At 45.7% G+C, this 132955-nt stretch overlaps 9 protein-coding genes, 1 long non-coding RNA gene, 1 other non-coding gene and 1 pseudogene across 11 annotated transcripts in view; 3 read left to right on the top strand and 9 right to left on the bottom strand.

Annotated features, from left to right (window-relative positions):
- Positions 1 to 131, bottom strand: part of LOC138821626 (protein S100-A12-like) — a 1509-nt gene extending 1378 nt beyond the window's left edge. Inside the window, exon 1 of the mRNA XM_070014061.1 lies at positions 25 to 131. The gene's annotated coding sequence lies outside the window, so the exon portion shown is untranslated. The remainder of the gene's footprint in view (positions 1 to 24) is intronic.
- Positions 132 to 10161: 10030 nt separating this feature from the next.
- S100a8 (S100 calcium binding protein A8) lies at positions 10162 to 11191 on the bottom strand. Its single transcript, XM_070014074.1, has 3 exons — positions 11097 to 11191; positions 10501 to 10662; positions 10162 to 10361 (listed from the first exon to the last, which is right to left on the bottom strand). Exons 2-3 carry the CDS (start codon positions 10639 to 10641, stop codon positions 10233 to 10235), a joined length of 270 nt encoding a protein of 89 aa, XP_069870175.1. The 5' UTR covers positions 10642 to 10662; positions 11097 to 11191; the 3' UTR covers positions 10162 to 10232.
- Positions 11192 to 18063: 6872 nt separating this feature from the next.
- Positions 18064 to 20354, bottom strand: LOC138821557 (protein S100-A15A). The gene is made up of 2 exons (XM_070013920.1): positions 20205 to 20354; positions 18064 to 18251 (listed from the first exon to the last, which is right to left on the bottom strand). Exons 1-2 carry the CDS (start codon positions 20352 to 20354, stop codon positions 18075 to 18077), a joined length of 327 nt encoding a protein of 108 aa, XP_069870021.1. The 3' UTR covers positions 18064 to 18074.
- A 5855-nt stretch (positions 20355 to 26209) lies between these two features.
- LOC138821645 (small nucleolar RNA SNORA3/SNORA45 family) lies at positions 26210 to 26340 on the top strand. The gene has a single exon (XR_011370171.1). It is a non-coding gene; the product is annotated as a small nucleolar RNA SNORA3/SNORA45 family (small nucleolar RNA).
- Positions 26341 to 42728: 16388 nt separating this feature from the next.
- LOC138821516 (protein S100-A7-like) lies at positions 42729 to 44436 on the top strand. The gene is made up of 3 exons (XM_070013822.1): positions 42729 to 42852; positions 44126 to 44183; positions 44280 to 44436. Exons 1-3 carry the CDS (start codon positions 42729 to 42731, stop codon positions 44434 to 44436), a joined length of 339 nt encoding a protein of 112 aa, XP_069869923.1.
- A 5780-nt stretch (positions 44437 to 50216) lies between these two features.
- Positions 50217 to 51917, bottom strand: LOC138821581 (uncharacterized). The gene is made up of 2 exons (XR_011370169.1): positions 51778 to 51917; positions 50217 to 50481 (listed from the first exon to the last, which is right to left on the bottom strand). It is a non-coding gene; the product is annotated as an uncharacterized lncRNA (long non-coding RNA).
- A 9728-nt stretch (positions 51918 to 61645) lies between these two features.
- Positions 61646 to 62638, top strand: LOC138821517 (heterogeneous nuclear ribonucleoprotein H-like; annotated as a pseudogene).
- Positions 62639 to 79019: 16381 nt separating this feature from the next.
- Positions 79020 to 80708, bottom strand: S100a6 (S100 calcium binding protein A6). The gene is made up of 3 exons (XM_070013975.1): positions 80493 to 80708; positions 79567 to 79725; positions 79020 to 79244 (listed from the first exon to the last, which is right to left on the bottom strand). Exons 2-3 carry the CDS (start codon positions 79702 to 79704, stop codon positions 79113 to 79115), a joined length of 270 nt encoding a protein of 89 aa, XP_069870076.1. The 5' UTR covers positions 79705 to 79725; positions 80493 to 80708; the 3' UTR covers positions 79020 to 79112.
- Positions 80709 to 81773: 1065 nt separating this feature from the next.
- On the bottom strand, positions 81774 to 82945 carry S100a5 (S100 calcium binding protein A5). The gene is made up of 3 exons (XM_070014047.1): positions 82883 to 82945; positions 82440 to 82591; positions 81774 to 82005 (listed from the first exon to the last, which is right to left on the bottom strand). The coding sequence occupies exons 1-3, from the start codon at positions 82902 to 82904 to the stop codon at positions 81862 to 81864; spliced, it is 318 nt and encodes a 105-aa protein (XP_069870148.1). The 5' UTR covers positions 82905 to 82945; the 3' UTR covers positions 81774 to 81861.
- A 3401-nt stretch (positions 82946 to 86346) lies between these two features.
- LOC138821617 (protein S100-A4) lies at positions 86347 to 88771 on the bottom strand. The gene is made up of 3 exons (XM_070014048.1): positions 88715 to 88771; positions 87605 to 87760; positions 86347 to 86626 (listed from the first exon to the last, which is right to left on the bottom strand). Exons 2-3 carry the CDS (start codon positions 87743 to 87745, stop codon positions 86462 to 86464), a joined length of 306 nt encoding a protein of 101 aa, XP_069870149.1. The 5' UTR covers positions 87746 to 87760; positions 88715 to 88771; the 3' UTR covers positions 86347 to 86461.
- Positions 88772 to 90914: 2143 nt separating this feature from the next.
- On the bottom strand, positions 90915 to 97381 carry S100a3 (S100 calcium binding protein A3). Its single transcript, XM_070013960.1, has 3 exons — positions 97287 to 97381; positions 91532 to 91677; positions 90915 to 91079 (listed from the first exon to the last, which is right to left on the bottom strand). Exons 1-3 carry the CDS (start codon positions 97333 to 97335, stop codon positions 90915 to 90917), a joined length of 360 nt encoding a protein of 119 aa, XP_069870061.1. The 5' UTR covers positions 97336 to 97381.
- A 6421-nt stretch (positions 97382 to 103802) lies between these two features.
- On the bottom strand, positions 103803 to 107225 carry LOC138821635 (protein S100-A2). Its single transcript, XM_070014075.1, has 3 exons — positions 107140 to 107225; positions 105731 to 105884; positions 103803 to 104193 (listed from the first exon to the last, which is right to left on the bottom strand). Exons 2-3 carry the CDS (start codon positions 105869 to 105871, stop codon positions 104041 to 104043), a joined length of 294 nt encoding a protein of 97 aa, XP_069870176.1. The 5' UTR covers positions 105872 to 105884; positions 107140 to 107225; the 3' UTR covers positions 103803 to 104040.
- Between the last annotated feature and the right edge of the window lie 25730 nt (positions 107226 to 132955).

Genomic DNA, 132955 nt, shown 5'->3' on the forward strand with positions numbered 1-132955 from the left:
CCCAGTCAAGGAAAGGGTACTTACCACTCAGTGCTCAAGTGTGGAGCTTTAGCTAGAAATCGGCACTCGTGTTAGACACCAGGCAAGGAGGCTTTTATAAGACAGTCTAGGCTTCAGCTTCAAACTTGCGTGAAGAAATCTCTCTATGATTCATCTTGAGATAGTTGTCTGACATGGCACAGTTATGCAAGAGCAGCTTTGACCTGTGGCTTTGACTGTAACAGGAGCCACTCAGATTTCACTCATCCTGAAGCAAAACCCGACACCACCCACCCATCCAGACTGAAATGCCCTGCACATTTCTGGCACTGACAGGACATCTATCTTGCTGATGGAGAAATTGCATTCAAAAGCTAAGTAACTAAGTATCAAATCCAACATTGTCTGCCTTTAAAATCTTTGCCACTACAATCCGCTCCCCCAAATGTCAATAGACATCTTTAAAAATCCTGTTTTAAGTGTTTAAGGATACAGGTGGACCTGTTGCAACAATGAGAAGTATAAGTTGTCATGTCAAAAACAAACTTTACAATGTTAGTGGGGGGGACAGGGGGGAGGGGGAGGGGAGGGGGGAGGATTGGTTGTAGGGGTGGGGGGAGAGGCTGGGAAGGGATGTGAAGGGTTAACAAAGGAGGAGGCTGCAATGCTTGATAAGAAATGTGCGCATTATCTTGCCCATGTAATTGTAACCCCTCTGTACAGTATGTTCACAAAAAATAAAAATAAAAATTAATTTTAAAAAATCCTGTTTATCCATCTTGTTTTAGAAATAAGATTTTTGGTAGTTGTAAAATATCTTGTATCTGTTCCTGATGAGTTTTTCTCCGTCTTTGTGAATTCCCAATTGACCTTTTAAAAATGTATGTCCTCAGATTTTCTTTTTATTTTTTAGCATATACTTTTTTAAATTTTATTTTATTGTAAAGATGCTGTACAGAGGAATTAGTTACATCATGAGTAAGGTACCTTTCTCATTGAACATTGTTACCCACTCCATTGTTGTTCTCTCCCATCCTTTCCTTCCCCCTACTTCTCCCCCCACCACTACCACAAAATTGTAAAGTTCATTTCCGATATCATGTCCTGTGAGTATCTTTGTTGTAATAGGTCATCTTTTGTACTTCTTTCAGCATTGTGTTATTTCCCTTCCCCTAATCATATAAATGCATCTACAAGATAGAGGGTACCACAATCAGAGACAGAGATTGTCAGGGATAAACCAATTGAAAAAAGAAAAATGAAATAAAATAAGAAGGAAGAACTAAATACAGTACATTGTCGACATCAAGGTTGACAACTGAAAAAAAAAAAGAGAGAGAGAGACCTGTTGTTTCCGTGTCTTAGAGTTCATTTTGTGTGGTCATATGTTCATAGATCTTGAGCTAGTATGATTCTCTGTCAGGACTAACTTAGGCTTATACTAATTATTACAAATGAGGGAAACCATAGAGCCTATGTTGGGGACAGCCCATACCCCCAAAATCACTGTATGAAAAACACCAGGTTAAGCTCAGGAATGCAGGAACAACAACTAAGAAGAAAAGATGGCTGTCCTTCCAGAACTTACAACCAAATGAGTTCAGATACCTTTCTAAGCCATAACACAAAAAGTTTACCCAGTGAAAGAGAAGAAGTGCCAAAGACTGTCGGGATGACAAGCTTATAGCTTGTCCATGCTAGGCTGGGACCCATGTTCACTCAGCCCATGAGCTGGGACCAAGACTGCTTGCCAGCCCAGTGTGGAGCGCCATGAGGGCTCTTTGGACCAGCTCTGAGCCCTTGGACATCCTTGACCTCTGTGAGCCTATATCTTCATCTGTGAGGTTATTGCCTCAGCCTCATTTGTTCCTGGAGTTGAGCATAGCAGAAAGAGCATGTGAGAAAGTCCTGGAAGCAGACTACTATGATTTTTTGCATGTTTCTTCTACACCCAGACCCAATGTGGGACATTCAGCCCAGCCAGCACAGACTTGAGCACCTATGCCCAGCCCAGACCCAACTTTTAAAGGGCCTGACCACCAGGTACCAGCAGTTACCTAAAATCTAAATGTGGATCTATAGCTCAAAGTGGTAGAGCATTAGCCTTGAGAACAAAAGTTCAAGGACAGCCCCCCAGGCCCTGAGTTAAAGCCCCACAACTGACAAAAAAAAAAAAAAGAGGCTAGTGTGTGTCAGCTTACTGTCATTATAATGAATTATCTCAGAAAATTAACTTATAAAAGAGAAAGCGTTGGTTTTTCTCACAGTTTTAAAGATTTTGACACATGATCAATTGGCCCTATTGCTTTGGGCCTGTGGTGCTCATGGTGACAGTATGTGGCAGAAGGAAACTATTTTCACATCAGGAACCAGGGAACAAAGAGAGAGAGAAAGGGGATAAAGTCCAAAGCCCGCCCCCCCCAACCCCAATGAGACACATCTCCAGTGACCTAAGGACCTCTCGCTAGGCTCCAAAGGTGCCATTGGGGCCAAATATGTTCTCTTGACTATATCTGAGATTCTTCTTTGACATCTTATCTAAGTGGCCCATAGGAATTGCACCTGCTGTCCTGGGCCCTGGACTTCTTCAAGGTCAGTACTTTATCAGCCATTGCTCAATATGTCAATGACTTAGCACAGTTCCTCCTCCACTTGCATGTTGTGGATGGCCAAATCTTGTCATGGAGACTTGGGCGTGTGTTATTGTTGTTCAGAGATAGGGTTGTACAGTTACTGGGACTTGAACTCAGGCTCTCACACACAAACTTGCCTGTTTCACTCAAGGCTGGTGCTCTACCACTTGAGCTATACCTCCATTTCTGGCTAGCTAATTGGAAATAAGCATCTCTTGGATTTGTCTTCCCAAGCTGGCTTCAAATCTCAATCTTCAGATCTTAGCCTCCTGAGTAGCTAAAATTATAGGCATGAGCCACCAGCACCTGGCAGACTTGGATTCATTGAAAGCCAACCTCCACCCTTTGATAGTATATTATATGTGGGAGTTGAGGCGTTCCTCACAGGTGCCCAGTGAAGACATACCATGGAAAGATCTACAATAAATGCAAACCCTCCCGATCCTCAACCCTCAAAGGGATTGAGAAAAAGGCATTCACCAAGACAATAGTACAATAATCTCCAGAATGGGTTGCCACTGCTTGGCAATAATGACAATGTCTTTCACCACAGACACCGAGGGAAGAACCATGGTATTCAGCTTGTGACCATCTCTGTGTCTCAGATGCCTGTTACCTTGAGAACAGGGTTTTTTTATAACATTCATGTCTGCACCAAGTCCTGAATTATCAAAGTAGTGTCTTGCTCTCCACTTCTCTTGTTTGAATAACCAGATGTGGCTGGGATAGCTTAGGCATGTGGCAGGCAAGAGTGCATATGCCCTACTGCTGTGGCTCCAATTCTTAGCTGTGAGCAGCTCAGCCCCTCAGGCAGCAGGGATGTTCTTTGCAGCCAAGGTGTCAATACCTGTAATGCATTCAGCAGTGAGAACCACAGGCCAGCGTCCAAAAACGCCCTGTTGCACCTGTCACTACCATGGGTCAGAATTCACTCCCACCTCCCAATGGCATAGGTTTAATGCTTCTCCTAATGGGACCTACAGATTATCAAAAGTAGGTCCCAGATACCATGAGTCCAAGAAAAGTCTGGGTCTCCTCTTTTTACCTTTCATTTTGATAGGAGGATAGAGCCCCTGGCCTCCTAGGAACTTCATTTTTCAATCTGTACCATTCATCCTGAGACATTTGTGTTTTCAATGTCCCTTTATTAAACAGACATACCAACAAGTCAGTAGGAGACAACCCAGGCTTTTGTCCATATCTGTGCTCATTTGAGTACACCAGTTCCCTCTCAGGTACATCCAGGTATGTGAAGTGCCCATTTCCCAAGTTCCTGAGCCCCAAGAATAGGTAATCATATAGAAGGCCAGCAACCAGGTCATCATGTCTTGCTCTCCTGTGCCCACATCCACCCTTACCCAGCTCTCTCTCTGCTTTGATCTATGCTGTCAGTTTATTCACATTCATGGAGTATGTCCCAACTGTCACTCTGATCCCAATTGATAGTCCACATATATGTCTGGCCCTCTTTGTTCAGTGAGTTCAGGGAGTCTTGTTGGTCCTCAATAGCTTGACTGGTAAGATTAGCTGTCACTCCCAAAGTCAACAACAGGTTGGATACCATTTTTCCATGGACTGTGTGCTTGTGCCAGTTATGAGAACACAGCAGAATGATTTGAATTCCTTAAAAGCTACCTCAGGAAATCCTCTGATGTCACAGTGTGAGCTTTCCCAGTTCAGACTGCTACTTTGCACACAACCCTGAGGACCCAAAATTCCCAGAAAGATGCTACATCTGGAGGTGACAAGCACACTACCAACAATATATAAGCTTGGGCTGAGAATGTGGTTTAGTGGTAGTGTGCTTGTGTAGCATGCATGAAGCCCTGGGTTCAATTCATAAACAGAAAAGATCAGAAGTGGTGCTCAAGTAGCAGAGTGTTTGTCTTGAGCAAAAGAAACTCAGGACAGTGACCAGGCCCTAAGTTTAACCCCCAGGACTGGCAAAAATAAAAGAATATATAAGTCAAGGGAGCACACGTACCCTGGTCAGAGAGTGGTCATTATTAGGGTCTCTAGTTCAATTGTGCAAATCCTGTCTGGTTTAGCCATGAGATAGGTAGCAGGGCAAATCTGCACAATGTACATGCATTCCTGTGCCATGGGCGATGCCTAAAATCTGTCTGATTTTACATCTATGTTCCAGATTACCTTCTCTCTCCAATCAAATGGGCGTTGGCTAATGGAAACTTCAGAGCTTCTAAGACTAGAAGGAAGTTTCCTCCACTCTAAGAGGAAGAAGGAATTGTTACTGGGGAAAACCCTAAGAGAAGCTGAAATACCAGTCTTCTCATTCAATGTGTGAGACAGGCAGCCTTGTCAGGAAGGTTGCTCATACCAGGAAAGACTTGCTAATACCTCAGCAGTGAGAACCACAGGCCAGCGCCCTGCAGCATGAGCAGGAACAAGAACAAAGTCCATCAGGCACCTCCTTTCATGACCTGTCACTGTGGACTGCAAAGACCCTGCAGGGGGTTAAAGAGAAAGAGTCAGAGAAGCATACAAAGGGAAGGCTGAATGGAAAAATAGCTACAAAAGAGCATCTCCAGTCTGAAGTAGACTCTCTGACCTATGGTAGAGAGGAATCTAATCCTAGCTTTGCCACTTCCCAGACTGGTAAACACCATCATTTCTTTACCCCTCTAAATTTTCTCATATATGAAATAGTAATAGTGATTACCTCTATTATATGGTTGTTACAAGACAGTCATGAGATAAATTACCACTATGTCTCATACTAAAAAAGCAAAATTATCAACACACATAGTAGACATATCTTTTTTAATCTTTTTATCTTTTTTCCTTAAAAAAGATAGTTGGAACAAGGCACAATGGCTCATGCCTATAATCCTAGTTACTTGGGAGATCAAGAAACTCTTTCCAGGCCAGTCAAGGTAAAAAAAATGGAGACTCAATTTGAGAAATAACAAAAGCAAAAAGTGTTGAAGGTATATGGCTCAAGAGCCTGCCTGACATGTGTAAGGTCTGAGTTCAAATCCCAGTACCACTGAATATGTAGGTTAGTCAGACAGCCAGGCACAGTTGGGCACAGTTAGGGCAATGGACCTGGAAAAAGACATCTCTAGGTACATGGCAAAGTACATTCCAAAAAATTCAACCTTCACTTTGTTCCAGAGATGCAGGAAAGGGGAAGGTAGGACAGACCTGAGTGGAAACCACAGGTAAATTTCAAACTACAATGGCTAAAAGCTCACAACCAATCAAACTATCATAGACAAGATCAATGAGCAACGTTCACTGGTTCTTCCAAGCATCTAATTATCATAGAAGTTCATCAATGCCTGAAGCTATACAGATAAAAATTTCTAGACATAGCCCATTGGGTAGCAACTCCCTCCCAGGACCACCCTTGCTCATCAAGAGTTCTTTTTTTTCCATACTTCTATGCTTACCCTTCATTGTCCATGGATTTCATTCCCTTAATTCATGAAAATAAAGACCCTGTGAATCAAGAACAGCAGGCAACACAAGGCAGCCAGCTTCAGAGCACCATCCAGGCAGGAGTTGCCAAGATTCCATCAAAAAAGCTGTAACTAATGTACGCATTAACCTGCCCATGTAATTGTAACTCCTCTGTACAGCATGTTCACAAATAAAATTAAATTAAATTTTAAAAAAAAGAGCTGTAACTCTTTCAGGGTTCCAATGGGTCACCAGCAGCCACTATAGCAGAAAATAAAGCAGTATCACTGCCAAAATAGATGATAGATAGATTAGATAGATAGATAGATAGATAGATAGATAGATAGATAGATAGATAGACAGACAGACAGACAGACAGACAGACAGACAGACAGACAGACAGACAGACAGATAGATAGACAGAAAGAAACCTAGTTGGAAGAATATTCAATAATATATAAAGACTTCCAGAAAGAAACACTTAAGTAAAAATATAATTTTTTAACTCTGACCCTTTTAATATTTAACAAGATGCAAAAACCATGGCAGTTTGGATTTAACATCTCAACTAGACTATAAAACCATATGACCCTGTCCAGCAGATCTAAACTTTCTCTTCTTTACCTGTTGTGAGATGTTAGTTAAATGTACTTTGCCACTTACTTTTCTTAAATATCAGAGAATGACAAGGAAGAAGCAAGCCCTACTTCAGACAGTAGCATGAGATCAGAAACATTTTGTCTTTTTCCAAGTTTGAAATTATTTTCCTTTCACACTGACACACAGCTAGAGCCCAGTAAGCATGGGTAACACTCCTTCCCCTCTTCTGCTCATATGAATTTAGATCAAATGGAATCTGGACCCAACCAAAATGATTTGGTTCCCCAAGTAGAAAATGTCCTTCCCACTGGAAGTAGCTCTTTTACTCAGTTGCTAAAGACCAGTTGTCCAATTCCAGATTTTCCCCATGCCATTTTAGACAATTGTCACAAGAAAGCCAGGACCCTTGGGTGAAGAAAATGCAAAAGCAAATTTTCAGACAAGGTCATCCTTATAAGGAAATCTCAGTGGCTGGATCTGCCTCAGTGGGTGAAGCAAGATCTCTTTTGTGGGCTCAAATGTTGCAGGAGGGTTCCTGCCCAAGCTGTTTCTTTCTCAACTTCCCACTGCCTTGTTTTTTTCATTTGCAGCTGGGGAAATCGGAAACCAAATCACCTTACTCTGAGCCACAAACCCGGACTGACTGTGCTTGGAGGTTCCGTAATGCATGAAATGTTGTTTGTAAATGATGATCTCCAAATCTGCTCCCCCACAGAGCTCTGAGGAACTTCCCTCCTTACCTTCTCCACTAGCTCTACCTGGGCCTCCTCCTCTGCCCAACCATGAGCTCTGGAACCAACTCTTGGTAGCTCAGCACTAATCCTGCCCTTCACAACCAGTGCTCCAGTACTTATGGTTGAACTTAACAGGGCTCCAAACACCACCTGCCTGATGGCCTCTCTTATGGGCAAAGCAGACTTGCTGAGCTTTCAGATAAAGGTAAATGCTATCGATAACAGTAATAACAGTAAATCTTTCCCCCAAAGAATGTGTTACTAGCAAATCTAAAGTCTACTTTCAAGCGCAATCAAAGATACTAGGATATGTTGTCCTTAACCTCAGCATGCGTGCGTGCGTACACACACACACACACACACACACACACACACACACACACACACACACACACACCCCATCATGAACATCACCATCATTGCCATCATCATCATCACTACCATCCCTCTTAGGTAACTGAGATGTAGCATCAAGGTGGTTGCTTCTCTGGTATATTACTGAGTTAAGTTGTCTACACTTTATACTCTGTTGAATGAAGGTGAGATGTAGATAGATGAACCTAGAACCTTCCTGTCTTTTTTCCCTCTGGATCATTTTGGTGGCCTGCTACTCACCTTCAGACTGTGTGTTGGAGAAAATTGTGGCAAGGGACTGTGGTTCCTCTCGGAAGTGACTAGGCCTTATTTCTGCATGGTAGAGTGTGTTTCATGGTCCTGACTTGGGGCAGAGCTAGCTTTGAGAAATGGAGAAGGATAGCCTTTAGCAACACTGAGAAAGAAGCAATTCACTCCCTGAGCCTCCCACTACCCCAGCAGGGGCCCATGTCTGTATGCCAGAACTAGACTCCCATTCCACTTTATTTCCCACTTGTACCTTTCAGCAGGCTTTCTGCCAACCATTCTCACTGATCTGTTGTTGATAATAAAGCTGGCAGGTAATTAAAAACATTGGGACCGTAAGAGATTAAGCTCTTCCTTTTCCTGTTCATTCGTGTTTTAATGTATTTAAATCTACTACAAACAAAAAGTCTAGTAATCTGAAGTGAGTCATCTTGTTGGAAGCCAATTAACCCAAGAAGGATTTTGTTGAGGAAGAGGTTACTGCTCGTATAACCCTGGTGCAATGGCCACCTGGTATGTCTTGCTTTTCCAAACAACTCTCCTCATCAGCCCAGAGTTGAGGTTCTTCTCTTCAGCCCAGGATCCTGGGGTCCAATATACAATAATAATCATCCCAGAGCGGGTTGAAGGTTTGTGCAGTGTTTGTGCAGTGGCTTGGTGCCTTGTGTGATGCACAGGGATTTTAAGCCAGCCTTTGGTCTCCCTGAGCACAGGACACCCCCAGCTTGCAGAACAGAATAGATCATGAAGGGGCTTTGGGAACAGGGCAGGAACTAGTCCAGCCTTTGGGCAACACACAGCCCCATAAATATTCTAACCAGCCCCAAAAACATAATGTCCACAGCAATACTCCAGAAGCCAACAGCTGGGAACAATGTTTTTAACCTTGTTGAGGATTTTGTTGTTGTTGTTTTTAAGCATCTAGTGGAAGCCAGAGAAGAATGTTCTGTGCCTACACTCAAAATATTGATTGATAATGGTTGTGGAATCAATGGCAATTTCATTTCAGAGAGGTATGGACTGGCCGAGTCAAGGACTCTGGTTTAGTTATTCCCTCCCCCCACCCCATCGCTGACACCACTGTCACAGCACCTACGTGAGGATGGCAGTTTCTCAAGCCACAGTTTAAAACTTCCTTTTAGGTGGTTAATCGCTGGTGAAAAGTGCCCGTTCGTCTCTGGCCATCTCATTTTACCAAGCCTTTGGATAGCTCCGTGGTTGCAATGATTGGGAAGTTAGTTTAGATAATTCATAGATCATCAGAAATTAGAGGAGCATTTGGGAGAATTATCCTTTGATGTGAACATTATTGACATGTTGACCCATCCACCCTTTCAGATACCATTTCATTGGGTTGGTATTATTGGTGGGGTGGGAATAGATAGGAAAGGAAAGCTTCTGAAATTCTTATGGTTGAATTGCAGATAGAAGGGGAGGACTTTTCTAGTGTTATTTAAAATGAGATTCTACAGATAGTAGTACATCAGCCTCTCTTTCTCTCTCACAACACACACACACACACACACACACACACACACACACACACACACACACACACACACACACACACACATCTACGTAGCTACTTCCCTAATATCCCAAGAGCCCAGTCTAAGACATTTAGCTGGAAATTCAAATTTAGCTCAGTGTTTTAACATCACTCTGTTCCCAAATCACTCATTTAAGAACCACTTGCAAAACAGCTCTGGTGTTGCAGACTTTTTTCTAAGTCTGGGACCACAGGGCTGGAAGAGATTGAAAAGCCTAGGGAGCAAGCAATGAAGACACAAGATGATGTTTACAAGCACAGACAGCCAAAGTGTGATGAAGGTGAGCACAAGACAATTTTCTTCAACCTCTGAGTTTTCTTTTTTTTGGCGGGGGGGGGTGGGGAGGGTCCGGTCGTGGGGCCTGAACTCTGGGCCTGGGCGCTGTCCCTCAGCTCTTCAGCTCAAGGCTAGCGCTCTACCACTTGAGCCACAGCGCCACTTCTGGCTTTTTTCTTTTTTTGCTTATGTGGTGCTGAGGAATCGAACCCAGGGCCTCAGGCATGCAAGGCAAGCGCTCCACCACTGAGCTACCTTCCCAGTCCCAACCTCTGAGTTTTTCCAACCCTTCCTTCACCCCCTGGAGCCTTATTCCAAAAAAGAAAAGAAAGAGAGTCAGAGTCCTGAGGTATGAATGACTTTATTATTCTATAAGAACATGCCCATGTGCCACTCTCCAAGCCTGCACAGTTCTGCTAGTTCTTGTGGCTGTCTTCATGGGCTAACACACCCATCTTTATCACAAATATGAGGAACTCCTCGAAGTTGATTGCCCCATCTAAATTGACATCCAAATCTTTGAACCAGGTGTCTGCATCCTTATTCTGTGAAGATTGAGGGGGGAAAAGTCAAAGGGTAAAAGATCTTGGAGAAAACTGAGGCATGTCTATCTACAGTGGCTCAGAGGCACTGGCATGATTGGAACCAGGCAGAGAACCCCAAACACAGCCAGCCCCTCCTCACCTTCAACAAGTTAGGAACCTCTGCCACTAGCAACTTCTTCAGGTCATCCTTGTAGAGGGAGTGATAATTCCCTTGTGTCAGGGAGTACCTGTGATAGACATTAATTATCCCGTCCAAAGCACACTCCAGGTCAGACGACATGATGCTCAGTGATGTGTCCACCTGAAAAGAAGAGCCACATGGGAATCCTGACATGGGGGTGGTATAGAGTGAAACTAAAGAGATACCATTGGAACTCTAGTAGTGTCTTTGGCCTGGCCTACACCATCCAAATAGCTAAACCAACAGGTGTCTGTGGCTCTGGTGGGAAGGAGTGGGATAATATGGATATAGGCACGGGAGAGGGCTCAATACAGACACACACACACACACACACACACACACACTTATGGAAGGAACGTGCCCTCATCCACTGCACAGTGCCAGAGTAACATTCCTTCCTCTTCCCTGTCTCACTCTTCTCCTCTCTGAGCCCCAGGATCTTGGCAGCAAACTACCCTGAACGTTCTCTCTTCTCTAGAAGATTAGTCCACTTTCCCAACTCTCCCCCTAAGAGAAGCCTAAAGCAGAGGGCAGACTTGGACAGTCTCACTTACCAAGTGTCCCTGAAACAAGAGTTGACAACGGAGGTACAGGACTGAGCATCAGCTCCCTTTTATAGCGGAAGGCTTGGCCTCAGGCCATTCTGCAGCAGCAATCCCTTGCAGAGTTGCAACATCCCTGGTTTCCCAACCAGGTGGCTGTGCCAATTACTATGTAGATTGAACATCTCCGAGGGCCAGGAAGATGGGGAAGAGTAAGGCAGAAGGCATTTTCTGGGCACCACCTGGCAGAAGAGATAGGAGGGGACTGTAGCACATACTCCTTTACTCTAGAAGCCTGTCCTTTTCTCCTCCCAGACCCCCACATCTGAGCCCTCTCTGGTGTTTCTGATGCTACTCGGATGCCTTTGGGTACCCGTAAGTGCACTCTCCAAAACTGAAGCTGAATGTAGCATTTTGAGTGTGTGCATAGAAAAGCATTCCCCCAGAAGCTTTCATCTGCTACTCAACAAGATCTAAAGACTTCAAAAAGGCTAAAGAAAGCTGGGCTCAGCTGCTGGCTTTTGGTAATGAAAGCTGGAATCTTGCTGTGGGAGTTGTTTGGGGGGCTTCCTGGAGTCTTCATGGGGATGTGTACCATCAAAGACTGGACCAGTTCCTACCCTGCTATCCACACTTACCATGACCATTCATTCCACTGTGCAAGCTGGGGGGTGTCCTGGGCTATTTGAAATCCCTCTGCAGTGCACAAGGTACCAAGTCACTGCAGGAACACAGCAGGGAACTTTCAACCCTCTCTGGGATGATTATTGTTATATGCCAGACCCCAAGATCCTGGGCTGAAGAACCCAGCCCTGGTGTGGTGAGAAGGCACGTTCTTGGGAGAAGCTAGACATCTTCACTCCCAATCGGAGAAGAGGAAGTAACCACTTTCCCAAGATTTCAGAAGCAAATACCCCATTTCTATCTACCACCACTAACAAAATGCCCACTCCGATCAACACTTCCATGGCTGAAGATCTGTGGTACGATTTTTCTCATAGCACAATACACTTCACATTCATGTTATCTCAGAGCCTCAGAAAATGCCTGTTAGGAAAGTCAGGATACAGAACTTGCCTGGTCTGCAGATGAGGAAACTCGGGTCTAGAACGGTGAAGGGATTTACCCTCAAGTTTCCCATGGCAGATGTGTCATCGTTGCACTGAATCCTAGAGAATCAGGCTTCAGAATGTGATCTAACAAGAGCATGACTTCCTTCCTGCATCAAGTCAACTAATATTGACCCTGTGTTTCACCATAGCTGGGCCATCATCTCCTCCTTGTGGTAGTAAATGGAATTAGCCTCTCTCCTTCAGGTTTCCAGGGCCATGTGGGCTCCATTATACTATTTGCTTTTTAGCCTTGTGACCTTGAACTAGTGACCTACCCTCTCAGTACATTAGTTATGTCAATTATTAAGTGGATATTAAAATTAGAATATTCTTTGAACCCATGGGATGGTTGAAAACATTTCTAAATTGTGTTTCTGACAAAGAGTTAATATCCAGAATGTTAAAGAGCTTCAGCAACTCCTTAACAACAAAACAACCCAATAAAAGAATGGGCAAAGGATTTAAACAGATATATCACCAAAGAATATATACAAATGACCAATAGTCACATAAACAATGCTTAACATCGCTAGTCATTCGGGAAAGGCAAATCATCACCTGTGTTCAGTTGAATACTACTTTGTTTTAAAGCAGAAAACAACAAAGGTTGACAAAGTCATAGAGGAATTGAAGGTCGACGAAGGTTGACAAGGCCTGGGAAGGTGGCTCAGTGGTAGAGCGCTTGCCTTGCATGCATGAGGCCCTGGGTTCGATTCTTCAGCACCACATAAGCAGAAAAAAGCCGGAAGTGGCACTGTGGCTCAAGTGGTAGAGCGCTAGCCTTGAGCTGAAGAGCTGAGGGACAGCGCCCAGGCCCAGAGTTCAGCCCCCACAACTGACAGAAGAAAAAAAGAAAAGGTTGACAAAGTCATAGAGGAATTGAACACTGTTTCTGAGAATATAAAATGGTACAACTTCTATGAAAAACAGCATGGTAGTTCCTGGATAAACATTGTGTTATCATAGAAAAAGCTGGAAATGGTGTTGTAGCTCAAGTGGTAAAGCACAGGCCTTGAGTGCAAAGAAGTTCAGGGACAGCACCCAAACCCTGAGTTCAAGCCACCAAGACTCTGAGTTAAAGCCCAGGCAAATAAAAAAAAAAAGAGTTACCACCGGATCCGGTAATCCCACTTGTAGATGACTACAGTCAGAGTCCAAAGCAGGGTCTCAAAAAGATGTTTGTACACACAGGTCCATGTCAGCTTTGTTAACAATAACCAAAGGGGACAAAGAACTCATGCCCACCAATGAATGAGTGGATTAATCAATTGTGGTGTGCACCTGCAATAGAATAACATTCAGCCTTTACAAAGGAAGGCTGTACTGACTGATGTTACAGCATGGACGAACCTTGAAGACATCATGCTAAGTGAAATAAGCTAATCTAAAAAGACAAATGCTGTATAGTTCCACTTAAATGCATTATTGAGTGTAATTAAATCCATAGGACAGTAAGTAGAATTCTCACTGCCAGAGGCTGGAAGGAAAGGAAAATGGACAGCCATTTGATGGGTATGGAATGTGTTTTGCAAGATGAACAGGGTTCCAGAGCTCAGTTGCCCAACAATGTAAATGTACTTTAACACTACTGAAATGTACACTTAAAATGGCAAAAATGTAAACAATGTTTTATGTATTTAATACTATATGTATTTAATATTATATGTATTTGACCACAAATCCATAATTTTTTCAATTTTTAATGGTGACCTCTTTAAAACAAAAATTCTATCTTATGAGGATTAAAAATAGAAGCAAGCTAGGTGCCAGAGGCTCCCACTTATAATCCTAGCTACTCAGGAGACTGAAATCTGAGGATCATGGTTTGAAACCAGCTCGGACAGAAAAGTCCTCATGAGACTCTTATCTCCAATAACTACTCAAAAGCTAGAAGTGGCATTATGGCTCAAAGTGGTAGAGCACTAACCTTGAGCAAAAGGCTCAGGGACAGCACCCAGGCCCTCAGCTCAAGCTCCAAGACTGACAAAATAAATAGATAGTTTTTTTCAAAAAAGAATCAAAGCTGGGCACTGGTGGCTCATGCCTATAATCCTAGCTACTCAGAAGACTGAGATCTGAGGATCATAGTTCAAAGCCAGCCGGGGCAGGAAAGTCTGTGAGACTCTGATCTCTGAAAACCGGAAGTGGTGCTGTGGTTCAAGTGGTAGAGCACTAGCCTTGAGCTGAAGAGCTGAGGGACAGCGCCCAGGCCCAGAGTTCAAGCTCCATGACTGACAAAAAAAAAAAAATCAAAATATCTGTAAATTGCCCATTTTCTTACTGTGCATTATATTTTCATAAGAAGTTAATTTAAAATGTGTAGAGTGCTGGGGCTAAGTAAGATGAGCAAAAGCCTTGAGTGCTGCTGATCTACGCCTGGTTCTTGGGCTAGATTGGGAATCCTCCTGGCCAGACTTTTTCTCTGCAGGAGGCATCTTTGCCTCCTAGGACCCAGCACAATGCCTGGCACGCACCACAAGAGCAACCAAAGTTGTAGTAAGAGTAGCTAATGGGTATACAGATCAGCTAACATTCACTACGCATGCGCCACATGTCAGAAAATCTCCTCAGTGCTTTACCTACACCTGCTTAACCTTAGGGGTCATGTATATACTACACACAAGAGGAAACTGAAATCCTTGGAGAGACAGGATATTTAATCTCTGCACGATTTAGATGACATGGTACGATGTGACATAATTCCATCCTATGCCTGCTGGAGCCACTCTACATCCTACTGACATCTTCCTCATCCTTCTCATCCAACTCAGACACCACCCGCTGACCCTCATTGCCCCACCCCACCTACCCAGCTTACTATCTCTCTACTCTGTGCCACCCAAACCTTATCCTCACAGCACCGACCCATTGGTACAATGATCTGCCTGCGTATTGTCTGTCTTCTCTTTGGGGATTGGAGACTCTCTAGAAGAGAAGCCACACTCACTTCACTCTCAGGATCTAGCACCTATTGGGTGTTTGGTGGTTATGGAGATTATAAATAAGCACAAAGTTGAACTGTTGGCCTTTCCCTCACCCAATGAGGTGATTCTCTTTTTCACATATAATCACTTTAGGTCATTTTTTTTGGAAGAATGCACAATACAAACCCATCAATCATCTAACTTCATTGACAAACAGTAACTCAGTCTCTAAGTTGGAAGCCAGTGGCCTTTCTGCCAGATAATATGACAAGTTTTCAACCAAGGTTTGCCCCTAGCTCATACCTATGATGCTCTACGTACCATTTTATATGATCTGGCATACATGCCTTACCTCTACTTTGAAAAGATTGATGCCCTCATTTAATATTCCCAGCAACTTTGTGGAGTGGACATTATTTAGGCACAATTATCTCTATTTGACCAATGGGGAAATCGAGGCCCAGGCATTTCTCAAGGTCCTTCCCCAGGATCTTGAGTGAGTTTCTGTCATGAGTTAGTTATAGCTTCCTGCCAGAATCCTGTATAGACTGATCAATGAAACCATGAACTGTCACCATTCACAAGTATGTCCCCCACCCCTTAGGAAAACAGCCTTGACGCTCCACAGAGAGCCAGGAGCCAGGAAGAATTGACTTCACAGATGTGGGTAACAAGAATTGGGTAAACATATTGGGGAAAGGCAGAGCTTGCAATCAACCAACGGACATGGGGCAAGTTGCGGGGAGAGGAACATGTCTCAGTCCTCAGATGTGTGTCCCAACAGATCTGGCCCAGCCCATCCTGATGCTAAGGAAATGAGGACAGACAGAACTGGTGGAGAAATTCCCCAGGAGGGGGTTGGAGGAAGTCACAGGGGCCTTGGGCTTGTTGTGTCCTTGGGTAGAACCCAGCACCTCTCCAATGAGGTGCAGGAAGGACTCTCCCTGGCCTGGAGGAAATGTGGGCTGAGTAATCCAGGCTCCTGTCACCATGACAGAACCAAGATGTGACCAAGGGGCCCTACAGGAGGGAGGTCAGGTCCAGGTCACTAGATTCCAGTCCCTCTCCTCACCTTCTTGTATTCCTTCTTCAAACACCTGCTAAGGTGGTGGAGTGCTGGTGCTGGGCCAGGTGTAGGCCAGGTACCGGAACCCCGCACAATCATAGCAGAGCAGATGGGGTAAGGCCAAAAGGGAAGTGGGATGCAGAATCTACCCAAGAGCAATGAAATGAGCTCTTGGTTTGTGGGTTTTTTTTAAATCTTTAACTAGTTATTCAAAGGAGTCTCACTTCAACATGCATCTTAACCAATGGCACCCTTTCATAATTCTCTCCCATCTCTTCCAACCCCACCTATCCCCTCAATTTTCCTAGTTCAATTTTTACATATATGCATTGAGTCTGAGCATTGCATTCACCCACCCTTCCCCTCTTCATCATGTTTTAAAAAAAAAATGTCTCTACCTCAGTAAACTCAGGACACCAGCTCCCAGACCCATCCTCAGAAAAGATCATCCACCAAAGACAGGCTATGGCAGAGCCTGAAGGCAAAGGAAAGCCTCTGGGGGATTTTTGCCTTCAACTCCTAGGATCCCAAGGAGAAGGTGACCCAGGGTACTGACACACAGGCACTGGTCTCAGTTAGGAGGGATCAGGGACCACAGCAAGCTTGAGCCACTGAAGCATGAATAAGTCAGAGTCAGCAGCAACACCCATATCTATCATCAGGTTTTATTAGCAAAACACAGACCCAACCCTGCCCTCTTCCAGGAAGCCTGCTCTGGTTGACAGTTCTCAGGTTCCGCTCCTTGCTCTTTTGGTGACAGGTGACTACCATTCCACCAGGTTGAGTTGTCAGCCTAGCCCTGTTTCTCTCTCTGACTCAGCACACACAAAATCCAGCACACAGCCTTCCCTGGCTCACTGTTTCCCACCCTGATACCTGTAATATCCATGCCATCTACACCAAATCAGTCACTAGGGCCTGAAACCTGGACTCCACTCCGGCTCCCTCTCCTCCCTCAGTTTGTCCCCAGGTATGAGATGTTCACATTTATCTCATGTCTACTTGCTCCCTTCCATCCCCACCCATTCTCTACTGACCTGGTTCTCACTGGCTCTACTCAGCTGCACAGAAACCCCTACTGGGGATCCCCAGCCTCCCTCTTCTCATCCATCCTCCAAGCTTACAGATGGTTTCTGAAAGACCCAGAGCTGGGCATCTGCTCCTGCCTTCCTACGCTTAAACAAGATCAAGTTAAAATCCCAATGCTCAACTCTCAGGGTCTCCCAGACTCTGGAAAATCCAGATCCACTCAATCAAACTGAGCGTATGTGATCTCTCCTTAGAGAACTTCCAGGTGCATTTCCACTGCTCCTGGATGCATGCGTGAGTCTCCACTGCTGCTCCCTCTGTTTGAAATGTACCTCTCCTCCCCATCCTCCTCCCCTTGTGTAAGATCTCCTTTAAAACAGGGACACCTTCAAGATTAGGGTTCATGCAGTGCACCCTTGCCCACAGGGCTCCCCTCTAGTCCTGCCTGTGCCAAATGAGCAACTAGTAGTATGACTGTGAGCCTTGGCTTCCTTCCTTGGTCACCTGACTGAGTAAAGAGCTGCCTCCTCACAGACTGAAGCAGAGGGCAGGGGCTATCTCCCCCCCCCCAGACAGGCTCCTATCTGACAAGGACACCTTGGATTCAAGGGCTGTTTCTTCCCCCGTTCCCAAATGGAATGAACCATCTCACCATCTCTTCCTGGACCATTAGGGGTTATCAGGAATCATGAGTTGAATGAGAGCAGAATCATTTATGAGACTGTTTATACACATATATGTGCGCGCACACACACACACACACACACACACACAGTAGTGTTCCTGCTCCACTGCCCATAGCTAGACCACATGTTCCCTGGGGCAGCTGGGAGGGGTGGGGAGGCCAGCTGCTCTCCCTCTAGTAGAGGTTGTGCTGGGCACAGTAGTGGGCACACAGCTGCCGGTGGTACTGCAGGTGGTAGTCCTTCACCAGCTTGCCCAAGATGTATAGGAACTCCTCGAAGCAGATCTGGTTGTCCTTGTTCTTGTCTGCTGCCCGGAACAACTCAGAGATGTAGTACGGCTCGTTCCGGCCCTGAAGAATGGCAGAGGGTCAACCATCCACGGAGGCACACAGTCCAAGCACCAGCCCCACCCCACCCCCACCCCCCAGCCCCAGTTGGGCTGGAGGGTCACAGGATGATGGAGCAGGCCCCTCCTGCAATGGGCCTGCAGGGAAACAACTCAACACTCCTAGACTATGATGACAATGCCACAGTCTGCAAAAACACTGATGAGGCACAGGTGTGCGCACAGAGGACAAAAATGGTGCCATTCTCGGGCTGTACACAGATCCTGAGCAGCCCTGAGCAGCTGAGATCTGCAGATGCACGGTCAGGGAGTTTGGCTTCCCAGCTACACCATAAACTCCCTGAGGGGACACCCAGGTGGGCTTCCTGACCACAGGTCACTGCCTTCCTTCCTATGTGGGGCACCCCTCAAGGGCAAGGTGTCCCTCACACCTGAGTCGCAGCATGACTACTGGGCCAGCATCAAGCAGGGGCATATATTGGCCTACAGAGGCATCTGCCTAGACATTATTTGTGATACTTCGCCTGTGTCAACCACACCAAGTGCAGAATGATGGGAAGGACAAAGCCACACACCCTGGAACTGTCCAGAATGTTCCTAGCAGGTGGAGCTGAGGACTGGGAATGGTGGAGGAGAAGAAGGAGGCATCTGACGTGGAGCAGGGGCATGAAGAAAGTCAAGGATCCAAGCAGAACATGGAAATGGGAAAAATGGAGACAAAACAGGTGGGGCGGGGCCCAGAGTATGGCAGATGGAGCAGGTTATCACAAGGTTTGGCTGGTAGGCATGAGCATGCTTCACCCCAAGTGGAGCATTCTGGAAGTCAATATATCTGGAATCTGCTGCAAGTAGCTTCCCAGCCTCTCTCCCCTCACCACCCGCTACCATCTACTGGTCCTGCAAACCTATCGCCAGAGGCTTCCTGCCTCCAGCCAGCTGTCTCCACTGCCTGGCTCCAGCCTTGCCCAGGCTCCATCAGGCAGGTCTGCCACTTGTGCCCAGGTGTCTGTCCCTGAGGGCCCTATTATCAGGGCCCTGTCTCCAAATGGGATTGTGAGCCCTTTAATTAAGTGCAGAGCCTGGCAGCCTAGAAATAGCCCCTTGGAGTTTTCCCCTGGAAAGGAAAGGGTTTCCTCGAAGCAGGATTCAACACAATAAGGTTCTGCCCAAATTCTCCCTCTCTAGGACCTCAGAGGCACACTCTAGTACATGGAGGGTGTGATTGCAACTCTGCCCCTTCCCAATGCTGGACATTGAATCCAGGATGATCCAAGGAGAGTCATTTCCTGGAATGGGTGGAACCTGACATTCTCTAGAGATAACAGCCCAGAGACAGTGGAATGGGACAGAGAACAGAAGGCAGCACTGGTGGACACTCTTCCAGGTTTTCCAGTCCAGATGGAGCCCAGTAATCACAGGCTAAGCCTGATGACAGACAGAGAAGATAACCAGGCCCCAGTGGATGGGTTTCCAAACAGGCAGCTAGATCTGGACCCATCCAACTGAGAAACTCCTAGGACAAGAGATTATAGTTCTTATCCAAGCCCAGCCTAGGGCCACCCCCACAGCATCATATGGCCAAGGGGCAGAAAAAAACTAGAGTTGTAAGGGTTGGGAAAGTGGTGCAAGGTTTGTGGCATTGGCGCTGATGAAATGAGCCTCTGAGAAGAAGGGAGGTGTAGACTGGGATAGTCAGAATAATCACCAGCTTCCACATTAGGGCTAAATCTCAGGGATTAGCAGAGAGCCTCTGGAGAGGGAAGGACAAGAAATAAAAGTGGCAGAGCCTGCCCTCCACACTGCCTCCCTTTCTTCCCTCCTCCAAAATGGAGATTCTGGTGGAAGTCAGCTCCGCCTACCTAAGTATTCTCCTCGCCACTGACTCAACTATAACAAACCCCATGTGGATATCCAGGTCCCCTCTCCCTCCTCTGCCTCGATCCTGGATCCTACGTACCAATTTCTCCATGAAGCGGGGCACATTGTCCATGAGCAGGGCCTTCAACTCCTCCAGGGACAGCGTCTCCATGTCCCCTTCCCGAGCAGCATAGTGGTGAAAACAATGGATGATCTGGAAGAGGGACTCCTCCACTGGTGTGTCTGGCATAGTAGCTGGGTCCCAGCCCAGGGTAGGGGGTGAATGAGGGAGGGATGAAGAGGTGGCACCGCTGGGGACACTTGAGAATCTGGGAGAAAAGAGTAGCATCTGATCTGGATCAGCCCAAGGAGGGACAGATGCTTCCTTCTACAACTTTCCACCACATCCTGTACCCTGTCCTGGGGACTTGCTTCCCATGGTGGCTGGCCCCCAGCCAACCTGACTCAAAAGCACTCATTCAAGAAGCTTCCCTGCACAAGCTCAGAGACAGCTGTATCTCTTCACTGGGACTCGGGCCTCCAGGGTACAGAAAGCTGTGTTCATGTCCCCTCCATCCCATCTATTAGGAAGACAAGCTAAACACTCTAAAGTGACTTGGTGTTTCTGTCATTCACAATGGAAATTTTAATATCCCACGCCAGGATGCCTTCGCCCCCCCTATAATTTTTTTTAATGTTTTGCCTGGGATAGGCAAATAATTATACCTCCCAGGAAACCCAACCCAGTTCTTCTGCTGCTGTTTTCTTTCTTACTTCAGTGTGTGCACACACAGGCATTGCCAGCCATCTTTACCCCTTCCATCACCTTTTGCATGACCCTTGTAAGAGTTGACATACCCTCAGCACAGTCCCTGTGACCCTACAGTCCTTGGTCCTGCCCTCAGCTTCCTTGAAGCTAAGGCTTTCTGCTGCCTGTGACTTACTGCTCCCCACTTCCTACAGAGACGGAGATGAGAATCCCTGTTCTCAGAGGACAGATTCTTTATGATAATCATGGCTTCTGCCCCTGTGGAGCCAGACCAGCACCAGCAGGAGTAGTGTGTGTGTGTGTGTGTGTGTGTGTGTGTGTGTGTGTGTGTGTGTGTGTGTGTGTGTGTGTGTGTGTGTGCATGCACACAAGCCCTCAGCTATTTTTCTCTAGCACTTGAGCCACAACTCTACTTCCTTTTTTTTTTTTTTTTTTTGGTGGTTAATTGGAGATAAGAGTCTCACAGTCTCTCCTTCCAGGGCTGGCTTCCAACCACACTCCTCAGATCTCAGCTTCTTGAGTAGCTGGAATTATAGGCCCAAGCCACCAATGTCTAGCAAGAGCAGCATCTTCTACCCATTACCCCCATTTCCTCCTCACAATGGCCTTAGGAAAAAGGTATTGTTACCCCATTTTCCTGAGAAGAAAAGAACAAAACTCTCTCCGTTTAAGGAATTTCCCAAGATCACACAACTTGACCCACTTAGAGCTGGATTCAAACTCACGTCTTTGAACTTTCCATTTGGAGTCCTCAACCCCCTCAGTGCCCCAGCTACACGTTGGGACACCTGTCCACACTGCACTTGCCCTCTGCAGCAAGTACGCTGCCCAGCTCTGTTCTCCAGAGGCTACAAGCACACACCCACCACATTCTCTCAGGAAAGGCTCTGACCTGTGGCCGTTAGGGCAAGGCTTCTCAGAATCCACAGTCCAGCTGTACTTGATCCAGTTGATGGTCCAGCTCAGGCAGAAGGCAACTGTGTGAGCAGAGGATCCCCCACCAAAGCCCACATCCTACCCATCCCTGGTGCCTCTAGTTCTGACAGCTGATGCCCTTTCCACGGGTTCTTGTGCAGCCCAACAAAGCCTTAACTGCATTCCTGAGATGACGTCATGACACTTAATGGCTAAGACGGACTCAGCCAGTTTCAGGGACCCACCTGCAGGAATAGAAGCAGCTAAGAATCACAAAAGACCGATTATCCTTCTTCTGCCTAAAAGCTCATCCTCCCAGCTCCAGGGCTTGGGTGGAGTCGGACCCATACTTAAACACATCTGTCTTGGATGTCCTCCTTCAATTAGTGAATCTCTAAATACTACAGTCAGGAAGCACATTCATTTATTCTTTCATTCATTCCATAAATCGTTTTGCAGTACCGCAGTGTGCCAGGCCCCCTGCTAAGTAATAAGAATATGACACTGGGCCAGCTCAGAGGGTGGGGATGAATAAGAGAACAGAGTCATGCACCATCACCATGCACCAAGCATACTGAGTGACAGGGACCAGGACCTCAGAGCACCCAAAAAGGGAAACAAAAAACAAACAAACAAACAAAAAACCCTTCCTTCTGCCTGCGAAGTTGAGGGATATTCCTTGGGGAGATGATATTTGAGTCAGGACTTGAGGAGAAGTTCTGACTTGCAATAAGGAATGGATAACCAAGTACTCCGGGCAGAGGGAAGTAGGACATAGGCAAAGGTTTGGCCTGCTTTGGGGACAAAGATCACAGGATGTGACATGAGCAGTTAGAAGAAATATGACCAGAGCAGCAGCATGGAAACAAAAGGTGAAGCGCCATTGCATCAAGGCTGGGGCTGCCCATTACCCTGCATGTGGAGAGAAGCTCAGGAGGGTTTTCAAAGAGCCAGGTGCTGGGTAGAAGGTGAAAATAAGTGTCAAGACCAGCTATATCCTCCAGGAAGTGCCCGCCCACAGCATGGAAGGGGCTGTACTCTGACAGAAGCCAGGCCTGTAGGCTTGGCCTCTGTACCCATGCCTGCTGGGCTCTTGAGTGCAGGCTGGTCTTCCCTCCACCATCTCACCCCAGCAGATGCTTCCCCTCAGTGGGGCCTTCTCTCTGGCAGGACAGCCGATAGCCCAAGCTGCTCCTCTGGGAAGAGCTGCACAGACTTATGAGTGATTCTCCCAGAAGGGGGTGCCAAAGGACAAGTAACTGAACCAGAGTCTAGGAATCCCTGAGAATTTCAGAAAGGAATAGGTAAGTTCTTGGCACCTGCATTCTTTAGACTTTGGGTTTGATCCCGAGCATTAGAACAACAATAACAACAAAATAATAATAATAATAATAAATACTTAAACCAATAAATGTAATTTGCAGTTTGCCTTTCTCTACCAAACCTAACAATTTCCTCAACCAGCAAGTGCTTCATTACTATATTTTTATGTTCCTAACTTAATATGTCACTCATAGCTGGGCGTCAGTGGCCCGTGCCTAGCTACTCAGATAAGGATCTAGGTTCAAAGCCAGCCCAGGCAGGAAAATCCCTCGGACTCTTACTTCCAATTAACCACCAAAAAGCCAGCAATAGAGCTGTGGTTCAAGCAGTACAGAGCTACCCTTGAGGAAAAAACAAAACAAAAACAAACCCTCAGGAACAGTACCCAGACCCTGAGTTCAAGCCCCAGAACCAACAGACACATAAATACACATCTACAAAAAAAGTAAAAACATTTCAAAAACATTTCAAAAAAGTAAAAACATTTAGCAATGCCAAGCTAGAATCACAGAGAACTGTATTGAGTATCTTTGAGTCAGTCATTAATTAATCAGATGTTAAAAAGCAATAATCAGAGAAATAGTCATCACAGCAATATATATAATCAAGAAACAACTGGTGTAATTAATGACTTTACCATGCCAGTCTGATTCACCCTTGGGTGATAATTACCCTGGGTGTAATCTTTTGTGTCTCAAAAAAAAAACAACCCTCCATTTATGAGCTATGGTTGGGGTGGAGGGGAGCAGTCAGAGTCCTCTTTCCCCTGTCTTTTGTTTAGTCTGAGGCAAAACACCCCCATTTCACCAATGTACAGAATGATCCCCCATAAATGTGATGGAGCATGCTTTGCTGTTGTTCCAGAACTGGGGCTTGAACTCAGGGCCTCATGCTATTTCCTAGCTTTTGCACTCAAAGCTGGCACTGTACCACTTGAGCACACCTCTACTTTAGGCTTTTTATCTGGTTAATTAGAGATCAGAGTCTCACAGGTTTGTCTGCCCAGCTGGCTTTGAGCCATGATCCTCATAGCTCAACCTCCTGAGTAGCTAGGATTGCAGATCCAGGCTTTGGAGCTTCCGTTCTAACCTAAAGATATTGCACACCAATCTCACAGGTTAATCAATACTATATCTGATTTTTAATGAGTACATAGTGATCATCAGCAGGTATAACATTTATCTGAGCTAATTCATTATTAGTAGACACTTTTTTTTTACAGAAACAGATCTTAGTTTTTCTTTCTTTATTTTTTGTCCAAGACCAGGACTCAAACTCCATATCTGAACTTTGCTTTTGATCATGAGCAGACATTCTACCATCTGAGCCATGACTCCAACCCCCAGATTTTAGTTTTTAATAAACTTTTAAACAACAAAGGCCCCCAATTCAAAGTAAAAACAAAATCCTGGATCATATAGACATTTACCGTGATTGCATTTATCTAAGCTACACACATGATCAGTTGTAAGATGTTAACTAAATTCTGTGACAAGTATGTTTTTGTTTCTTTGAATACCAAGAACAGGATTCATTTAATGCAGTCTTAGGATTTAGTAGCCACTAAGTTTTTCTTAAATGGCTGCTCTTATTTCTAGCACAGGCAAGCAGGTAGAGTCTTTCATAGGTTCAAACACTGGAAGCTTTGGTTGCTACCATGTCAGCTGGCTTACATTCAAGAAGTCTCAGTCTTCTGAGGATGACAAGTGTGAGCCACTGGCACCTACCTACATTTTCTTTACAATTCCATAGGTTTGAAGGAGAATAATGGTCACTGGTGTAAGTCCAGTCTCTCTCTACCACTCTAACTTTTTCCCTTCTGTTTCCCCCACCTACATATCCCAGACATACAGTCATCTTGGACTCTAGGAAAGACAGCATTTTTGCAACTTACACTCTACCTGAGAACAAACTTTGCTCACTATAATATTGGCTTCAGATGAAACACATCTTGTCTTCGACCAGGCTGACATAGGATCTCAGACCCTTCATCAGACTAACTCCCAACACACTCCAGATCCAAGAGATTCAAGACAGATGAGGGAACCAAATGGGTACCCAAAGTCCAACAATGACACACTTAGACTGCTCCACTATTGTGTGACCAGTTAAGCTCCAGTAGGGGGTACCTCAACCAACATGCTTAAATGAGACACCACAGTTAAAGCAGGGGATGACCAAAAACATTTTTAGACAACCAGAACTGATAGACCGGCCATTTAACCGCATGGATTGGGAACTCTTCGTGAATGCAAACAAGTTCATGGACCATGGAAATGCAGTGTTGGGTAGCAAGCCCACAGGAGGTCATTGAGTCAAAGCTGCCCCTGACAGGTATGTGTCCACACAAAAGGCTGAGTTGAGAGCCAGCTCTGGAGCCTTCCCTTTCAGAAGGGAAGAAGCTAATATTTATACTGACTCCAAGATATCTTCTTGATTGTCCATGTCCATGGGGTCATAGAGAGAGAGAGAAGGGGGAGAGAGCAAGAGAGAGAGAGAGAGAGATAGTCAGAGAGGCAGAGATCTAGCTTTTAATAAGGTCATAAAACATCCTCTAGAGGAATGCAAACTCCTGGAAGCTGTATTCAAGCCAAAAGATAGGTGAATGTGGCCAGGCACTTGTGCTTCACACCTGTGACCATAGCTACTTGGAAGGCTGAGATCTGAGATTACAGTTCAAAGCCAATCCAGGTAGGAAGGTTCATGATATTCTGATCTCCAATTAACTACCAATAGACTCTATATGGTTCAAATGGTAAAATACCAACCTTGAATGAAAAAACTCAAGTATTGGCACATATACATGCATGCATGCATGCATGCATACATACATACATACATACATACATACATGCATACATACATACATAAGATAGGTGGGTATCATTCAGTGCCCTGAGCATCAAGGGGAAACTATGACAGTTGTTTGAGCTGTCCATAAGAAGACATTCTCTCCGCATTTAAATATAGAATAAAATTAAGCTTTATATTCAACAGCTTAACCAAGATCTAATTTCTAGGCACAAGTTTTCTTCTTCTAGGATAAAAGTCTACCCTGAGTATCCCCTATAGGTCGAGTCCTGTTAAAGATGTGGAGAGCCGAGACTAGAGTCACATCCTGATACTGCACTTGTGCTGGTATGCTAGCATTCTTGGAGAGAATCTGCTGGCCTTGATTCACTAGTGAGGTCAGCCAGTGCCCCCATTAGTGCCTCAATCAGAAACTTGCTTCCACAGATCCTAGGGAGTTTTGGCTGGCAGGCCTGTTTCCTCATCACCCTTAAAGGGTTGATACCTGCTGCGTGTATTGTAGTATATTGTAAATCCTTTTCTCTCTAGGGTTACTACAGAGTCCTCAGGAAGGGGAAGCTGGCTAAGTAGCCTGTTATCAAGAAGGCCAGATTCTTCGCAAAAGAGCTGAGGAGAAAATTGAGGATGTTAGGGAACCTGTGTCCTGGTGGCTTAAAGACATAAAGAAGGAGGCTCATTAAATGCTAATGTTCTTTTTAAGAGAGACAGACAGACAGACAGACTAGAGCCCAAGTACAGTAATCGAAAAGTGCACTATTCTTCACTGCTCACACTTCCTTCAAACTTGCATGTGCCACACTGTGGATCCGCCACACCTAAGTAAAGAGTACCACACCAGAAAACAACCCTCCCGGCCCTCCAAGGGATCAACTGCTGCCCGCACTGGGCGGCAACACCCAAGGAAGATCTCAAATACCCCTCCAAAAGGCCGTTTCCATTTGTGATAGCAATATAATCCTAAATTACATTGCTGTCACTCTCTGCTGTCTATGCCTTTTCCTTATTCTAAGCCAGTCCCAGTCTAACCTGTTTCCAAACTGGGCTCCTACAGCTTCTGAGATCCACCCATAGACAAAGTTTTGGGTATGTAGATAGCTGCCTCCCTCTCTCTACCACCAGAAGTCTGCCAGGGAAAATAAGCCCATCTGTCTGTATGGCAAAGTCTCCAGCTGGTCTGGGAATCTGAGAGAAGGTGTTTTTCCCTCACTCTCAGGAGAATGTCTCCTCCTTTCCTCCAAGCAAGAGCACCCTGAGGAACTTCAACAGCAGCTGCAACAGAACAGCACATGTTTCCTTTAATGTGAGAACAGTCACTGCCGTTCCTGCTATGGGGCCTACAATGGATTTGGGTGGTTACTGGCAGAACAAACAAGTTGGGTTAGGTCAAAAGTTAATTGAGTCTCCTGAGACTCTCCCCAAATCATGAGTCAGATACTCCACACAAGAAATGTGAACTATGACAATCACTTTAACTGAACCCAGGTGGCTTGGCTAGCAAAGTCACTCTAGAAGGACAGGAGTACATCCCGAGCCATGGGGGTGGATACAGGCTGGTGGAAGCCCTGGGGGGCCTTATTTACAGTATAATTTTGGTTTTTTGGTTTTTTGGTTTTTTTCCCTTGTTTCAGCATTTTATTATTCCCTTTCCCCTCCCCAAATTAGATAAATGGATAAGCAAGTTGTAGGGTACCAAAATCAAGTACAGTGACAACAGGGGATATACCATAGGGGGAAAAAAAGACAAAAGAAACAAACAAACAAAATCACATAGTACATTTAAAACAACAGCGACAAAGAAAAACCTTTTGTGCCTATATCTTGGGGTTCATTTCACTTAGTATCATCTTATGGTCATATGTACATAGTTTTTGAGCATTTCTGCTCATCTGATAAGATTATTCTAAATGTATACTAACTATTACAAATAAGGGAAACCATGGGATCTATATTTCTTTGGATCTGGCTTGCATCACTTAATATGATGTTTTCTAAGTCTTTCCATTTCCTAACAAATGGGGTAGTGTGATTCTTTCTGATAGAAGCATAGAATTCCATTATATATATAATATATATATTATATATATACAGGGAACTCAAGAAACTAATCCCTCCCAAACCTAACAAGCCAATTACTAAATGGGCAAGGGAACTAAAGAAAGACTTCTCAGAAGAAGAGATAAAAATGGCAAAGAAACACATGAGGAAATGTTCATCATCCCTGGTTGTGAAGGAAATGTGAATAAAGACAACCCTGAGATACCACCTTACCCCAGTCAGAATGGCCCACATCCTAAAGTCAGCCAATGACAAATGCTGGAGGGGATGCGGAGAAATAGGAACCCTATTACACTGCTGGTGGGAATGTACACCAGCAGCGTACATATGTAAATATGTACATAGCTCAAAAGCTATGTACATATGACCATATAAGATGATACTAAGTGAAATGAACCCTAAGATATAGGCACAAAAGGTTTTTCTTTGTCGCTGTTGTTTTTAATGTACTATGTGATTTTTTTGTTTTTCTTTTGTCTTTTTTTCCCCCTATGGTATATCCCCTGTTGTCACTGTACTTGATTTTGGTACCCTACAACTTGCTTATCCATTATATGTATATATATATATATATATATATATATATATATATATATATATAGTGTATATATATATTTATTTATTTATATGTGTATATATATGTATATATATTTATATGTATATATATATATATATAATCTGTTGACATAGAAATCTGTTCTGTACTAATAAGAAAGTCTGTTCTAAACTCCAGATTTACAAACGTACTTTTGTGATTGTTTGTTTCTCTGCATACTGAGCCATGTATCTTACTCTTCCCCTTTCTGCTCTGCTGCTTTCTCTTTACTGATTGGGTTCTTTTTTTTTACCCCTATTTTTATTGTTTATTTCTTTTTTTATCATGGTCTATAACAGTTATGAGTTCTATGAGCTTTGCAATACAGTTATTTCTCCCACATTGGGTGATATGTACATTTCTCTTGTTTTGCATAGCATCAGCTGTTCCCTCTTTCCCACTTGTTCCCTCCCTCCCATCGCTGCCATTGTGTTGTTTAGTTCATTTTGGTCAATGTGCAGTACAGCTGATGGGTCCCGCTGTTGTATGTTTTTCCCTGATTCCTTCAAGTTCTGTGTCGTCCTCCTGGTTTCCCTCTGGTGTGCACATATATACCATAGATGTGATCAGCAGCATGGGGTTATTTAATAGGGATTCGACCAGATGAGTGGAAGTCCTTTGTTTCTTAAGTCCTGTTAATTTTGTCATATCACCTAACATTTTGGATTTAACATCCACTTATCAGGGAGACCATGTGCCATTTGTCTCTTTGCACTTGGCTTACTTCGCTCAACATGATTTCTTCTAGCTCCATCCATTTCCCTGAATATGCCATTATTTTGTTCTTTCTAATGGCTGTATAATATTCCATTGTGTATAGATACCACAATTTTTGGATCCATTCATCTGTGGTGGGACAGCTGGGTTGTTTCCATATCCTGGCTATTGTGAACAGTGCTGCAATAAACATGGAGGTGTATGTGTCCTTGTATCCTGTTGTTCAGGATAGATGCCTAGAAGTGGTATGACTGGGTCATAAGGGAGGTCAATATTTAGCTTTCTGAAGACCCTCCAGACTGCTTTCCAAAGTGGTTGTGTAAGTGTACATTCCCACCAGCAGTGTAATAGGGTTCCTCTTTCTCCACATCCCCTCCAGCATTTGTCGTTGGCTGACTTGAGGATGTGGGCCATTCTGACTGGGGTAAGGTGGTATCTCAGGGTTGTCTTTATTTGCATTTCCTTTACAACCAGGGATGGTGAACATTTCCTCATGTGTTTCTTTGCCATTTTTTGTTTGTTTGTTTTTGGTCTGGTTGTGGGGCCTGAACTCTGGGCCTGGGTGCTGTCCCTCAGCTCTTCAGCTCAAGGCTAGCGCTCTACCACTTGAGCCACAGCACCACTTCTGGCTTTTTTCTTTTTGCTTATGTGGTACTGAGGAATCGAACCCAGGGCCTCAGGCATGCAAGGCAAGTGCTCTACCACTGAGCCACCTTCCCAGCCCTTTCTTTGCCATTTTTATCTCTTCTTCTGAGAAGTCTCTCTTTAGTTCCCTTGCCCATTTAGTAATTGGTGTGTTAGGTTTGGGAGGGATTAGTTTCTTGAGTTCCCTGTATAGACTGGATATTAACCCCTTGTCTGATATACTGCTGGTAAATATTTTTTTCCCAATTAGTTGGTTGTCTTTCTAGCTTGGTTGCTATAGTTTTAGCTATGCAGAAACTTTTTATTTTAAGGTAGTCCCATTTGTCAAGTCTCTCTCCAATTTGTTGTGATGTTGGGACTCTGTTCAGGAAGTTCCTGCCTGTGCCTATAAGTTCAAGTGTCTCTCCTACTCTGTCCTGCAGTAGTTTCAGAGATTCGGGTTTGATGTTAAGGTCTTTAATCCATTTTGAGTTGATGTTGGTGCATGGTGATAGGCTGGGGTCCACTTTTAGTTTTCTGCATGTGGCCGCCTAGTTTTTCCAGCACCAGTGGTTGAAGAGGCTGTGTTTCTTCCATTGTATGTCTTTGGCTCCTTGGTCAAATATCAGCTGACTGTAGGCGTGTGGTTTTTATTTCTGGATCTTCTATTCTATTCCATTGGTCTTCGGGTCTGTTTTTGTGCCAGTACCCTGCTGTCTTTGTTATTATGGCTCTATAGTAGAGTTTGAAGTCCAGCATCGAGATCCCTCATATTGTCTTTTTTGCCTAGAATTGTTTTGGCTATTCTAGGTCTTTTGTTGTTCCATATGAATTTTTGGACTGTTTTCCGTATTTCAGAAATGTACATCATTGGGATTTTAATGGGAATTACATTGAATTTGTATATTAATTTTAGCAGTATTGCCATTTTTACTATATTAAGTCTGCCTATCCAAGAGCATGGAAGGTCTTTCCATTTCGTAGTGTCTTCTGTAATTTCTTTCTTTAAGTTTCTATAGTTTTTGTTAAATAGTTCTTTTACATCTTTGGTTAGGTTAATTCCTAAATATTTTATTTGGGGCGGGGGTTATTGTGAATGAGGTTGCTTCCTTTATTTCCTTTTCTGCTTGTGCATTGTCAGTGTACAGGAAGGCAACTGATTTTTGTGGGTTGATTTTGTATCCTGCTACTTTGCTGAAGTGATTTATAATTTCTAAGAGTTTGGGGATGGAGTTTTGGGGATCATGAAGGTATAGTATCACGTCATCTGCAAAAAGGGATAGTTTAACTTCTTCCTCCCTATACAGATCCCTTTAATGTTTCTTTTCTTGCCTTATTGCCCTGGCTAAGGGTTCCAGGACTATATTGAAGAGTAGTGGAGACATTGGGCATCCTTGTCTTGTTCCTGATTTTAGGAGATAGGTTGAAGTTTTTCCCTATTAAGTATAATATTGGCTATTGGTGTGTCATATATGGCTTTTATTGTTTTAAGGAATGTTCCTTCTATTCCTTCTATTCCAGAGCTTTTAACATGAATGAATGTTGTATTTTATCAAAAGCCTTTTGTACATCTGTGGAGATAATCATGTGATTCTTGACCTTGGCTCTGTTGATGTGTTGGATTACATTTATTGATTTACGTATGTTAAACCATCCCTGCATCTCTGGGATGAAGCCTACCTGGTCGTAGTGTATGTTTTTTTATGTGTTTCTGGATTCTGTTAGCTAGAATTTTGTTAAGGATCTTTGCATCTGTGTTCATCAAGGAGATTGGTCTGTAATTCTCTTTTTTACTTGGGTCTTTGCCTGGTTTGGGGATGAGTGTGATATTGGCATCGTAGAATGAGTTTGGGAGAGCTCCCTCCTTCTCTGCTTCTCTGAAGAGCTTGAGTAGTATGTGTATTCGTTCTTCTTTAAAGGTCTTATAGAATTCTGCTGTGAATCCATCTGGTCCTAGGCTTTTCCTTGTTGGAAGACTTCTGATTGCTTCCTGTATCTCGTTGTAAGATACTGGTTTATTTAATTGATTTACTTCTTCTTTGCTCAGTTTGGGCAACTTGTATTTCTCTAAAAATGCATCCATTTCTGCCAGGTTTTCTTTCTTTAGAGCATATAACTTTTGAAAATAGTCCTTTATAATTGTTTGGACATCTTGGGTACTTGTTGTGATTTTTCCCATGGCATCCCTGATCTTGTTAATTTGGATTTCCTCTCTTCTTAATTAATCTTGCCAAAGGTCTATCAATTTTATTTATTTTTTCAAAGAACCAGTTTTTTGTTTTATTAATTTTATCTATAATTTTCCTATTCTCTATCTCATTAATTTCCACTCTTAATTTGATTATCTGGCTCTGTCTAGTAACTTTAGGTTCCATTTTTTTCATGTTTTTCTAGCTGTTTTAATTGCAACATGAGATTATTTACTTGGTCTGTCTCTATTTTCTTGATGTGGGCACTGAGAGCGATAAATTTGCCCCTCAGGACTGCCTTTGCTCTGTCCCACAAGTTTCTTTGTGATGTGTCTTCATTTTCATTGAATTGTAGGAACTTTTAAATTTCTTCTCTAATTTCTTGTTACCCAGGTGTTGCTTAGAAGTATGTTGTTCAGTTTCCATGTATTTGAGTAATTTCTGCAGTATGCTTTGTTATTAAGAAATAGCATGATTCCACTGTGGTCAGATAGGATACAGGGGATTATGTCAATCCCCTTATATTTGCTTAAGTTCCTTGCATGAACTATGATATGGTCTATTTTGGAGAAAGTTCCATGAGCTGCTGAGAAAAATGGGTACTGTGTTGTTTTAGGGTGAAATACTCAATAGATGTCAGTTAGTTCCACTTGAAGTATGGCCTCACTTAATTCGGTAGCTTCTTTGCCAATCTTCTTGGTAGAACTGTCCTTTGGTGAGAGTGGAGTGTTAAAGTTTCCTAGTATTATCGTATTGGGATCTATTTTATTCTGTAAGTTTGAGAGTATTTGCTTAACATATTTGGGTGCTCCAATGTTTAGGGAGTATAAGTTAATAATGGTAATTTCCTCTTGGATTGTTCCCTGTATTAATATGTAGTGTCCTTCCTTGTCTTTTTGTATTGATTTTAATGAAAAGTTTATTTTGTCAGATATCAGGATAGCTACTCCTGCTTTCTTACTGGGGGCATTTGATTGGTAGATCCTTTTCCAACCCTTCACTCTGAGTTTGTTTGTGTGTTTGGCTGAGAAGTGGGTCTCCTGAAGGCAACAGATGGATGGGTCATGTTTTCTGATCCAATTTGCAGTTCTTTTTCTTTTTATTGGTGAATTAAGACCGTTAATATTTAGGTATAATATAGAAAGATGCATAGTGGTTCCTGTCATTCCCTGTTTTCCTAAGTTTTTCTTCTTATCTTTCCTCCTGTGCTTACTACGTTAGACTTCTATTAATTCCTGTCTGGTGCGGGTCCCCATTCCTGGTTGCTTTCTTCAGGTTGTGTTCCCCCTCTTAGTATTCTTTGTAATGCTGGCTTAATGTTTATGTATTCATTTAGTTTTTCTTTACTATTAAAATTTTCAGTTCTCCATCGAATGTGAATGCTAGCTTTGCTGTGTATATCAGTCTGGGTTGGCAGTTATTGGTTCTCAGGGCTCATATGGTGCTTTCCCAGGCCTTTCTTGCATTCAGTATCTGTGTGGAGAGATCTGCAGTGATTCTATTTTTTTTCTCATTGTAGTATAGCTCCTTCTTCATTTTTGCTGCATGCAAAATTGTTTTCATATTATTCAGATCTATCATTTTTAGTATAATGTATCTAGAAATGTTTCTCCTGGGATCCTGCTTGTTAGGTGTTCTATATGCTTCTGTTATGTAGGTAATATGATCTTTTTTAAGATGGGGGAAATTTTCACTGATAATCTTGTTGAATAGGTGTTGCATTCCCTTGTTTTGATACTCCTCACCTTCGTCCACTCCAATTACATGAAGGTTAAATTTCTTGGCACTATCCGCTTGCTCTTGTATTTCCCTTTGGCATAATTTAAGTAATTTTTCCATATCTGTGATTTTTTGGTCCAGTTGGTGTATTCTGTCTTCTGTATCTGCCACTCTACATTCCATTTTGTTCACTCTTTTAACTATGGCTTCCATTGTAGTTTGCATGGAGGAAATGGACTCATTTATTGATTCGATGTTGGTTCTCAAAGTACTAATCTCACCCCTTTGTGAGAAGTGTCCTGCCTCTATTTTTGAGTGTACCTCCTGTTTGAGACCCTGAATCTCTTTCGATATTTTGTCCCTGTGTTCTTTAAATTTCTGGTCAGTTTCTTGCTTTAATTCTTGAGTCATTGTCTCCAGCATCTCTTGGATGTAGCTTTTGTCTTCCATTCCTGCCTTGCTCCCACTGGGGCTCTCCCCTGGGTGGCTGCTGGATTTGGGGGGTAACTTGCTATCCTGGGTGTTGATAAACCTTGTAATTTTTCTCTGTGATTTTCACATGGGGATTCAGGGATTATTGAAGACTAATGTGAAATTTTGTTTTGGTCAATAGGTGTCTGTCTTTGCTTGGTTCCTGTTTCTGGGCTGGCAGAGAGAGTCTGTACCTGGTCTTGGTTCTGTTGGGGCTGACCTCCAGCTGCTGGTCTGACCCACGTAGGGCTCTCGGCTCTCTGCTGTAGATCACTGGCAGTTCCCACCTTTAGAAGAGTTGAGGGGCCTAGACTGCTCCTGTTTACTCCTACAGGTGCTCTTGGCGAGATCGAATTGCTGAATGTACTCTCCCAGTTCCTGGAGTCTGCTATGGGCTACTGATTTTTTTTATTTTTTTATTTTTTTGCCAGTTGTGGGCCTGAACTCTGGGCCTGGGCGCTGTTCCTCAGCTCTTCAGCTCAAGGCTGGCAGCCTACTATTTGAGCCACAGCACCACTTCTGGCCCTTTCTGCTTATGTGGTGCTGAGGAATCAGATCCAGGGCCTCATGCACACAAGACAAGCATTCTACCGCTGAGCCACCTTACCAGTCTGAGCGCCTGACTATTATCAGGTGCTGGCGGCCTGAGTTGTCCAATTCCTGGCCTGGGATATATGGGTCGGGTTCTGGTGGGGTTTGGGCTTCTGGTTCTCTTGCCTTGGACACCCTGGTCTTTTGCTGTCACAGGCATGATTCCCAGGGGGTGCAGTTCCCTGTTCCCCCCCCCTCTGCTGAGGCATATGCTCAGCTTCTGACTTCAATTGGGAGGAGTTGGTTGTGCTGCTCAGGCACCGGATCCCCAGGCCTGGTCTTGGCCCCCCAGCCTGGGGCATGCCAGTTGTATCCATGCTGCTGCGTATCCCGCCTGGGTTACGCAGCCTGGAGTACACAGTTCAAATTTCTTCCACTGTTGTCTGTTGTGACCCAGGGGCGCTGCTCCTGGCTTGGGCATTTAAGCTCCCTTCCAGGGGCGCTCCTGCTCTAGCCTGGCCAGCTGGATGTGCTCCATAGACTGGTGGAGCTCTCGAACAGTTCCCAGTTTTAGTGGGTCCTGTGGTCCGGGTGTTGGGGTAGGGGATCTGGGTCAGGGTCTGGGGATTCCCACCAGCTCTGGTCTCCCTTGAGGGATACACTGTCCCCTGCAGGGTACTCACCCTGGAGCTAGTTGTTGTTTCTGTGTGATGTAGGTTGCTGGTTGCTGCTGCAGAGTTCAGTTGAGATGGTTGTGGGCTGGGCCAGGCGGTGGTGGCTCTGTGTTTCTCCTCTGTCTCTCCTCTGCTGTTCGGTTCTGCACCACTGGATGGGCCTCCGGCCTCTGGCCAAGGGGTCGGGGAGAGGTCTCCGTGCAGGTTCTGAGCACTGGGGTTTGTCTCTATTTGCGCTCTCAGGATCAGCACCAGTAACTTGCAGGTCTTCTACTCTGGCCCGTGTAGTTCTGGGGTTCCCACCGTGGGGCCGAGTGGGTTAGGCGGGATGGAGCCCCTGTGCTTGGAGAGTGAGGGGGGGTGGGATCTTTGTGCAGGCTCCGGGCTCAGAGGTTTCTCTGTTCATGGCGATCAGCGGATCCAACACTCTACAGTATAATTTTGAACTGGTCCTGGCACTGGGGGTGCTCATTCTTGCAGGACAAATTGTGTCTCAGAAGTTCTACACAACTGGAGATACTGAGTTAAGATATCTTGGTGGTTCCACTGACTGCACTTGTCCCAGAAGCTGCTTCCACTGACATGAAATTACATCTAGCCACACCCCAACAGCCACCTTTCATCTAACCAAACAGGTCATCATCATCTTCTTTCTCTTCTTCTTCTTCTTCTTCTAATTCTTCCTCCTCCTCCTCCTCCTTCTCCTCCTCCTCTTCCTCCTCTTCCTTCTCCTCCTCCTTCTCTTCTTTCTTTCTTCTCCTTTTTCACAGTTCTGGGACTTGAACTCTGGGCCAAGGTACTGTCCCTGAGCTCCTTTTGCTCAAGGCGAGCACTCTACCACTTGAACCATAACACCACTTCGGCTTTTTCTATGATTAATTGGACATAAGTCTCACAGACTTTCCTGCCCTGGCTGGTTTCAAACCACCACTTCTGGTTTCCTGGGGTGTTTATTGGAGATAGGAGTCTCAGAGGCTTTCCTGTCGGGGCTGACTTTGAACTGCAATCCTCAGATCTCAGCCTCCCGAGCAGCTAGGATTACAGGCATGAGCCAGTGCCTGACTTGTCCTACATTTGTATTAGCATCATTCATTTGTACAAGGTTTCATTTCAATCTATCCATGCATGAATACAATGTACCCTAAATAGACTCACTGCATCCAACACTCTCCTTCATTCCCCTTTCCAGACCAACTTCAATGAACTTCATTGTTCCATATTCACACATGTACATAAAGTATTTGACTATATTCACCCTCCTTCACCCCCTCTACTGACCTTTCCCCTCTAACTAATACCTCGCCCTAGACAAGATCAGTTTTACATTCCTATCACTTTTTTTGGTGTATGCAAATAGTTCAAAGGTTTCACCATGTTATTTGCACATGCATAGACAGTCCTTAATCTACCCCCACAGTTTCGCTCCACTGTGTCTTCTTACCACTGCTTCCCTGTATTCCAGCCCCATGGCCTGGCCAAATTGCACCCAACAAAAGCCTTCTCTGTAGCCTCTACCCAAAAAGTGATGTCTACCTCCTCAGAATTCCCATCCCTAAACCATTCTGAGGATACTTCACTTCTGGATCTCTCAGTGTTTATGGAGAGACTGTGACAAGCCATGTGTGTGACCAAGACTGTCACCAGGAACATGGGGAATAAGAGCTCTGCCTGGAGCTGGCTCCACAGAGGAAATGACTGCTAAACTGCAGGAGGCTAGGGCTTTCTAGCATCCCTTCATGCCTCTCCACTGCCCAAAACACCATTTATATCCACATCATCTCTGCCACACACACCCTCTCACATACCCAGAATGAAGTTGATTCTCAAAATATAAACAAATAAATAAATGCATGGAAATAAGAACAAACTATTTGTTCTCCTCTTTCACCATCCAACTGTGTCCTCTCCACCTCAGATTGGGAAGCTGAAGCATCAACACAAGAAGATAGAAGCAGTGAAGATATCCACCCAGCAGATTCATTGCTAACCTGTTATGAACACCCCATGGATCAGCAGTGGGAGGGGATGTGCGGTGTGGTGGTAGAAAGTGGAAAATGTTTTATTTAGACACGGCATGGATGGAGCTTTCAAAGGGCTCAGATGTGGTACTGCAGACTTGGTCCTATTAGGGAGTAGCTTAGTTGCCAAGGTTTTGTTTCTAGCAAAAACAAATGATCAGTTTCCCTGGATGCACATGTCATATGTCTTTTCTGTGGTTGGGTACAACATTATGCATGCTTTTAACAATTAAATTTAACTATGTTTTCCCAAGGTTTTCTATCAGAAGTCAGCCATGTCAGGTCTTCACATCAAATATATTTACACTGGAACAAAGTTACAGTCATTCATTTTATGTATTTCTGTCTGCTGGGGACTACTATATCTGAGTGATTTGTACACTATACATAGAACCGCCTTTCTTTTCCATTTAAGCCCTTTCCTTTGGATTCTATTTCATGTCATTAATATTAATGACATTAATATTATTATACATGATTCCCTTTTTCTTTTCTCTTTTTTCTTTTTTTTTTTTTTTTTTGTTGGTCATGGGGCTTGAACTCTGGGCCTCAGCTCTTCAGCTCAAGGCTAGCGCTCTACCACTTGAACCACTGTGCCACTTCTGGTTTTCTGAGTGGTTTATTGGAGATAAGAGTCTCACTGTCTTTCCTGCCCGGGATTGGCTTTGAACCATGATCCTCAAATCTCAGCCTCCTGAATAGCTAGGATTATAGACATAAGCCACCAGTGCCCGGCTATACCTGATTCCTTTTGTGTTGCTTGCCTTTTGTTCTTTTTTCTTCCTAAAATGTGATTATGCATAACTCAAAAAATACATAAACTACATTGTCAAAAAATAAGAAGTCCAGCCAGTCACTGGTGGCTCACACGGTAATCTTAGCTACTTGGGAGGCTGAGATCTGAGGATGGTGGTTCAAAGTCAGGCCACAAACTGGAAGAAAATATTTGCCAAGATGTATGAGGTAAAGGAAGGCTTTGTCTAAAATCTAAATATTCTTAAAATTCAACAATGAGAACATGAATAGCCCAATTTTTAAAATGGGCCAAAAACTCTAACCAAAAAAAAAAAAAACACCTTTATCAAAAAACAGATATATGAGTGGAAAATAACCATGTCAAAGGATATTCCAAATCATATGTCCTCAGAGAAACACAAATTAAAATAACAGCAAGATACCACTACATACCTACTGGAACAGACCAAATCTTAACATTCTGATATCACCAAATGCTGGTAAGGGCACGGAGCCACAAGAGCTCTCCTTTGCCATCAATGTGAATGCAAAGTGATATTGCCACTTTGGAAGAGAGCAGCTGTTTCTTACAAAACTAAATGTACTGTTACCATGGGATTCAGCACTCACACTCATTAGCCTTCACCTAAAGGTTATTTATACACACCAAACAATTGTAAAACTTGTTTATAACCTCTTGTTATGATTAGAATGTGAAAGGCCCCCCACAGGCTCGTGTATTGGGAGCTTGGTCCCTCATTGGTGCCACTATTTGGGGATATTATGGAAACTTTAGGAGCTAGGATTTTGCTGAAGGAAGTAGGCCAGTCCCTTGGGGAAATTCCTTGGAAGTAATTTATCTCTGGTCCATTCTCTGCTTCCTATCCATCATGAGATGAAGAAGCTCTCATACCACACAACTATCTCTACGATGTTCAGTCTCATAACAGGACAAGAAACACAGAGCCAAATAACCATGAACTAACTGTTCTGCTCCAAAACCATGAGCCAAAATAAATCTTTCCTCTTTTAAGTTGTTTGTGCCCAGTATTTTGTCACAGCAATGAGAAAAGTAACTAACACAAAGCTTTATTCATAATTTCCCAACCTTGGAAGCAACCAAGGTATCTTTCAGTGGAAGCATACAATATAATAATAATAATATATTATTATATACAGGCAGACAAGAATATATTAGTGCTAAAAAGACAGTGATGGGCTGATAATGCAGCTTAGTGGTAGAGTGCTAGCCTAGCATGCATGAAGCCCTGAGTTCAATTCCTCAGTACCACATAAACAGGAAAAGCCAAAAGTGGCACTGTGGCTCAAGTGGTAGAGTGCTAGCCTTGAGCAAAGAAGCTCAGGGACAGTGCTCATGCCTTGAGTTCAAGCCCCAGGACTGGCAAAAAAAAAGTAAATAACTCTGTACCTTAATAATAACAATAAAATATATCTTTTAAGTGGGCTACAAAACCATGAAATACAAAGCCACTCAAATAGATATTGTTAAATGAAAGAACCCAATATAATAGTGCTACTACAAAGCTGGGCACTGGTGGCTCACACCTGTAATCCTAGCTACTCAAGAGGCTGAGCTCTGAGGATCACAGTTCAAAGCCAGCCCAGACAGGAAAGTCATGAGACTCTTATCTCCAATAAACTACCAGAAAAAAACCAGAAGTGGCTGAAGAGCTGAGGGAGAGCACTCAGGCCCAGAGTTCAAGTCCCATGATCTACAAAAAAAAAAAGTGCTACTACATCCCACATGGTTGTAACTATACACATTCCAGTGAGGAGGGGAGGAACTATAGAGAGAGTGGACACGAATTGTCAGAGCACAGAGGATTTGTAGGACAGTGAAACTACAGTGCCATGTTGTAGTGGTAGGTAGTGGGTCATTACACATTACAACATCAGAGTGAACCTTAATATGAACTATGGGTTCAGGGGTGACAATGTGCCAGTGTGTCATCAATTGTAATATGGCATCGCTCCAGTGAGGAGTGTTGGTAATGGGAGAGGCTATACATGCTAGGGGAAATCTCTGTACCTTGTGCTTAATGTTGTTGTGGTGAGGGTGGTAGAGTGGTTGTTGTGGTTGTTATGTGTGTGTGTATATATATATTCTCCAAAATAAAACCTATTTTTAAATTATCAAACAAGTTGGGCACCATGGCTCAAGCCTGTAATCCTAGCTAGTTGGGAAGTAGAGATCAGAAGAATGTAGTTGGAGATCAGCCTAAGCACAGAAGTTTGAGGGGCTCCATCTTGACCAATGGCTCTGCATGGTAGAGATGGGCTGTTGTCCCAGCTATGTGGAAGCACAATGGCTAGACACAGTGGTGCACACCTGTTATCTCCAGCAACACAGAGAAGCACAAATAGGAGGATAGCAGCCCAGGCTGGCCTGAGCATAGAGGAAGACCTTACCATGAAAATAACCAGCACACAAAAAAATGAATGGCTCAGGTGGTAAAGCATCTGCCTTACAAGTTCAAGACCCTGAGTTCAATCCCTGGTACCACCAAGAAATAAATAAGATTTTTAAACAAGACATGTCCTCAAGTTCATTTTCATTTCTACCAATTACACAATATTGATAGCATAGATACAATAACATATTCAGCCATTCCCATTTTAATTGCAATTCAAGTTATCTCTTGCCTTTTGTTACTAATTAATATTGCCATCCACTGGAGACGTGGGAGAGTGGGTCACAGAGGCTTCTAGTTACAATGGAAATTAATGGAAGGGGAAGCTGAGGGGCTAATGGGAAGCTCCATTTGAACAAACGAGAACAGCTCAGTAAGTCCCACGGTGCCTGAGAGACTGCTCACTAAATGAACCCTGAACTCTGTTGTGCCATACCAGGAACTTGGAGAAGAGCATAGCAGAAAAGCTGCCCATTTCAGTGATTTATCCCCCACTTCCTCACCAACTCCACATTCCTTCTGCAACAGACGGGCCTATCAAGCCAAGGACAACTCCTACACAGGCTACTTCACATAGAGAAGGAGGAAGGACAACAGAATTCATAAGCAGCCCCCATCACCAAGCTGGGGAGAAACTGGCCAACTCCCTGCCCACATTCCTTTGTGCTCACAGAACCAGTGAATCCAGATAGCAAGATGCATTCTGGCCCTTACCCTGTGAGACCTGTGAGAATCTGACCATAGGATGACATTGGGGTGATCTTTCCTGTTCCCCAGGACAGTGAGTTAGTTCCCAGCCTCTAAGGTGACCCAGATGGCTGGGAAGTTAACTCAGTGGTAGAGCGCTTGCCTTGCATGCATGAGGCCCTGGGTTCAATTCCTCAGCACCACATAAGCAGAAAAAAAAAGCTGGAAGTGGCACTGTGGCTCAAGTGGTAGAGCGCTAGCCTTGAGCTGAAGAGCTGAGGGACAGTGCCCAGGCCCAGAGTTCAGGCCCCACGACCGGACCAAAATAATAATAATGATGATGATGATGATGATGATGATGATGATGATGATGTGACCCAGAAGACTTAGAAAAAGGGATAGGAGGAAGAATCTTAACCGGGACTTTCTGCTGTTCACTAGCTGAGTAAACAGGATATTTGCTTAACACTTCACCTCTCATCTGCCTACCCAACTGAGTTGTGAGAATTCAGGAGGAATTCAGGTACAGCAGGATTCAGTGACTAGAATGGCTCATTAGTCAAAACAAATTTGTAGTAGATTAATAAAAAAAAAAATTCTTCTTCCCAGGGTCCAAACTTCTACCCTTTGGGGTCCAGAAAACCAATTTTCTTCCCCATTCTCTGACCTGTGACAACACATCCAACTGACTGCCTCAACCCCAAATTGCACTGGGAGGAAAGATGGCCCTAGGTAAGGTCTCCCAGGAAGTTACTGGAAATGCTAAGCACAGGTTTCTACACGTGCACACTCCACACACACAGTGGAATAGAGCTCCAGGAAGCTGATGGCCTAAGCTGCCCCAGGGTTTCCAGTTCCCCTTGAGGCTGGGTCATAGAAAAGGGCTTCTCTTGGTCCAGTTACATACATCTCACTCTTCCCCTCCTCCAAAACATCTCTTCAGCTCCAGTAAGTAGGCACTTGCTTGTCTCTCTGTATATATGCTGCCTGCCGGGGTAAGGAGGGAGGAGAATGCTGTAGGTAAGGACTCAGGAGACTGGGCCTTATCACAGCCCCATCTCAGATCTCAGTCCTTTGTATAGGTGGACCCCAGCTCTCCCTGCTTCTCCTCACCAATCCTGGTTGGGCCCAGGTCTGAAACATAGTCTTCTCTTTTCCCTTTTAAGGAATTTATTCTATCACACTGAAAAGAAAACCAGAAGTCTTTTTACTCCAAGTTAGCCCCCCTCACCTCAGTCTTCAGCCCTGTACCCTCACCCACCTGTGACTGTGGGGTGGGGGAAGTGGGGAGGGGAGGTACACACAGGTCTGTTCTTTCCTGCAGCTTTATGAAAGCAAACATGAGCAACACTCTAGCCCATGATTGATTTGGTGAGCATGTTTCAGAAACACACAGACCAGGATCACATGATTAGCAAGTCAGGCATGATGAAGATGATGAAGGAGAATTTCCCCAACTTCCTCAAAACCTACATGAGTAGAGGTTGAGCTTGGCTGATGATGCACTTTTTTTTCTGTGACCTTGGACAAGTTGTCTTTGTTCTACAGGTCTCCATTTTCTCATCTGCAAAATAGAGTGATAGTACTTCATTTTGGGGGTTTATATAGAGGAGATGTAAAGAGAGGATATATGTGAAAAATAATAGAAATGAGAAAGTTACATATGGATGTGAAGGGTTGGTATCAGGTGGTCAATAAAGATTACTTGAGATCAATGACAGGTCCCCCCCCAGCTGTCATGAAATGAACAGAACCTTATAGGTGTAGGCCCAGACTCTTGTCTGTATGTATGTATGTATGTGTGTGTGTGTGTGTGTGTGTGTGTGTGTTGTGTGTGTGTTGTGTGTGTGCGTGCATGCACGCACCAGTACTGGAGCCTGAACTCAGAGCCTGGCCACTGTCCCTGAGCTTTTTACTCAAGGCTAACATTCTACTACTTGAGCCACAGCTCCACTTCCAGCTTTTTTGTGGTTAATTGGAGCTAAGATTCTCATGGACTGTTCTATCTGGAATATATTCAAACTATGAGCCTCAGATCTCAACCCCGAGTAGATAGAATATAGGCATGAACCACTCATGCCCAGCTAAGGGTCCCTGAGCTTGAAGCTGCTTAATCAGTATTTCTGATTTTGTGATAAAGCAATAGAAATATTCTCAATTAACACCCCCCTTTACAATTGACAAAGTTCATTAGCAAACTTGAAACAAAAAAGATAGTGTCCCTAGGTACCACAAACAGAAAACCCAAAACAGAGAAGTTTTGTTAGAATAAGAGAAAAGAACAGGAAGGTTAGGGAATGGAGGGAAAAAAAAACAAGATGGTTTAAGATAAGAGTTCCCACAGAGGCTAGGATCAGAAGAGGAAAGGGCTGAAGATCTTCACCCAAGTCATTCATTAGAAACCTCTGGTCAGGGCTGGGAAGGTGGCTCAGTGGTTAAAGCGCTTGCCTTGCATGCCTGAGGCCCTGGGTTCGATTCCTCAGCACCACATAAGCAAAAAGAAAAAAAAAAGCGGGAAGTGGCGCTGTGGCTCAAGTGGTAGAGCACTAGCTTTGAGCTGAAGAGCTGAGGGACAGTGCCCAGGCCCAGAGTTCAGGCCCCATGACTGGACCCAAAAAAAAAAAAAAAAAAAAAAAAGAAAAAGAAACCTCTGGTCAGATCCTGCTGCCTGTGTGTCACATTTTTCAAGCCCATTTTTAGGGCAAAGGATCTCCCTCAAAAGCTCCAGGGACTAGTGTCCCCCACCATTTTTCCAGGTACCTCTGTGCACACCCCCACCATCCACAGCCCTGCAACCAAAGGTGCTGGTTCTATGTCCTCCTCCATGATCTATATGGACCATGAACTACACAGTGAATGACTTGTCTTCAGAACTGACTGTTCCTTGTACGTACATTTTTCTCTTTACAGGAACAAAAGGGCATGGGCCCTTTTCTGGGCCCATGACCCTGAGAAAAAAGACATGAACAAGAACATTGCTCAGTTACTGTCCATTCTGGGTAACATGGCCATAGACATCTACAGACAGAGCCAGGGAGCAGCACCCAGTTCCAGCAGGAGCCAGTGATCTACACCCAGCCAGGGGCCTTCAGAGACCATAAGAAACAATACAGTGTCTCTTTTCAACAAATACTTGCCTCATTGTCTTTTTCTCTTTGGTAATCTATGCTGTCAACTCATTCGAGCATCTCCCTAACAGGGGAGAGATGGAGAAGAAGGAATGAGCCAGCAGTGTCCCTCACTGTGGCCTCCCAAAAACACTGAACCTCTTCTCTCACAAGACTCTCTGTCCGCCTCTGTTCTTAACACCCAACAGGACATTCGCCAGTACAAGTCTCCTGACAAGGGGAAGCAAAGAAAATCTTGGTCAAAGCATGGATCTGTGTTATTCAGATACTACACTGAAAAAGAGTCAATGTCTCTCTCCCTGTGCCCCCTCCAGGGCCCCAGCTATTCCTCCAACTCATAGGAAAAAACTGATACAACTTAAGTAGGTTTTAACTAGAGGATATTCAGGCTCATTGTAGGAGCTGTGACCTTATTACTGTTGTTGGGAGGTTCACTAAGTTCCTGAAGGCTGATGCTCTTGCCCTGTGGCCTGGGCTCTGGGCAGTATCTTTGTCCCTGTGCTATGGGGTGGTGTGCATGTCCTAGGTGGGTGACCCTGTGGAAGTGAGAGGTGCCATGATGCTGAGCAAATCCACCATACCAAAGAGTGAGCATCTGAGACACTCAAGTGCTCATGAAAGTGCTGGGTTTTGAGAACTCAATATAGTCTTGGAACGCAGACAACTGACAGGACCCAAGTAAAAAGACAACAGTAAGGGAAATGAAGAAAGTGAGCTCATCCTAAGAGTCATAAACTGCAGCCCCTCTGTCTGCCAGGTCACTGAACAGTAGACCACTGAACAATGGTCTATTCCAGACCAGGCACTGTGCCAGAGGCAGGAGATGCAGTAAAAGCAGGACACAGTGTTGCCTTAGCAAAGTACTGACACTGCCCGGAAATGTGGACTTCCCCCGTGGGCGTCATGCCAAGGAGTCAGCATGGATCTCATCTCTAGAGTAAACATTTAACTGATCTCTAGTGCTGGTTCCAGACGACGTCCCTAGCAGCTGCTATTAGCATCCCCTCCATGAGGCTGACCTCATCTGTCTGCATCACTACTATGCACCCACCTGGTCACAGTCCTTTCCTGCTTGTTATAGTTTGGATACAGAAATATCTTTTTAAGAAGCTTCAGGGCATGGGCCTGAGAAGGTGACTCAGTGGTAGAGCACTTGCCTTGCATGCTTGAGGCCCTGGGTTCGATTCCTTAGCACCACATAAGCAGAAAAAAAGCCAGAAGTGGAGCTATAGCTCAAGTGGTAGAGTGCTAGCCTTGAGCTGAAGAGCTGAGGGACAGCACTCAAGCCAAGAGTTCAGGCCCCATGACCAACAAAAAAAATGCCTCAGGGCTGGGAAGGTGGCTCAGTCGTAGAGTGTTTGCCTAGCATGCATGAACCCCTGGGTTCAATTTCTCAGTACCACATAAACAGAAAAAGCTGAACATAGCACTATGGCTCAAGAGGTAGAGGCTAGACTTGAGCAAAAGAAGCTCAGGAACAGTGCCCCTGTCCTGAGTTCAAGCCCCAGGGCTAGCAAAAAAAACTCACATGTTAAATATATGTCTTTGTATAAATCCTGGTCAGTATTATTCAGTACAAACAGCGATCCAAAATACATACTTCCAGGCCTGAGCCTAGCCAAGAATATATAGAAGTTCCCACAATATGAAGCCAGGTCAAAAGAATGATGCAAACCACTAAACAATTTCCCTCATAACTCAAGTCCTGAACTGCCAAGAGGAGAGACTCCACACAAGATGAGGCCACTAAACTTCCAATTCCATTGCTAGCCTCTATCAGCAGCAAGATTATAAGTGGGCTTGCTCTCTCTTTGCTTTGCTCCCCTCATGCCTAACCTTACATGCTCCCTTCAGTAGGCAATAACATACATAAATTAGTATAAAATAGATAAACAAAAGAGCTAGCCTTATTCATCCTTCTGCCTAGGATTAAGGTTCACCCATCAGCTCTTAGAATGTTCTGCTTATATACCCATGTCCTCTCAAATAGGTGATCTTTATAAGGGCAGGCACCACCAGTCCAGCATGCATTTCCTAGTCAATATTCTTTTATCATGAGCTATTGCTGCTTCTGTTATAGCAAGATGTCAAGCGTAATCAAGATGGCAACCACTGGGGTGACTAACAAAAGAGGACTGATGTAAAGAAAGAAGAAACACAAAAGTCACATGACAGCCAAAGTTCCAGACAGTCACCAAATAGAAATTTGAATTGATTTCAGCTTTTAAAAAAAAAGTGTGTGTGTCTGTGTGTGTGTCTGTGTGTGTCTGTTTCCATGCTGGGGATTGAACTCAGGGACTTCAATCTTGTTAGACAAACACTCTGTCCCAGCCCCAATATGTTGTTTTAAATCAGAGGAAGGCTATTCTACAGGTGCAAGTTTCAGAGGCACAAGTTTTAAAAGTACAAGTTTTAGAGTCAGACTGAATTGAACATTTGCTCTAAAACATACTACAGTCAAGTTAATTGCTTACAAGCAATGAGTAGAAAGAGTCTGGGTATCTAAAACCTTCCAAGGATTCCTGGCTCATCCCAAGACTTCAGTACAGTGAGCAAACAGAACCAGAGTGTTGCTGTCCATGGTGCTGAATTCACTGTGACCTGATTGATTCTCCTGACCCATGTTCCTTCAACCTTCTCTATGGGAATACTATCTAGTTTTTCCCTATATGCAGGTAGTTGTTTTTGTTGTTGTTGTTGTGTTTTTTTGTCGATTGTGGGACTTGAACTGTGGGCACTGTCCCTCAGCTCTTCAGCTCAAGGCTAGCACTCCACCACTTAAGCCACAGTGCCTATTTCGGTTTTCTGAGTGGTTTATTGGAAATAAGAGTCTCCCGGACTTTCCTTCCCAGGCTGGCTTTGAACCATGATCCTCAGATCTCAGCCTCCTGAGTAGCTAGGATTATAGGCATGAGACACCAGCACCCAGCCTGCAGGTAGATTTTTTTTTTTTGGTCGGTCATGGGGCTTGAATTCTGGGCCTGGGTGCTGTACCTCAGCTCTTCTGCTCAAGATGAGTGTTCTACCATTTGAGCCACAGCACCACTTCTGGTCTTCTGAGTGGTTTATTGGAGATAAGAGTCTCACAGCCTTTCCTGCTCACTCTGGCTTTGAACTGTGATACTCAGATCTCAGCCTCCTGAGTAGCTAGGATTACAAGTGTGAACCACCGGTGCCTGGCTTTGCAAGTAGCTTTGGAGTGGGGTTCTAAAGGATGAACTCAATTTCACAGGTAGAAAAGGTGACAAAAGGAACAGGGTGAAAAATAATAAAGGCATGCTAATTGTTTCCAGTCCCTTGTTGCCACAAACACATATGACAAGCATTTTCTCACATGACCACTATGGATCTGTGAGACAACTTTTTTAGCATTCTTGCCCATGAAAAGGACTTACGGGGGCTGGGAAGGTGGCTCAGTGGTAGAGCGCTTGCCTTGCATGCATGAGGCCCTGGGTTTGATTCCTCAGCACCACATAAGCAGGAAAAAAAAGCCGGAAATGGCACTGTGGCTCAAGTGGTAGAGCGCTAACCTTGAGCTGAAGAGCTGAGGGCCCAGAGTTCAGGCCCTCAACGGGACCCAAAAAAAAGGAAAAAGAAAGAAAAGGACTTATGGGACATAGACAAGATGTGTATTCAACTAAATGAAAGATGAAATCTCATTGTTGTTTTCATTTTACAAGTGTTGTTTTTTGTTTTTGTTTTTGTTTTTGTTTTTTATGCCGGCACTGGGGCTTGAACTCAGAGCCTCATGGGCTTGAACTCAGAGCCTCATGCTCGTGCTTGGCCTTTTTACTCAAGGATGGCACTCTACCCTTGAGCTGCACCACCACTTCCATTTTACAAATGTTCCAACCAACACAAGATACATTTCAAGGCTTTCCTTTCTTTGTTCTCAATGTTATTGGACTGAATTCTCACAGAGAAACAAGTATTCTCAATTTCATATTAAAACTCTGAGTTTCCTAGACATTCACATACAGTAAGGCCAGATGAGGATACTCTTAGGAGAGGAACACAAAGGCACAATGCCTATGTACTTCTAATCACATGAAATAACATTTATGGAAATGAACTCCAGGAAATGAAAGCAACAGGGTTTTTCTTTGTTGATTTTTTTTTGTTTTCTATTTTGTCTCGTATGCTTATCCATCTTTGGGAGAGTAAGGTGGGACACAGAAATGAAGGAACAAAGGGAGAACAAATGCAGCATGGTACGCACTAGACACTATGTTGAAAATGGACTTTACAACTTGAGGATGGGGACAGGATGAAAAACTGGAGAAAGTGAGGGAAGGGGTAACACTATCCAAAAAGAAATGTACTCTTTACCTGAATTATATAACTGCAACCCCTTTGTATATCAATAGCAATAATTAATAGCAATAAAAAAAATTTAAGCTGGGCTCTAGTGGCTTACACCTGTAATCCTAGCTACTCAGAAGACTGAGATCTGAGTATCACGGTTCAAAGCCAGCCAGGGCAGGAAAGGCTATGAGACTCTTATCTCCAATAAACCACTCAGAAAACTGGAAGTGGTGCTGTGGCTCAAGTGGTAGAGCACTAGCCTTGAGTTGAAGAGCTGAGGTACAGCACCCAGGTCCAGAGTTCAAGCCCCATGACCAACAAACAAAATAAAATAAAAGAACTTAAGTTGGACACCAGTGTCTCATGCCTGTAATCCTAGCTACTCAGGGTGCTGAGATCTGAGGATTTTGGTTCAAAGCCAGCCCAGGTAGGAAAGTCCATGAGACTCTTATCTCCAATTAACCACCAGAAAACCGGAAGCACTGTGGCTCAAGTGGTAGAGCACTAGCCTTGAGCTGAAGAGCTCAGAGACAGTGCCCAGGCCCAGAGTTCAAGCCTCACAACAGACAAAAAAAATTAAACTTTATAATAAAAGTTTAAAAAAAGTTAACTCTTTTTCTCATGAAGTATTTGGTTTCTTAGCATCATTTTCTCTATTTAAATGTTGTAATATTTTACTACCTTTTTCCATTTTTGTTGCACTTGCTGATCAGGAGCTTTACCATCTGAGCCAGCCACAGGCCCCCTTTGATGCTTCAGTTACTTCTCAGATAGAATCTTACATTGCGGGTCTGGAGTAAGGCATCATGTGGTGCATGCTCTAATCCCAACACTCAGGAAGCTGATACAGGACGATCTCAAGTTTGAGGCCAGCCTGTTTTTGTGTGTGTGCAGACCTAGCACACTACAGACCCACACAGATGTCAAAGCAGTTGAGATTTGCCAAAAAGGACTATAAAAGAGGGACCACACAAAACTACCATGGGCTACCCATTTCCAATCCCCACTTCTTACTCTCTTACAATGAGAAGTCTAACTTTCCACTTCTTTCTCCTCTTTGCCTGGGAAGCAGGTGGGTAAGACTTCCTATGACATAAGCAACCCTCCTAGTTCAGGAGCCTGAGCTGGGGCTTATACCAACCATCAATAACTAAGAAGATTTCCTCAGTTTCCCCTGGCATCTTACTCTTGCTTTTGCCTCTTCTCTCACTTCCCCTATCTCATAATTCTTTTATTTGCTGGAGAAAAAGAGCCCAAGAATCCCACAGGGTATCAGTGGGATGAACATGATGATAGTCTCAAGCATTATGCACATGTATAAAAATGTCATCATGAAATTCATTCAAAGTGTACAAAAATAAAAAGAAACGTCTGTGTTGACAACATCCATGACCAAAGAGAAAGAGGCAAATAATAACAGCAACCAGAGTAATGGAGTTTATTGGTTCTTGGGGTCCACTAATCCCAGGCCTCTGTGGAGACCTCTGAAGTCGGCTGAGCTGGTCTGGGCAGGGCTATTTCTAACCCACAGGTTAGGGTTTCTGCTCATGGGACTGATTGTGGAACTCTGTAGTGACTGCAGCAACAATGGACATAAACTCAGGAAAGTTGATCTTCTGGTCACCATCTGTGTCCTCCTGCTTAAAGAACTTTTCCAGGAAATCTGGATTTTCTTTCTCCTGTGAGGAGAAGATATCACACAAAAGAAAAGTTGATTAAAGCCTGGGCTTGGACAAAGAGGGAAAAAGAGGGGAAGCAAAGGTATAAGAGAAGCAGGAGAGGAGTGAGGGTTGGAGGAGGGTTAGGCTGAGATGGCCATGATGCATTAGAGCTTGCGCTTGGTATTTTTAATTGGCAACTGGCTCCAAGGAGAGCAGAGACAGGACTTCTGCACCTCGTGGAGTAAGCTCTGCCTTTAAAAGCACAGTGTTTATTCTTTCTCTTGACACTCCCTGGACCCAGGGCTCACAACTGTCTCTATTTAATCATCATTCCCATCGCAATTCACCAGCTTTGGAGCCCCTCCTCTTTTCACTATCACCACTGTGATTCAATCTGTTGAATTATTTGTGCCAATGAGTTCTGTGCTACTCGTTTAGATAGTAAGTTAGGCACTACAGTGAGTAAAAATTTAAAACTCTACTTCATGTCACTCGGTGCTCTGGTTTCTATTGAGTTACTTCTACTCCCATAAGGCACATGAAAAAGAAACGTCCTGAAAAATGCAGTAGGATTCAGAGAAATGACCCTAAAGGGGAAATTTTTTTTTCTTGCATTCAGAGTAAGTTAGTTTAAACCAGAGACCTTTTCTTGGCCCACAAATCATAACACTGACTTCCCAGTAACAACTGTTAGCAAGTCTGGCCTTCCTTGTTTTTACAATGCATGTTGCCAGACATCGCCTCATTTGAATACATATAACAGCCCTGGAGGACAAGTGCTATTGCTCCATGTTACATCAGGAGGTTACTCAGGCTCAATGAGTAGGTGTGCATTTACTTCTATCAACCTAATATGAAAATTAAAGTTTTGCAGTACAGCTGAGTGCCAGTGGCTCACGCCTGTAATCCAAGCTATTCAAGAAGCTGAGGTTTTTTCCTGCCTTCATAAGACTTTTTATCTCCAATGGCCTTCCTAAAAGTAGGAAGTGGAGCTGTGGCTCAAGTAGTAGAGCACTATCCTTGAGCACAAAAACTCCGGGACAATGTCCAAACCCTGAGCCTCGGAACTGTTGAGAAAAAGAGAGGGAGGAAGAGAAAAATAAAGTAACAATACAAGAAATTGAGTCTTCCAACCCTCTGTCTAGTTCAGCTTACATTCAAAGAGTAACTACACAGGGAGCTAGACGCACATGTGAGATGCTAGCCAGCCCAGTCCTATGGGTGCCGCTCAGTGAGCTGACTTTCTCAGGCAAATGTCCACTAATAATGCTTACTCCTACCCACTCCTGCTCAACCTATTAGGACTATACTCACACAGACTAACAGGAAGGTGGGGAAATGCTCCTGCATCATCTTTGTCAAGCCAGATTTGTCCATGACGTCAGACTCTGAGGCGTGGTCGTGATATATTTTGAGCAAACTTATCAATATCTTCTCGGCTTCGGTGTTACTCATCTTGCTTTTCAATAAGCTACAAGGAAAAACAACAATGATCCCCTGATTTTGTTTTCTAAGGTGAAAGAGCATGGAGAATCAGATGAGAGGAAAGGCAGACTGCAGAGAAAGGGAGAGTACAGGCTGAGCCGCAACAGGAAGGAGCTGGTATTCCTTTGGTCCATGTAGAATGTGGGAAAAGGAGGAAACACTTGAGAAGACAGAGTTGTGGGAACTGTGAGGCTTTAAGTAGGACATATAAGCAGCGAGAAGAATTGGCCGGGCTGAGAAGGGCAAAAGTATGAGGTCATTGTGTCTAATGGACTCTGAATTTGGGGTGCTTGAAAAGATATTGGAAGTATACAGATCAGTTACCACTGAAGTCAATGGTGAGAGTCCCCATCAAATCATTGCCAAATAAGCTAGATGCAAGTAGCTCACTCCTGTAATTCTATCTACTCAGGAGACTTGAGATCTGAGGATTTCAGTTTGAAGCCAGCCTGTGTTGGCTATGAGACTCTTATCTCCAATTAACTAGCAAAAGCCAGAGTGTAACTGTGCCTCATATGGTAGAGTATCAACCATGAGCAAAAAAAAAAAAGCCAACTGAGAGCAAGAAGCCCTCAGTTCAAACCCCAGTACAAACACACACATACACACACACACACACACACACACACACACACACATACACACACACACACACATTTAACAAGAAGAAAGACACAACCCCCCTAGTTTTCCCAGGGCTCCATGGTCTCAGATATAATATAAAGAGCCCAAGTAGTACTCATCAGCACAGAACCACTAACAAGCCAGCCATGGTCTGTTGAAGAGGTAAGAAGGCCTTAACTCACTTGCTCTATGTGACCTCCTGGATCTCCCAGCTCAGATCTGTTCACAATACTCCAGAGAGGCATAAGAGGGCTGTCAGTCCCTGCATGTTGGTCATATCCCCTTGCTTCCAGTCCTAAGACTCCTACCCCCACCCTTGGTCTGGACACATTCTGTGGCCCACTCAGAGGGGCCCTCCACAGCCCTGTTGGCAGTCATAGGCAAGTAGAGCCCAGAGAATAATGAGACATTTGCCCCCAGGAACTTGTGGACTTGAGGACTTTAGCTAGACTGAGGCAATAATAATGATGAATGGGACAGGGACCTGCATGGCCCTCCCTGGTGCTTCAAAGCATCTTTAGGAGAAGCTAATGGAATAAACCTCCAACATAAGCCTGGAAATCCAGACCATAATCCACTTGGGAGTAAGATTAAGGACTACAGAATGGCTCTGGATATCCCAGATGTGTCTCTATCCTCAGTTGCCTGTGATTATCTTCTCTCAGTGATTCGTCTTTGAAACTCTGGATGTTAGAAAAACCACCCCAAGTCAGAACGGAAAGGATATAAGCTTTCTAGTCCAGTCCATTAGAACGATGAATTGAGAAGAAGAAAAACTATACAGCCATTGGAGCAAGTTGAGCCTAAGCATCCTGCCTCAAAGGCCAGAAGGAGGGCTGGGAAGGTGGCTCAGTGGTAGAGTGCTTGCCTTGCATGCATGAGGCCCTGGGTTCGATTCCTCAGCACCACATAAGCAAAAAGAAAAAAGCCGGAAGTGGCGCTGTGGCACAAGTGGTAGAGCGCTAGCCTTGAGCTGGAGCTGAGGGACAGCACCCAGGCCCAGAGTTCAGGCCCAACGGTAGGACCCAGGAAAAAAAAAAGGCCAGAAGGATTCTCCTGACATGAGCAGAGAGTGGTAAAGACTTCAGCACCTTACCTTAAACCAAGAAGGGAAGAGACAAATGGGAACTCACCAGAGCCTGCAAGAGAGAAGAGAGAACTCCAACACCAGGACAAAAGTGAATGAGGAGCCGTCCCTTTTATGGTGCTCAGATTTGGGCTGGGGCCCAGGCAGGGAGCCTGGGGCTTATTCCATCAGCTGTCAACATGACGGTGCACCCCAGTGTTCCCCACACCCAACCCTCTGTTCTAGGGCTCAGTGGAGCTTGCCCAGCCAGGCCCCATACAAAACACTTTTGCTTTTCTAATCCATGGAACTGGCACAACTGGGGTGAGAGGAAAGGTGGAAGGGCTGTTGTGTCACAAGAAACAAGGCACTGTGGGATTTGCAAGTAGATTTGGAGTCTCTGATTATATTTCCAATGAGTCATTTAATCAACTTTCATTCACTGTCAATAATGTAAAAAAAAAAGTTTCTATGAGTCATAAGTTACCGCCATGTCAAGTGGTATTCTAAGAGCTTTGAATGCATTGTCTCACATAATCCTCAAGAAAATCCCATGTAAATAATCCATCTTACAGATTTGGAACTGAGCATTTAGATAGATTTCCCAAAAGACCATCCCTAGTATATGCAAGGCTGGAATTTGCACACAAATCCTACTCATCCAGAAGACAGTTTCTAGCACTCTGCAGAAATTCTCAGTCTCTGTTGTGTTGCTTTCTTGGCCCAGGGCCTGCCCTGCAGAAGTACTTCATCCAGGATGGAGGATGTGTGCACAGATGTGTAGACAGAATGACCAAATAGACAAACTATAGCTACATATAATATGAATTAACTTTACAAGCCATGTTTGGAAAGAAGCTAGACACAAAGAAATGTACGTCATATGATTTTATTTATATAAACTTAAAAACAATCTACAGTTTTAGAATGAATACAAATGCTTCTCTTTTGGAAGGAGAGAGGCAATGGTCAAAATGGGGTGTGAGGAGAGTCTGGGGCCCAATAATGTTCTATGACATGGGTATGTCACACACACAAAAAAAGTTAGGCGCTGGTGGCTCTTACCTGTAATCCTAGCTACTCAGGAGGCTGAGATCTGAGGATTATGCTTCAAAGCCAGCCTGGGCAGAAAAGTCTTATCTCCAACTAACCATCAAGAAGCAGAAATGGAGCTGTGGCTCAAATGGTAGAGTGCTAGCCTTGATCAAAAAAGCTCAGGAACAGTGACCAGACATTGAGTTCAGTGCCTGGACTGGCAAAAAAAAAAAAAAATTAAGAACTGGAGGTGTAGCTCCAGAATTAGAGAACCAGAGTACAAACCCCAGTACTAGCAAAAAAAGACTAAATAAATATTCCAGTACAAATGAGTAAAAAGATAGAAAAAGCATAGTTTACTGGCCAATGTGAGCCCTCATGTTATTTGGAGCCCTTGTACATGGCAATCTGAGAGGAGCAGAGTAGAGTTTTTCTGACTCTACTTTCTATTCCACTTTATTATCTAACACTTATATTGATTGCTTACTTCTGCAAACTAGGAGAGGGAAACTCAAAAGCAAGTCTGTTTTGCAGTTTTCAAGATTTTTTATCTTTTTTGAAATATTCCTGCTTAATCTTCTTTTTTACAGATTTAATATGTTTTTTGTTTGTTTGTTTTGCCAGTCCTGAGCCTTGAACTTCGGGCCTACGTGCTGACCCTGAGCCTCTTCTGCTTAAGGCTAGTGCTCTAGCCACAGCTCTTGAGCCGCAGTACCACTACTGGCCTTTTTTGAGTAGTTTATTGGGGATGAGAGTCTCACAGACTTTCCTGCCCTGGCTGACTTCAAACTGTGATCCTCAGATCTCAGCTTCCTGAGTAGCTAGGATTATAGGCATGAGCCACCAGCACTTGGCTAGATTTAATATGTTCTAAGTCTCTGAAGATATATTTTGTTTTCTTTTGTTACCTTCATGAACTCGACTTTTTCCAAGTTCTTTGTGTCTACTTCTCGGGTGAGTTCTTAGTCATTCATTTATACACATTACTTAAACCTCTGATAGTCCTAAGCTATCTGATCCTTTTAAGAATGAGGCACTAAAGGGCTGGGTGTGGTGGCATGCACCTGTCATCCTGTCTATGTGGGAGGTGCTGGTAGGAAGCTCTTGGTCTAAGGCCAGCCCAGATAAAAAGTACAAGACCTTATCTGAAAATACCACTAAACAAAAAAGGATTGAGGCGGTGTCTCAGGTGGTTACCACTGAGTTCAAGCTCCAAAACTGCCTCCACTCTACAAAAAACAAAAACAAAAAACAAAAAAAAGAATGAAACACTAAAAATTACTGGCAGGGGCTGGGAAGATGGCTCAGTGGTAGAGTGCTTACCTCACATACATGAGGCCCTAGGTTCGATTCCTCAGTACCACATAAGCAGAAAAGGCCAGAAGTGGTGCTGTAGCTAAAGGCCCCACAACCAACAAAAATTAAAAATGAATAAAAAGTTACTGGGAAACTACCTAAAAGGGTAAAATTTCATCAGCCACTGGTCTTTCTTGCAGGGAGATGTGGCTGAGCTGAGTCACCAGGATGCTCTTGAAACTAGAGTCCTTCAATCTCTATCTCCTGTCAAAGGTGAATAGCTCTGGCTGGCAATATTCTTGGAAAGTGGAAGAAGGCAGGAAATCTCACACATACTGCGCAGATTTTAAGTTACCCCCCCTCCACCCAGGTCAGTGCAGCCCCTCTGCCCCCGACTCAGCTTGGGGGGTCCCCATTAAGAGTTAGCTGAGGCTATAGATCAGAGTTTGCACTGTTTGCAGAGATGGGAAAGTTATATGGAGTCCCTCCACTTCCTCTAGAGACTTTCTATCACTCTTCTCCCTATAGTTTGGATGTGACATGTCCCCCCAAAAGGCCCATATGTTAAAGACTTGGTTCTCTACCCTATGACATTACTGAGAAGTAGAGGAATCTTTAAGAGGTGGGGGCTAGTAGGAAGAAGTTGGAGGAGAATTAGGTCCCTCCTCTTCCTCTCCCCTCCTCATTGCTCCCTGCTGCTAAAAAAAAAAAAAAAGGAGCATTTTCCTCTTCAGTGTGCCCCCACTAAACCACATTGCCTTGACACAGGCCCCCAGTGAGGGGCCAACTGACCATCTCTGAAATGATGAGCCAAAGTAAATTATAAATTGTTTGCTTCAAGTACTTTATCATAGTGATGGAAAGCTAAGACAAGTCTTTTCATCCAACAGACACTGCCCCCTCACCGTGTGTTGCCAAGGATTAAAGTCAGATTTTTCAGATTCAAGTCCTGCTCTGACACTCATAAGACATTTGACCTTGGGCAAATTGCTTCACTTTTCATTGTGGAAGATGAATGTTGTATTTAGTGTAAAATTTCAAGATTAAATAGCACAATGAATGTAAAGAATGGCTAACACATGGGCTGGGAAGATGGCTCAGCAGTAGAGTGCATGCCTTGCAAGCATGAGGCCCTGGGTTCGATTCCTCAGCACCACATAAACAGAAAAAGCCGGAAGTGGCGCTGTGGCTCAAGTGGTAGAGTGCTAGCCTTGAGCTGAAGAGCTGAGGGACAGCGCCCAGACCCAGAGTTCAGGCCCCATGACTGGCAAAAAAAAAAAAAAAAAAAGAATGGCTAACACAGAGCAAACCTTCAGAAAATATTAGCTGTTTTATTATTTTCTTTGTATTACTTCGCTCCTTCAACCTAAATGTTTTGCCTCATCTGCTCTTCCCCTTTTCAATCTTATTATACCTTCTTCTCTCACAATGACCTTTTTAAAAATCTCACTCTGCTCAATCAAGTCCATCCAGATTTGTTTGAGATTAAAGGATTTCCCAGACACGACTTTCTGTGCTGAAACCAGAATGTCCCAGGCGAAGCAGAACTAATTGTCACTCGAAGACACTCTCTTTGCAATGCTTCAGTTCGAGTACAAACCCTATGCTGTTCAAGGCACAGAGGGCTCAGCGCTTGGCTTCTGTCTCAGGCCTCCCTTCTCCTCTGGTCAACTTCCAGGTCCTCCAGCACCAGCCACCTTCCTTCCCTCCTCAGCAGCAGCTTTCTCCACACATGCCTCATGCCCAGAACTCTCTTCCACCCTCCATCTTCCCTGGTTAACTTGGGCTTCATGTATCTAAGAAAGATCTGTGTGTGTGCGACTCTGTTTCTGTCTCTGTCTCTGTCTCTGTCTCTCTGTCTCTGTCTCTCTGTCTCTCTCTGTCTCTCTCTGTCTCTCTCTGTCTCTGTCTCTCTCTGTCTCTCTCTGTCTCTGTCTCTGTCTCTGTCTCTGTCTCTGTCTCTCTCTCTCTCTCTCTATCTATCTATCTATCTATCTATCTATCTATCTATCTATCTATCTATCTATCTATCTCTCCCTCCTTTATGCTTGGCTGCATCACCAGCTGCCAACACAGGATCTGTCCTTCACCCTTCGGCCCCCACCACAGCAAGATCAAAGTGACTTTCTACTGAATCAATTAAAATTTAAATACTACTTTGCTGATACTCGATGGTGATTAACTGGCAGCTTGCTGAAGAGCAAGGCCCTGGGAAAGTCACCACAGTTCCGGAGAAGAGCTGACCGAGGTCCTGAAGAGAGGAGAGAGGCCAGAGGTTCGGGGAGCTGCTCCATCTCCCCAGCTTTGCAGCACAGGAGGAATCCACGGAGACCCCTGCCAGGTCTAAACATTTGTTACAATGCTTTCCAGTCCTGGGAATCAGCAGCCTTGCCTTTCACAACCAGATCTCAAACCCAGAACTTTAGCTATCCTTATCTTGCCATAGGCTTGGCCCTGCTCTTTTAAGAGCTTGCTCCTGTGAAATTAGCAGTGGAGGTGTTGGCATGGAAGCAGGGCATGTTATATGATCTTACAGCCTAAGTCCATTGTGGCACAATCTGCTACTGTATGCCTTGTCCCAGCCTCTCCTTCCCCACACCCAGCCTCCCACTCAGGCCTTCTCAAGTCACCTCATCCTAAATTCTACCCATTCCAGGAACTTTACCCCCATGCCCCGCCCTACACTGCCCTATCTCAGAGCTCTGCTGTCTAGAATGATGTCCTAGATCTCTTGTCTTCAGAACATATACTCAGACTTTCTTCCTCAAACTACAGCCCTTCTGAAGGCCAGACCTCTTTTCCATCAAGAGTAAGGACTGATTCTACTCAACTGGCAACTTATTATGGAAGGGACTCTGCTTTCCCTCTGCAAACTAGGGAATTTTCCAAAAGTTATCTCTACCCTCTTGACTTCTTCTCCAGACTGGTTCAGGCTTCTTACTACAGAAGGTCTCAAGAATGTAGAGGAAAGGAGCCAGGAGCACTCATCCTAGATCCTTGAAGATAGAGAGGGAGGGATGTGGGTCATTCTACACCAGCAAAAGGAGAGATGAACCAAGCCAGCTTAAAGGTGTTTTTGTATGTTCTTCCCCCTATAGTATATCCCCTGTTGTCTCTGCATTTGATTTTGGTACCCTGCATTTTGTATATACATTTATCTAATTTGGAGAGGGGAAGGAGAATAACAAAATGCTGAAAGAAAAACACAGGATGACCCATTGCAACAATGATACATGACACTATGTTAGAAATGTACTTTAGCCAGGCGCTGGTGGCTCACACCTGTAATCCTAGCTACTCAGGAGGCTGAGATCTGAGGATCGCGGTTCAAAGCCAGCCCGGGCAGGAGAGACCATGAGACTCCTATCTCCAATAAACCACCAGAAAACCGGAAGTGGCGCTGTAGCTCAAGTGGTAGAGCGCTCGCCTTGAGCTGAAGAGCTGAGGGACAGCTCCCAGGCCCAGAGTTCAAGCCCCATGACCGACAAAAAAAAAAAAAAAAAAAGAAATGTACTTTACAACTTCATGGGGGAGGAGTGGGCAAAGGATTCTGAAAAGGAAGAGACTTCTCCATGTTCCATGCAAAGTCTATCCAGCCACATCTACTAAGTACACTTTATACCAGCACTTGGGCACCCATCCAAGAGTCCATACGGATGTGATCATTCAGCCAGCAATTACCGCTAAGCTACTTAGTGCCAGAGCTAATCCTATTAATACCGGGGCCCTTCCCTTCTCCTCACCCCAGCAGCATGGATAGATTTGCACGTAGCCACAGTCTGAAGAGGCACAAATCTGACTATGGAAGTACCTACAATTTCCTTAAAGGACTCAATCTAAGGATTCATATATAATTCATGCATAATCCTTCCCAGAATTTTTTACCAGACTTTTCCTCTCCCTGGAGACCCTCTGTCTTATCATACAAACCTCTCCAGCTTTCAAATTCAGATCCCTTTTCAAAAAGTTTCTTCCTGTCATATTACTGTTTCATCCTCTGTATGTGTGTAAGCACTGAGGCTGAACTCACAGCCTCAAACTCTCTCTTGCTTATTCACTCACGGCTGACTCTCTACCCCTTGAGCCACACTCCACTTCTAGATTTTTGCTAGTCAATTGAAGATAAGATTCTCATGGACTTTTCTGCCCAGGCTGACTTTGAATCAAGATCCTCAGAGCTCCTGAGGAGCTAGAAGTACAGAAGTGAGCCACCAGCATGCAGCTACTTTGTCATTCCCAGCTAAAGTAGCCTCAAGGACTTGGATTTCTCCAGCCAATGCCAAGTCTCCCTAAGGAGCTAAGGCAGTTCTATGATCTGCCTCCTTCACTCTGTAGATACACCTGTAGCACCCTCAAGGTTTTAGCTGCATATAAAAGTTGGTTTTTGCTGACTGTAGATGGTTCAAGTCTGCAATACTAGCTACTCAGAAGACTGAGATATGAAGATCAAAGTCTGAAGTCAGTCCAGGCAGCAAAATCTATGAGCTTCCTATCTCCAGTTAACCATCAAAAAAAGCCAGAAGTGGGGCTGGGAAGTTGGCTCAGTGGTAGAGCGCTTGCCTTGCATGCCTGACACCCTGGGTTCGATTCCTCAGCACCACATAAGCAAAAAGAAAAAAGCCGGAAGTGGTGCTGTGGCTCAAGTGGTAGAGTGCTAGCCTTGAGCTGAAGAGCTGAGGGACAGTGCCCAGGCCCAGAGTTCAGGCCCCACGACCGGACCCCCCCAAAAAAAGCCAGAAGTAGAAGTTTGGCTCAAGTGGTAGAGCGCCAGCCTTAAGCAAAAAAGCTAAGGGGCATCACCCAGTTCCTGATCTCAAGCTGCAGTACTAGCAAAAACAAAGTCCGTTGAATCCTTATATATTTGCAATAGTTAGGAGAAAATATTCATGCCATTGGTTACAGAACAAAAAATTATAATACTTAGGCATCAATCTAACAAAACACACCAGTTCTGAAATACATATGAAAAAGTCTAGTTCATTTGAACAAGATGAGCAAAATAATGTTATTTGCCCTACCAGATAGAAGGCATGTTGTGTAAAGAGAGAAAACACAGATGGCAGAAATGAAACCACACTTAAATGGCAATGTGGTTGGTGGAGAGGTAGAACATAGAGCAATAGTGCCAGTGGGAGCAGACCTTGCAAATCACTGGGGAAAGACAGTCTAGCAAAGGGTGGTGCTGGGACAATTCGTTATCCATAGAGAGAAAAATTAGATTTTTTGTATCACATAATATCTGAAAAATAAATTCTAATTGAGTTAGAAACTTAATTTAAAAAAAAAAAAGGTTCAGCTTTCAGGCTGTGTTCCTCTGGCTCACCCCTGTAATCATAGTCACTTGAGGACTGAGATTGAGAGGATCTTGATTCGAGGCTAGCCCGACAAAAAAATTCACAGGACCCCCTTCTCAGTGGAGATTTGAACACTGTGTTACTACTTGTTATGACATCCAAAATAGGCAAGTAGTAGGCCAGACACATATTTGGGCTGGAAGTGAGAATTTATCTCAAAAATCATAAGCCTCGGGGAGAGGGGTAACACTGTTCAAAAAGAAATGCACTCATTACCTTACTTATGTAACTGTAACCCCTCTGTGCATCACCTTGACAATAACATTTAAAAAAATAAAAAATCATCAGCCCAGGCATTTCTACTCAGCCACACCCAAGCCAGATGTGTACTGTGCTGGATGTCAGCACTCTCAAAGAGAAAGGGATGTTGGGCACTGAAGGTAGAGAGGGATTCGTGGTGAGGGTTTAGAGGTTGCCCTCTTCCTGTTCACCAATGACATGCAGCAATTTTTCCCTGACTACAAAATTCAAAACCATTTTGAACTCTTGTGGAACTTGAATCAGAAAGCTGAAGTTAAATGGGTCCTGGGAGGTGGGGGTGGAGACTATGAGAAGCAGATATGTTTAAGTGTTCGAGTCAAACAGCCTTGAAAGGGATTAGGTGTGGGAACATACTGGTCCAAATAGTTCTGACACAGCCAAGGCTGGCTTTCTATGGCTGAGAGGACTCCCCTTTGGTTGTAGCAAGGGAGAAATTGGGCAGTTACTCTCAGGGCTGGAAATCATGACAAATGGGAGAATATCACCAGTAGACTACCAGGGGAAGAATGCAAGGGAGACCTTTGTGCAGTTTGCCATACAGGAAATAGCTGGACAGGCTCTTAAAAAGTACAAGGAAAGAATAGGGCACAGGTAAATTGAAATTGTTCAGGTCAGATGAGCTGAAGGTAGAACTCATTATGATCTCCCATGAAAGCTTGTGGCCATGAATCAGCCAGGTCTCCATGACAGAGCTGGGGCTGGCAGAGAGCATAAGAGTATGGTAGAGGAGCTGGCTTTGAGAGGATGAGGTGTAGTGCTTATGGGGGAGACTATCAAGGCTATGATTAGCATGCCTATCACCATGACTGTAGAGATGGGTCAGATAGATTGGAAAGAGACCTCAAGTGTTGTTTTTAGGAATGCCCAATCATAGATATGGAGATAATGGCTCTACTTTCTAGAGCCCATTGGGATACTGTAGACACATCTGGATATTACCTTCAGAGCTACTGAGAATGACATTTATATTTTTTCACCTCTCAACTATGTGAGATTATACTCTGACCTTGGTCTTAGTGGCAAAGTGAAACAGGTATCAAGTTTGCAGTCATAAAGATGCTATGGCAGGCTGGACACTAGTAGCTCGTGCCTATAATCCTACCTACTTAGGGAACTGAGCTCTGAGGATCATGGTTCAAAGCCAGCCCAGGCAGGAAAAATCCATGAGACTCTTATCTCCAATTAACCACTAGAAAACCAGAAGTGGAGCTGTGGCTCAAAGTGATAGAGCACTAGCCTTGAGCAAAAGGGCTCAGTGATCGCATCATGAGTTGGAGTTCAAACCCCACAGCAACAAAAAAATAAAAATAAAAAAGACAAAGCCAATATGCTACAGGGATATGAACAACTCTTCTTGAATTCTACAGCAGGTGCTTATGGTAGCCAAATAATGAGAGCTGTGAGCTGGTCAAACCAGTTTAGTATGGTGGCCCAGCCAGTCAGCAACCAAGTGATGGATATGAAGGCAGCTAGGGTGGCCAGAGCAGTGGATATGACCAAGTTTTACAGGCAAATTCCAATGATTTTCAATCAAACCTTGCCAAGGAGCAATGAGCCATGGCTACTACCATGGTGGAAGCCAGGCATCATGGGCATGAAATATAACTACCAAGTCCAAGCATGAATGCTGGATGGAGAATGTAATTGATCCTCATCATCGACTCTTGCTCAACATTTTTAAAGAAAGCCAACAAAAGTTCAGTTTAACAGGTTTTGCAATCCAGCCTTGTGATTTATACTTACTCTGTAGATGGAAATAAGCTATTATAAAGACCTGAGTTTCAGGAATTTTGTGTGTGGGGGCCAGCTCTAGGGCTTGAACTCCAGGCCTGAGCCTTTTTGCTCAAGGCTAGTGCTTGAGCACTTGAGCCACAGCTCCACTTCCAACTTTAGGGTGGTTAATTGGAGGTAAGAGTCTCACAGACTTTCCTGCTTTGAACAGCAATTCTTAGAACCTAGTCTCCTCAAAAGCTAGAATTACCGGTATGAGCCACTGGCATCCAGTTGAAGTTCAAGATTTTTTAACACAGCAATCATCTAGGATGTAAGAGCAAAGTTGAACAAACTTTGAACTGTTCGAAATCTTCAGCTTTTCTCAAGTTAGTTATATTGTAGGATATACTTGAGCAGCAAGTGTATTCAGATTAAAGCAGTTAAACTATGCTAAATGTTCCTCTTATACCACATTACCTAAACAGTTTGTAAAACTCAATAAAGAGGAGCTGTGTCTACCATTAAAAATTAAATATTTGTCATATTTATTCATTCTAGTTTCATTTGATAACCTGTGAAGGCACTGAGTTTTGGTTTTGGTGGGGGTTTTTTTCTTTTATGCTGATACTGGGGCTTGATCTCAGGGCCATAAATTCTTTTGCTTTAGCTTTTTTACTTAAGGCTGGTGCTCTACAACTTGAACCACAACTCCCCTTCAAGAATTTTGCTAGTTAACTGGAGATTTTAAAAAAGTTTCAAGATTTATCTTTCCAGGCTGGCTTCACACTGTGATCCTCAGATCTCAGCCTCCTGAGTAGCTAGCACAGTTTCTGGTGTTTGTTGTTCACAGGTCTCTGACATCTGTGTTCTATTATTCCACAAACAACATCTCTGGCCACTTTCAACTTTTCCAGAACTTGCCTCAAAACATATTGCAAGTGTCTCTGCAGCTTCAAATTCCACCCAAAACAAATGGAAAATATAGAAAGAACTCATGAACACAAAGCGTGTTCCAAAATATTAATGAGTCTCAGGGAAGATTTGGTTCCATCAAGGGAGAAATTAAAAGAGATTTCTTTAAAAAAAAAAAAAAAAACTAAGAGGGTTGGGAAGGTGGCTCAGTGGTAGAGCGCTTGCTTGGGTTCAATTACTCAGCACCACATAAGCAAAAAAGAAAAAAGCCGGAAGTGGCACTGTGGCTCAAGTGGTAGAGTGCTAGCCTTGAGCTGAAGAGCTGAGGGTCAGCACCCAGGCCCAGAATTCAGGCCCCATGACCAGACCCCCCCCAAAAAAAAAAACTAAGAATCCAATAGAAGATAATAATCTTCATCAAAACTAGGTGTTATCACGGATGGATGGAGGCAAGGGAAAACTCAACCTACTATGCCCAGAAGAACCCTGGAGTGGAGCAGCCAGACCAGGCCAGCAAGACAGACACTTTCCTGGCTCTATTGGCTTGTGTTCCAGCTCCTACCAAGCTCTTCATCACCCTCTTTCTGGAATCGCCCACCCGCCATAGAAACCTACTTCCCTCCTTACCAGTCCCCCTCTACCTGCTACCTTTCTCTAAGCTAATACCATCGCCCCCTGCTGGCCCATCATGGCAATGGTCTCCACTATTGCTCTCCAGCCAGGTCCTCTAGTCCCACCTCTTCTTTTTTTTTTTTTTTTAATTTAATTTTATTTTATTTGTGAACATACTGTACAGAGGAGTTACAACTACATGGGCAGGATAATGCGTACATTTCTTACCAAGCATTGCAGCCTCCTCCTTTGTTTACCCTTCACATCCTTTCCCAGCCTCCTCCCTCCCCCCCAATCCCAATCCTTCTCCTTCCCCCCCTTCTCCCCCCCCACCCCGCACCGACGTTGTAAAGCTCCAGTCCCACCTCTTCTAAATTGAGAAGGCTCAAGAATACTCCAGTCAACCCCTACTGCTCTAAGGAGCCCCAGGGACACATCACTGACTTTTTGGCATTAGACTAAAGGGTTTAACAGGAATTAATGTTGGGATCATTCTAACCCAGCTACATGATAACCTATCCTCACCATCACACAAACAGCAATCATAACCAAGGCTAGGTGTCACACTATGGTTAGGGCCAAAGATGCCCCCCCTCCCCCCCACCCCCCCTTCCCCCACCCCCCACCCCCCAGGCTTGGTTCTTCAGGCCTGCAAAAGGAAAGGCAATGGACTACAGCAACAAGGAAGAATGAAAATGGTTTGGTAAACTCCCAGCTGGGTAAGGATGGGCTAGTCCCAGGGGCCTGGTGACTGGGATCACATCTGCTCTGAAGTGCCCTGAAACAAAGAGGATTTAATCTCAAGGTGTGTGGAATTTTTCTCATAGATTAATCCCATTAGTAAGGTGCAGAGCATGTAAACTCCTCCCTGCTTGTTGGCATGGTCCCTCCACCTGTCACCCAAGACAGTGAGCAGGCTATGACCTGGCCCCTCCCAGGGCCCAGGACCTGTATGACCCCCAGGGGCCCATGGGTCACCCCACACTCATCCTATCACCTTCTGCCTTATCCTCTGGCCTCTCCAAATAGCATTATGGACCCGCACAGATCCTGGAGAGTCCTCAATGAGAGACCAGCTCAGAGGAGCCAGAGATCTCTGAGCAGTTTGGAGCAGTAAAGTTACTGAGAAGTCTGCAGGGCAGAAGTCAGGACTCCAGACAAACCAGATGAGGTGGAGCCACCTCTATTCCTTTCTCCTACATACCTCCTCTCCTCCAATCTCTTCCCCTGCACCCAATTTACAAAGCATCTCCTAAGGGCCAGGCTGTGTCCCAACCCCAGAGAAAGAAGGATTGGCAAGACAGAAGTCTCATCTTCTCCCAGCTTATAGTCTGAGAACTAAGAGTTGTTTTCAAATTTTCTTGTTCTCCTCTTCCTTTCTGTTATTAATTATTTTTTTAAAAAGCAAGATGCCAGTGGCTCATGCCTGTAATCCTAACTACTCAGGAGGCTGAAATCTGAGGATCAAGGTTCAAAACCACCTGGGCAATAAAACCCATGAGACTCTTATCTTCTTTTTTTTTTTTTGTCAGTTGTGGGTCTCGAATTCTGGGCCTGAGTGCTGTCCCTCAGCTCTTCAGCTCAAGGCTAGCGCTCTACTACTTGAGCCACAGTGCCACTTCTGGCTTTTTCTGTTTATGTGATGCTGAAGAATTGGACCCAGAGCCTCATGCAAGGCAAGAACTCTACCAGTGAACCACCTTCCCAGCCCGACTCTTATCTTTAGTTACCAAAAAGCCAGAAGTCGAGCTGTGGCTCAAGTGGTAAAGTACTTAATCAGAAAAGCTAAGGGACAGAGACCAAGTTCAGGCCTCAGTACTGATACCAAAAATAACTATCTATCCTCATTATAGAAAATTTGAACTATTCCAAAGCACATATATTAAAAAATAAGAAATATTCAATTTTTTCAAATAATTTTACTGTGTGTGAAAGAGAGAAAAAGGAAGAGAAAGAGAATACATGCATGTGCATACACACACGCACATTCCACTCCTAAGGCTTGAACTCAGGGCCTGAATACTGTCTGTGAGCATTTTTCGCTCAGGGCCAGCTCTACCTGCAGCTATTTTGGTGGCTCATTGGAGATAAGAATCTCACTTACTTTCGGGTGGGTTTGAACCTCTATCCTCATCTCTCCTGAGTAGCTAGGATTATAGGGCATGACCCACTGGCACCCAGCTTACTTTTTTTTTTTTTGTCAGTTGTGGGGCCTGAACTCTGAGCCTGGGCAGTGTCCCTCAGCTCTTCAGCTCAAGGCTAGTGCTCTACCCCTTGAGCCACAGCCCCAGTTCCGGCTTTTTTTTTCTGCTTATGTGGTGCTGAGGAATCGAACCCAGGGCCTCATGCATGCAAGGCAAGCACTTTATCACTGAGCTACCTTCCCAGCCCCCAGCTTACTTTTTATATTTTATTACTACTTCTATTTTTTAAATATTTTTTTAATTTTTCATCAAACCAATGCATGCACACAGATGGGCTTTTCTTTTAAGTTAAATAGTACAAAAGAGCTAATAATAAAATGTCAGCATTCCCTGCCCCTCCTGCATGCCCTCTCCTTAGTGAAATCCTTTTCATAACTTCTTTCCCTTATTCTGCAAATGCTAGCATCTAATAATGGGGCGTAGGTTTCCACCACTTAGCCATTACTACTGTATCCCCACAGGAAAGACCGAGATTTAGAGTCAAATCTCCTCAGTCCTGTTCCTCAACTCCTCTCCCTAACCTTCCTCCTACGTCTTGCTAGTTATTGTAGCTCTTCCCTTGACTACCTTTATAAACTCTCAATCCCAAATCTAAGCCTTCCTTTGTTTTAGACACACCCTCTATACCCCTCAGCTGTGGGAGAAGGGAGTACTCCCACGCTCCCTCCAGCCTTCTGCCCCACCTTCCTCCTCCCACCTCCTGTCAGACTTTTGCTTTTATGTTCTTGAGTAAAGTATTGACACTTGGATCAGGAACCATTCTAAATTTTCAGGTTTTGCTTGTAGATTTACCATGAACAATTGAAAACTAAAATACCATGTTCATATAATGGGATAATTATAGTACGGCAACATAATTACTGTTTACTTCTTAGCTAGAAGTTGTGCAGCTGTCACTTATTTGATGGACCTGGGTCATGATCTATGGTCTCATTCTGGTTAATATTTCTAGCATCACAACAAAGGTACCCACATACCATGTTCATCTCAGCCCAGCTCACAATAGCCATGTTATGGAAAGAGCCTAGATACCTAACAACAGATGAATAAATTTTTTTAAAACGTTACACTCATACACAATGGAATTTTATGTAGCCGTCAGGAAGAATAAAATTATGTCATTTGCAGGAAAATAAATGGATCTGAGAAATACATTGAGCAAAGTAAGCTATACCCAGAAAGAGAAAGGGTGCATATTTTTTTCTCCCACATGTATATCAAAATACAGCCTCTTTTGCCAGGCACTAGTGGCTCACACATGTAATCCTAGCTACTCAAAAGACTGAGATCTGAGAATCCAGGTTCAAAGTCAGTCCAGACAGAAAAGTCTACAGGACCCTTATCTCTGGTTAACTCTTATCTCTGTATCAAGTGTTTGAGCTCCAGCCTTGAGTGAAAGGAATACTCTCAGGCTTTGAGCTCAAACCCCAGTACTGGCACAAAAACAAACTAAATACAACCTCCCATATAAACCCTCATGGAGCATATATGCTTATATGAACAATTTAGTTGACTAATTATAGTGTATGCAAGAAAAAATTAATGGGGTAAACCGTTTAAACAATTAACAGTTTAACAAAATAAGTATCAGGAAGCTGCAACAAGTTTGGGAAGGGGATAGAGGGAGGGGGTGTATGAAGGAAAAGGAAACAAGGGATAAATACAGCCCAAATATTCATTGTGCACATATGATAAAGGAAGTAGATATCTTTGGTCTAAGGGGAAGGAGCAGATAGGATTGGGAGAATGGTAGAAGAGGTGACTCAGATCAAGAAGCACTGGACACTTAGATGGACAACCTTTTGAAGCTCAGGGAAAATAATCATTCCTAACTATCAAAGTCAAATTCATTCCATTTTCTTTCTGCTACATATTGAATGCTGTAGGTTGAGTTCAAATGCTGCAAACTAATCCCCACTATGATGGCATTTGCGGGTGAGATCTTTGGGAGATGGTTAGGTCATGAAGGTAAAGACCTTGTGAATGGAATTGTGTCCTCCTAAAAGAATCTACAGAGAGTCCCTTTGTTCCTGACACTACGGGGAGAGACAGCACAAAAGACAGCCATCTGTGAACCAGGAAACAGGTCCTCACCAGCCACTGAATGGAACTTGGACTTCCCAGAGTCAGGAACAATGCGAAATAAATTTCTGTTGTTTGAATCACTCAGTCTATGGGATTTTTGTTATAACAGCCTGAATGAACTTAAACTGCTAAAACATTTTAATTTTGTCTTTTGTTTGAAATTGTGCAACATTTTGATGTGCCTTCTCCCAGCTCCTGACTTTTTTTTTTAAAGAATTTTCTGTTTTAACTATAGTTACAACTGCTTTCGGGAGGGAGTTCTCTTTTTAAGAAACTTATGACTTTTATATTATTATGTATTTTTCTTTATAATATAAAGTTATACCTATTGCCATGTAACTCCAGCTTTTCATCCTAGTGCATGTAATTTTTCCACCAAAAATCTTTTCTTTTTTTTTTTTTTTTTTTTTTGGAAACACAGTGTTTAATTTCTTTGCTTTCTTTTCTCTTCTTTTTTTTTAAATAGTATTGGACTTTGAACTTAGGGCTTTGTGTTTGCTATACTAGCACTCTACTGCTAAGTCACACCACAACAGCCCTTATTGAATCTTTTTGTTTTTTGTTTTGTTTTGTTTTGTTTTGGGGGGGTCCAGTCATGGGGCCTGAACTCTGGGCCTGGGCACTGTCCCTCAGCTCTTCAGCTCAAGGTTAGCACTCTACCACTTGAGCCACAGCGCCACTTCCGGCTTTTTTCTTTTTGCTTATGTGGTGCTGAGGAATCGAACCCAGGGCCTCTGGCATGCAAGGCAAGCGCTGTACCACTGAACCACCTTCCCAGCCCCTTATTGAATCCCTTTGAAGATGTAGTTTTCTTCTGGTTCCTGCGGAGGTGAAAGCGTCACAAGTAGGCTATCAGAAGCCAGATAGATGATGGGTGAGCGGTACAGAAAAAGAGGGGATTTTTTTGGGGGGGGGGGTCCGGTCGTGGGGCCTGAACTCTGGGCCTGGGCGCTGTCCCTCAGCTCTTCAGCTCAAGGCTAACGCTCTACCACTTGAGCCACAGCGCCACTTCCGGCTTTTTTTCTTTATGCTTATATGGTGCTGAGGAATCGAACCCAGGGCCTCAGGCATGCAAGGCAAGCGCTGTACCACTGAGCCACCTTCCCAGCCCCAGAGGATTATTTTTTTATGGGTGTGATTGGTTGGTTAGTTTTTGGTTTTGCTTTTGCTTTTGTTTTTGTTTTTTATCATATGTTCTGTTTTTCTAGGTTTTGCCAGGATTACAGTGAGTTCCTTTGGTCTTCATTCATATCTGAGTATCTTTTTGAGCTCAGAAGTTATTTCTTGGTGTTGTAGATTTCCTCTCAGCTTCTGCTGGGCCATGGAACCACTTTAACCACATGGGGGCGCTGCCACAGTTCAGAGTCCAGTGGAATCAGACCCAGCCAAGGACATCAACAAGCTCTGTGATCTCCACTGTTGCTTAACCTTCCTAATTGTGGTTCCTCGTGTGTAAACAGAAGGTAATAATACCTTGCAAGGATTAAATATCATGTTTAGAGAGTGACTCACACAGTGACTTGTCCCCAAGAACTATCAGGTTGCAAAGGACCTAAAATTTTACCTTTTTGTTCAAGACAAAGTCAGAAAAAAACATGAGGAGCAAGAAAATAACTCTTCTGTGACTCTAACTTCTCATATGTTGTTCTCAGCTCAATTTGCCATGCATTAGCTTATGGTATATTTAGCTTTTCCCTTTGCTGGGATTCCACCCCTTCCTACCTCCCCTCTCCTTTACCCCCACCACAAACACACACACACACACACACACACACACACACACACACACACACACACACACACACTCCACCCTTATGTACTTTTACTATGACCAGGATGACATAACCCACAAGTGTGGATTTCAGTACTGGGGAGGGAAAAAAGCACTCTGCTGACACTTCATTTGGGCAATATTGGTATTTATTGCAAAAGACCCAGGAAACTCAAAACATTTCCTCAAAATATTCCAAAGGAACTCTCCAGGAAACGCTTCCCCAGTCAACATCATCTTACTAAAATTCCAGAAGTTTCCTGACATGATTTCATAACTGTCCTCAGGGAGACCATGTTTCCTGGATGTAACCTCTGTGTCCGCTGTGAGCTCTGTTATCTTGGTCTATCATCCATGTACACAGAGCCGCACTGTACTCAGGCACTAGCTGCCAGTTGCCTCCTATGCTACCAAACATGAGAGATTTGGTAAGAGCCCATGTCAGAGCCCAGGGTTCTGGGACCAACGAGGTCCACACCGTGGCAAGGAGGAGGAAGGTAAGATAATGGGGATCACCACCAGAACCACATGGAAATGCCAGGGAAAGCCTCTAGGAATGAGGACAAGGCATCAGAAAGGGAAGACCTGGACAGATGAAAATGAATGCAGGAGGTCACCAGTGATTGACTGCGCTCACAGTCTTCTCAGGACACTCAAAATCTACAGAGTCCTTTCATCCCCATCATTTGGTCCCATTTGACTTGCCAGCTTCCTGTCGCTGGCCTTTACCAGCTCCAGGAACAAGCATTTCCATTGGATCAGAGAGGCCAAGGAATCTTTTTTTCAAATGTGCTCTTTTTCCCTAAGAGCACATGAATCTATTGCTTAGGCTGAAGCCAGGCCCCCTAAGATGAGGGCTCCTCAGTCAACCTAAGATGAGGGCTGATCTCGAAGACAGGAAGGGGGAAAGAAGAAACATGATTTGAAATCCAAGTGCAGAGGACCCTGCCCACCAGGGCCACTCTCCAGAGCCCAGGCCCAGCACTGAGTTGGTTCTCCAGCTCAGACACAAGGGAATGGCTGAGGTGGAGGATGTCTCCAAGGGAAAGCTGACTCCTACATTTGTGTTGGCACCCCATCAAGTGAGCACATCAGATAGGCTGCTTGTGATTATCTGGCACCTGCTGCATACCGGGCTCAGTGCTGGACAGGAGGAGCACAGCAATGAGAAGAGAGCCTGAGACCAAGGTGCTGTTGAAACTTTGAAACATTGCAGGGCTGGGAAGGTGGCTCAGTGGTAGAGTTCTTGCCTTGCATTCATGAGGCCCTGGGTTCAATTTATCAGCACCACATAAGCAGAAAAGACCAGAAGTGGCACTGTGGCTCAAATGGTAGAGCCCTAGCCTTGAACTGAAGAGCTGAGGGACAGCACACAGGCCAAGAGTTCAGGCCCCTCGACCAATAACAAAAAAAAAAAAGACATTGCAGCTGGGCACCAGTGGCTCACACCTATAATCCTAGCTACTCAGGAGGCTAAGATCTGAGGACTGCAGTTCAAAGCCAGCCCAGGCAGGAAAGTCTGTGAGACTCTTATCTCCAATGGACCACCAGAAAACTGGAAGTGATTCTGTGGCTCAAGTGGTAGAACACTCACCTTGAGCTGAAGAGCCGAGGGACAGCACCCAGGCCCAGAGTTTAAGCCTCATGACCAACAAACAAACAAATAAATAAATATCATTGTTCTTCCACCCTACCTCCATCTCATACCACTTCAATCTGCCCTGCCAGACTTCACTTTCTGCCTAATATTTAAAGGGACTCTAGTTGTAAGGTGTGTGTGCCATTTCCCCTTCAGCCAGGCTGAAACAGACTTGGGTGCCCTTTCCAGGCTTTCTCGCTAATAAAACCTGTTGTACTGTTGAGGTTCACCTTTCTGATCATTTTCTTACCCTCAAGGCTGGTGCTCTAACACTTGAGCCTCATCAGTTCTAGCTTTTTGGTGGTTTGTTGGTGATAACAACCTCATGAACTTTTCTGTCCAGGCTGGCTTGGATCCTCAGCTCTTAGCCTCCTGAGTAGCTAGAATTACAGACATGAGTCCCCAGCACCCAGCTTAATTCTTTTCATCTGTAATGGTATCTTTTCAAAATTGCTAGGAGGTATATCAACCCTTAACCTTCTTTTTATTAGCTGTTTGTTTGCTAGGGGTTTTGTTTTGTTATTGTTTGTTTCAACAAGATTGAGATTGGAACTCAATACTTGCCAGGCAGGCACTCTACCAACTGAACCATACCTCCAGCCCTGTCTTCTTATTCTCTAGGAAGACCAGACCTGATTGTCCACAAAGTGGGCAAGACTGCTGTCACCTCAGCCCACAGCCCTTGGCCTGTGGAGCACTCACAGGGTCTCTGTAGCCAGCAAGCCTACCCTGCAACTTCACTCACACCTACCTGCCTTCCTCTACTGATATATCATACCACTTGTTTCTGGGTGCCAGGATCCACAGCATCTCCTCCTGGAAGCTTCCTCAGCAGTACCTACTACTCCCACAGCCTCCTCAGCCTCCAGGTTCTAGTAAGCAGGATAGTGTCTGTAGGCAGTGGACTAGCCCTTCCACTGGGCTTGGCCTCAGCCAGCTCAGCTCCTCTTGGTGTTGTGTTTGTTACTGTTTGCATCAAAAGAATAACCACATACAGTGACAAATCGAGCTGTCTATTCTTAACAGCCACAGTCTGTATGCCCCATTTCCACCTGGAGCCCTGGTGGGTGCTCAGTACATAGTGTGTTCAGTTCCCTGTGGGCCTGTGACCGTGCTACGCTGCCTGTGCCACTGCTGCTGCTGCTTTAACAAATGGTACTTAGGGTTCAAATTTTAAGAAAATTCAAGCCAGGTGCTAATGGCTCATGCCTGTAATCCTAGCTACCCAGAAGGTTGAAATCTGGGGACTGAGGTTTCCAGCCCAGGTAGGAAAGTCCATGAGACTCTTATCTCCAATTAACTACCAGAAAACCAGACCAAGTGGAGCTTGTGGCTCAACGTAGTAGAGCTCTAGCCTTGAGTGAAAAAGTTCAAGGACAGCACCCAGGCCCTGAGTTCAAGACCCATGACTGACAAAAAAAATCAAAGAATATAACTTTCTCCATCCTGTCTTCCAATCCCAATCTCCAGAGTCAGTTACTACTTTTACCTTCTGGTGTCAGAACTAAGTTTGGTCACTTGAGCCTGAGGCTCACAAGAACAATGGGCTGCTCCTCTGTGGCCACCACGTGTGGCTTTCTCCCCCTTAGGGAGGTGACTGTTGCCATAGTTTCCAGCTGCCCACACCCTTGAGCTTTGAGGAATCTAGTATTGGAAAGGTATCTCTGTTCTCTTACAACAAACTGTTAATGCTACATAATAAGTATTTACAATGTTAATTATGGTTTATTTTTACTATGTTATTGCTATTGCAATAATTATTGTAATGATCACTTAGTATAGTACTGTGCTAAGCATTGTCAATACATTATTTCTTTTCATTCCCACAATAGTGCTGACCACTGTTTTCATCCCCATTCAAAGATGACTAACTTTGGGGGCACTTTCTTTAAATAAAACCTCAATGGGAAGCCTGATATATGAGAAACATAGGGTTGTTAAGCCACGCATGGTGATTCACACTTTTATCCAACACTTGGGAGGCTGAGGCAGGAGGATTGAGAGTTCAAGACCAGCTGGGATTCAGAGTTCAAGACCAGCCTGCTACGTAGCAAGACCTATTTCAAACCACAAAGAGCTAGGATATATAGCTCAGTGGAAGAGTGCTTGTCTAGCTGCACCAGGCCCTAGGCTCCATCTCCAGTACTGCAAGAGGAAGAGGGGGGAAGGAGAGGGAGGAGAGAATGAGGAAGAAGAGGAGGAGCATGAGGATAAAGATCACAGCCAGGTGCTAGTGGCTCACACTTGTAATCCTAGCTACTCAGGAGGCTGAGATTTAAGGCTCACCATTAGAAGCCTGCCCAGGAAGAAAAGTCCCAAGACTCTTATCTCCAATTATCCAGCAAAAAGTCAGACATAGAGGTGTGGCTTAAGTGGTAGAACACCAGGTTTGAGAGATAAAGCCAAGCAAGAGCTCAAGGCTCTGAGTTCAAACTGGCACAAAATAAATAAATAAATAATTTTTAAAAAGCATCAGTTCTTAGTATACAGACATATTTATTCAGTAAAATTATTTTTTACAGTGAAAAATCAAAGTTGGAGTAGGATAGGCCCAACACTAGGGGACTAGGAAAGGATTAAATGAGTTGTGATACAACCATACCTTAGAATAATACATTCTTACAAAAAAGAATTTAGATTCGTCCCTGTGAGTTACTCCAAGTGATTTTTCATAATAATTTATTGTTCAATGAAAACACAAATACCAAAATGCCAGGAAGTAGACATCATGACCCTTATTTTATAAGAATACAATCATGCTTATAAAAATATCTCTTAGGTACAGCTAACTATATTTCAATGTTGTGACACAATCATAAAGAAAGCTAAGGAAGAACTAATTCTAGTTTATTGACATAGGTTATTTGAGTGTGGGAAGAAAAAATTGTTATTTCAGTGAATTTCTCAACCCTGCAATAAAAGCCTTAGCTTCCTGAGTTTTTTTCACAATTCCAGAGAATGAAAATGATAGCCATTTGTGTCGTTTATTACTGAGATCCAAAAGGGTAATAAAACTTTCTCTCCAGAAGAGAAAGCCAAGTCTTTAGCTCCTGAAGTAGGACCCCAAGGTCAACCCCAGTTGCCCAAAACCTGGCATGCTATCTCCCTAGATGTTTACACCTCGAAAGGGATGAAGACCCAAAACCTAGAGGAAACTCTAAGAGAGAAAAGCAGAGATTCCACCCTCCACCCCAAGGCTATGAGGTGGCTAAAATAGATTTTATTACATTCCAAAGAATCAGTGTTGGGATTCAGCCCATGGCATTTCCAAAGAGAACGTTTCAGGAGGACAGCTAGTTACTAGTGACTCACACCTGTAATCATGGCTACTCAGGAGGCTGAGATTTGAGAATCATAGTTCAAAGCCAGCCCAGACAAACAAATCCATGAAACTCATCTCTCATTAACCACCAAAAAGTTGCAAGTGGAGCTGTGGCTCAAGTGATAGAGTGCCAGCCTTGAGGAAAAAAAGAAAAAAGAAAAACACTAAAGGAGAGCTTCCTGGCCCCAGTACTGGCACACAAAAGCCAAAACAAAGAACAAAAATAAGATGATGTTGGATTTGCTTTGTTCTTTTTTTTTTCTTGATAAAGAGAAGGGACACAGAAAGGGAAGAGAAAGGGTGAACAAATGCAATCATGCTATTCAGTATATACTACGTGGAAAATGACCTGTGTAACGTGGGCAGGGATGGGAGGGGGAAACTGAGGAAAGGAAACGAGGTGGTAGCATTGTCCAAAAGAATAAATTTACTCATTACCTGACTTATGAAATAGAAGCCTCTCTGTACAACCTTAATAATAACAATAAAGTTATTTTTTTAAGTCTATGCACCTGACCACAACCAATTCCACCCCCACTGTGCTTGCCTTCCCCACCAGAATCCATTAAAAAATGACACTCCCAACCAGATCCAGAGGCTCACACCTACAATCCTAGCTACTCAGGAGGCTGCTGAGATCTAAAAATAGGGGTTTGAAACCAGCCTGGGCAGAAAAGACCCCATGAGACTCTTATCTCCAAGTAATCGCTCAAAACACAGAAGTGGAGCTATGGTTCAAGTGGTAGAGAACTAACCTTGAGCAAAAGAGCTCAGGGGCAGGGCCCAGGCCTGAGTTCAAAGCCCCACGATGACAAAAATAAATAAAATTGTCACTCCCCTAGTGTACAAAAAGAAAAGCCTTAAGGATTCTATCCCCAGTACTAACAGAAGATGTGCTGTTTGTTTACTATTTTATTCTTTTTTTTGGGGGGGGGTCGGTCGTGGGACCTGAACTCTGGGCCTGGGCACTTGAGCTCTTCAGCTCAAGGCTAGCGCTCTACCACTTGAGCCACAGAGCCACTTCCGGCTTATTTCTTTTTGCTTATGTGCTGCTGAGGAATCAAAACCAGGGCCACAGGCAAGTGCTCTACCACTGAGCCACCTTCCCAGCCCTCTATTTTATTCTTTAAGTCCATGTTCCTAGGATCCCCTCCACTGTTGCTGAGAAGCCAAAGCTAAAAGACACAAGCCCCCCCCCCCCCCCCCCCCCCGTTTATTTCCAGGGTGGGAAGTCCACCTTCTCCTCTCCAACCCTCTTGGCCATCCGCCAGAACCCTCTGGAAATGTGGGACTGAGGGTCTTATCTGAGTTGCCCATTCCCCCGCCCCCAACCACCTGTGCACTGAAACCTCCCCTGCTTCCTCTCTAAGGCAGCAGGGGCTGTGGAGGGGAGGGGTTGCGGAGGGAGAGGAGATGGGTAGGGTTCCATTTCTGTTTGTCTTTGCAACCCTCCTTCCCTCCTCAGACTTGTTTATGGTAGATGAGTCTTAAATGAAGCTAACAGTCTGGGAGCTCAGAGATTCCCTTGCCCTGACATCCCTTGAGAGGCCCAGGTCCCATCCCCCTCTTCATAGGAAGAGCTCCCTGGCCTCCACCCGCCCACCCAGAGCTGTGGCCCCCAACCACAGACAGAACCGGTCACTGTTGTTCTCTACCCAGGAACTCTAGAAACCCAACCCCAATCACTTGCTAATCCCATGTCCCACTCTCACCACAAGAGGGTGCTCGCTCTGCACCTCAAATAGTTGGGCCCTGGTAATGTGGGTGTGCTGTTCCCCTGGGGAGCTGAAAAGGGCCAAGACTCTGCAGAGAAGGTGCTCAGTCCCCGACCCTCTGACTGTCCAACAGTTTGTGAAGGGGAGGCAGCTAGAGGAGGAAGGTGTAGCTCTCAGCTTTTTGCCGATCCTCACCCAATGGAGGAAAGGGAACTTAATTGCACATGGTTGAGGTGGAGGGTGGAGAGGTAGATAAAAATATGAATGTGTTCTCTATCATCATTCTCTGAAGTCCCAGATCTTTTTCTCCCAGCACCTATGGAGAAACTTTCCCAGCTTGGACAAGGCCTTCAGGGGATGAATGTTGAGCAAATGCTCTGTCATCCAGAGATGCAGACATACATCACAGCTTTCCCCATACCTTCTGTCTGAATAGACTGAGACAGAAAATTGGCAGTAATTCAGATAATTAGTCAGATAATTAGTCAGGTCTTGGTCAGGGGTTGAAAGCCCAACCATGGCTCCGTGGGATCATCCCCTAATTCATTCTGCTAAAGCTGTAGGGACAGGCTGGGTCAATGCTTGAAGCTACATTTGACCAGATCCAGGGACATCCACACCACACACCCCACTCCAATCAGGCTCTTTCTGTGAGTACCATATGATTAACATGTTTATGAAGCTGCTAATACCTCAGACCACCATCCCAAGAAAGAGGATCCCATACTTGAAAGCAAGTGCAGACTTCTAAATTGTGCCCCCTACCTCCATCTGGGACCTGGGAGGCTATAGTAAATTCGGTCATATTGCATTCTCAGGGGTCTCCAGCATCTTCTATGTGTCCATTTTACTACTCACTCCACCATATGAAAGTATCATTAGCCCTAGGACGCACCTAGATCCTCCTCCCCTTTCACCATGCCCAGAGCAAAGCATATATTCTGGGAATCTATTAAGACTATCTCTGACCACCAACCCCACCAACACAATGCAGGCACTATTCCCTTCTCCAAGCCCTCTCTACTGAAGACTACTTGAGTGTTTACTTAAGACGCCTTTGCCAAGAGAGGGCATCTTCCCAATGTACATAAAGACTCCTGGTAAGATAACAAAGGCCTTATCTGGGTGGGTAAATGAGCCATTCTCAGAGATTGACTATGACACAGACATTCTAGTGGCTGGTACAGCACCAGGACAAGTCGGAATTAGAAATAATTGAGGAGCTAGGCGCTGGTGGTTCACCCCTGTAATCCTAGCTACTCAGGAGGCTGAGAGCTGACTTTCTGGGCAGGAAAGTTTTACCTCAAAAAAAAAAAAAAAAAAGCTGGAAGTGGGGCTGTGGATCATGCAGTAGAACACCAGCTTTGTACATAAATGCTCTGGGACAGAGCTCAGGCCCTGAGTTCAAGTCCCAGGATTGACACACACAGAGAGAAAGAATTGATAAATCACGACACATGAGTAGATTTGACCCAAAAAAAACTTTATTATACAGTTACCCACCACTGCATTTGACTGGGATAGGCCTCCTGGAGTGCATCTTCAAATTCCCAGTTTATTTAAGGGCATCATTGTAGATCAAGGCCAAAGCCCCCAGGAAGGTGACATATTCCTGAAAGTTCACTTCCTGGTCTTTGTTCCGGTCCAGATCATCCATCAGCTTTGCAATTTGGGCATCCTGCAGCTTCTAATGTGTTAGAATAGGAAGTCAATGCTGACACGTACCCTAAGTTCTCTCCTTTTCCCCCTTCCACACAGCCCTCTCTCATGCAGGTGATTCTGCCCACTTCACTAAGAATGGATGTTCATTTGGGGTTCAGCATGGTTTTACTTCTTAGCCCCTGCTCTTCACTCAGAATTAAAAAAAAAAAAAAAAAAGACACTGGCTGAAAGGATCTCTATTCCCACCTGGAGAGAATGAGTGTTCAGAAGAATAAGGCAGGTGTAATGTGGGAAAAACGCCTGTGAGTTGGACAGGAGGTGGGAAGAGGCGGGAGGAAGTTACTCACAGGGCCGATGGTGAGCTCATTCTGGATCAGCTCCTTCAGTTCCTTCTTGCTCAAGGTGCTCTTGTCACCCTCCCTTGAGGAGTACTTGTGGAAGACGGCCACAAGGAGGCTGATGGCCTGATCCAGGGAGCATGCCATGGCTGAGGGCTGGGCTAGATGCTGGTGACAGAAGGACTGGTCAGGGTGGGGGCGGCAGGAACGCCTCACTTCATGCACACACCCAGAATTCACTCTTCAGAATACCTCCACTTCCCCTTGGAGCCTCAGGCCGCCACAGGTGACCAACCAGGGTTTGAAGGGAAGGGACAGGCACAAAAGGGGTCAGGAGGACAGTGCCTGAGGGAACCAGAGCTAAAAAGGAAAAGTGGTTCTCCGGTTCTCAAAAGCAGTCCAAGGGGCTGGGAAGGTGGCTCAGTGGTAGAGTGCTTGCCTCACATGCATGAGGCCCTGGGTTCGATTCCTCAGTACCACATAAACAGAAAAACCTGGAAGTGGTGCTGTAGCTCAAGGGGTAGAGTGTTAGCCTTGAGCTGAAGAACTTAAGGACAGCACCCAGGCCCAGAGTTCAAGATCCACGACCAGACCAAAAAAAAAACTGTCCAAGCCAGTAGTGTGGCAGGCTTGAGACTATCCTCCAGGGCCTGCAGGAGGCCAATAACACACCCAGGACACACCCTCCTGCACCCCACAAGAGCACACTCGGGGAGCCGCCCCTACCTGGAATACCTTAGCCTGGGGCTTACCTGGCACAACTCTGCCACTCCTGAATCTTCCAGGGAGAGGGGGGAAGAGGGTGCGGGCTAGCAAGACTGGGCTCCTGGCTGGATCTAGATGGGGCCCACCAAGGACCCAGACACCCCCTACCCCACCCCCACCCCCTAGTGCAGAGACCCAAAAAGCCCCATAGCGTCCCTGCAAGAACTCACCGCGCTAGACGCAGCAGGGAAGGAAGAGAGAGGTCCCGGTGATGGCTGGCCTGTGTCGCAGTCAGGCTGGCCTTATAGCGGCCAGCATCCGGGAGGCCGGCTCCGGGAGCGCCCCCTCCCTGCTCAGGGCCCGCCCCGGCCCCACCCTGCGCCTGTGGCCAGCAAAACACACACACACCACACACACACACACACACACCACACACACCACACATACACACACACCACACATACACACACACCACACACACACACCACACACACACCACACACACACACACACACACACACACACACACACACACACACACACACACACACACAGCCTGAGTGCTCCTCCCTCCTAACTTTCCAGCCTCTCCAACTGTTCCGGGTTAGGTTAGGACCCGGATGGGGGAGCCCAGTGAAGCATGAAGGGACCAAATGGAAATCAGTGCTGAGAGTTTCATTTCCATAGTTCTAGTTACACTGGAGTTGGGGGCCCCTGTTTCACCTGCCAAAGCATGGATCTGGGGAGTCTTACAGAGGTTTTTTAGGGTCAACTTTAGAGGAAGGCGGGGGGGCTGCCAGTGCTAAGCAAGATAGGGACTGGAAGGATCTCGAACACCCCTCCCCACACACACACAAACAATAAATTCCTTATATCATCAACCAGCTGCTCTCTCCTCCCACTGCCTGGGATTCTGCCCTTGGCCTCCTGTGCTTACACATGCCAGTGCCAAGCCCTGCAAGCATCATTAACTATTCACCTGGAGTGAAAAACTTCCCCCCAAATCCTGAGGGGAGATAAAAGAGGAGAAAACCCTGATGATGGGGACAAGAGGAGGATGCTGAGGAGGAATGGAAGAGAGGAAAGAAGGCTCTAGAGCCAAGATCCCATTTCTGCTCTTTATCCAAGCTACCACAGTGGCCTCCTAGAAGCAAGCTAGTCACAGGTCAGACTCAGTCACCCAAGGAGACCCAGGAGCCACAGCCCAGCACTCCAGCCCCCTCACTCCCCAGCACTTTCCCTCCCAGCTTTCTCTGTAGTCTGATGAAAGACTTACAGAAGCCTGCGCAACTTCCTTTTTTCTTTTTCTAGAGTGCAAAACTAAACTAAGACAAGCCTAATGAGCCCCACACTGAGGGGCAAAAAATAGGGTAGGATCCCTAGACCAAGAACATCTGTCTGCCCTCCCCTGTTCCACCTAAGGGAAATAAGACACCTTCAAAGTCAGTCCCCCAACATTTGGAGTGGGGGAAAAAATCTTTATTTCCTCTGCTGGAAGGGGTTCATCTGGGAAGAGCAGGAGAATAGAGGGGCAAAGAGGGTCTATCAGAGAAGCTGCCAAGGGCAAGGGCTACTAGTGATGGTGGAGGGGAGCCCTTGTTATTTGTTGTCCTCCAGGAAGAAGTCATTGTAGGCCATGCACAGCGTGGTCAGGAACACAGAATACTCCTTGAAGTCGATCTCCTGGTCGCTGTTTTTATCCAGACTCTTCATCAGGTCATCAATGCTGCTCTCCTTCATCTTCTGCGAGCCCCCAGGGAGGGAGAGACAGTTGAGCAGCCCTTCTGGCCCTGGCTTACCACTACAAGGCAGTTTCAAGGGATCCCCAGCTGAGCCAGCAGCCCTGGGAACAGTCTGACCCTCAGCCCACACCAAGCACAGGGACCAGCACCAGGACTCCTGACCACCATCAAAGAGCCAGCTCACCTGCTTCTATGGCATCCCACCAACTATACATCCCCAGACTCCCCACCCTTCTTCCAATGAGACCCTGACTCATCCCCCAGCATAGAGATCTAGAGGCATCCAGTCCTTTCCTGTATTCTTGGCCATCTGCTTCAGTCATCCTGCCCCACACTTAGATTAGAGCATCCGAAGGGTGGGTGGGCGAGTAGGTGTCCTTCACAGGGACCAGTCAGACTTTGTGGGCTGTGGGGGATGAGAGAAGGGTCACCTACCTCCCCAAGACTCAGCTCTGTCTTGATAAGTTCTTTTAGTTCCTTCCTACTCAGGGTCAGTTTGCTGCCCTCTTTCCCCGAATATTTGTGGAAGGTGGTCACCATGGTGGTCAGGGCCTTCTCAAGAGGAGTCTCCATCACTGTGTGCAGCTCTGGAGAAGGAGAGGAGACAGGCATGGTCCTCTGCTCCCCACCACCATCACCACTAGCTCAGCACCCCCCCCAGGCTCCTCCCTCAAAGGACTAGGGACGAATACCCATGATAAGATGAAAATCCACTAACTAGAAGATGCATGTATAGGTTATAATGAGAGCCAAAGCACACCGCTCAGCAAAGGAGTCTGAATCTCCCTGCCCCATACAGCTGGGACACTGGTTTCCAGAAACATTTCCTACCTTAGTCACCCTCCTTCCCCGCCCCCCCCCCCCCGTGCTCCAATCACCTGATATTGCCAAGTGTCTCATAAAAGTGGAGGACAGGGCAAAGAAAGAGTCCAGGCATTGGAGGTAGCTGGGGTTTGAACTAGGAGATAAGATCTCAGCAGAAAGCAGGAGAGAGGTGATTGAACTTTCCCATCTAACTTCCAGTCTCGAGCCAAGACTGCACCCACTGACTGGCCAGGAGTCAGTCAGGAGGGGAGGTGACAGGGACATCACCAAGATCCTTCTGAGACCTGGTTCCTGAGGTTGGACCTGAATGAGGGGTTCTATTCCAGCAGCACAGCCCTCCTCCCCTCCCCATATCCAGTGAAGAGAAAGCTGAAGATCATGAGCTTCAGATTTTAAAACCACTTCCCTTTAGGGAGGAAGGAAGCCATATCCACAGAACTCAAGCATGACAGGTAAATACTGTGGAGAGCCCTGAGCCAGGAGGAAGAGGTTGCTGGCTCTGACTTCCGGCCCAGAAGACACCCTGCAGTTCTTTTTTTTTTTTTTTTTTTTGGGGGGTCCGGTCGTGGGGCCTGAACTCTGGGCCTGGGCGCTGTCCCTCAGCTCTTCAGCTCAAGGCTAGCGCTCTACCACTTGAGCCACAGCGCCACTTCCAGTTTTTCTTTTTGCTTATGTGGTGCTGAGGAATCGAACCCAGGGCCTCGAGCATGCAAGGCAAGTGCTCTACCACTGAGCCACCTTCCCAGCCCCACCCTGCAGTTCTTGAACTTCATCCATCACTCCTGTCCCACATCCCAAATTCTCAGCTTCTGCCACCTCAAGGAGGTTCACACAGACCACAGTTCCATTCAAGGGGGCCTCTAGGTACCTGCAGGGGCTTCCTGGCTGGTTCTGTCCCCTCCTCCACTTCCCCTGAGGCAAGGTCTTGCCATGTAGCTGAGGCTAGCCTGACACTGTCTATGTAACCAAGGTCTGGGATTACAAGGGGGAGCCCTCAGGTCTGTCTTCCCAGGAAATTCTTCCAGCCACAATTCTGAATCCTGTGCCCCCTCCTTCTGAGCACTTGCTCCAAGTGCAGGGCCAGGGTCCCCTCGTGGAGGTCACCTCCAACCTCTTCACCTAGTGTGGCTCACCAGAGATGGACTAGTTGATGGGAAGAAAGACTCACCAAGAAGGGAGCGAGCACAGGGAATCCAAGCCACAGCCACTGCGGCCTCTCTCCCACTGCTCTCTGCCTTTATTCCCTTGCCCTCAGTGCCCAGGAGATTGGGGAGAGACAGGGCCAATGAGAAGGGGTCAGGGACATGAGGATGCTCCACAGAGCCTCTGGAAACGGGGCTGGGGGAAACCCCGCTGCTAATGTTGCCTTCCTTGAGGGGCACATAGGACCCACCACACACATGAAAACTCATTTTTCCAAACAAAGAATCAGAGTGCCAGAACTAATAGGCAGAGAAACAGGCTAAACAAAAGCAAAGTCAGACTGATCTGGAAAGGGAACGTGAGGAGGGGGGTTAGGTCAAACACAAGATTTCTCCTGGTGTCCTGGGCCACTTTCCACACTGGGATCCTCCCATGCATCCTCTCACCCACTCTTAGAGCAGAGAAGGACACACCTCAAGATGGGGGAAGGTTTTTCCTCCCAAAGGCCTGGTCATGGTCACTAGGCAGTATGAAGCCAAAGGTTTTTAAAAAGCTTTTAAATAAATGATTATTCATAAATGTCACTGATGGTAGCAAAGAATTGCCAGAGATTCTTGGCTTGGAGGACTGAGAACCAGGACTCAGGGAGAGATAGAGAGACAGGTGAGGGCCTGGTGTTGGACTAGAGGTTGTAAAATGGGGGAGGAGGTCTAAGTGTATGGTGCAGTGACAGAGAGGTTCCGGGAAGAGTTCCTATATCCCAGGAACACTCAGTGAGGCTCTACCAAGAACAGAACTGCGATCCCACCCCAGCCTCTGCCTTCCTGGGTCTTCCTCACTGCGCTCTAAGCCACTCACCCCCCCCCCCTCAGCTGCAAGGCTAGTGAGGCAGCAGGGACTGGTTGCTAAGCAACCAGTTTCCGAAGTAGAAGTGATGCAGGCCCAGGCTCAAGGGAACACACTAACGTGGAAGATGGGCAGATTGGCTAGAAGAGAGAAAGGGAGGAGGAAAACTTCCTGGACCAGAGTCTCTGTAGTCAGATTCCAAAGGAACATGTGAGTCACCCACCCTGTTTCTCTCAAGCTGGAGAGAAAAACAGTGATGACAAAGGAAGCTTGGGAGATCACCAGACCCTCCAGCCTGCAGCAAGGCTTCTTTGCACCCTTTCCTTAAAGGTCCTTATATCATCCAGGCATAGCCTTGAAGTCTAACCCAATTGCACTTACTGCATCCCAGAACCACTGACCCTTATTCTACCCTGAGGGAAAGAAACATCACACCTCATATTTTTGGACATAGAGGTCGTATGTCCAAAGTCTTATTTCTAAAGTGTGGCTAGCTTCCATCCTATCCCTCGCTCGCATCCAGACACTGCTCGCATCGAGACACTGCCCCGTTCAATCCTTCTGAGATCTCTCATCCTCTTCTGAGGAAACAAGATTCCTAACAATCCCATGAACCTTTGGGGCAAAGACAGAGCATTAGAGACTAGCTATTTCATCCAGGTGTGCTAGTTCAGAAGAATTGTGAGGTTGAGACAATCCTGGGCTATATAGTAAGACTCTGTCAGAGAGAGGGACGGAGGGAGAGAGACAGAGACAGAGAGAGAGGGAGGAAGGGAGAGAGATGATAAAATATGACTTCTTTTTCTTTTTCCTCCCTTGTAATGGGGATTGCACTCAGTCCTTCTGTTTGTAGGTGGTTGCTGTTGTCTTAATAATGTAGCCCATGCTGACCTAAAACTCCCAGTCCTCTTACCTTGCCCCTCTAGTAGCTGGGATTACAGGCATACGCCACCACGCCAGCTCCAAGAATTGACTAATGTCTTACACTTCTACAAATAGTGCTCCTTTATCTGAATATAGACAAGAAAGGATGAACCCATCCCTGCAGCTTGAAGCCAAAGAGCTAGAAGAGGTGGCAGGACAATGCTTGGTCTTTAAATGTCAGCACCGAGTGCCCACTCTCCTCCCCATTCCTCCTCTGGCTTCAGCCCCATTGTCCTCTCTCCAGACCCCAACAAGGAGCAGATGTGACCTTCAGTCCCATCCCAGCTGCAGTTTGAAGTCCTGCTGGAGGCAAAGAGATGGAAAGGGTAGTGGCCTGGCCAAGATCCCAGAGCTGGGGCCTTCCAAGCCTCTGGTGGTCCCTTCCCTGCCTGCGGTCCCACCAGAACACACACACATACACACACACACACACACACACACACACACACACACACACACACACACAATCATCTCCCACTCCCCCCACCTTCACCAGTACATACTCCACAAATCAAGCTCACCTCCTGGAGTTCCCCCCACCATCACATGATCTGTCCCTCAGCCCGAGTCCTCATGCACAGAGTCTCTCAGACCACCATCCCTATAGCTTCAAAATTCTTTATTGAACTTGCTCGACATCATTAACTTGTCTGAAGGAGCCAACAAGATGGCTCATTACCAGCGGGCAGAGAACACCCAACCCACCATCTGAGAACCCTTCACTTCTTCCTGGGCTGCTTATCTGGGCAACCTTCGAAGAACTCATTACACATCATGGCGATGCAGGACAGGAAGACGCAGTACTCCTGGAAGTCCACCTCATTGTCCCTGTTGCTATCCAAGTTGCTCATCAGTTTCTGGAATGCAGCTTCATCCGTCCTTTTCTGGAGGAGGAAGAGGCTACAGTTAGAAAGCAGAAGCCCAGGCTACAAAACCCAGATTAGACTAGGCTCTTGTTTGCAGATTGGTGCTTGGGAAAGTTCACAGACACTCCTTTAGAGGCTCAGCTTGTATTTATTTATTTTTTTTTGGACAGTAATGGGGTTTGAACTGAGGGCCTCAAATTCAGTGGGCCTGCTTGCTGAGCTGACCCTCTATCACTTGAGCCATGCCACCAGTCCTATATTTTGCTAGCTATTTTAGAATATGGAGGCTAGCAGACTTTCCTGCCTGGACTGGCTTGAACCATGATCCTCTGGACCTTTGCCTTCTGAGCAGCCAGAATTACAGATGTGAGTCACTTGTACCAGCTGTAATATTGTGTGTTACTGGGGTTTGAACTCAGGGCTTCAAGTTTGCTCAGGTATTCCACAACTTGAACCACTCCTCCAAAGTCAGAGAAGGGTACCTTGTTGGATGGGGAATCTGCGTAAATGATGGAGCTGAGAGATGTTGGGCTGCATCTTCACCCACAATTGTTCCAATGACCTATTATATAACAGTCATCAATTAATAAACAACACATATTAACAAAAGTAAGATGTTTTTGTTTGGGAGAAGACCTGTAAGTGTGTGTGTGTCTAGATTACAATTTTGTACACTAACTGCCTTGAGAAGTCACTTAGCTCTCTGGCCTCAATTTTTCTCTTCGGGTTAAGTCATGCAAAGCCCCTGGCAGAGGGCCTGGCCTGTGACCTGTCAGTTCATTCTCAGTCATCTCTGCTGGAACAAGTTAGAGGTAGACATTCACTGGGTATCCACACTGAGCAATGAGAAGTAGCTCTCAAGCCTCCATGGCCCTACTCTCGTGATTAAGATGCAGCTGCTGCTATGCTCTGTAATGGCCCATGTGGGCCAGGGCCACGCCCTTCCTCTTGAGGATGCTCCATAGGGGGGCTTATTTCCAGACAGGACCCACTCACCCCCAGGAAACTGGGCAGCTCCCGGGTCAGCAGCTCCTTTAGCTCTGACTTGTTGAGCTTGAACTTGTCACCCTCTTTGCCTGAGTACTTGTGGAAGGTAGACACCATCACATCCAGGGCCTTCTCCAGAGGGCACGCCATGGCAGCAATCAGGACCTAGGGACAGGAAGAACGGAGGCATCCTTATTTGCCGCACACCAGCAATGTGTTGAGGACCCCACTCCCATCCTCTGGGAGGACTTAAGGAAACTCTGCTCCCCTGGGGATCGCAGAGAACTAGGCTCTGTTCCTGGTGGGAGGTGTTTCATGGGAAGGTGCACAGTAGGAAATGCATGCTTCAAGCAGGCAATATCTGCAAGGCCCACTGCTCAGGCTCTGCAGACCTTGCAGCAGGACCTGCTTGTAGACTTCCCTCAGGCCTGGCCCCAACAACAGCATTTTTCCACCCCTCACTTGGCTCATCCACAACCACAGCTCAGCCCCCAAAGCCCTGCCCTTGCCCATTATTCTCTCTCCCAGCTCTGGGCGCGGTTGCTGGAAGCCTGCCCAGAGGCCTGCAGCGGAAAAAACCCAGCTGTCTAGTGCCCAGTGTCTAGCTTAGGGAGGGATAGAGCGAGGTACAAGAGGTAAGGGTGTAAGGGGAGTGTGGGGAGGCCAAGCTCTCCTGGGCTGGGCTGCTGAGCGCAGGACAGAGGTTCTTAGGCCACTACCATTCAGAAGCCCACAGATGACTTTACTTTGCTTTCTATACCGGCTATGCACCCATAGACTTGTGCAACCCCACAAACACAAGCCAGTGTATCCACCCATGACTCACACACACCAACATATAGCAACAGCACAGGCAAACCCCAACATTCCAGAAACTCTCAGAGCTCAGATCCAGCCACCTACATACTTGTGTGTGCGTTTGGTCTCTTACATGCGTATGTATGTGCATGCGCACATTCATGCTCAGACACATATGCACACATGCACATACATGCCTCCACATTAGGACCCCACATGTGGATCCATTTAGCACATCTGGCCCCCAGCAGCCGCCCCTTCTCCTTCCCCTGCCTCGGCCCCTGACACCCTTTGCATGCCAGTCAGGCCAACACAACTCACCAGACCGAGAGAGGAAGTGCTGAGAAGAGAGGTTTGGGGAGAACCCAACAGTCTGACCTATTTATACCCACTCAGGCCCTGCCCATAAGCAGTGGATGGGGGAGAGCGAATACAGCCCTCTTGCTGTGGGCTGATTTGCCAAGTGCCACAACCCCTCTACCAGCCCAGCCTCAGAAGCAAGCTTCCTGATCCTAGAGAAGGCATAGATGGGCCATAAGTGAGCTCAGGTGGGCACCACCCAGTCTCCATGGCTCAGCCTGAGTTTTAGGGAGCTACAGAAAAGGGCACTCTGTCTCTGAGGGGTGCAGGAACCAAGAGAGTAATCCCACCAGACAGATAAGAAAGGAGAGGCAGGGCTGGGAATGTGGCTTAGCAGTAGAGTACTTGCCAAGCATGCTTGAAGCCCTGGGTTCGATTCCTCAGTACCACATACACAGAAAAAGCCAGAAGTGGCTCTGTGGCTCAAGAGGTAGAATGCTAGCCTTGAGCAAAAGCAGCTCAGGGACAGTGCCCAGGCTGTGAGTTCAAGCCTCCAGGACTGGCAAAAAAAAAAAAGAAAGAAAAAAGAAAAGAAGGAAGGAAGGAAGGAAAGAAGGAAGGAAGGAAGGAAGGAAGGAAGGAAGGAAGGAAGGTAGGAAGGAAGGAAAGAAGGAAGGAAGGAAAGAAGGAAGGAAGGAAAAGAAAGGAAGGAAGGAAGGAAGGAGAGGCTGGGGTGGGGGATGACGGGGAAAATTATCTGGATAATGCAGCTGGCCAAGAAGTAGATGGGAGCCAGGTGCCAGTGGCTCACACCTGTAATCCTAGCAGCTCAGGAGGCTGAGATCTGAGGATCATGGATCAAAGCCAGCCCAGGCAGAAAGGTCTGTGAGATTCTTAACTCCAATTAACCACCAGAAAACCAGAAGTAGAGCTGAGGCTCAAAGTGGTAGTTGGCTAGCCTTGAACAAAAGAGCTCAGGGACAGAGCCCAGGCCCCACAACAACCAACAACAACACAAAAGAAGTGGATGAGGGAGTCCCACACACCAGTGCTGGGGGACACTCCATCAGCCCTTTTCCCCTTCCCACAGGGTTCCCTGCAATGCCCAGTAAGGTTCAGAATGGAGCCTGGGAAATCAGGAGGCTCTCAGCCCGCCTCAGGCGAGTAAAGGGAATAGTCCTAAGGAGACAGCAATCAAGTAGGTACAGAGTGGGGATGGGAATGAGACGTGGGGGCTCAGGGATAGATGAAAGAAAGTTCAGAGGGCTGGGCTGGGTGTCAGGAATGACAGACAAATCTAGGTTGGAGTAGAAAGTTAGGGATGAAATGGAGGCATCAGGATCAAGGAACTGAGTGAGAGTTAACAGTACAAGTTCCTTGGAGCTGCAGCTTCAGATGTGGGGCCTGCCTCAAAGTCTCCTCCCCCCCCCCCTCCCCAAAGACAAAGCACCCCTCCCTGCCTGGGAACAAAAGCCTCAGAGGCCCTAATCCTGTGAGTGTGGCTCTCTGGGTTCACACAGCCCCACCCACCCACAACTCCGGCCTCTCCCTCAGCCCATCCGGCTATAAGGACTGACCTGAGAAGCCTCACACCCTTCTCAAAAGCCTCAGATGGGGGTTATTCCCTCAGAGACAAGAGAAGGAGCCTGAGACCGGAGAAACCTTCCATCCTTCCCTGGACCCCACTCCTTCTGCTGGGCCACTGCAGCCAGAGTGTTTCTACAGAGTCTGAAACTACTCAGGTCCTCTGGGGAGCTCTAGCCTTTGCCCTCGGCCTCCTGCCTCCAGTGGAAAAGGCCAGAGAGGGGTAAAGAAAGTTCTTTTCAGGACTCAGCCCCCAGACCCAGCTTATCCGCCTGGAAGAACCAAACCAAACAAAGCTGGTGCCAGTTTCTTTTATTGGGAGTTGAATAGGCTTGTGGTCTCCTTTGTGCCCACACTGTGACGCCTCCCGGATCAGAGCAGAGGCCCAGCCCCGCCCACCCACACCAGGGAGGCAGCAGAGGCTGCCAAATGCTCCACCCCTCCCTAGCTGTGCCTGGCCAGGGAGGTCTCCAAGCCTCCCTGGAAAGATGGGTTAGCACACCGAGGGTGAACATGGCCATTCCAGATGGAAAGGGGTACAGGAGAGAGAAGGCAAGGGAGATACTCCCAGGACCAGCGGCAGAGATGGAGCAGACCCCTGGCTCCCCAGAGCTGCACACCCCTTTTATAGGAGGGGCTACTCGGAGCAGGGGGGCTCTGCAGGGCAGCCCTTGAAGTACTCGTGGCAGTATTGGCAGAGGCAGGCAAGCGCGCGCACGTACTCGGCAAAGTCCACCTCGCAGTCCTTGTTGGTGTCCAGAAGGCTCATGAATTTATTGTAGTCACACTCCCGAAACTCAGTCTGTGTGCGGGAAGGGTGGAGAGGATCAGAGAGGCAGGGGGGGAAAGGACAGAAGACCCTCCCCTCCCACACCTGTCCCCTCCTCATACTGCTTCCCAACTCACACCCTCGGTGGGGAGAGGGCAAACCTGAGTCTACCTATCCTGATAACGCACCCATTTCTATGAGGACACCCCAACTCCCTACCTTAGTCCCCTCCCCAGGGCTCCTTCTCAGGTTGTTTGCTGAGCACCTGCTATGGAATGCCTGCTATGCCCCAGGCCCAACTCTGCAAGGCCACAAAAGTGACTGCCATGTCATTCTTCAGATGAGGAAACTGAGGCTCGCGCTGTGTCTGCTCCCTTGTTTCCCTCCCCTCCCCCACAGCCTCTGCCTCCTTGCTGCCCTCAGCTGGTGGTGCTCAGCCTCCGGTCACTCCAACATCCTACTGCTGTCCCCTGATGGGATCTCACCGGGGTGCAGTTGGGCAACTCCTTCTGCAGCAGCTCCTTGAGCTCCGACTGGCAGAGCTTGTACTTGTCCCCGCAGCGCCCCGCATACTCCTGGAAGGTGCACACAATGGCAGCTATTGCCTGCTCCAGGGGCCGAGTCATCCTCACTGTCACAGAACAAGAGCGTGACTCGTGTGGGGCAGAAGCCCAGGCCTCTGTCCTCCATGTTTCCCACAGACCTGTCCGTCACCACACTTCAGACCCCACCGCAAGCTCCTGCTCCTCTGAGCAGCCCTCCCTGACACCCTCACCACCCCTCACCCAAAGCAACCCTCCCAATGCATCATCTCTCTGTCCCTTGTTCCTCAACATCAGTGTACACTCCTCAGGGGGGAAATATCCACCCACCACCCACAGTGGGGCTTCCTGAGGACATCTTGACTCCCTACCAGGTTTTCTCACAACACCCAGGAACATCTCAATCCCCCACTGGGAGCCCCACTAGGAGATACAGCCACTCCTTTTGAGGCCTGAGGCTCCCTTCCATAGGAGCTTGCTAAGGAGGCCCGAGCCTGGGCTCTGAAGGTGGGCACTAGCAAGAAGGATCATGTCTGAGAAGAGTCCCAACACCTCACTGTGCCTCCTAACCTGGAAATAACTCAAATTCTCTGCCTTTCACTAGTTGTCCAGCACTGCCTGAGGGTGGCTCTCTCAGTGGCTCAGGTGCCTTATCTGTAAAATCACATCACAAGCCAAGTGCTGCTGGCTCACACCTGTAACCCTAGCTGTTTGGGAAGCTGAGATCTGAGAATCATGGTTCAAAGGAAGCCCAGACAAAGAAGTCCCTGAGACTCGTGTAAGTCTGTCTGTGCATGTGTGTATGTCTGTGTGTGTCTGTGTCTGTGTGTCTGTGTGTGTGACTGTGTGCTGGTACTGGAACTCCATTTCCAGCTTTGGAGTGGCTAATCAGAGATAAGAATGGAATTGTGGCTCAAGTGGTAGAGCACAAGCCTTGAACAAAAAAGCCAACCAAGAGTGCAAGGCCCTGAGTTCAAAGCCCACTACCAGCACCAAAGAGAAAGAGCAAGCTGCAGGGGGGGGGGGGGCGGGGGGGAGGGAGGTGGGAGAGGAAGGGAGGAGGGTGCAAGGCCCTGAGTTCAAAGCCTACTACCAGCACCAAAGAGAAAGAGCAAGCTGGGGGGGGGGGGGAGGTGGGAGAGGAAGGGAGGAGGGAGGGAGGGGGGAGGAAGGAAGGAAAGAAGGAAGGAAGGAGGGAAGGAAGGAAGGAAGGAAGGAAGGAAGGAAGGGAAGAAGGGAAGAAGGAAAGAAGGAAGGGAGGGAAGAAGGAAGGAAGGGAGGGAGGGAGGGAGGGAGGGAGGGAAGGAGGGAGGGAGGGAGGGAGGGAGGATTGGCCAGAGATGGACCAGCTCAAAGAGCTACCAACAACCTGCCCCACCCTGGGGCCATCCTCCTGCCCAGAAGGCTCTGTACAAGGGTGCCAGTTGGTAGAGGGGAAATCTTTCCCAGAATTGCCCCCCTTCAATCCAATTCCACTGTCTCTTCCACTGCCATTCTGGAATGGTGCCTCCAGCCTGGGGAAACCCTAAGCAGCCGGGAAGGCAAGAGTTGTTTTCATGTGAGCTCGGTGACTCACTGATGGTTCCCCCAGGGGACGGGAGTCCTGCAACACAGGGCACAGGGCCAAGCCTCTCCCCAGCTATTCCCCTCGGCTGGGAGCACATGGCCAGCATGATTATGGCTGGCAGGAAAGTGAGAGAGGGGATGGGGGTGCCAAACACTGCTAATTCTTTGTAACAGTTCAAGAGTGGAACAAGCATTGGCATTTCCAGGAGCGGAAAATGCCGTGGTCTCAGAGGACGAGGAGCTTCAGAGACGTATGATGTGTGTGCCCTTCTGGGCCTTGCCAGCCTGCCTGGCGCCATCACTATTTCTGTTCCAGAAGCTCAGGTCCTAGAGATGCTTTTCTCCTGCAGCCCTGACCTGTCCCAACCCATCCCCAGAAATGAAGCAAGGAGACAGGAAGCCAAGGACTACAATGGAATGTTTATCCCATTGTCTCCACCAGAGAGCCAGACCTGGGCTCTAAACTTCTTCTAACAGTCCAAACTTCTAACAGCCCTTCCTTGTACAAGGGAGTCCCTGAGTCCACCAAATCTGACTTCTTTCACCCTGTCACCTGTTAGCATCCTCTCTCTGTCCCCAGGCCCACACCTGGAAGGCTAGCTGTTAGAGATCCCCTGAGCTGCTCTGACACCCAGCCCAACCAGCCCTACTCACCACTGGTGTTGGCGTTTCTGTTGTAGAAGCCTAAAGACAGGGTGTCCCTATTTGTAGCCTCCCAAGGGATGAAGGGAGTAATTACTGTGACCCAAGTAGGTCAGTGCCGAGGCTGCCCCCAGGGTCCTCTACCTCCCTCACTGGCAGCCGCTGTTATAGGCCCACCCACCCACCTACCCACGCACACATCAAAGCCATCATGGCTTCAGATAGACACCACTCCCCAGAATTCATTTCCCTCTTCCCCTCCCCCAGAGTTGGGAGCTCCTGCCTGGGCCCTTCCAGCAAGGCTAGAGGAAGCTGAAGAGATACATTTTAGTATTACTTAGGTTGGACCCCAGAGAGTCCTTTCTGTAGACCTTGGGACCTTGGAGAGTACCCTGTTGGACCACACACACACACACCACTTATAGATGAGAAGATGGGGCAACCTCCCTGTCCAATGGCCACATCGTTTGAGTGCTTGGTTGCTTTTGACTAACAACCACTTACTTCCCCAGGGGAAGCTATTCCAGAGTGTCTTGGAAGCCTAGAGGAAGATATGGTCCTTTTAGGGGAGACTCAGCATCCTCGCTTCTCCACCCCAAGTGATATGGATGCGTATGAGCTATAGATTCATGTCACCGTGACTTGTGGCTGGGGTTTCTTAGTGGCTCGTTTCTTCTTCCCCTATTCTTGCAGCCTGGGGGAAGGGGAGGTTCCTTCCTCGGTCTTTTGGAATAAACATGTAACCTTTTGGGTGTCCTGGCATCATGAGAGGTCTCCCACTTGTGTCAGCTCCTCAGACGAGCGCTGGCTTTCAGCTTCCATCTTTCTTATTCCCCAAGCCATTAAAGCCAAAGCCAATGTTGAATCTGGCCTGGCCAATACCCTCAGGACCTGAAGGATCCTACCACCTTCCCCCCCACACCCCACCCCCTTTGCTCACTTCCAAGATTCTGCTTTCACTTAGATTTTTGGATGACCTATTCCTTAATGCCTTGTCATTTTTTGATGCTTTGAAAAAGATTATTTTAATTCCATCCAGCATTTCCTGTTATTTTAGGCTAGCATCTACACAGATCACCATAATACCAAAAATGGACATCGCTTCATACACTGCTCTGATTTCTTCTTCTCCCTTAGTTTCTTCATTTCACAGAAAGACCCAGAGGAAATGGGAAAGGGAAAAGGAACTTGGCTCCCAGACTAGTGAAGAAGTTCTAATGCCACGTGGACAGCCTAAGAGACCTTGGCCTTGCTATGTGCCCAGCACTCAGTCTTGACTGGGCCATCTCCTCTTTGAATGTCCACCCGCTATGGGTGAGGGGAGTGAGTAATGGAGATGGAAGGGAAGGGAGAGCTGTGATTATCTATGTTTTATAGCAAGGAGTTATGGGGAGTCCAGACAGAGGACAGAGAAGAGTCACAAGCAGAAGCAGGAGCCAGAGTGGACAGGCAATTAAACTGATTCTAGGTCAATGACTTATTCCCCACTGTACCCTCCTAGTCCTACCACCAGCCACCTTAAGCAGGTCACCTTTACCCTCAGAGCTTCATTTCCTCCTCTGCCAACAGCAGAGGAGAGCAATAATTATCCCCTCACAGGATGGTAGTGGGGTTCAGAGGAACTAATACACACAAAGCTGGTGGAATAAATAATGCTAACACGTAACTCAGCATAGTGGGTCAAGCCTGTACTCTTATCGACTTGGGAGGCAGAGAGGAAGGATTGCTGATTGAGACCAACTTAGGCAAAAAGAAGGTCAAGAGACTCCATCTCAATAAATGGCTCAATGGTTCACCCCTCTTATCCTAGTTGTAGGGAAAGCATAAGGCCTGCCCCTACCTTCCAAAATAACCAACATAAAAAAGGGACTGGGAACATGGCTCAAGTGATAGAATGTTTGCTTAGCAGGTTCAAGACCCTGAGTCCAATCCCCAGTACCACCAACAGGCAAGAAAAAAAGGGCTAGATAAGTATTGACACCATATTAACTTGCCCAAAGCCACTAACTAGTGAGTGAGCCATTCATTATCCATACATCCATATCCAGGTGTTTCCAGGCTTCAAGGGTATCACCTTAAACAAAACATGTAAGGCCCTGTTTTAAGGAGAAAGAGACATATAAGGCCCTGTTTCTAAGAGAAACAAATGAATGTTTAATAAGCTGGAAGCACCCAGCAGCCTGAGCTCCTGAGTCCACATCCTTATCCACCAGCCTTTAATATTTCTGGGCCAAAATGCAGCTCCTTGCCATGTATCAGCACCTGTTTGTTCACAAAGAGAAAGATGGGAATGCCAGACTGAAGTTGCAGAGCAGCAGGAACGCAGCCTGGAAGGCAATATCCAAGGGGCAGCAGAGGAAACAGGACAGTTTGGGTACAGACACTTTGGGGTTGGAGGACCCTCATGGAACAACCCTTAACAAGCTAGATCAGGGGAGTTCCACCATCCCTTCCCCACCTGACCTCAGCATGTTCTCTCTTTACTTGGTGAGAACTTCAATTTCCTCATCTCTGAAATGGACATGAATTTATTCCTAACTAAAGAATCCAATGTGAAAGTGCTTTTTATCAAGGTCAGCAGGTTAGGAGTCTCTGAGTCCAACTCAGCAGGTACACTCCCAGTCACATGGATGAGAGTCAGCCACTTTCAACAGCTCATATCATACAGCCTTCGTGTGTGTGTGTGTGTGTGTGTGTGTGTGTGTGTGTGTGTGTGTGTGTGTGGTACTAGGGCTTGACCTCGCTTTCCCTTATCTTTTTCACTCAAGGCTGGTGCTCTAACTCTTGAGCCACAGCTCCACTTCTGGCTTTTTGCTGGTTAATTGGAGATAAGCATCTCATAGACTTTCCTGCCCAGATCTCAACCTCCTGAGTAGTTAGGATTACAAGGGTGAGCCACCAGCACCTGGCTTCATCCAGCCTTCTACTTCTAGCCACCTGTTAATTTCTCTTCCCTTACTCCTGAAAACCTAGAGCTTGAGGATCTTCCTGCCCTACTGGAAGTTCTTAAAAATCAACCCTGAGTCAGTCACTGGTGGCTCATGCCTATAATCCTAGATCAAAGTTTTAAACTAGGCAAGCAGACAAATCCAAGAGACTTTTAACTCCAATTAATCAGCAAGAGGCCAGAAGTAGAGCTATAGCTCAATTGGTAGAGTACCAGCCTTGACCAAAAAAAAAAAAAAAAAAAGTGCAAGGCCCTGAGTTCAAAATCTCCTTAAGGCATAGACAAGAACAATCTACCTGCCGTGCACTGGTGTCTTGTGACTGTAATCCTAGTTACTCAGGAGACCAAGATCTAAAGATGGTGGTTCAAAGCCAAACTCAGGCAGAAAACACCCCATGAGACTCTTATCTCCAATTAGCCACTCAAAAACTGGAAGTGGCGCTGTGGCTTAAGTAGTAAAACACTAACCTTGAGTACAAACAGGTTCAGAGACAGCACCCAGGCCCTGAGTTCAAGCCCCATAACTGACAAAAAAAAACTTACCCTGAATTCTTTCTTTCATAGCTTCAAAAACAAGCAATGGTCCCAGCATTCTTCCTCCTCACCCACACGCTGGATTCCCTACCTCAGGCTAAGCCAAATACCCTTGGCCTCTCACCTTCCAGAGCTCCCCTACCACAGCTGAGAAGCTGACCGCTAAGAAATGTGCCATAACTGTAGGGCAAGGAGCTCTCTTCCCTAACAGAGCGCAGAGGCCAGAGGGTGAAAGCAGATACTATCCAATCTGGCCAGACTTCTTAGAGTACTGCCTCCCACTCTCCCTTCCTCTTCTCTGTCTCCCAGTTATCACTACCAGCATCTTCCCCAGGCCCCTGAAAACTGCATCTCCCCACTAAAGGTCAGTGTCTAGTTCTACACTTCAGGGAGAAATATGATGAAGTGTCTTACGCACCTGCACATTCCATGTAGCTGTGCCAGAAAGGACCTAGGCAACAGGGTCAGGGTGATGAACCCAATCCCATAGTGCCAGGAGGCACAGAATTGACTGACTTCCTTTCTGATCTATTAAGCCAAGTATGAGAAAAGTAGAAGAGGAATGTTTGATTGCTGGAGCTAGAGCTGGAGCCTTTTTGACAGACGGGGGAAGGATCTGAACTGAGATGTTGGAGAGCTGGCGAAGCTTTGACCTACCACTTGTTTTGACTTCCGAGTCAATAGCTGATGGTGTCCATTGCACAAATGAGAGGATCAAGGGAGTGAAGAGATCAAGTGAACTACAGATGGGAACGTGGAGCCCTGGTCCAGTCACTCGCTTATCTCCAAAGCTATAACCGAAGGAAAACCTAAATAAAAGCTCTATCTTCCCTTGCTTTTAGTTGGCTTTAACAGTTACTAACTCAGTTGTGCAGTTGAACAATCAAATCCTACCAGTTTCTCTGGAGATGCCACCATTCACGTATGGGTTATAATGACAGTGGTCACCTAGGTACTTGAAGGTTACTTTTGCTAAAAGCACTGATCCTTCCTTGGGCCTGGGAACAGCCTGATGGGAAGGTGCATCATGGTGGTATTTTTGCCTCCAGATTGTGTTCGTCTCCTTTGCTGCTTTAATCTTTGGGTTGGATTTCTGTTCATCTCTGCAATTTAGCATGTTACTCACATAATGAATATTTGTCTGAGACTCATATACAAGATGGATTTGCTCTAAATTTACCTGATCTGTCCTCTTCCCCTCCAAGGCCAAAAGCACCAAGATAAGAATGTTAAAATAAGGGCTGGGAAGGTAGCTCAGTGGTAGAGCGCTTGCCTTGCATGCCTGAGGCCCTGGGTTCGATTCCTCAGCACCACATAAGCAAAAACAAAAAAGCCAGAAGTGGCGCTGTGGCTCAAGTGGTAGAGCGCTAGCCTTGAGCTGAAGAGCTGAGGGACAGTGCCCAGGCCCAGAGTTCAGGCCCCACGACTGGACCCCCCCCCCCAAGAATAGTTAAAATAAGCCAAGCTCCAGTGGCTCACGCCTATAATCCTAGCTGCTCAGGAGGCTGAGATCTGAGGATCATGGTTCAAAGCCAGCCCGGTCAACAAAGTCTGTGAGATTCTTATCTCCAATGAACCACAGAAAACCAAAAGTGGTGCTGTGGCTCAAGTGGTAGAGCTCTCATCCTGAGCTTAAGAGCTCAGGGACAGCGCCCAGGCCCAGAGTTCAAGCCCCCTTACTGACCAAAGAAAAGAAAAGAAAGTTAAAATATTTTCAAGAATTCCACGAGCATCCATGACCTTACAATTACATGTGTACCACCTTCTAGGTTTCACAATGTCCCATTCCAGACTACTGAAGAGGCACCTAGAAGTCTCCCATAATCAGTCCTGTACTATTCTAAGCCCCCATCTACTCACTCCCAGCCCATCTTTTTTCACCTTGCCTAAGGATAGAAGGAGCTTAAAACCCAGACTGCCATTAAGATGGCTTTTTAGTCCCAAGATACTAGCCCAACACTGTCTCATTTTGGTAAGATTTCAAATAAACTTTTCCTCTGTCCCACCAACTTGTCCTCAATTCACTAGGTCTCTTTTTGAGTGACTGAATAAGTGAACTTGGGTTTGGTAACAAGCCCCACCTTGGTCTTCAGTCTCCATCTTCTTGGAGGATTAATGGAGTTAATGCCAGGAATTAATGGAATTAATGCCAGGAGTTAACCCAAATAAGCAAAGACCATGACAGGAGGTGAAGATTCCTGAGGCTCTCTAGTCTGCCAAATGCCCAAAAGGAAAGGAGATTAAGCCCCTTTCAACCCCCTCAGCTGGGGACAACCCCAGAAGCAACCAGCTGAGGCCAGCCTCCACTAGCCCAAACCACCCCAGATCCAGAACTAAGAAGTCAGGACTTTCAAGAAATTAGGTTCCCCTGAGTGAATAGGCCCACTTTCCCCAATGACTTAGGGTGAGACCATGCACATCTGAACCTTGCTAGTTCCTTCATCTCCTGCAAAGCTCAAGGCTCTGGAGATGGCAGAGGGAAGGGAAGGAGGTCCAGACTGGCACTCCAGTGTCCCATAGGGAGGAAGATTTCTATTACAGACTTGTGTCAAGTCCTGTCATGAGTGTTTAGATAACCTCTCTCAGCTTCTGTTTTCTCATCGGCAGAGTATAGAAACTAATGGAACATTCCATATCCACTTGCTGCTGAGATTAAATGAGCTATGCTACAGTGGGCTTAGCAGAGTACCTGGCCAGAATGGATATCGGCACATGGTCAATGCAGTCCTCAGTTTCCCCATCTGTTAAAAGGGCCTCATGATAACTCCTCTAGGTTACCATGAAGTCTGAATGCCAGTGTTCATGAAAGGAGCCTGGAAACCTGTGGTAGGATGTTAATTACCCCCATCATGATTCTCTGACCTATATTTTAACTGGCTCTCAGTATCAGGAAGATGGCCTCTTCTCTATTTTATGGCCATGAAAAGAGACCATTTGTCCTGGAGGACCTGTCCAGCCTTGTCTCGCAGCTACAGACTGAGTGAAGGCAGAGCAGTGAGAATAATCAGCTATCACCGTACCTTTGCACAGGCTCTTTTTTGCCTCCAAGCTCTAAGCATCAACATTTCCTGGGAAAGTAAGATGACAAAGAAAAGTGATGACCACCACTCATGCACTGTCCACCCTCTCTTTATTATTAAAAGCCTTTTTTGGAGGAGGTAACAATGTTCGATAGGAAATGCACTCATTATTCATGTAACCCTCTGTACAGTTTTTTCCTCTGTACAGTTTTTTACAATAAAAAATATATATGGAAATGAAAAAAAAAAAAACACTTTTTTTGTCAAGCACCTGTGGCTCATGCCTATAGTCCTAGCTACTCAGGAAGCTGAGACCTAGGATCATGATTAAGAAGTTAGCCTAGGCAGGAAAGTCTGTGAGATCTTTTTTTTTTTTTTTTTTCCAGTTGTGGAGCTTGAACTCTGGGCCTAGGTTCTGTCCCTTGGCTCTTCAGCTGAAGGCTAGCACTCTACCATTTGAGCCACAGCACCATTTCCAGTTTCCTGGTGGTTTATTGGAGATAAGAGTCTCCCAGACTTTCCTGCCTAGGCTGGCTTTGAGCCATGATCCTCAGATCTCAGCCTCCTCAGTAGCTAGGATTACAGATGTGAGCCAATAGCACCCACCTTCTGTGAGATTCTCAAAAAATAAAAAAATTAAAAAGTTTTAGAGGAAACAAAGGAGGAGGCAACAATGCTTGATAAGAAATGTACTCATTGGGCTGAGAAGGTGGCTCAGTGGTAGAGTGATTGCCTTGAATGCATGAGGCCCTGGGTTCGATTCCTCAGCACCACATAAGCAGAAAAAGCCAGAAGTGGCGCTGTGGCTCAAACGGTAGAGTGCTAGCCTTGAGCTAAAGAGCTGAGGGACAGCGCTCAGGCCCTGAGTTCAGGCCCCATGACCAGCAAAAAAAAAAAAAAGAAAGAAAAGAAAAAGAAAAAGAAATGTACTCATTATCTTGCCCATGTAATTGTCACCCCTCTGTATGGTATTTTCACAATAAAAAACTTATTAATTAATTGTGAAAATACCATACAGAGGGGTGACAATTACATGAGCAAGGTAATGAGTACATTTCCCCTACCATCCCTTCCCTCCCATCTCCACAACTACACTCCCCACCCCACCCCACCCCAAATAAAGAATTCAAGCACTGAAGTTAAGATTGCCTGGTTTTGATTTTTTTGGGGGTGGGGGGGGGCGCCGGAATCAAACCCAGAGCCTCATGCATGCAAGGCAAGCACTCTACCACTGAGCCAACTTCCCAGCCCTCTGTGAGATTTTTTTTCTTTTTTTTTTTAATTGTGAAAATACCATACAGAGGGGTTACAATTACATGGGCAAGGTAATGAGTATATTTCTTATCAAGCATTGTTGCCTCCTTCTTTGTTTCCCCTTCCCATCCCTTCCCATCTCCCCACCCACCCATTCTCCACCCCCCCACCCCCAGCCAAAGTTGTAAAGTTCGTTTTTGACATAACGACTTGTACATCTCATTGTTGCAATGGGTCCACCTGTATCCCTATTTAAACTATTTGTTTTTTTCCCTTCCTCTCCACAAATTATACCAACACCAAATACAGTAAAAGCAGGGGTTATACCGTGGAGGAGGGCTCTGTGAGATTCTTATCTCCAATTAACCACCAAAAGTCAGAAGTATAGTTCAGTGGTAGAGCATCAGCATCAGTTCCCAGGCCCTGAATTCAAACCCAGACTTAATAGCTTACTTGGTTAGTAAAATGAAGAAGAGATGATGCCCTGGGATTTCTGGAATAAATCTCAAGAAATCTTGCAACTATCACTGGGGCTTCTTGCAATGCCCACTTTAGAATAAGACCTCTCAGAAGCCAGCTCCCACATAGACATCAGCCACAAAGAAAGGCCATGAGTAGTCACTGCCATTGAGCTCCCAGCTAATCCAGTATCTGTTACCAGGTATGATGAATGACCACCATGGCTACTGACTTAGTTTGAATTTTCAAATTACTCCAGCCTCAGTTTCCATCTGTCACTACAAGAGACATCCCAAGGGGCTGGGAAGGTGGCTCAGTGGTAGAGAGCTTGCCTTGCATGCCAGAGGCCCTGGGTTCGATTCCTCAGCACCACATAAGCAAAAAGAAAAAAGCCGGAAGTGGCGCTGTGGCTCAAGTGGTAGAGTGCTAGCCTTGAGCTGAAGAGCTGAGGGACAGCGCCCAAGCCCAGAGTTCAGGCCCCACGACCAGACCCAAAAAAAAAAAGACACCCCGATTGAGACCCATCAACTAAACCCAATCTACCCACAGAACCATGGGATAATAACCTCATGTTTTAAGCTAGCTAATGTTGGGGTGATTCATCATGAAGCAATAGGTAACTGTCAGAGCATCCCTGAACCACTGAACCAAACCTCAATTTCCTATTTCCCATAATGCCAGGCATTTAAATTGAAGTTTCTGTTAACTACTGCCAGTCAGGCCTTCTGTGACATGATTGATAGAGAATTGGGCACCTGTAAGTAGGATCTATCAAGAAAAGGAACCCAGCCTGGCGCCGGTGGCTCACGCCTATAAGCTACTCAGGAGGCTGAGATCTGAGGATCGCGGTTCAAAGCCAGCCCAGGCAGGAAAGTCCGTGAGACTCATCTCCAATAAACCACTAGAAAACCAGAAGTGGCACTGTGGCTCAAGCAGTAGAGCGCTGAAGAGCTCAGGGACAGCGCCCAAGCCCAGAGTTCAAGCCCCCCAACCTACACAAAAAAAAAAAAAAAAGAAAGAAAGAAAGAAAAGAAAAGGAACCCAAATTGGAAATTGGGCAAACACTGGTGGAGGGTACTCAGGTGAACTAGTCAGGAGGCTGAGACCTAAGAATCACTGTTCAAAGCCAGCCTAGGAAGAAAACTCCATGAAACCATCCTAAGCCTGAAGTGGAGTTAAGGCTCAAGTGGTAGAGCACCAGCTTTGAGCAAAAAGACTAAGGGAAATGCCCAGGCCTTGAGTTCAAGTCCTAGTATTGGCATACTAAATAAACAAACAAATAAATAAATGAAATGAAAGTGAGTGAAGGAAGAATAAGAGGTTAGATCCAGCCTTCATAGATTGGTAAGCTGATGACCTTGTTACAACATATCAAAGCATCTTGTCACATTGTCACTTGTTATGCCTTAAGACATAAGATATAAGACAACCTAGACCACATTTGTAGAGGAAATGATAGAAAATTAGAATTTTGTATAAGATGGCTCCAAGAAGATTTTAACAGAGATCAACAGGATATTGCACTCAGAATAGAGATAGCCCATCAGAAAGTAAATAGAAAAATAAGTGCAGCTTTTCCAAAAACAAGCACACTGCCAAAGGCCTGTATCTGACAAAGAGATCATAAAATTGCAAGACTGATTAACCTAATTCATAATTCTAGAACAGCTCCTAGAGCCATGCAGCTTTAAAGTCTGTCCTTCCTTCTAAGAATAAACCCATCCTTCCTTGTTGGAGCTGAAATGTTCTCTTCTTATGAAATAATTGTGATGGTACTTTTCTTTTCCAAATATCTTTATTTGACAAAATAAAATATCACCAATCTATCTCAATTCTCAATTTTTTTTTTATTTTGTGTCAAATCCCAAAACCTGAGACCTAAGGCACGTCTCTGGCCTCAGGGAGATTCCAGGAGAGTCAATGTGCAGAAGAGGTTGAAACGTTTATTAAATAGTAAATTAGAAGGAATAGAGACACCTCTCCCCTTCTCAGGCTCAGAGGATCTGTGGCAGGAAATGGAGAGCTCTGCTTCAGGGCCGTTCTGGGGACCCCTGGAAGAAGTCATTGCACATGACAGTGACAATGGCCAGAAAAATAGCGTACTCCTTAAAGTCCACCTCCTGGTCACTGTTGTCATCAAGGCTGCTCATCAGCTTCTTCAGCCCCTCCTCGTCCACTTTCTCCTGAAGGCAAGGAAGAATGATGTCGTTACCAAGCTGTCCCCTTCCCCAACCTCCACACCAACCCTCCACACACTGACCCCACAAGTCAGTTCCCAGCTCTCTTTCCCCACCAGGCAGCCAGATAAGTACAACTACCAAGAGGGCCCAGTGAGTGAGGGCAGAGAGTGTGCTGGTGAGAGCTACCAGCACCCCCTGCTGAGGATGGGGGCATGGGAGACGCTTAAGTACATATCAGCTCTAATAATGCTGGCACAGTCTTGTTTTGCTGATGAAGAAACAGGCTTGCAGTTCCATATCATCAGCAAGGTGAATTCAGAAGGGGAAAACTGTTTAATACAACCAACACGATCAGAAAAGTTTAACCAAAGGACTGGGAAGGTGGCTCAGTGGTAGAGCGCTTGCCTTGCATGCCTGAGGCCCTGGGTTCGATTCCTCAGCACCACATAAGCAAAAAGAAAAAAGCTGGAAGTGGCGCTGTGGCTCAAGTGGTAGAGCACTAGCCTTGAGCTGAAGAGGTGAGGGATAGCACCCAGGCCCAGAGTTCAGGCCCCATGACCGGACCCCCAAAAAAAAAAAAAAAGAAAAGAAAAGAAAAGAAAAGTTTAACCAAAACCCAAAGAAAAAAGAAAAAAGGTACATTGTATGCATGTATGGAAATGTCACCTTAAAAAATCCTATCCATGGGGCTGGGAAGGTGGCTCAGTGGTAAAGTGCTTGCCTTGCATGCATGAGGCCCTGGGTTCGATTCCTCAGCACCACATAGCAGAAAAAGCTGGAAGTGGCGCTGTGGCTCAAGTGGTAGAGCACTAGCCTTGAGCTGAAGAGCTGGGGGACAGTGCCCAGGCCCAGAGTTCAGGCCCCACAACTGGCAAAAAAAAAAAAAAGGAAAAAAATCCTATCCAACTAATGTATGGTAATAAAAAAACCTTTAAAAAGAAAACTCAAAATTAATCTTTTTTTTTTTTTTTAAAGAAAAGAGGCTGGTGCTGCTGGCTCACAGTTGTATTCCTAAGCTATTCAGGAGGCAAAGACCCAGACCAAGGTCAGCACAAGCCGAAAATGTTGGAAGATCCTATCTCAACCGAAAAGGCTTAACATGATAGTGTACATCTTTCATCCCAACTATGCAGAAGGTGTAAATAGGATGATCACAGTCCAAAGCCAGCATGGAAGGTGGGGGAGGAATCAAGGTTATCTCAAAAATAATCAGAATAAAAACAGGGGCTGAACAATTGGCTCCGTGGTAGACTGCCTTCTCAGCAAGCTCAAGACCCTGAGTTCCATCCCCAGTACCACCAACAAAAAAGAAGAGGAAGAGGAAAGAAATGTTGCAGGAAACAGCCATTAATCCATTAATAGAACATGGTTCTCAAGCCCACTCTGAGGGCCCAGAGGAAAAAGTTGTGAAGACAATCTGAGCCCCTTCCCCACCCCTGTATATGCATCAGCAGACATCTTGGAAGTAAAAGAAGGAAAATACCCACCCAGCCCCACTCCCTCAGGACCCTCCCTTTCAAGCTGACCTGCCCCCACTCACCCCCACAAAGCTGGGCAGCTCCTTGCGCAGAAGTTCTTTCAGCTCTCCCTTGCTCAGCTTGAACTTGTCTCCTTCTTGGCCAGAGTACTTGTGGAAGGTGGAGACCAGGGTGAGCAGTGCTTGTTCCAGAGGACTGGACATCTTCGATCTGAAGCTGAAAAGGTGGCAGTGATAGAAACATGGCCAAGACACTTGGGGCCTTGGCCTCATCTACAGGACCCACTTGTACCCTGAGCCTCAAATCGCCTCACCAAACCCCGGTGGAGGCTCACAACTCCAACCTGGCACTGTAGGCCCATGCTAAACCCTCCCTGCATGTCAGAGACTTTCCCCTGTCTACACACTTAGGGACACACTTTTAAGAGGAGAGCTCCCCCTCTTGAGTGTCTGTGGACAGGAAAATGACATGGCAGCCACCGTCCCAATTTGACTCCAGTCTGTGGCAAGCACAGGCCTGTCCTTGGGTGAGCTAGTGGAGTTCTCTGCACAGTCTAGGCATGGCTGTGGCCCCCAGAGTATAAGACTTGCTGGAGGAGTCTTTGCCTCCACAGACTAGAGGCTCTGAGAAGGTGGGGAGTGTGTCTCCCATCACACTGGAGACCCTGAGTCATGTGGTATTAGCGCTGTGCAAATGGGGCCTATGTAGGATGAAGACACACTCTCCCTAGCAGGAAGAATCCTGCTGGGATTAGAACAGAAGAAATTAAACATCCCCTGGGTAAGGAACATGAAGGAATGTGGGCCCACAAGAATAGAGCTCAACGGTCATCTTTTCCACGGCTGTGCCTCTGAGAATGCTGGGAGCAGCCTGAAAAGGTTGGACAAGTCTCAAGTCTCAAGGCGAGGCCACAGAAGCCAGTGCTGGAGGCAGGGAAAGCCCTGGGCCTGCCTGACAGCCACACCCTCAGCAAGGCCGGAAAATACAGAGGCCTTGGGCAGAGCCCTGAGGCTACTCAGGGTCAGGACCCAGGTAAAGATGTGCTCTTGAGACCCTTGCTTTTTGTCCTTAGTCTTCATAGAATCCAGAACTTTGCAAAAACAAACTCAGGATTCTTGTAAAAGCAGGTAGGACACATACATCATCTACTCCTAGGCCTAGACCCCTAAAGAAAGGCCTTCACAGACTGACATACACAAACTGAGATCCACCTAGGGACTTCACACAAAAGACCCAAGGGCGAGTCTCAGGGTAAATCCCAAACCAACACCTTCCCCCCAGAGAAACCAAAGCTCCTTCACTGAGGAAGCTGGAAGAGACCCCTTCCATCTGACACTCCACAGAGGATCTTCCCAAGTGCAAGAGATCCGGAGAGGTTCAAATCTGACCCCACCAAGGATCCATCCCACAAGAATCATGACCCAAGAACAAAGGTGGAGACCCAGGCCTGCAGCAGGATAGAGGTACTTACCAGACCAAGTGGCAGAAAGATCTAGGAAAGGAGCAAGTGGCCAGACACCAAGAATAGGGATTTATATACCTTCCTCACTGCCCGCCCTCACCTCTAACTTGGAATTTTTGAGAATCTAAACCTGCCCTAACCTGATTTGGACAAACTTGGCCTCCTGCCACCCCCCACCCACTGCTTTCTGCTCCCCTCCCTCTCAGAGATGGCAACTTAGAAAGGCAGCTCCACCACTAGCTGGAGGAGGGCTCTAGCCTGGACCCCAGGGCAGCTGCTGAGCTCACCCAGGCTACAGTGAGGAGAGGGAAGTATCATGGGAATAGGGCCGTTCCAGATAAGGGTGAGAGGAGCTAACCCCTGTTCTGGGGCTTGGAGACTCATTCCAGGCCTGGTTCTCATGACATGAGTGTGAGTCACAGCCCATTCCTATGTGAGAGCCTGCGTTCATGTGCCTGTGTGTGTACGTGTGTGTGCATGTGTGTACGTGTGTGTGTTGTGTGTGTGTGAGAGAGAGAGAGAGAGAGAAAGAGAGAGAGGTTGAGGAGAAGGAAGAAGAGAAGAAATAGAAGAATCCAGACCACCTTTAGAAAACTCAGGGCCATGGAAGTGGAGCTGTGGATCAAGGTGGTTAGTGCTGAATTCTGCCCAAAAGCCCAGGGTCAGCCCATAGACCCTGAGTTCAAGCTCCACAACTGGCAAAAAATTTTAAAAAGACATTTTTAAATTTAAAAAAAAATTTAAAGATCTGAGTGCCAGTGGCTCAAGCCTGTAATCCTAGCTACTAAGGAGGCTGAGATCTGAGGCTCACAGTTCAAAGCCAGCGTGGGCAGGAAAGTCCATGAGACTCTTATCTCCAATAAACCACTAGAAAACCAGAAATGACACTGTGGCTCAAGCGTTAGAGTGTTTGCCTTGAGCTGAAGAGCTGAAGAACAGCACCCAGGCACAGAGTTCAAGCCCCATGACCAAAAAAAGAAAAGAAAAGAAAATAGGGGCCAGAAAAGGCAGCTAGGGGGTATTCAGATGAAGATATCAGAAGGGGGGGGCAGAACAAGATTATTTTTAATGATCATCAGAACCCCTGTCTTTGTTTTATCTCTTGCTTTTTTGAGGGGGGATATGTGGGGGGGGGGGGTCAGTCATGGGGCTTTAACTGGGCGTGGGCTTTATCCCCGAGCTGTGTTGCTCAAGTCTAATTCTCTACCACTTTGAGCCACAGCACCACTTCCAGTTTTCTGGTGGTTAATTAGAGATCAGAGTCTCATGGACTGTCCTGTCAAGGCTGGCTTTGAACTGTGATTCTCAGATCTCAGCTTCCTCAGATCTCAGCTAGAATTACAGGTATGAGCCACCAGTGCCCGGGTTTCTCTTAGATTTTTTTTTTTTTTTTTTTTTTTGGTCTGTCATGGGGCTTGAACTCTGGGCCTGGGCGCTGTCCCTCAGCTCTTCAGCTCAAGGTGAGCACTCTACCACTTGAGCTGCAGCTCCACTTCCAGTTTTCTGGTGGTTTATTGGAGATAAAAGTTTCACGGACTTTCCGGCCCGGGTTGGCTTTGAACCTCAATCCTCAGATCTCAGCCTCCTGAGTAGCTAGGATTACAGGCATGACCGGCACTCGGCTTCTCTCGGATTTTTGAGATAGGATCTGGCTATGTAGCCCAGGCTGGCCTTGAACCTGAGATCCTCCTGAGGTGGTCTTCACAGTGCTAGGATTACAGACGTGTGCCACCATAGCTAGCTTCAGAATACTTCTAATGGTAGTCAATTGCAGGTGGCTCACACGTGTAATCCTAGCTACTCAGGAGGCTGAGATCTGAGGATGGAGGTTTGAAGCCAGCCGAAGCAGAGAAGTTCCTGAGACTCTTATCTCCAATTAACCACCAAAAAAGCCAGAAATGGAGCTGTGGCTCATGTTGCAGAGTGCTAGCCTTGAGTGCATACTTTAAATAAGACTTCTTAATGAGTAACCAGGTGACTGAGTATGAGAACCAAGGGTTGTTCTATCTACAGCCTCAGCTGGGGTGGGCAATACTGTGAAGAGTGCAAGGGAGACCCACAGAGAGATGAAAAGGGGTACAGGAGGAACCTCCTCTTCTCCAGTGGGTAGGAAAGACACACCCAGAGCTGAAAATGGAGGACTGAACGGCTTCCCAAACCAGACCTAAGACAGGGCCCCAGCCTCCCTTACCCCACCCCAAGGCCATCCCACATGCCCCCTTCATGTCCTGAGAAGGGCAAACACTGTATTCAACCCAGCCCAGGGGAGGGGTTTGTAGGGAAGCGCTGGCTTGGCTGCCCCCTTCTCCTCTCACTGTATCCCAAGCCCAGTTGGGCACCACCCTTCCTGTGGGCCCAGCTGCCCTCCCCCTCCAGATGTCACGCAGCTTCCCTCCATATCCCTTCCCCCCAGTCTTAGGTGACTCATCTGTGGTTCCAGGCCCAGATGCCCAGGCAGTGAGTCAACGGCACACCCTTCTCCCCAAGGGCTTGGGCTGCAGCAACCGGAAACCCTAGCCACAAGCACCAACGCGGATCCCCTCATTTGGAGGACCCCAGGGAGATGTGGATGGTGACACCACAGCAAGACTAAGAAGTGGAAGGATCGGGCCGTGAACCAGGCTCATCTCTGCCTCAAGTCCGCCATGGGACTTCGAGGCCAGCCTGGGCAGCATAGATGAAGTAGATCTTGGAACCCCAGCTTCTTTGTCTACACTTTAGTAGATTTATACCAAATCACGTGGCTGCCTCATGCTACTACTCTTCCCATTAAACCCACTTCAGGTAGAATCTAATAAAAATGCTTCATGCACTGGACGCTGATGGATCACGCCTGTAATCCTAGCTACTCAGAAATCTGAGATCTGAGGATTGCGGTTCAAAGCCAGCAAGGGCAGGAGAGGCCATAAGACTCTTATCTCCAATAAACTACTCAGAAAACCAGAAGTGGTGCTGTGGCTCAAGTGGCAGAGCGCTCACCTTGAGCTGGAGAGCTGAGGGACAGCGCCCAGGCCCAGAGTTCAAGCCTCATGACCGACAAAAAAAAAAAAAAATGCTTCGCACTGAACATGGAGGAAAACAAAGAGGTGCAGCGGTTCTTCCATTTTTAACTCAGAATTCCAGCAGGTCCCTCCGTGTTCAGCCACTGCAATGTATCCCATGGCTCTTTCTGAAGAGGCCAGCTCCATTGCCTGACCATACACACATACATATACACAACACACAACACACACACACACACACACACACACACACACACACACACACACACACACACTGCTTTCTAAATACCCTGACAGTCTGAACACACAGGGGTACACAGGGTAACCCAAACCTTTGGCCTACACTGATAGTTCTGCTCAGAATGCCAACATCCACCCACATATCTCATGCTGCTGAGATTCCCATCTACCCTTCAAAGGCCAGTTAAATGCCAGCGACTTCACGGAGCCTTCCCAGACCCAACCAGAGGCAGTTTCTACCTGTGCTGGCCCAAACAAGGCACTCCTTGTTTCCTCCCCTGTGTACTTAGAGCATTCCTATTTAGACTGACTCACTTGTGTGCTTTTTTCCTCTTGTTCACCCCCTCATGGTGAGCTCACCCACAAGAGCCTGGGTCTTATTCATTTCTGCATGAGTACCAGGCCTGTGCACACAGCAGGTTACCCTGGTTTATGCTGCTGCATGGCATCAGGGGTCACTGAGGGGTTATTGCAGGAGTCCAGGGGTCAGGGAGCCCCTCTCACCACTGAAACCACACCACTGATTACACTAGCAAATAATAACTTCTCCCCTATGACACAGGGTTGGAAAACAGAGCTTCAGGGAGCTACAAATCCCTGAGGAGTGACGACAGGAAACATTCTGCCATGGGGACCCAGTGAAGGAGCTGAGCAAACTCCCAGTGGGCAAGGATAGAATGAGCATGCAGCCAAAGAGGACTAAGACAGTCAGATGGAAGAGTCTGGGAGAAAGAGAGGGCAAGGAATTGTAAATAAGGATACTGAAGCGGGGCACCAGCCTGCAATCCCAGCTATTCAGGAAACAGAGATCTGAGGGACAGGAAAGCCTGAAAGGATTTTATCTCCAACTCAGGTGACAGGGCACTAACTTTGAGCACAAAAACTCAAAAATAATACCTAGGCCCTGAGTTCAAGCCCCAGAACTGGCACATGCACGTGTGTACACACACACACACACACACACACACACACACACTGGGGGAAAAGTCAAAGAGAACTAGAATAGGGACAGAGAGGACTAGGAAGAAAGGAACAAGACAAAAGGGAGTTATGCAGTCAGGCAGCAGCTGAACACCTGTCCTTAGCCAGGTGTCTGATCTCAGGAGCTGAGGTTAGCACTATGTCCATCCAATGGCCATGTTCCTGAGACTGAAAAAAGTCATATTAACTTGCTGTGTACCTTGAGCAAATGCATTTGGCATAGCAGTATTAGAAATAGCTCAGGATGTTGGGGTCCCATAAGCAATAAGGAAACCAACTCAAAAGGAATTTAACAAGGCAAAATTTACTTCTTCAGAAGGGTCAGTCATGGGCCAAAACTCTGGCAAGCAAGCACACAGAGCAAGCAAGACCAGGCCCTTTTTATCCTTAACCCAGCGAGCCCTGCCCCTCTGCTCAGGTTGACTCAGCTCAGGTTGACAATCTCCAAAAGGATGTGACTTAAACAGGATGTAGTTAAAATTCAAGGAGCAGGAAAAGGATGTATGTCCCTAAAATATAATTAACAAGGGTCAAGCCACCTGGTCAAAGTCAAAACCCTTCAGAAAAACCATCCTCTCAAGAATAACAGAAAGGGGGCTGGGAAGATGGCTCCATGGTAGAGTGCTTGCCTCACATGCATGAGCACCTGGGTTCGATTCCTCAGCACCACATAAACAGAAAAAGCCAGAAGTGATGCTGTGGCTCAAGTGGTAGCATGCTAACCTTGAGCTGAAGAGCTTAGAGACAGTGCCCAGGCCCAGAGTTCAAGCCCCATGACTGACCAAAAAAAAAATAATAATAATAACAGAAAGGAAGAAAACTACCTCTACCTTGATAGAAATGTTTTTCTCATAGCAGGACAAATGTGTTTGACATATGACCCCCAGACTCCCATCTTGACATTCTCCAGTTCTCTACAAGACAGAAAAGCCAGGACACAGACAAGCAGTGGGGACATCTAAGGCAGTGACTCTGCCCATACCCAGAATAAGAAGCCAGGTCCTCATATTTATTCTGTGGATCCCTTCACAGGCTCCAAGCGCCAGTTTTGCATCAATGGCAGGCTTGGTTTTGTTCATCTGGTTTGTGCCCCCTAGTGGTTGAAACTTGTCATTGCAGTGTACGTGTCGGCTCTCCCTCCTAGAGGCCAGCCTTTCCCATGCGCTGCTCTTGACTCACCCAGGAGGAGGCAGTGCTGATTCATTTCCAAGGAGCCTTCCCACACCTACACCTGCCTCCCAAGAACGGGGTCCTGAATAATCCCTGCTGAGAAGCCCAAGTGAACCAAAAAAATAGAAGGCAGATTCCTGAAGGCTGTTTTAAAAACCTAGGACAGGGATACAGGCTGTAGGGAAGTAGATGTCAGAAGTGAGAGACTGAACCCTGCTGAAGGCAGCCCGCCCTTCCCTTTCCCAGGGAAAGAGAAAACGGTCTCACCAGCAAGGCCCCAGGTGTAAGTCTTGGTGTTACCTCTGACTCACTAACTTGGGTGAGTTGAGCCACAGCTCTGAGCTCAAACTTTTTCACCACAAGAATCACCTTTATTATCCTTTGTTCCCTTGAAATAAGCTTGGGATTTATTTTTCCCTTACCAAATTGCGTAAAATCATCCGTGATCCATGTGTTATTAATCATAGCCATAACTAACCCCCGATAGAATGACCAGCAGGAGAGAACCCCCTCTTCCATTGGATTACGTCATTCTGGATTAGCCTTTTGTAATAGCTGCTTGCATTCACTTTGCTAGAGGATAGTGTAAGGGTGCTTACTGTATGCTAGGTGCTTTCCATAAATCCTAATTCATACCACATCCCAAGAATAGGATATCATCTTACCCACTTTGACAGAAGAAGAAACTGAAACTCAGGGAAGCCTGCCCAGATTCACATAGTTAAGGAAAATGATAAGACTTAAACACATTAGTTTGGCGGTCTTAAAGCCTCTTTTTTTTTCTTTATTCGGTCGTGGGGCCTGAACTCTGGGCCTGGGCGCTGTCCCTCAGCTCTTCAGCCTAAGACGAGCACTCTACCACTAGAGCCACAGTGCCACTTCTGGCTTTTTCTGCTTATGTAGTGCGGAGGAAATCGAACCCAGGGCCTCTAACATGCAAGGCAAGCACTCTACCACTGAGCCACCTTCCCAGCCCTTAAAGCCTCTTTTATGAGCAAAATCTTTGGTGATCTCTGGGGGCCCTGAGATTCCCATTTCTGCTCAGACCAGCCTCGGTCTCAGCTCATCTCCTTACTCACACACCCAGCACAGCAATCTCATGCCTCCACCTCACCCAAAGCCCAGGAGCCCTTCTCAACCTCTCTGGCTTGGGCATCTTTTCCTCGTGCCCTCAAATACCCTGTGGCCCAATTTAAAGAAGAATCTGGGTACTGGTGGCTCACACCTATAAGGCTAGCTACTCAAAAGGCTGAGATCTGAGGTTCATCATTGAAAGCCAGTCTGGGCAGACAAAATATGGGAGATTTTTGGGGGGTAGGGAGGGTGGTCATGGGGCTTGAACTCTGGGTCTAAATGCTGTCCCTCAGCTTTTCAGTTCAAAACTAGCATTATCTGAGTGTTTTATTGGAGATAAGAGTCTCACGGACTTTCCTGCCCACTTTCCTGCCTGGGCTGGTTTTGAACTGTGATCCTCAGATCTCAGCCTCCTGAGTAGCTAGGATTGCAGGCATGAGCCAGTTATGAGAGATTTTTATCTCCAATTAGCTAGCCAGAAGCGTAGCCCGGCACTGGTGGCTCACACCTGTAATCCTAGCTCCTCAGGAGGCTGAGATCTCAGGATTGTGGTTCAAAGCCAACCCAAGCTAGAAAGTCCGAGAGATTCTTATCTCCAATAAGCTACTCCGAAAAAGCCAGAAGTGGTGCTGTGGCTCAAGTAGCAGAACTGGCTCACACCTATAATCCTACCTCCTCAGGAGGCTGAGATGTCAGGATCCTGGTTCGAAGCCAACCCAAGCAGAAAAGTCTGTGAGATTTTTATCTCCAACAAGCTACTCAGAAAAAGCCAAAAGTGGTGCTGTGGTTCAAGTGGCAGAACGCTAGCTTTGAATACAAAGAAACTCAGGAACAGTGCCCAGACCCTGAGTTTAAGCCCCAGGACCAGAAAAAAAAAAAAAGCCATAAGTGGAGGTATGGCTCAAGGGATAGAGTACCAATACCAGTGCTTTGGGGAGGGAGTGATTTAACACCCTAGTCCCTCAGAAGAATTCTTCAGAGGAAAGTAGACTCTCCACTACTTTCTCCCTCCCCTGAAGGAGATTAGAATGATGGGGAGACTGAGCAGCCTCCATTCTGTTCTCCACTACTGTGGCTCCCACTTCTACATGGTCTGGCCTCAAGAGACACGTGCCCTCCTCTCTCACTGATGATGTACCACCCTATGGGTTTGGGCAGCTGCTGTCTGTGGTGATGGAAAAGCAACAGGAGACAAATATAAAGATCTTATTCACCAGGTGCCAGTGGCTCACACCTGTAATCCTAGCTACTCAGGAGGCTGAGCTCTGAGGATCACAGTTCAAAACCGAGGGCTGGGAAGGTGGCTCAGTGGTAGAGTGCTTGCCTTGCATGCATGAGACTCCGGGTTCGATTCCTCGGCACCACATAAACAGAAAGAAGTGGCGCTGTGGCTCAAGGGGTAGAGCGCTAGCCTTGAGCTGAGGAGCTGAGGGACAGCGCCCAGGCCCAGAGTTCAGGCCCCACAACCAAAAAAAAAAATTTATTCGCCTCAGTTCCAAATTACATTCTCTGGTCCGTGGCTGTGATTTGGAGTCCTGCTTGAGTCCTTTATCTCAGAACTCCAGAGGGAAAACAAATATGAATAATGATCAGTCTCTGAAACCCCCACACTCAAGCCTCTGCCTTCTTGGCCCCTCTGTTACCATCTGCCTGTGCCGTTACTACGAGTCATTCATCAGGGAGATCTGGTCAAGATCAAATTGTTCCTGGGTCTCCAACTTCTAACCACCAAAACCACCATTTGTGTCCTAGTGAAAGCCATTTAGAAGGACTGCAGTGGAGCAAACAGACAACAGAACACATGGAAATCACTAGAGGGTGGCAAACCCAGAGGGGGTTTGGAAGCTCTGAGCCTCTCCCACTATATATACATCTTTTCTTGTATTTTTTGTTTGTTTGTTTGTTTTACTGGGGGGTGTTATTTGGGGGGTGGGTTGTTTGTTGGTAGCAGCAATGATGGTTTAAAGAGACCCAGGCTACAGGGGCTGGGAAGGTGACTCAGTGGTAGAGTGCTTACATAGCATGCATGAACCCCTGGGCTTGATTCCTCAGTCCCACATAAGCAGAAAAAGCTGGAAGTGGTGCTGTGTTTCAAGTGGTAGAGCACTAGCTTGAGCTGAAGAGCTGAGGAACAGTGCCCAAGCCCAGAGTTCAGGCCTCACGATCCACCAAAAAAAGAGAGACAGACAGACAGACAGAGACCCATTCTGGTCTCAAATTCCTGGGCTCAAGTCATACTGCCTCAGATCTCAAGTAGCTGGAACTAGAGACACTCTTATTGTGACCAGACTTAATCTCTGCATCTGTGTATTTTGTTTTGCCCTGTAGAATAAACCAGTAAACTAAGGCAAAAGAGATCAGAAAGAAGTAAATAAATTTGAAAATATGAAAGAAAAATGAATTTGTAAAATAGGATCTGATAACCAGTCTCTTAGTGAAAACCAACAAATGGTGAATATTTCATGAAAAGTCTTTTTTGAAGATGCCCAGAATGTTGGAGCCAAATGTTTATTTCCTTCTGAGAAAAGCAAGCAGGTAGATGAATGCATAATTATGGGAAAGTGGGTTGACAGATCACAATGATTTCAATACTTATTCCACTGGTGTAAGTCCACAGTTTCTGAACTCCATCAAAAGATGGAGAATTGGCTGGACGCTGGTGGCTCACACCTGTAATCCTAGCTACTCAGAAGGCTGAGATCTGAGGAATAGGGTTCAAAGCCAGCCCAGGAAGAAAAGTCCATGAGATTTTTAATCTCCAATAAACTACTCAGAAAAAGCTGGAAGTGGCGCTGTGGCTCAAGTAGTGAAGCACTAGCCTTGAGCACAAAGAGGCCTAGGGACAGCACCCAGGCTAAGACTGGCAAAAAAAAAAAAAAAGGATTGTGGGACAATGAGACGAGTTTCTAAGTTACATTTGGAATTAGTCATCCAAGGCTTTTGTTCCCACATTATTAATTAATGAATTTCTAAAATGTGTCCCATAAAATATGGCTGGTTATATCATATATATAGTCAACTAATGAATACATGGAAGATTTATTACAACCTAGTGTCACCAAGGAAAACACACTTTGTAGCTCAAACTAAAACCAGTTAGACTTCAGTATTTCACTATCATCACATTAAATCTCTCTGCCTGGAAAAAAAAAAAAAAGAAGAAGAAAGAAAAGAAAAGAAGCTGGGTGCTGGTGACTCATGCTTGTAATCTTAGTTACTTAGAAACCTGAGTTCTGAGGATGGTAGTTTGAAGCTAGCCTGAGTAGGAGAGTTTCAGAGACTCTTATCTCCAATAAGACTTTTATCACAACAAGAGCCAGAAAGAGTCTGTGGCTCAAGTGGTAGAGTGCCAGCCTGAGTGAAAAAGCAATGGGACAGTGCTCAGGACCTGAGTTCAAGACCCAGTGCTAGCATATATACACATGGAAGTGGGGTGGGGGGAGAGGGAAGGAAGAAAGGAAGCATAGCTTACTTTCTGGACCATTCCTCTGCACAGATTGATGTCAAAATTGGGGACATGCAAATCCTGTGTAGTGATACATACTTGTAATCCCTATAGTTGGGAGGAAGAGAACAGGATAACTTTGAGTTGAAGGACAGCTTGGGTTATATAGCAAGGTTCAGACTAGACTGGTCTATAGTGAGACCTGCCCTCAAAAAAATAATGGTTAGAATTGGGGCCTTGCCTCCCCAACCCACAACTCTTTACATGCTCTCCACGGAGGCCCAGAGTTCCTGATGCCTAAATCAAGAGCCCAGAACACTTCCAACCTGGTGGCCAGCTCCTGGAGACCTCCCACAGCCATAGGCTGGCTGTTATCCCAGCAAGTACATGAGCCTGTGTGTCAGGCAGGCTTGAATCTGAAGCCAGACTCTACCACTTGCCAGAACAGAGGGCCAAGAACGGAGAGTGTCACACGGTGAGACTGGTGCTAATAGCATTCCGCATAAATCAGAGTAATCCCTGAAACACCCAACTTGAGAGATGTCTTCTGATATGTTCTGAAAAATGCAGAGCACTTCCTAAATCCAGAAAGGGACAAAAGGCAGATAAAGTAAGGTGACTCAGGAGAGGGAGCGATGGTTTTCAAAATTATAGGTTATTGCTCATGAGGAAGTGATTTAAAGAAAAAAGAATGTTTCAAAAGACCAACGTGCAATACTGAGACATTACTGGAGAAAAGTAAGACTTGGAACCTGGATTTGATTCTTAATTCTGTTGTATTCTGATTCTATGAGATCTTTCAGGATAAGAGCCCAATTAAAGCTCAGTGAAGCAAAAAAAAAAGGATGTTGTACCAAGTAGTATGATAACAGAAGGCCAATGAGCCACAATCTTGGGGACCAGAATAGGGAACTCAACACCTATTCATCCATCTCTCCATCCATCCATCCTTCTCTCGTGCTCTATATCTCCCTTTGCATGCTGGCATGCTGCATGGCAAGGCCTCTCCATATAAATGAAGAATGCAACCACATGTTCCTCCAGGTTTGTAAATTTAGTATTAAACCAGGGAAGAGTCCTCATTGGTTGGTGTGTTTTGCCATGGGACAATTCCTATTGCCAGGGAGACAGGGTGCTCTGATTGGCCAGCATCAGATACTAATCCCTGTGAGCAAGGATCTCTTACTAAAGGAAGGAAGTCACTACACTCACTATGTGATCTTACAAACATGTTTAACCCCCTCCAAGCATTACTTTCCTCTTCTGCAACACAAGGATGCTATTGCCTACATCACAGGCCAAATGAGATAATGCATGTGAAGTACATAGCAAGGAGCCAGGTGCTGGTGACTCCCACCTTAGAATTGGAGACCAGCCAAGGCAAAAGTTAGCTAGACCCTATCTAAAAAAATAAGTAAATAAAAGCTGTGGATGCTAGGTAGCATATACCTATAATCACAGCTGCTGAGGTCGAGGTAGAAAGATTGTAGCCCAAAGCCACCACAAGTAAAAAACACAGGACTCTATCTGAAAAAATAAACTAAAGCAAAAGGGATGATGCTATACCCAAGTGTTTTTTTTTGGGGGGGGGGGAGGCAGATTGTGGGGCTTGAACTCTGGGCCTGGGCGCTGTCCCTCAGCTCTTCAGCTCAAGGCTAGCACTCTACCACTTGAGCTACAGTGCCACTTCCAGTTTTCTAGTGGCTTATTGGAGATAGGTTTTCTAGTGGTTTATTGGAAATAGGAGTCTCACGGTCTCTCCTGACCAGGCTGGCTTTGAACCGCGATCCTCAGATCTCAGCCTCCTGAGTAGCTAGGATTACAGGTGTGAGCCACCAGCGCCCAGCTAGTAGTAGAGCTCTTGAAGGCCTTAAGTGCAATCCCCAGTGTTGATAATGATAATTATTATTATTATAAATTATAATATAACTAATATCTATATTACGCATAGGATATATAAATAGTAAGTTATCATTAGTAATAATATTATTACCAAACTTTACAATGGGAAAAAAGTTGTGCTCTTTTGTTTCATTCTTCCTCCTAGTTTGGAAATGGTCATATTTGTCTCATTATAATTAGCAAAATACCTAGGCTCATATTCAAAGAAAGCGGAGTGTGGTGAAAATCTAGCCTCTTCATACCCTATTTCATAAGAAACCAATTCAACTCTCTCTTCATCCAGCTTGCTCATGAATATTTTGGGATCATCCCATGCAGTTGCCCTAGCTCTATTCACCTACCAGCCTCTGGCCTGAATTTGGCTTCTCCATGGGACTTTTCCTTCTGGGGAAGAAACGGAGCTGATTCCTGGAATGTTGGAGTGATTGGGTTACCACACAACCAGAATATGAAGAATGAGACTGTCCGAGCAAGCTCATCCCCAGTGAAGTGATAAAGGGTATGTGTCCTCTGGCCAGAGAAGGCAAAAGTCAGGAAGGTAGGAAGAAACTCAAATTTGCTAAGTGCTGACCCTGGAGACATTTCACCATGTACTGTGCACATATTACCTAAGTTAATTCTGCCAATCCCCTTAGAATGTGGGTAGTGTCTGTGATTCATAGATCAAGAAACAGAAGCTCAGTGGCTTAAGAATAGAGCCAGGGTTTAAATTCAGCCTGGGCTGGCTTCACTCCTCAATCCCCTCAGCTCTCCAGCTGTTTTGCCCAAAGTTCCTTCTCTGGCCACTTCCCCAGTTCCTCTTCTTCTCCCTCCTCACAGCTGGCTAACATTGGTCTGCTGAATATTTCTCTCTTGCTTCCCAACCTTTATCTCCTTCGTCTCTCTCCCTTTCTCACTTTCTCACCGCATCACCACTCCACAGTGTAGACAGCTCCTAAAATCAAAGCATTTGAATCTACACTTAGCCAGTTTATAGGTGATGCCATTGCTACACTTCCTCTCCCAAGTCCCACCATGGGCATCATCACTGCCTCTCTCTGGGAAAGCCCAGATCTGACCAAACCCCAAGCCAGTCACAAGTCCTCGTTGAGCAAAAACCAGAGTTTGGAATCTCACCTGGCTGATGCTGCCTCTCCACGTCTAACTGCTCCCTCGCCCTGCCCGGCTCCACCCCACCCCGCCCTGCCCCGCCCCTGCTTTCCAGTCATTCCCTCCTGGGATCATCAGGATCAGAACAGGCCATTCTATCCTGCTCTGCTCAGAAGCCTCTGGGTCTCTCTACTGACACCACATCATCATTCAACTCTTCAAAATCCTCCAATTTGTTACTGGTGTGGTGGTGGTGATGGTGCTTCTCCTCTTCCTTCTCCTCATCCTCCCCCTCCTCCTCCTTCTCCACCCTTTCCTCCTTTGCTCCTCTTTCTTCTCTTCCTCCTCTTCCTCTTTCTTGAAGAGATGGGGTGTTACTATGAGGCCCGAGTTGGTTTCAAATTCATGGGCTCCAGCAATCCTCCTGCCTTGTCCTCCCAAGGGGCATACACCACCTTTCCCGAGTCTAAATCATTCTTTATTTATACATGCAACAAATGTTTATTAAGTACTGACACAGCACTAAGCCTTGCAGATAAATTGATGAATAAATAAAACAGACATATTCCCTTTCCTGGCAGAGCATATAATCAGAAAGGAGAAGACAGGAAGTAAGGTTATAATTACATAACAAGTGCTATGAATGAAAACAATGATAGAGAAGCACAGGTGGTAGAGAAACCAGATAGACTAGGGGAAAAGGAGGTATGGTAAGCTTACAGCAAATACAGGAGATATTCATTCATTTACTTCCCTTAGATTAAGGGACCAAAGTCATCTAGGGGAAAATGAGGCAGTATAACTTGAGGAAAATGAGGCCTGCTGAAGGCAATTCAGAAATATGGTATTTAGAAACATACAAGTGCCATCTTTGGTTCAAAGAGAGACAATAGGATGCATTCCTTCCTGAGGATGTATTCCTCACCCCAAGAACTAACGTTTGTCTGGCAGGAAGTATGCCTTCCTGAAAGAAATGCTTCCCCAACACTTAAGCAGCCTCCTACCCAAAATGCAGATAACAGGGTGCCTTCCTTATCTCAAGGATAAGGATCTATTTTAGGGGAGAATGCATTCTTAGCTGGAAGAAATGCAGCAAAACATCCAGAACTCAGAAAGAAATACCAGGTATAATTACAGCAAAGACAAAACAGCTATCTTTCATAACTCTGAAGCCAGATTCCCTGCTTTTACTATATAAATGTCTCCAGCAGCCAAGGAGCTGTGTGTCTCTCTGTCTCCCTGTGAGAGCACCCCCACTCTGCTAAAATATGCACCTGCCCTTCTGTTTGTCTTGACCCTCTTCAATTAGGGTCCCTATTTGTGTGTGTGTGTGTGTGTGTGTGTGTGTGTGTGTGTGTGTGTGTGTGTGTGTGTGTGTGTGTGTGTGTGTGTGTGTGTGTGTGTTGTGAGGCTTGAACTCTGGACCTGGACGCTGTCGTTCAAGGCTAACGCTCTACCACTTGAGCCACAGTACCACTTCCGGTTTTCTGAGTGGTTTATTGGAGATAGGAGTCTCACAGTCTTTCCTGCTGGGGCTGGCTTTGAACCATGATCCTAAGATCTCAGCCTCCTAAGTAGCTAGGATTACAGGCATGAGTCACTGGTGCCCGGCCAGGTCCCTACTTTTAAAGGGAAACTTCACACACACTCACAAACCTGTTTCTAGCTGCCCACTTGGTTGCTAAGGTGGGAAAAAGCTTGCTAAAATCAGAAGAATGAGGTTTACACACCAGGAATGGAATATGTAAGCACCCCATGCTGGCTCGAGATGGAAGTAAATCTGAGGTACCAAGGTAGCAAAAGAAGGTCAGTGTGGATGGGCAAGGATAGTGAGGAAAAGAATGGTAGAAGGAGGAAGGTGGAACTGGGGAGACAGAGGAGTCAAATCGTGTAGAGCCTTGTTACGTCAGTGTACAGACCTAACAACCGTTAGGTTTTGCTCAATATCTAACAGAGGCTGAGTATGGTGGCACATGCCTGTTATTGGGGGGTGGGGGGAAGCCTGGAATAGTGGTATATGCCTGTAATCTCAGCCCTCAGGAGGAGGTGTTCAAGGCCAGCCTGGGATATACAGTAAGTCCCTGTTTCCAAAACAACCACAGAGGAGGAGGGAGAGAGGGGGGAAATAGGGAGGAGGAAAAAAGGAAGAAAAAGAGAAAGAGCACAGCAAAAATTAAAATGTCATTATGGAAAGAAGTGAGAAATGTAGAAAACAGAAAAGTTCAAGTAATATACAGTTTGGTACTCCTAAAGAAAAGAGCAGAGAGCCAGGCATCGGTGGCTCACACCTGTAATCCTAACTACTCAGCTGAGATCTGAGGATCACGGTTCAAAGCCAGCCTAAGCAGGAAAGTCTATGAGACTCTTATCTCCAATAAACCACCAGAAAACCAGACGTGGCACTGTGGCTCAAGAGGTAGAGCCCTTGAGCTGAAGAGTGTAGAGACAGTGCCCAAGCCCAGAATTCAAGCCCCACGACTGACAAGAAAAAGGAAAAAATATATATCTAAAATAAATTCTTTATTCGTCAGGCCCAAGGGGCATAACTTCTTATTCCAAGAAAAGAAAAACGATCCCATTTTAACACAACCAAGATATATTCTGAGGGAGACATTCGGTTAAGGAAAGAGAATTAGACTTCCATTAACATCTAGTAAATGTGACAGTGAAAGTTGTTGTTGTTCTGGGGGTGGGTGGGAGATAGATATATGTGTGCTTAACTGAAGGCCAAACTCACAACAAAGCTAAGGAAATTATCCAAGGACCAAAGAAAAAGAGGAACTAAAAACCAAGTAAGCATGGATTACTGCTACAGCTGTCCTGGGGGGAGGGACAGTTTCTAGTCTCAGGAAACAAAGGGCTTCAGTTTCCAAGGCCTAGGGGAGAAGAAATGAACCCTATGTCTGCAAGCAGCTGGGAGCCGGAAAGCCCCCTGTAAGATGTCAGAATGCGCAAAGGATGTGCTCTTAGCTGAACACTAGGCTAAAGGAAAGTCTCCAGCTAGCAGACGAACTCCCAGAGAGCTGATATTCCTTGGCCTGATCTGTGGTTGGGAAGCCACATGGTTTCTTAGAGAAATTTTAACCATGGGCCTGTCTCTATGTATATTGAGATTTCATTTTACAGGCTAGCATGGTTCAGAAAGTCTCAAACCAAGAAGCCTAAGTAAAAAGTTGTGCTAAACTAGTAAATGCCTTGGGGCCCTTGGAAAAGCAAAGCAAAAGCAAAATTGCTTTGAAGGCCCACACCCTTCAACCAGACAGACCAGTTTTCCTAAATAAAGCTGAGGTTGAAGTTGAAACTTTAAAGTACAAAGAATAAGTAGCTTTGCAGGAAAAAAAATATATATACATGTATATATACTATATACTATGAGAGAAAATCTGATTGACCTATCTATAGCCATTAAACTGATCAGCAATAATAATCTCCCCCCCCCAAAAAAAAAGAAGATAAAAATTGAAAATAAAGCAGAATCTGGAGCTAGGAAGGTGGCTCAGTGGTAAAGTGCTTGTCTTGCATGCATGAGGCCCTGGGTTCAATTCCTCAGAACCACATAAGCAGAAAAAGCCAGAAGTAGCACTGTGGCTCAAGTGGAAGAGCGTTAGCCTTGAGCTGAAGAGCTAAGGGACAGAGTTCAGGTGCCCCCACCCCGATAAAAGAAAGGAAGGAAGGAAGGAAGGAAGGAAGGAAGAAAGAAAGAAAGCAGAATCTGATAGTTTTTATAAGCAAATTTGTAAAATACTCAAGTAAAAAAAACATCTTGTGTAAGTCTGTATTTTCCAAAAATAAAGAAAGAGGAAATACTTCCCAAAGGTCACCTTTCTGGGCTAATTACTGTTAGAACCAGATTAAATTAAACAAATAGAGTATTAATTAGACCAAGGAAAAATGAAACTTAACTGGAACAAAACTTCCCAGGTAACCTAAGAAACATAAGTACAAATCCTAGGAATGGAACAAACAGACCTTGCATTTACTGAAATTTGTAAAGGGAGTAAGAATAGGGCCAAACTTGAATGGCAAGATCTCCCTGTAGAGAAAAATTCCAGGATAGTCATTGAAAGGAAAAATTCCAAAGATAAAAAAAGTAAAATTAGTGAGTTAAATACCAGATTACTAGAATTCAGTAAATAACAGTGAAACTCATCAAGAGCCAGAAAACCTGGAAAGTGATTTGATTTGGGGGGTGTGATAAGAAATTTGAAATGTGGTTTTTGCTTCCAGGACTTATTACTTTGCTTACAGAGACTGTAATTGCTATTTCACTAACTTGCTTCTTTGATGGGAAGATTTAGGATAAGAACTTTGACTGTGACTTGTGGCTTTGGTTATTGGAATGACTGGAATTGTAATCACCATTTTGTAATCATTAACTGTTAGCTCTGCTTCAGTAACTTGCTTCTTTGCCAATCATGAAACTACCACTGCCCCCCACCCCCCATGGATCTTGCCTTTAAAAACCCTGAGCTATTTGCCTTTATTGCTAGTCTTCACTGTCTTGGTATAGTGGATGTCAGCTGCTATGGCTAACAAACGATTCCTAGCCCTATCCACTGAGTGTTGGAGACTCTTTTTGCCAATCGTGGGTTCGAATCCCACTGACCCCAGGAAGCTGGGATACTTCAATTATTGCATTCCTTGTTTTCCCCTTCTCTCCCATAGCAAAAGAAGCCCTGTCTTTAAGTTCAGATTAAAAGGGCTGGGAAGGTGGCTCAGTGGTAGAGTGCTTGCCTTGCATGCTTGAGGCCCTGGGTTCGATTCCTCAGCACCACATAAGCAAAAAAGAAAAAAGCCGGTGTGCCGGGCGCTGGTGGCTCATGCCTGTAATCCTAGCTACTCAGGAGGCTGAGATCTGAGGACCGAGGTTCAAAGCCAGCCCGGGCAGGAAAGACCCTGAGACTCCTATCTCCAATAAACCACCAGAAAACCGGAAGTGGCACTGTAGCTCAAGTGGTAGAGCGCTCGCCTTGAGCCGAAAAGCTGAGGGACAGCGCCCAGGCCCAGAGTTCAAGCCCCACGACCGACCAAAAAAAAAAGAAAAAAGAAAGAAAGAAAAGAAAAAAGCCGGAAGTGGCACTGTGACTCAAGTGGTAGAACGCTAACCTTGAGCTGAAGAGCTGAGGGACAGCGCCCAGGCCCAGAGTTCAAGCCCCACGACTGGACCCAAAAAAAAAAAAAAAAAAAAAAAAGTTCAGATAAAAGCCATTCTCAAAAGCTTTCATTAGAGATAAGGAGGCACATATATGTGGCTAAATTCTAACCAAGGGAAGTAGACCCAAGTGCTATTTGCAACTTTTGCTTTATGGCCTTAAGAGCACAAGATCTGCTTTTCACCTGGTGCTGGTAGCTCACGCCTATAATCCTAGCTACTTAGGAGGCTGAGATCTGAGGATCATGGTTCAAAGCCAGCCCAGGCAGGAAAGTCTGTGAAACTCTTATCTCCGATAAACCACCAGAAAACTGGAAGTGGCGCTGTAGCTCAAGTGGTAGAGCTCTAGCCTTGAGCTGAAGAGCTGAGGGACAGCGCTCAGCCCAGAGTTCAAGCCTCATGACAAAAAAAAAAAAAACAGTTAGAAAACAGTTGAGCCACTAGACATGGTAGCAAACACCTATAATCCCAATACTGGAGAAACACCTATAATCCCAATAGTAGTGCAAGTGGATCACAAGTTCAAAGTCAGACTGAGTTACATAATGAGTTGGAAGTCAACCTAGGCTACATAGGAAAACTCAGTCTCAACAAAATGAAAGAAAAAAAGGAAAGGAGGGAGGGAGGACAGGCAGGCAAAGAAGTCATCCAAGTCCTACCAAGCTAAGAAGCTGTGGACAATGGGTGGAGCTGACCTGGAGCAGGCAAGCTTCCTCCCAGTGCAAATTCTCTGTGCTAGAGGATGGAACTAAGGTTTCTGCCTCTCCCCCCCCCCCCACCCTCCCACCCTCCCACCCCACTGCTTTTAATAACAACTGAACAGGAAATTCCTGCACAAGGTATCACCCAAGGGAGTGGCAGCAAACAGAATGGTGACACCGGTTCTTGACACCCCTGTCTGTCATCACTGAGGGTTCCCCAATACTCAGGATCAGATGTGAGGCTACCGACAGCTTCAGTCCAAGAGCTCACCAATCTAAAGTCCAGAACCTGAGATGTCTTATAGCAATTACAAGAAAATACTAAGCTAAAGGAGAGACCAACATAAACCATTTAAAGCAGAATTATTGAAACTGATCAACCAGGCATATCAAATATGATAGTAAATACGCCCAAAAAGTAAAGATTTGTGATGGAAATAACAGCAAGAATTCACAGAAAAGAACAACAGGGGCATGTTGAATGCAAGGCACATACTAATTGACAAAGCACACAATAATTGCAGGGCAGGGGAACATGGATAGGACTGAGAACCAATCAAAGAACTGAGAAATCAGATTGAGAAACCATTCCAGAAGACAGAAGGAAAGATCAAATGGAATTTTTTTTTGGTCGATCATGAGGCTTGAACTCTGGACCCGGGCGCTGTCCCTGAGTTCTTCAGCTCAAGGCTAGTAATGCTCTACAACTTGAGCCACAGCACCACTTCCCATTTTCTGGTGGTTAATTGGAGATAAGAGTCTCATGGACTTTCCTGCCTGTGATGGCTTTGAACCATGATCCTCACAGCTCAGCCTCCTGAATGGCTAGGATTACATGCCTGAGCCACCAGTGCCAGGCTGGATTTTTTTTGGGGGGGGGGTCTGGTCATGGGGCCTGAACTCTGGGCCTGGGCGCTGTCCCTCAGCTCTTCAGCTCAAGGCTAGCGCTTTACCACTTGAGTCACAGCACCACTTCTGGCTTTTTTCTGTTTGCTTATGTGGTGCTGAGGAATCGAACCCAGGGCCTCATGCATGCAAGGCAAGCGCTCTACCACTGAGCCACCTTCCCAACCATTTTTTTTTTTCAGGTTGTGGGGCCTGAACTCGGCCTGGGCACTGTCTCTGAGCTCTTCAGCTCAAGGCTAACGCTCTACCACTTGAGCCACAGCGCCACTTCCGGCTTTTATCTTTTTGCTTATGTGGTGCTGAGGAATCGAACCCAGGGCCTCATGCATGCAAGGTAAGTGCTCTACCACTGAGCCACCTTCCCAGCCCCAGAAGTGGAATCTTAACAACACTGTAATTTTATTTTTTTGTTAATGAAAGGGGAGGAAATAGTTGAAGTTAGTAGTAATAATAAATGTCTGAGAATTAGACAGAAAGACTCACAAAGTCCATGCTCCTAGGAGCATGGTTTCAGTGGTAGGGTGCTTGGCTACCAAGTGAGAGGCCCTGAGTTCAAGCCCTAGTACTGGGCGAGCATGCATGCATGCATGCACATGTGTGTGTGCATGCATGCGCGCACACACACAACAATAGATAGAACTATGAAGCAGGTTACTGTGTGCCGGCTACCAGCTTGTCTCAGTGAGACAATATTCATACCCACAAGTTGCATGAAGAGGGTTTATTACTTACAGATTAGAATCAAAGCCAGTTGCCCAAGGCTCACAAAAGCTGCCCAGGACATTGGAGTACCCTATTTGCAGCACAGCTGAAAGACCCTGGAGAGTATCCTGCTGTGGACTTTATACCCCAGAGGCAATGGGACAACTTGGCTCTCCACAGTTTCACTCTTCCAGATGCTAAGCACCAGACAGCAACAATGCAGGTGGAAGCTGAAGCCACACTATCTGCATGGCCCCTCCTGCCAGCACTGCCCCTCAAATGAGAACTGGAGACAAGCCAGCTCCAGCAGCACACATATCCCATGTCCAGTGGGTGGTCCTCCTGCTACATCTCAGTAACTAGGCTGATGGTCCCAATGGTGGCTCCTGCAGCCATCATGGCTGTGGGGGTTGTATCACCCACAGGCTGGGTCATGCCATTGCTGGGGACTTCGGTGGAAGGAGTAATGCAAAGCCCTCAGGGCTTGGCATCCTTTCCCAAGAAACCCAGCCAGCACGGCAGCAGCAGCTCAGTAGCCCTTGTTTCTGTGAGATAAAATGGATTTTGGAGTGTGCCCAGAACCAGGGTGACATTAAACTCTAAGATTAATGTGAGCTGCTGAGACTGTGCAGGCAGGCAAACAGATTTGTCTAATCAAGTTCAACTAGAAGAGATGGAAAATTTTGGCTTTCATGACTTGTTACTTTAACATAAAAATGGTAACTGGTAAGTGCAAGAAAGAGAGAGACAGAGAGGGAGAGAAGGAGGGAGAGGAAGAGGGAGAGAGAGAGAGAGAGAAACAAAGAAACAAAGAAACAAAGAAATCAAACTGAGTGCCAATGGCTTACTTCCATAATCCTAGCTACTCAGGAGGCTAAGATCTGGAGGATCTATAGTTAAAAACCATCTGGGCAGAAATTTCAGAGAGACTCCATCTCCACTTAAGCAGCAAAAAGCCAGCCTGGAGGCATGGCTCACATAGTAGAGCAAGCAAGTCAAGCAAGTGCCAGGCCCTGAGTTCTAACCCCAATACTGCTAAATTTAAAACGAAAAATAAATAAAAATACAACCATCAGTGAACTCTCTCCTAGAGAGTTATTAATAGCTTCCTTGCTTCCTCATGGCAATGGAAAAAAACTATTCTCACTACACAGAAGTTCATTCAGATGAACTTGTCATCTCCTTAAACCAACTGTTGTATTATGATTCTTTAATTAGATTAGTTAATTAGAATAAAGAGAATTTCTTCCTAAAAAGTTAAAGTTACACTATATCACTGGTAAATTCAAGCTACTTATATGTTTAGAAATTTATATTTGTCAGGCGCCAATGGCTCATGCTGTAATCCTAGCTACTCAGGAGGCTGAGATGTGAGGATTGAGGTTCAAAGCCCGATCATGCAAGGAAAGTCCATGAGACTCTTATCTCCAGTTAATCACCAGAAGACTAGAAGTGGTACTGGGGTTCAAGTGGTAGAGTACTTGCCTTGAGCTGAAGAACTCAGGGACAGCGCCCAGGCCCAGATTTCCAGCCCCAGACTGACAAAAAAAGAAAAAAAGAAAGAAAGGAAGGAAGGAAGGAAGGAAGGAAGGAAGGAAGGAAGGAAGGAAGGAAGGAAGGAAGGAAGGAAGGAAGGAATCATGTAATATTGAATGCTTGCCAGGCACTAGTGGCTCACACCTGTAATCCTAGTTACTCAGGAGGCTGAAATCTGAGGAACATAGTTTGAAGCCAGCTAGGGCAGACAAATCTAAGAGACTCTTGCTATAATATCCAGCAAAAAGCTGGAAGTGGAGGGGTGGTTCAAGTGGAAGAGCATCAGCCTTGAATGAAAATGCTAAGAGAGTATAGAGGCCCTGAGTTGAAGTTCCAGTACTGGCACAAAAACAAAACAAAACAAAAGAGTATGTTCAAGGAGACTGAGATTTGAGGATCACAGTTTGAAGCCAGCCCAGGCAGAAAAGTCCTTGTGAAACACTTATCTCCAATTAACCACCAGAAAACCAGAAGTGGAGCCATGTCTCAAAGCGGTAGAGGGCTAGCCTTGAGCAAAAAGAGCTCAGGGACAACATCCAGGCCCTGAGTTGAAGCCCCATGACAAAAAGTATGTTTAAGGTCACAAATGAAGCCTTGAAAAATCCCAAAGACTCATGAATACACATGTAATGTTTTCTGAGTATACTGCAATAAAAATGTAAGTAAATACATAAAATAATGTTTAAATAGCCATGCCACCTAAATTAAAAACCAGCCCAAAACTCCATTGAAGGAGTATGGATAAATTAGGTGTATTCATACAATGAAATATGATAGAATAGTAAAAATGAACTATCAATATGAATAAATGTAATCCCTCAAAGAAATAAACCTAGGAATTGTAGTACACAGCTGTAATACCAGCACTTAGGAGACTGAGGCAGGAAAATCATGTGTTAGACACCTGCTTGGGTTATATATTAAGACTCTCTCAGCACAGTGCAGGTGGTTCACAATTGTAATCCTGGCCACTCAGGAGGCTGAGATTTGAGGATCACAGTTCTAACTAAGCCAGCAGGAAAGTCCATGAGACTCTTATCTTCAATTAGCCACCAGAAAACCAGAAGTGGTGCTATGGCTCAAAATGGTAGAGCACTAGCCTTGAGCAAAAGAGCTTAGGGACAGCACACAGGCTCTGAGTTCACGCCCCACAACTGACCAAAAATAAAGTAAGCCAGGTGCTGTGGCTCATGCCTGTAATCCTAACTACTCAGGAGACTGAGAGCTGAGGATCACAGTTCAAAGCCAACCTGGGCAGGAAAGTCTGTGAGACTCTTATCCCCAATTAACTACCAGAAAACCGGAAGTAGTGCTATGGCTCAAGTGGTAGAGCACTCACCTTGTGCTGAAGAGCTCAAGGACAGTGCCCAGGCCCAGAATTCAAGCCCCATGACTGACAAAAAAAAAAAAAAAAAGTCTATCTCAAATTTTGAAAAGAGGAAGTTGTAGAAGAACAAACACATTACTGTATCATTTATGTAAAGTACAAAAACATGTAATGCTAAATAACATATTGCTTAGGCATATGTTCCTGTGTGGTTTTTAAAAAATTAACCAAGGGAATCATATACATATAATTCAGTATAATGGCTACAGTTAAGAAAAAGGTGAGCCGGGCGCTGGTGGCTCATGCCTGTAATCCTAGCTACTCAGGAGGCTGAGATCTGAGGATCGCGGTTCAAAGCCAGCCCGGGCAGAAGAGACCGTGAGACTCCTATCTCCAATAAACCACCATAAAACTGGAAGTGGTGCTGTAGCTCAAGTGGTAGAGCTCTCGCTTTGAGCTGAAGAGCTGAGGGACAGTGCCCAGGCCCAGAGTTCAAGCCCCACGACCAACACAAAAAAAAAAAAAAAAAGAAAAGAAAAAGGTGAGAGCAATATAAGATTGTACACAGAGGCTTTTAACTAGATTTCCAAGCTTTATTTATTCACGTGTTATGATCTGAAGCAAATGTAGAAAAATGTCCAAGTTCTGTTGCTCATGAATAAATATTGCTATTTTCTATATTTTATGTTCTCTTGAAATATGAAATAGGTCATGAAAATAGCAGGAAAAGAAATCTGAGACAGCATCTCTGAAAAGAAATTAAGTTGCAAATAAAGAAGATTTCCTCTTTCTCATGAAGCACAAAGGGGAATTGAACAGAAGGAGCAATGTCTATGGGACTTAGAGAGAAAGAATGGGTGACCCAAGAATTTTCTTCAGTGCCAAGCAGCAATCGTCTCCAGCTGAAAAAACTCCGGGAATATATGAGCCCAGAGCCCTTTGAAATCCAACCAGCCAGTCAAATAAAGGATGCATGAATAAAGCTGCCAGGTTGAAAAGACTGTTTGTGAATGCTGAATTCAGAAAAGTAAGTCTTAACATACATGGGAATCATGGTTACAAAACAGAATGTTGTTAGAACCCAAAAGGCACAGAAAATAAGCAAGTAGACAGCTCAACGCTAGCGCATGTTTATTTGGGAGAAGCCTGTGGAGGGGGCTTCCAGAAAAGAGCTAGAGCTTTCAGACACTAACAGACTGAAGGGTTTTATGGGGCAGGCAAGTAGGTCACGTAGGGGAGTGAGAGGCAGTGGGGAAATGCTCTGTTTTGAATTGATATCAAACAAAACTCTTGGGCAGGGCCCTCAAGATAGAGGTAACTTAAATGTTAGTAGTGTATTGATCACTATATTTAAATTACCTAGTAAAACTACCAGAACTTGGTAGCTTGGGACAGAGAAATGAAAATAAGTATAGGTATGTTTTCCTCATCCTTCAGGAAGAATCCAAAATTAAAATATATGATAAAGAGCTTTCATCTATTCAAAAAAAAAAATTGGGGGAGGTGGGACCAGTTGTAGGGCCTGAACTCTAGGCCTGGGCGCTGTCCCTCAGCTCTTCAGCTCAAGGCTAGCGCTCTACCACTTGAGCTACAGTGCCACTTCTGGCTTTTTTCTTTTTTTTGCTTATGTGGTGCTGAGGAATCGAACCCAGGGCCTCATGCATGCTAGGCAAGCGCTCTACCACTGAGCCACCTTCCCAGCCCCCTTAATTTACTAATTTAGTACATCCTTCTGAACTCTATATGTAACTTCCTTATTTATATCCCATCACTATAACTAATCTTGAAATATCGACATAATTTCCTCTCCTTCTACCCACAGAAAAATATCTCAGCCTCTCCCAAAGCTACCTGTGTCAATAAATGGTACCACCATTCTGCTTATGATAGATAATTCATTGGAGTCTCCTAGATACATGATTGCTTCTGGTCCATCATCTTCAAGGCCTGTCTATCTTACCCCCTACATCATGTCTCATCAATTCCTCTCCTTCTCCCTTCTCCAGCCAAATTTCTACAAAGATACTCACCACATCAAGGCTAAATCAGATGACTTAGTGAACAATTCCTACTAATGTGATCCTTCGGAAGTTATCTCCATGTTTCTGTGATCATGTGGCTATTTACTGTCTTCTCTGGACTTCAAGCACTATAAAATCAGGAAACACCTCCTCTTCCTCTTCTTAATTGTAGTCTCTCCTGAACCTGTAGCATACTACATACCATATTTTTTTTTCTTTTTTCTTTTTGGTCTGGTTGTGTGGCCTGAACTCTGGGCCTGGGCGTTATCCCTCAGCTCTTCAGCTCAAGGCTAGCGCTCTACCACTCGAGCCACGGCGCCACTTCCGGTTTTTTTTTTTCTTTTTGCTTGTGTTGCTGAGGGATTGAACCCAGGGCCTCATGCATGCAAGGCAAGCACTCTAACACTGAGCCACTTTCCCAGCCCTACATACCATATTTTTACCACCATGCAAGGCCTGCAGGGGACACTCTTGGTCCTACATTGTATTAGGGCCAAGAAGATGACAAGTGCCTTTGGCCTTCTGACAGTCCACACAGCATTAGTAAAAGAAGGGATTTGATAGCCAGGCACTGACG

This window comes from Dipodomys merriami, unplaced genomic scaffold (genome assembly GCF_024711535.1).
Source record: "Dipodomys merriami isolate MVZ:Mamm:240054 unplaced genomic scaffold, mDipMer1.0.p SCAF_92, whole genome shotgun sequence".
Lineage (NCBI taxonomy): Eukaryota > Metazoa > Chordata > Mammalia > Rodentia > Heteromyidae > Dipodomys > Dipodomys merriami.

Excerpts from the sequence above, each read along its gene's own strand:
- S100a8 (XM_070014074.1), bottom strand. The coding sequence starts at position 10,641 with ATGTCGTCTGACCTGGAGTGTGCTTTGGACGGGATAATTAATGTCTAT. Across the intron at positions 10,362-10,500 it reads AGGTTCCTAACTTGTTGAAG|AATAAGGATGCAGACACCTG; the intron begins GTGAGGAGGGGC and ends CAATCTTCACAG.
- LOC138821516 (XM_070013822.1), top strand. The coding sequence starts at position 42,729 with ATGATTGATTTGGTGAGCATGTTTCAGAAACACACAGACCAGGATCAC. Across the intron at positions 42,853-44,125 it reads CAAAACCTACATGAGTAGAG|GTACCTCTGTGCACACCCCC; the intron begins GTTGAGCTTGGC and ends CCATTTTTCCAG. Across the intron at positions 44,184-44,279 it reads ACCAAAGGTGCTGGTTCTAT|GAACAAAAGGGCATGGGCCC; the intron begins GTCCTCCTCCAT and ends TTCTCTTTACAG.
- S100a3 (XM_070013960.1), bottom strand. The coding sequence starts at position 97,335 with ATGCTGGGACCATTGCTTGTTTTTGAAGCTATGAAAGAAAGAATTCAG. Across the intron at positions 91,678-97,286 it reads TATGAAAGAAAGAATTCAGG|TGAGGATGACTCGGCCCCTG; the intron begins GTAAGTTTTTTT and ends GTTCTGTGACAG. Across the intron at positions 91,080-91,531 it reads AGTTGCCCAACTGCACCCCG|ACTGAGTTTCGGGAGTGTGA; the intron begins GTGAGATCCCAT and ends TCCCGCACACAG.
- LOC138821557 (XM_070013920.1), bottom strand. The coding sequence starts at position 20,354 with ATGCCAGACACACCAGTGGAGGAGTCCCTCTTCCAGATCATCCATTGT. Across the intron at positions 18,252-20,204 it reads CCCGCTTCATGGAGAAATTG|GGCCGGAACGAGCCGTACTA; the intron begins GTACGTAGGATC and ends GCCATTCTTCAG.
- LOC138821617 (XM_070014048.1), bottom strand. The coding sequence starts at position 87,745 with ATGGCGTGCCCTCTGGAGAAGGCCCTGGATGTGATGGTGTCTACCTTC. Across the intron at positions 86,627-87,604 it reads AGCTGCCCAGTTTCCTGGGG|AAAAGGACGGATGAAGCTGC; the intron begins GTGAGTGGGTCC and ends TTCCTCCTCCAG.
- S100a5 (XM_070014047.1), bottom strand. The coding sequence starts at position 82,904 with ATGAGACACTTGGCAATATCAG. Across the intron at positions 82,592-82,882 it reads GAGACACTTGGCAATATCAG|AGCTGCACACAGTGATGGAG; the intron begins GTGATTGGAGCA and ends CTCCTTCTCCAG. Across the intron at positions 82,006-82,439 it reads CAGAGCTGAGTCTTGGGGAG|AAGATGAAGGAGAGCAGCAT; the intron begins GTAGGTGACCCT and ends GGGGGCTCGCAG.
- LOC138821635 (XM_070014075.1), bottom strand. The coding sequence starts at position 105,871 with ATGTCCAGTCCTCTGGAACAAGCACTGCTCACCCTGGTCTCCACCTTC. Across the intron at positions 104,194-105,730 it reads AGCTGCCCAGCTTTGTGGGG|GAGAAAGTGGACGAGGAGGG; the intron begins GTGAGTGGGGGC and ends CCTTGCCTTCAG.
- S100a6 (XM_070013975.1), bottom strand. The coding sequence starts at position 79,704 with ATGGCATGCTCCCTGGATCAGGCCATCAGCCTCCTTGTGGCCGTCTTC. Across the intron at positions 79,245-79,566 it reads ATGAGCTCACCATCGGCCCT|AAGCTGCAGGATGCCCAAAT; the intron begins GTGAGTAACTTC and ends CTAACACATTAG.